This window comes from Coregonus lavaretus, assembly GCF_964263955.1.
Source record: "Coregonus lavaretus genome assembly, contig: HAP1_SCAFFOLD_1204, whole genome shotgun sequence".
In the NCBI taxonomy this organism is placed as follows: Eukaryota; Metazoa; Chordata; class Actinopteri; order Salmoniformes; family Salmonidae; genus Coregonus; species Coregonus lavaretus.
In genome coordinates this window covers 7342-151520 of record NW_028159553.1, presented here as the reverse complement: position 1 = coordinate 151520, position 144179 = coordinate 7342, and the positions used below count along the sequence as shown (strand labels likewise).

The 144179-nt window shown below is 44.5% G+C and overlaps 1 protein-coding gene, 1 long non-coding RNA gene and 1 pseudogene across 7 annotated transcripts in view; 1 reads left to right on the top strand and 2 right to left on the bottom strand.

Moving 5' to 3' along the window:
- Positions 1–23258: 23258 nt before the first annotated feature.
- Positions 23259–85410, bottom strand: LOC311122726 (activating transcription factor 7-interacting protein 1-like). Of its 5 annotated transcripts, none has more exons than XM_084197051.1 (14): positions 85152–85369; positions 40662–40707; positions 39176–39706; positions 38501–38975; positions 38031–38218; positions 37724–37861; positions 37442–37513; positions 36866–36924; positions 34525–34583; positions 33707–34327; positions 31764–31868; positions 31479–31574; positions 24510–24583; positions 23259–24262 (listed from the first exon to the last, which is right to left on the bottom strand). In XM_084197051.1, exons 2-14 carry the CDS (start codon positions 40677–40679, stop codon positions 23780–23782), a joined length of 2919 nt encoding a protein of 972 aa, XP_084053177.1. In that variant the 5' UTR covers positions 40680–40707; positions 85152–85369; the 3' UTR covers positions 23259–23779. The 5 variants fall into 5 exon arrangements, with proteins under 5 accessions (XP_084053177.1, XP_084053179.1, XP_084053178.1 ...); XM_084197053.1 differs by lacking the exon at positions 85152–85369 and adding an exon at positions 64219–64246; XM_084197052.1 differs by lacking the exon at positions 85152–85369 and adding an exon at positions 48410–48489.
- A 75-nt stretch (positions 85411–85485) lies between these two features.
- LOC311122725 lies at positions 85486–87544 on the top strand. The gene is made up of 2 exons (XR_014612495.1): positions 85486–85569; positions 87222–87544. It is a non-coding gene; the product is annotated as an uncharacterized lncRNA (long non-coding RNA).
- A 50759-nt stretch (positions 87545–138303) lies between these two features.
- Positions 138304–144179, bottom strand: part of LOC311122724 (neuronal-specific septin-3-like) — a 13084-nt pseudogene continuing 7208 nt past the window's right edge. Inside the window, exons 6-9 of the transcript XR_014615957.1 lie at positions 141121–141216; positions 140616–140712; positions 140363–140414; positions 138304–140178 (exon numbers count right to left, since the gene is read on the bottom strand). The product of XR_014615957.1 is annotated as a neuronal-specific septin-3-like (transcript). The remainder of the gene's footprint in view (positions 140179–140362; positions 140415–140615; positions 140713–141120; positions 141217–144179) is intronic.

Sequence of the window (144179 nt, the reverse complement as noted above, 5' to 3'; positions counted from 1 at the left end):
GAAGAAGAACAGCAGCTACAAGAAGAAATCCACCGAGGGGGGGAGGAGGGTGGGTGCTGAGAAGATGGAGGGATGAAAAGAAATAAATGATTAGCACAGGATGATAAAAGAACAGTTGAACATAAAGGGAGAAGAAGAAAGAGGGATGAAGGAAGGATGGTTGAAGCGCGCAATGAGAAGGAAGGTTAGCGGTTAATAAGTAAAAGATGGACAGAGAGAGAAGTCAGAGAGGAAAGTATGGGAAAAAAGAGTGAGATAGCGAGAATGACAGAGAGGGAGGGCAAGGATGAAGAAAGAGGGAGAGAGAGCGCGAGAGCGAGAGTGAGAGAGAGAGAGAGAGAGAGAGAGAGAGAGCGAGCGAGAGAGAGAGAGCGAGAGAGAGCGAGCGAGAGAGCGAGCGAGAGATAGAGTTTCCATGGCAACAATTCAAATATGCCTCCATACAGCGCCCTGATGGACAGGGAGATACACACAATGTTCGCTTCGTACGCTGATACACACACACTGATACACACAGGGTTCAAATACATTGTATTTAATTATTTGTCATTTAAATACTTATTTGAGTATTTTTTAATAATGTGGCCCAAATCAACTACTGAAAGTATTAATTTCAATTAATTTCCTATAAATAGCCTACTATTTGAAAGTACTTTTAAATACGTATTTCAAATAGTGTATTTGAGTCAGTGTATTTGAGTATTTTCAAATACATGCTAATACTTTCCAAGTGTATTTCCAAATACATTCCAATATTCAACTACAGTACTTGTCTTTTCAAATACCAAATATCTGAATACTTACTTAAAAATGTATGTGAAAGTAATTGAGATATTTGAAATAATATTTGAACTCAGGTCTGCACACACACACAAAGAACGAAAGAAAATTACATACACTGTTGGACACAAACACTGATTTTCAAGATACAATCGTATATAAATGGATACTCGAGGTGGGCTTATCACAACACCCCCCCCCCCCCCCCCTCCCCCCAGAGAGAGGAGGAGAGGAGTGGGTGGTCTGTGTTACTGTGTGTCATGGTCAATGGAACAGTCTCTGGAGCATTTGGCCTCTCCAGCCTAATTACTAAGAGAGGGAATAACCCTAGTATAACACACACACAGACAAAATTGACTTGACACTCTGGCGGAGAGAGATGTTCCTGTGCTCCTACCCGACCTTAAAACTAAGCGCTATAAAAAGGCTGAGGGGGGAAAACAACAACAACACACAGCAACCAGTTTGACTAAGAGAGAGAGAGAGAGAACTACCCTGACATTTAGGGTAATCAGCCCTACACAAAAGCTCAACTGTCATGAATAACTCCAAATTAATCACAATAAACGGAGAATGTCAAGAGCCATCCAACACAACGGATCATTTGCTTTCATCACTGACTGCAGACAAATCTAGACTGAGCATTTAAATATGCTGTCGTATGTTCATTAAACATTACTTTACACTGCAATTACAGTAACAGAGACATTAATATGGAAGGAAAACTTTTTAAGTGGTTATTCTAGCCGCATCCATATCCATACTAACACCCACACAGAGGATGTCTGCTACCCAGTGATTTTTAACACACACACAGACACACACACACACACACACACACAGCAAGGCTTGTACATGTATGAACACAGTGGTACTCAGGTATTCGGTAGCGTGTATTTAGAGCACAGCATGGACAGGTCAAGTGCTGCTTAGCTATACAGCAGTAGTCTCTACTACACACAGGTCTACACTGAGCCCCCCTGGAAGTCAGCTTGAATTGCTGCTCCCTGACTCTCTCCCCTTTGAGAGGGCACCCACACATGAGCGCCAACACACACACACACACACACAAAGATAGAGAGAGAGAGAGACATGTTTCATTGGGTGTGTAGTCGCAGTGCGGGGCCTTGGGGTGAACTGGCCCGTGTCAATAAGACTAGCGCCCGCGGCGTTTGCTCGTACTCGCCTGTTACTGTCATCACACTTAACATTTACAAAGAGCATTGATCGAGGAACTCACCCCACTTCAAACAGCACAAACGACCAGAAGAATTACCAGGACCCCCCCCCCCCATCTCCCCCCACTCTCCCATCTGTCAATAGAGGTTATTTGTGATCAGTCAAGACATTCAACCCCTAATGGGTATTTGTGCTCAGTCTGAGCTCAGGCCCCACTGGTCTCTTGTTCACACTGTAATGAGTGTGTGTGTGTGTGTTGCATGTGTGTGTGTGTGCGCGCGTGTGTGTGTGTGTGTATGGTAGGTAGATAGAGACACAGTGTTGTGTAAGGTATGTTAAATACACACTGCTTGTCCTGGATATTGTGGGATTAGGAGTTTGTATGTTGCAGTCTCTGGAGCTCTAAACAGCTTAAGGAAGGAAGGAGTGCTAGCTGCTCCGTGGTGAATGCAACAGTCTCTTTATGCAATGAGAAACACATCAGTTTCCATAGGAACCAGAACGCATACAGGAGTCATAGAACACAGTAACTGCAATCAGAAACACATCTGTTTACCGGTATAGACTGAAACCTTCCTGAAAGACATTGTATAATTTGTCAAAACAGACATTTACACACAAACATCCCCAAAAGACATACAGGAATCATGCAACATTTGAAAGACATTGAGGATGACAAACAGGAAAGCTGATCTATTTCCATGTGGTCCTGATTTACAGGTTGTAGCCAAGGAACACAACAGATATGTCTGAGAGCCTTACACCTACACTATCAATTTTCTACACACAAATAATTCATAAGTATATACATAATTCATGAGTATCTTTTTTTTATGTAAATGGATGGACATCAACGGCTCTTCACCAACATGTGGATTTGACAGCCATATTGGAGATGACTCATCAGGGCCGATGACATCCACTTCAGTCATTGTTCTCAGTGACATCTTGATCTCTGGGTTTAGAGATGCATCTCTTTATCTCTGTACGTCGCTATTGTGCTGTTGTCATCAGATAATCAGACGTCAAGCTGTTTTAATTAGCCTCCTGCAGGAGCTTTGTGACATAGGTTATTATTCTATTCAGTATTATACAGTAATTAATCAATTCTATCCCACCAGGGGAAATATCAATTAATTCACTGATTTCTTGCAATGTACTGTATTGCATGCTGATTCGGATTGTATTTCCATATTGTTAGACAGTTAAGGATTGGTTAGCGAGCGTCTTCTTATCCATATGTCTACACTTTACGACTGTAAATGGTAGTAATTCATGTCCTTAGAGAAGGAGTAGCACACACATTATGAGAATAAATGGAATTTGCTTTAGCCTGACAGTAATGTTGAGTAGATGGTGATCTCCCTATTTAAATCACAGTCATGCAGCCGAATCCTCTGGATACTCAATGATTTTAATTAAAATGGAGAAATGGAAAGAGAGAGAGATGGAGGGAAGGAGAGGCAGAGAGAGAGAGAGAGAGAGAGAGAGAGAGAGAGAGAGAGAGAGAGAGAGCGAGAGCGAGAGAGAGCGAGAGCGAGAGATAGAGTTTCCTGACTGAGTGAGTGAGTGAGTGAGTGAGTGAATGAATGAGTGAGTGAGTGAGTGAGTGAGTGAGTGAGTGAGTGAGTGAGTGAGTGAGTGAGTGAGTGAGTGAGTGAGTGAGTGAGTGAGTGAGTGAGTGAGTGAGTGAGCGAGCGAAAGAAAGCATATAGCTGAAGCAGAGGAAAAGAAGGGAGAGAGTGGGTTGAAATGGGGAGGCAGATACAGAGAATCAGAAAATTAACAATGGGAATTAGAGAGGAGAGAGGAGATAGAGGGGTAAAGGAAGTGGCCATGTCTAGAGGAGACAGTCTCATCACCCTATTCATCCCCAGAAGTGGGGCCAAGATGATGTAATCATCAATACGAGCCACTTGAGATATCAGTGGTGAGTAGTAGTCATCAATCTGTTGCTTCTCTATGGCCTAAAAAGGGAAGGAAAGTCACTATTTTACTGAAGAGGGTCTTAGGTGTTTGATTAAGTGTGCTTAAACTCGGTCGAGAGGCTTTTCAATGCTAATTGTGCTTAAATACCACACACATGCATGCCTGCATAAACACACACACACACATTCCAGCCCGAAACACACACACACCCAGCCCTAAAAAACCGTACTGAGAGTAGGAGGGTTCCTCTATCCCCTGGGGTCTTCATTACCTCATTGAAGCCATTTCTTCCAGGGAGCTCATATCTCCTGGACTTGATTTAGCAGCCAACTGACCACGCTCCTCTGGCTGCTCCTTACTGCAGCAGTACAGAGCAGAGTGGAGGGGTCTCTATGTAGGCTGGAGCCCGCTTCACAGTGACTGAACCACCACTGGATTAGCGCTAGATGGCCTCTATGACTGGACCACCACTGGATTAGAACTATAAGGCCTCTATGACTGGTCCACCACTGGATTAGAACTATAAGGCCTCTATGACTGGACCACCACTGGATTAGAACTATAAGGCCTCTTTGACTGGTCCACCACTGGATTATAACTATAAGGCCTCTATGACTGGTCCACCACTGGATTAGAACTATAAGGCCTCTTTGACTGGTCCACCACTGGATTAGAACTATAAGGCCTCTTTGACTGGTCCACCACTGGATTAGAACTATAAGGCCTCTATGACTGGTCCACCACTGGATTAGAGCTAGATGGCCTCTTTGACTGGACCACCACTGGATTAGAACTATAAGGCCTCTATGACTGGACCACCACTAGATAGCCTAGTGATTATATGGCCTATACAGTATGGCATCCCTGTGTCATCACTGTCATTTCTATACTGCACCTCTATATCTCTGTCTATGTATTCTCTGTTTGACAGCTAATGTGAACAGCCATGCAAAAAACAACACTTGATACAGAAAACTTTCCCTTATTCAAACCCAGAGACACACTGTACTACTTTTGTCTGGGAAGATGTCTTTCTGGCAGGATGGAGGGATGGGGGGATGATTCATTTTAGCCTACCTCCTGAGGACACTAGTTATGACCTGCTTCCCCCCCCCACCACCACCCTCCCAGTCTCGTTACCCTCCAACCCCACCCCAACCCTTCTCCACTTCAGTGGTCATGGGTAGTTCATTAGCACGCTGTTCACAGCAGAGGGCCAAATGAAAGCAAGCTCAGTGATACAGTCAGGGAGGGACACTCCGACTCAGGAGATAGGTTCACTTCAGGCAGTAGCTAGAAACACTCCGACTCAGGAGATAGGTTCACTTCAGACAGTAGCTAGAAACACTCCGACTCAGGAGATAGGTTCACTTCAGACAGTAGCTAGAAACACTCCGACTCAGGAGATAGGTTCACTTCAGACAGTAGCTAGAAACACTCAGACTCAGGAGATAGGTTCACTTCAGACAGTAGTTAGAGTCACTGAACTGCGTATGCTAATGTTATCCACTGGGGTTAGAACCCGGGTCTCCTGCACTGTGAGCCACAATAGTCTGATAGCCCACTGAGCTAAAGCCTAGGCATTAGCATGGGGAATCGATCCAAATGTTCAGGTTTCAGGCAAGGGGACTTATCACACGAGCCAGCTCTGTTCGACTAATTACACTAATAGCTTTATGGAGCCAAATTCTTTTTTTTAACCATGAACACCAGAAAAGTATTTCAAACAAGGGTTGGAACCGGTTCAGGGAACTTGTCACTCAAACGTATTCCTGCGTCTGCCGCCAGCTGGAAATCTTTGCCAGTGGGTGTGTGTGTGTGTAGGCTACCTGCCCCTCCTCTCTGAAGCATAGGTTACTGTAGCCCCTCCCTCTCTGAAGCATAGGTAACTGTAGCCCCTCCCTCTCTGAAGCATAGGTTACTGTAGCCCCTCCTTCTCTGAAGCATAGGTTACTGTAGCCCCTCCCTCTCTGAAGCATAGGTTACTGTAGCCCCTCCCTCTCTGAAGCATAGGTAACTGTAGCCCCTCCCTCTCTGAAGCATAGGTTACTGTAGCCCCTCCTTCTCTGAAGCATAGGTTACTGTAGCCCCTCCCTCTCTGAAGCATAGGTTACTGTAGCCCCTCCCTCTCTGAAGCATAGGTTACTGTAGCCCCTCCCTCTCTGAAGCATAGGTTACTGTAGCCCCTCCCTCTCTGAAGCATAGGTTACTGTAGCCTACTGACGTTACAAGAGTGATTCAGAAATGAGGGAGATGTTTAAAGAATGGATTTACTTTTTCAATGCTAGTTAAGGATACTATAGTTATCACGTTTCACATTGGATTTATTAACTACAAAAAGGTAAGACGTGTTTTTAATTCTAGTGCTGCTCTGCACACACAAGCTTGTTAGATAGCTAGCTAGCTAGCTAGCGAACATTTGCTCTGGTCCAAAGTTAAACCAACTCGGAAATTCAAAGACATTCAAAGTTCCTCCATAAAAGCCACTCCTCCGTAGGTATAATTCTGTGGGCCTAATTCAGATAATGCATGTCATAACAAGATGCCCAGCGCTTCAAGGCAAGGTTCCTCCATCCTCACCCTCAAAATTCCAGTTGCCTCACGTTCCCTACACTGTGACTGGCAGCACAGTGTGTGTGTTTGTTTTCATTATGATTAAACCATACTGTTACGGCAAAATACAATTTGTTCTTAACTACTTTCCTATACAGATTAAATCGCTGACCCGCTCCACAGCAAACTGCTCTATCCGCACTGATTGGTGAAGTCATTTAATGTTGAGCTAAATGTGAAATGAAATTTATATTTCAGAGGTTTAAAAAGGAACAGAAAGGAACGATGTAAAGCGTTACTATTTGGGGTTGGAACCGGTTCAGAACTTTATGTTTGCTGGTCGTAACAGTGGAACGGAACGAATTTAGGTTCCAACCCCTGATTTCAAATGTTTTATAAATTAGCTATACTTCTGGTTTGGCTAGTAACCCTCTTGTAAATGGTTGCAATAGCACACTGCTAACTTGAATACAATGGAACCACCCACAGTATACCAACGGTCACAGCTCAGTTGGTAGAGCATGGCGCTTGCAACGCCAGGGTTGTGGGGTTAGTTTCCCACGGGGGGCCAGTATGAAAATGTATGCACTCACTAACTGTAAGTGGCTCTGGATAAGAGCGTCTGCTAAAATGTAAATGTAAATGTCACATTGGCTCTTTGTGTTCTTTTCTGTATAGATCCCTTGGGGAAAGAGTTTGTCACAGAGGTTTGAAACTACAAAGGAGTCTCATGCTTTATCTTCATGGCATGTACTCTACTGTAGCCTTGTTAGAACATATACTCCTTCTATGAATTCCATCTCTTTTTTTCTCTCTCTCTTTTACCCTCTTTATCTCCTCCATTGAACGTATCATTATCCTCTCACTATCGTTCCTTCTCTACAGAGCCACCTGCACAACACAAGATGATCCCAATCCTTCTCTACAGAGCCACCTGCACAACACATGATGATCCCAATCCTTCTCTACAGAGCCACCTGCACAACACATGATGATCCCAATCCTTCTCTACAGAGCCACCTGCACAACACATGATGATCCCAATCCTTCTCTACAGAGCCACCTGCACAACACATGATGATCCCAATCCTTATCTACAGAGCCACCTGCACAACACATGATGATCCCAATCCTTATCTACAGAGCCACCTGCACAACACATGATGATCCCAATCCTTCTCTACAGAGCCACCTGCACAACACATGATGATCCCAATCCTTATCTACAGAGCCACCTGCACAACACATGATGATCCCAATCCTTATCTACAGAGCCACCTGCACAACACATGATGATCCCAATCCTTCTCTACAGAGCCACCTGCACAACACATGATGATCCCAATCCTTCTCTACAGAGCCACCTGCACAACACATGATGATCCCAATCCTGCTCTACAGAGCCACCTGCACAACACATGATGATCCCAATCCTTCTCTACAGAGCCACCTGCACAACACATGATGATCCCAATCCTTCTCTTTTCCCTCTCTCTTTTGTAATTCATCAAATGTTCCCTCCTTTATTCCTTCAACCTGTTCTGGTATCATACCCCCCCCCACCCCTCTCTCTCATCCCTCCATCTCTCTCTCTGATCTCTATACTTCCACCCCTCTCTCAACGCGCCACGCTCCCCTTTTGTTCTGCGATCTGCCTCTCCGTCTGTGAAAAACCTGACTCTCTCTCCCCCCTCTCTGTTTCTCTTTTTCCCCCTCTTCATCTCCCTCTCTCTCTCCCTCTTTCCCCTCTCTTTCTCTCTCCCTCACTGTACCTCTGTCTGCCTGTCAAAAAGCAGCTTCAAAAGGGGTTCCGTCGGCGTGACAGGGAAAAGTGACAATTTCTAAAAAATATATAAAAAATACACATAGCATCTAGACATTCTGATCATGTAACCAACTAGACTCTCACTGTGCTGCATTGACTCCAGTCAAAAGAAGCCAAGATATTTAAATGGAGACATTTCTCTATCCAAAAGCACTATACACCCTACCCTATCAATTTTATCCAAGCATCTAGACTAGGGTTGGGTCTCAAACTACACCATATTCCCTTTTTAGTGCACTGTCTTTTGATCAAAAGTAGTGCACTATATAGGTAATAGGGTGCCATTTGGGACACAGAGAAGGAGGATATCAGGTAGCCTATTAAGGGGAATAGGTATCGAATGGGCAATTCAAGGCATGCTTATTAGTTGAGCTGATTTGGCACTAAGAATCTACGATGATCAAGACATTCTGATCATGTCATTACAGAACACACCGCCAAAGAGAGGGGATCAGTAACCAACCGACTAGACTCTCACTGTGCTGCATTGACTCAAGTCAAAAGAAGTGGTCCTCTGTAGCTCAGTTGGTACAGCATGGATGGTGTGTTCGATTCCCAGGGCCACCTGTACGTAAAATGTATGCACGCATGGACTGTAAGTCACATTGGATAAAAGTGTCTGCTAAATGGCATATATTATTATATTAAGAAGCCAAGATATTTCAATGAAGATGCATTTCTCTATTCAAAGGCCCTATCCTATCAATTGTATCAAAACACCTACACTAGAAGGATATCCGGTTGCCTATTAAGAGGGATACGTGTTGAAGGAATGCTGATATGAGTGAGAGAGCGAGAGAATGGCTCTCTAAGAAGCTACAGTGTGTGGGCTGCAGCAGTATCACAGTGATGGGTCCCCTCTCTGCTATTCTTAGAGCTTCCCTCCTTCCTTCAAAGACAGTCACACATGACTGGCTGTGGTGGTGGGGGAAAAAGAGAGAGAGAGGTAGAAAAAGAGAGACATTTGGAATGCTTATTTTCCATCACAGATAAGCAAGGGGTGAGTGGGTGGGAGTCAGATCATCGTTCCAAGAAATGCTGATCATCATTTATTAGAGCGACAGTTAGTGAGTGCATACATTTTCGTCATAGTTGATGGGTCAATGCATTGATGCTCGTTCTGGAAAAGTCAAAACTTTGGAGATGGTGATGCATTATATGATCAAAGATGAAAGAAAAAGTGTAGAATAAGAAAAGAAGGAACTATTTAAATGTCTTTAACTTTGACCATAAGGAATACTGTACATCTCTCTCTCACACACACAAACCGACACGCACACACACGCTCGCACAAATGCAGACACTGTCCAATACATTAAAGTACACACAAACACCTGGCCCCCTGCACTCCAAGTCCCCTTTATCCCTTAATGACTCCATCAATATTTATAAAACCAGTCAAATGAAGCCAGAAGCCAATAGAGTTGCCTGCCCGGTCTACAGTCTGTAACCATGATGCACTGCTGACACTCTCTCAACACACACACACACACTCTGGTCACAGCCTACTGATCACAGAAGGGGCCTGCCACACCACTAAGCCCAGCAAGAGAACAAGAGAACACGTAATCCACCACAGAACAAACCAGCTCCACAAACAAGCTCCTTCTGGGTCGCACGCTCCAGCTCCCAATCTATCTGTCTGTGTTTCAAATGGCACCCTATTCCCTATTTAGTGCACTACTTTTGGCCCATAGGGCTCTGGTCAGAAGTAGTGCACTTTATAAGGAATAGGATGCCATTTGGGACATAGCCTCTGTCTGAGATCTCCATCCTCGGTCAGTTAAATTACCCTTTCACTCTCTCTGGGTCTCATTCGGTAGTCTGCCTCTCTCTGCCTGCCCCTCTCTCTCTCTCTCCCTCTCTCTCTCCCTCTCTCTCTCCTTACCTGTCCATCTCTCTCCTGCTCTCTGTCTCACCTCCAGTCTCTACATCCGCTATTAGACCAACTTGACCAACTTGTCTCCCACTGTCTCTTACTCCCAGTTTTCCATCAACTTTTAGTTCCCCCCACCCCAGCTCACCCCCGGAGAGAGAGAGAGAGAGTTAGTCCTTTCTTCCTCTATCCTAACTCTTTCTTCCTTCACCCTCCATTGTCACCCTTTATCCGTTTCTAGTTTCATTCTCTATTTCTCGCTTTTCTCTCGATCTCGCTGGCACTGAAAACAAATTGTTCTAGATTTAAATAACAAACCCAAAAATGTGCAATGACTATCTGTACACACTAGAAGGAGTACAAAAAGAAAGCCATTGGTTATTAACGGCCAAAAGAGAGGACGTTGGTTTTACTGGTCATATTAGGTCATTACTGTTCACAAAATACACATAAATAAGCCTGGCAATTTCAATGGCAGACAGTTCCACATTCAGCCTCATGTGGATGTTGTATCACACAAAAAGAAACGGAAGGCTTTTCGATCGAACCTGCATTGTGATATTTAGGCAGTAGCTCTTTTTCTTCAAACACCACTACTACTACCAGGTATATTCTGCTCACAGTTGGATGCATCCAGTTTTCACAATAACAAGTGTGTGTGTTCACTGATAATAGTTTATTATCAAATACACTGCATAATTATATATGTTTTTAAATGCCTTTTCGTGAACTAACACTTCGTTTTTCCCTCCCCCTTACCAGCTCTGACTTTGCTGATAGTTACTTTATTGGGGGGAAATGTACTGGTTGTCCCGCCTAGCTATCTTAAGATGAATGGATAAGAGCGTCTGCTAAAGGACTACAACGTAAATGTAATAAACATTGCAGGTTCGATTGAATTTCGACCTAAGACTGATGGACTGCATCTATGAAACAGAGAGAAAAGGTCAAGCGTAAAAGGCCTTGGGGGTCCTACCTTGTACATTGCCAGCCCAGATCACCTCTCTACTCTTCAGAACTGGCATGGTGGTGTGGTCTGGGACTCAACTACTCCTCTCATAGCACCGGGTGGAGGGAAGCATGAACAGATGAAGCCGTGCAGAGGGGAGTAGGCGTGAAGAGGGCTTATGGAGTGAGGGATGAGCACCTGGATTGAACGTGTGTGTGTGTGAGTGTGTGTGTGTGTGTGTGTGTGTGGAGGGGATCAGTGAGTGATAACAGGTGTAATGTAAATACAGTGTTCAACTGCTGATAGGAATATATACTAACTTATGTCCAAATGTCAAGTATCAGAATAAAATCGCTTGAAGAATGAATAATGAAAGATCTAATGTAGCTGTGGTTCAATGTGTTTTAGATTTAGCATTTAGGACAAAAACTGTCAACCGTCAACTCAAAATGTGTAGTTTGAGTGTGTGAGGAGAACTCAATAAAGAAAATGAGAAATGAGGAATGGAGAAAGAGATGGAGAGGGGCCAGGCGTTCTCATTCGTCTCTTGTCGTCCGACTCATCCTCCCTTCTTCTTCCACTGGACGATACAGCGCGACAAGGTTTCCTCTGACAACTCTGTGTGTGAGAACAACGGTTGCCGTGGCAATGCTGAGATTAGAGCGTGTCTTCCTCTTTCCCTTTTTCTGTTTCTTCTGTCGCTCCCCTCGTTTATTTAGTCACCGTTGTCTGTCTGTATGTTCGGTCTGTGTTCTCCCCTTTGTCAAGACTGGGGGAGAGAGGAGAGGAGGGAGATAGGGTAAATAGCCAGACACTATCTGTTAGGTTGAATGTTTCTCTTAATGGTGAATGGTATTGTGTAGTTTGTATACACAAGTCAATTGCTTCAGAGGTTTGGCTTTTAACACAGCTTTTTACCTTTCACTTCACAATCTGAATTCAAGTCGCTTCTGACTTATTGATTGGCTCCTAGCCAACACACTATTATGCAATGTGATTTATCTTCTTATCACATATCATAAAAGTTTCATATTATACATTAACAGACAGTACAAAATGCATGCACCAAATATATGGTTTGTGGTGGTTGGATTCAACTTTGGCCTAACATTAAATACCACTTTTTTAAATCAAATTTCAGAGAATGTCCCATATCTTACATTGACAGACATACAACATGGGTAAAATATATAGCAACCACTTTGCCAATGTTGATGTTAAAGGCCCAGTGCAGTCAGAAATGTGATTTTCCTGTGTTTTATATTTCCACACTATGAGGTTGGAATAACCGCCTGAAATGTCTGTATTTTTTGGTGGGATAGAGTTTTGGCCTGCCTGGTGAAATCACCAGGCGGTAAATTAGTTAATAGACCAATAAGAAAGAGTTCCAAATCTCTCTGCCAATAACAGTTCGTTTTCATCCCCACTCAAACCACTCCCAGACAGTCCTCGCAAAATTCTTGCTTGAGAAATGTATATTTGCTAAAAAGCTATTTTTGTTTTGTTTTTTACTATTTTTAATTTAAAACTATCACAGTAAGTTACAAGATTGCTACCAATAAATTATTTGATATTGAGATACAAACGGCCGCATTGGACCTTAAAGTATTCAAGGTTTGTAGTGGGTAGATTTAACTTGAGCCTAACATTCAATACATTCAACATTAGATTTCTGAAAAAGTTCCATATCTTACACGACAGACATAAAATGAGTTAAACAAACAGGAAGCGCTTAGCCAATTTTGATGATAAGTATTCAAGATGTAACTTCTTTGGCGTAACACCCACTAGTCTCTGATCTTGTATGCATCATTCTCTCTTCCTGCCGTTATCCCTTCCCAGTTCTGTTGATGGGTTGTGTCCTGCATTTTACCATGTTGCCCTCTAGGAAGTGTGTGTGTGCGTCTGTGTGTGTGTGTGTGTGTGTGTGTGTGTGTGTGTGTGTGTGTGTGGTTGCGTGCATTTTAGCCCTGGGAAAACTGTCAAAGGATATCACTGTGTGAGGAATTTTTATCCTGTCTGGCGGAATGATAAATTATGTATTCAACACATTTTATTTCCAAAACCCATCTTTCTCTCTGACTCTTTCCAACTCTAATTATCTCAAACTCCTTCAGTAGTATTTAAATGACATTAATACCGCAAATTATGTATAGGGCTCAAAGAAACATACACACATTTCGGCAATTAAATACTGTACCAAATGCAAGTAAGCCAGCCAGCCCTCACTCAAGGGCTACAATCAAACAACGTCTTTCAAAAACAATTATTCAGAAATATACAATATGATATATTGTGGTGAGAGCAATACAAATGGATTAAACAAAACTACTGATTATTAATATCTATCTGGAAAGGGCAGCAGATTGGAGTCTCCTAGTTAAATACATAATTATAACTTAATTTCTTCCCTTCCAAAATAAAAAGCATAGCATAAAGGAAATATGTGAGTTACAGCCATACAACGTAAACCCCTTTGAGACTCAATAAGAAGTGCTAGGTCTATAGCCTACATACAGGAAATAAAATCCATTATGATGTCTTTATAGAATTGACCAAAAATGTCACAAATTGAACATATAGGCTAGCCATGTCTCTCAAATGTAGCAACATAATCTCAATATGCGTCACAGCTTCGTTATAGCATTAATCCTTTATAACTGAGACGGAGGGGTGGATGGATGCCCTTCGTGAGACAGGAAGACATTGTCTGTGTCCCGAATGGCACCCTATCACCTATATAGTGTACTACTTTCGGCCAAACCCCTGTGGGCCCTGGTCAACAGTAGTGTACTATATAGGGAACAGGGTGCCATTTGAGACAGAGACATTGTCAAAAAATGTACCTGGGAGTAACATTGTGTATTATAAATATTGATAAGAGCTCACTCTCCTAGCAGAGTGACATCCCTCCTCACTGTGCTGTTTTAAAAGCCTACCTAAATCATTCAGACTGCTTGGGTCTACAGTACACTATACTCAATTAACATCAACGCGATTTTTTGAGAGACTACTTTTGCACTAATGATTGAGATGGAGGACTAGGAAGGATAATTAGTTAAAAAGCTTAATGCAAGGCCTTCGTAAAGTAAAGTCTAGACTTAATATTATATCTGACATTCGTTTCAACTTTGCTCCCGATTGACTTCAACCACTTAAGATCAGAATCAGATTTTATACTATGTGACATTTTGTAGAATTGAAGATAAAATGAAAGTTAGTTCTCAGGTAATGACTAAGTAGGAGCTGTGGCAGTTTTATATGGTTTTATCAAAATAACCAAAAGCCAAGAATTTCACATTTTGTGGGAATATGAATTATATTCACAAGCACAGTTTTCACCACACACCATCCTCATTTTTAAACCCCCATTTCCATTAGAAGCTTAACTGAATTTCTCTGAAATTACTAATAGGCCTATGGGGTAGTGCCTGTCATTTTTCACAACAAAAAAAAACGCCATTAGGCTACTCAAGCCTACAGTGACCCACCACGGCATCCTATGATGCAGCCTGAAATATACACTTTAGGGGGCATCAATGAGGACCAAGCAGGCCCTGGCTGGTGTATGATTCACTGTATCACTCATTTAAACAGATTTGTCACACAGATAGTAGAATGTAAGGGGAAAAAAGGGAGGAAATATAGCTAAATATCTGGAAATATCATAATAAGATATAGAGATACTGAATTAAAACCAAATCAAAACAAGCCATAACGCAGCCACAATGGACCAAATTGCAAGGGGACACTCAAATTACCTGTACACTCTAAATTGTACATAACAGATATAGGCTAGGCTATATGGGCCCGATTACAACTTAGGAAATTGCGCCTTTTTTAAGCATGCCTTTCCTACACACTTGGTATTCAGACTTACCTTATGAAGGTGCGTAACGGGCTTTGCAGGTGTGGTTCCCTTGTGCACACTGAATAAATGTAATTCAACCGCTGAAAACCCTCCCACTTGCTGGCCAACAGATTTTCTCGTGTAGTTTTTATTCAATAGGGTTTTCAGTATATTTATCTTAAGCCATCCCTTTAAATACGATATGCCTTTTAGTTTGACTTTTGTTGACGGACACAATAGAACATATCGAGAGAACGGGTTTCGAATATTAGGGATCAATGAAAGAAAGACATCTAAATATATGCATATTTGTCTCCGTTTCAGCACCAATTGGTATATAAACAAAATGCTCTGATCTTGTACATTACTTAAGGTTAAGAAAGTATTTGTGATAAGATATGGGACATTTTCTGAAATTTGATTTAAAAAAGTGGTATTTAATGTTAGGCCAAAGTTGAATCCGGTATTTATTTAAAAAACTGGTTTGGAGAGCCTTTACTCACAAAAGAAAGAAAACGGTGGTTTGATTCATTCAGAAAATTGCCACATTCAGTTCTTCAATCCATGGTAATGTTGGAAGATTAGTGTACATAGAATTATAATAGGGAGAATAGTGTACAATAGTATGCTATACCCTTGTCTATTGCCTGCACTAACCATGGAACTGTAGGGCGGCAGGTAGCTTAGTGGTTAAGTGCGTTGTGCCAGTAACCGAAAGGTCGCTGGTTCTAATCCCCGAGCCGACTAGGTGAAAAATCTGTCGATGTGCCCGATTGAGCAAGGCACTTAACCCTAATTGCTCCTGTAAGTCGCTCTGGATAAGAGCGTCTGCTAAATGACTAAAATGTAAATGTGATGACACAGCCAAGTATTGCGCCATGCGTCGGGTTCAAACTGTTAAGGATTGGTCTGCCCGCTCCATAACGATTTAATTAGCCTACATGTCTTTATATATAATCAACTGTTACTAATGATCCTCAGCAACAACCAAATGGCCGTGACAGTGTTTACAGAGGAAGCAAATGTAGGTAAACTAAACAATGTAATGAAATGAAATGATAATGTAGGCTATACCAACTTAAGCGAACTAACAGTAAATTGGCAGTTGAATATGTGTTGTTATTAGGCTTACTGAAGGTCGATACTGATAGTGGCTAATATTTCACATGATAGAAATAGGGCCTATAATTAAGATATTCGAGACTGCCCATCTCTGCAAGTTAAAAGGCCGTACAATTTAAATGCTGCACAATGGCACAGTATTTCATGAACTTTACTGTGGGAAAGTTGATATGCTTCAGTTGCCAAATGACAGGTTTCACATGTCTCCAGCGATTATAAGGTCAAATATATCTAAAACACGTGTCATTTATATTTGCAATTCCCTTATCCAAACGGATTACTAATTTACATAGCTTTTATCAATAGATCTTATCAAATTGTATATTACAGTGCATGAAGAATGGTGTTATTTCTATCGTGAAAAAATTCAGTAGATGCTTTTTCCACTTGGAACCGGTAGGTTCGCTAGACCTTATTCATGGTTTATGCGTAAAGGTGGTGGAATTATTAAAAAATATAGTCAAGGTCAGAATACAGCGTATCTGTAGACACACCTCTGCCATACCTTCATTTATTCGATCTCCATCCAAAACTAATAGCAGTGAATAGCACACTATTCTCATGCTTAATACAGGGAAAAGTGCATAAAAAGGGAATTACGTTCCATTTACACTCACTTAACTCGGGTCGGAATCGGGCCCTATGAAGATAAAGAGATCCAACAAACAAGACAATGCAGCCATACTAGACCAGGGATCTTAATGTTACCCATATTGTCACAGCAAATTAATCCTGCAGCAACGGGATTTGAACGTTTAGTCCATAATGTTGCTTGATCGGTGGTTATGCTATTAGCTGGCCAAAAGTAGGCTACATGAAAAGTGCAATACTGTTAATATAACCTTGTGTTAGTGTGGGTTTTCAGTGAATTTATGTAAATCACGATGCTCATCTACATTTCCTGCAGTGCAGGAAAATTCTCAGCAACAAAAGTGATCAAATTAAGATCCTACATCTGTACATGAACAGTAGCACTCTGTATTGTAGCCTACTAATTGGGTGAGTTAAATATAGACACAAAACAATGTTTTTAGATGGAGAGAGGAGAGGAGGGGCAGGCCTATAGACTACACCAGGGATCATCAACTAGATTCAGCCACGGGACGATTTTTTCTTGAACAGAAGGTCGGGGGGCCGGAACATAATTACAAATAATTTGTAGACTGCAAATTGACCGCAAGAAGCCCAAACAGATATAATATTTGACTAAAACATAATCATTTCAAACCTTGCTTACATGTGTATATGATCACGTGTCTCTCTATTTTGCGTGGGAATACTTGGGAACAGATTTCCAAACTTCAAATCACTTGTAGCTGATTTCCTTTTATGTGTTTTTGCTCAGAAAGCTTGGGGTGCCAAATAAAACCACCCGCGGGCCAAATTGGGCCGCGGGTCGCCAGTTGGGCAACCCTGGACTACACAATGAGCTGTTCTATACAGTACAGTTCATGTAGAGGGTAAATGTATAGAACATGGATTAAGATCAGAGGCTGTGATTGGACAGTGTGGCGAGGATAGATCTAAAAGGACAGAGAGAGATCTAGATACTGTCCACCCCTTTAGAAAGCAACCTACTAACCAAGGTTCATGCAGAATAACACACACCTTTACATGCTAGTGCACACACACACACACTCTCTCACACGCCTGCAAGCACACACACCCACACACACCCTACATGCAAGCAGAGGTGCGTACACACACACACACTCAGTTCAATCCACTACTCACCTATTTAACTCTTGTCTGTAACTCATTATTAATTTAGTGGTGATCAGAGGAGTGGGACAACAGTAAAGACAGAGCTGCCACAAAACGTGGTGTGGGTTCCTTAGTCCTTCATGGTGAAATCCCGCTCAAAGCAATAAATATGGGGTGTTTGTTTGAATTGAACCTCCTTTTTTATCCACAAGAAGAAGAAAAAAGACAAAAGTTGAAGATTTAAAAATAAATGCATATTTAATGCATATTTAAATTGATTGAAATTATTTGTCATAAACTGTGTGTGTGTTTCCGATGGACACACAAGGGCTACATTAATAACTTATTTTGGATAAACTGGTGATGTTGATGTTTGAAAAGGGAACTTCCATAAGACATACAACTGAGATGCTGAGAAGAAGCATCATAAAGAAAAGAGAGGAATGTGACAGAGAGAGATGGAGAGCAATGAGATGAACAACATATTCTTCTCCCACTGATTTCTATTCTTATCTGTCTATCAGTCTGTCACTATTTCAAACCTACACACACACTGTGAACAGCAGTCTTCAGATTTGTCGCAAGCCAAGGCTTTACAAGCTTTTTAATCTACAGTTCAACAACTAAGCCCGGAAGTCTCTCCTGATTTACGTGCCTTTTGAGATACAAGAGAGGTGAAATACAAGGAAGGGGAAGAAACCGCTTCAGTGACAATCAATGGAGAATTGTCCATTCTAGTTGAAAAAAACATCAAACCGAAATAAGGAGGGGGGCGCTAAATGAAAGATGCAGAAACAAACGGAATTGAATTCTAAAAGTGAAATTGGTATGGGACGTTTATTACTTTTGGGTAATGTGTGTGTGTCAATAGTTCATGGAATGAGAAAGAGAGAGGGAGAGAGAGATAGAGAGCGAGAGCGAGAGCGAGACAGCGGGTGGGTGGGGGAGAGAAAGCTAAATTCAGGTGATGGACCAGCTGAATGAAAGAAATCGAAAATCAAGCATTAACCGTGATATGTCAAATAACCAGAAATAACCACAGGGGTCCAATAATACCTTACCCAACAACCGCAGTTTTCAAGTTTACAGTCCAAACACACAGTTTGCCAAATCACAAGTCAAAACTTCAGGCAAAGCGTCATCATTTTGTGCTAATGTTCCAATTAAGACTCAAAATGGCATCTGACAACAAGTACATACAAGAAATGCAACGCTTTCTTTCACATGTATAAGGCGAGACAGAGAAAATGCCAAAATCACAGGAGGGTTAGATAATTGTATTCCTCAAAGACAACAATAAAAAATGGATGAAGTTTGACTGAACTGACGTGGATAAAGAATGGGCATGGGAGAATGGTGAGACCAACATCAACTGACTATGAGAACCAGATATAATCGCTCTCCTTTTCACCATAGTTTAGTGTGTGAGTGTGTGTGTATCTGTGTTTTATGTATACGTAAAGCACACACAAATACACACACAGACAGACAGATGGACAGACACTAAATGATAGTAAACCTACCTAGAGTTACCAATTAAGAATCCCGCAAAATTGTGATGCATAGGATGTGGGTGAGGAAGGACCAGAAGAGGAAGAGGGGGAAAATGGGGGAAAAGGAGTCATTGAAGAAGAGTTCTTGTTTAAGTTGTCTCTTTCTTTCAAAAATTCAATCCAAGTTCATTTACATCTGAGTTTAAAGACAGAGAAAGAGAGGGAGAGGAATGTGCTGTGGAGAACTGGTGAAAAATGGTGTAGGAGGGAAGGAAGGGATAAGGATTGAAAGGGATGGAATGGTGAGGAGGGAAAGAAAGAAAGGCCAAAAATAAAAATACAAACTCCCCCTCCTCTCTCTCTTTTCTCTCACTCATAAATAGAGGAAATTGTACAGCAGGTAGATGGAGAAGTAAATGAGGAGACAAATGAAGGAGAGAGCGAATATATGAAAAGATGAAGCACCTCCCAGCACCACGATGAGGAAGAGAAAAAACATACAACGAAAGAAAAAATTGAATACTCCAAAGCCTTCCGTTTTGGCGGTTTGGGTGAGCTGAGAGGAGGGTTATCAGTAATTTCTCCAACTGTTACAAATCTTCTCTTCCTTTTCTGCCAAAAACAGGAGCCTTCCGGTTAGATACGATGTAAAAGCCCTCTCCGGCACAACTGTTAAACGTGTCAAACAGGCTGCATGGTGAGGTACTACCCAGAGCTAGAGAGAATGTACAACTGGCACCTCCATCTGCCTTAGAACGTAGAACTCAAAGTGCGCTCACTCGCTGTCCACCACCTCCTCTACGAGAGAGAGAGAGAGAGAGAGAGAGAGAGAGAGAGAGAGAGAGAGAGAGAGAGAGAGAGAGAGAGAGAGAGAGTGGAGGTGGGTCCCTCTATAGGATTTTGAATTAAAGGGATGCAGGGTCTCATTTGCAACAGATGTCTAGGAAAATATAATAAAATAAGGAGAATGGCTCCCCCTATTGTCAATAATGAACACCTGCTACCTGACAATGTTTTTAAAAACTAACGTGTTCAGGGGCGTCATGCACCTCCAAAAATCTGTGGGGGCACAAAGTACGTGAGGAAAGCTGTTGATCAGAGGCTGAAAAAGCTTTTTCCTGCAATCGAGAGCCATAATCATTATGCTTTATTCTATGTAAAAAAAAAAATATATATATATATTTTTCTGCATATCTAAGCATACCTCTTGAGCTGTCTGTATCCTCCTGACTGGTGGTTCTTTTTCTTTTTTAAAAACTAAATATGCTTTTCTGCATCTCTGCTCAAATCTGGGTAAAATACTTAAAGGAATGTGAGTCTTATTCAGTACATTTAGTAATTGCTTGCTTTTCTAAAGTCTACCAACCTTGCCAGCAGACATGCCAGCTAAGATAGTTAGACAAGCTAGCTACTCTAACTTGATTGATAGCCTGAAATGGCTTCTTGGTAGCTAGTTATGAGGTTCGGAGAATGGGGACTTATCTGGGCTAGCTAAAGCCAACTTCATAAAATTGCTAGGTGGCTGGCAGTATTACAGAGAAACAACAACAACGATATTTGTATACTTTTTTTTTATTAAAAAGTTTAAAACAGGACAAATCTGAGGGGGCACGTGCCCCTGTGCCCCCTATGGGCATGACGCCTCTGATTGTTTCAATAAACAAATATTAAACATTTGAAAACTCGTGCTCTACACATGCAGTAAACTTGAGGTAAACTCACCAGTATCATGCAAATACTAACTTACCTCGCTATATTTACTGATGATGTTGATGAAGGGAAATTAAAACAATGTCATTATTAGGATTTCTTCATTAATTTACTACAACATCCGTGAGCTCCCAGGCACAATTTTGCGCCAGAACCTTGTATGGATGGAATTTAAAAGTGCATGTGGAATCCAACTTCGTGCTTCAAGTCCTTTCCTTTGGCGTGCGTTTGCTGTTTGACTTAGTAGGCTCATCATGGCGGGAATTCTGACAGTTTAGCTTTGAAGAAGTTGATGAGAAGATTACAGTCAAAATGTAAGTCATTTAATATTTTCCTATGTAATTGACTCATTTTTCCTCTTGCCAATTTAAGATGGATCTCCATCTATGGCTGCATTTACATAGGCAGCCCAATTCTGATCTTTTGACACTCTTTTGACCAATCAGATCATATCTTTTGCCAATAATTGGGCAAAAGATCAGAATTGGGCTGCCTTTGTAAATGTAGCCTATGCTACAATTATGAATAACTACCTTTATTTCCCAGATTATCCCAGTTGAGTTTAGTCATATGCTATGGCCTGTGATTGTGTATGCTAACTAACCTATGTTTGGACTCTAGACATAAAAGCTGTCATGGAGGGGGTAAATGCCCATAGAGAATGATAGAGGTCTCTAGTGGCCAAAATGCCATTTTAGCATGGGCACTGCCATTGAGGGCTTCCACCATGCTTCCGCCATCTTAAAGTAGTCAAAGTAGTCAACTGGGTGGGGATTCCTATGGGTTGTAGCCTAAATGGCTCTGCCCATGCTGTCACAGACACTATAATAGCACAGATCTAAAGATGAGTCCTCTATCAATCTCTATGTTAAATACCTAATAAAGACAGCTGGGCTTACAAATATAAAACCTAATAAACACCTTATTCCTGCCCTCTACTCCACAGCTTGTCTGAGAATTCTTTGAGCACTCCAATGCACCAGCTGTGGAATCTCATCATGCTTCTGGAACAGAACATCCTCATGTTGTGCAGTGCTTTATTCATTGCACATGTTCATATACAGGACAATAGGGGGGGAAACGCTCAAGTGTCAGCCTTTCATACCTTAAGAGCCACTCTTGTAGATCATGTGTGGAGAGGGATGGTCATGGAAGCTGGTGTCAGTTTTGGATAATGACAGCTTTATTGGTGCGTTTCTGAATGGCTGCCACCCTCCGGATCTCTTCAGCTGCTGACAGGAAACTTCTATAAAGTACCTCCAGGTGCCATAAGATTGGGTAGCCTAATATCAGATTGTTGGCTGGAGAAGAATAAACATGAATATTGGTCTGCAATGCAAGTCATCCCTTGCAATAGTGACTAATATCAATTGACTGCATAGTGGTCTGTAATAAAAGCAATCAAGAACTACTTCAGCACATTACATAAAGGTATGACACTAAGGCTGTGTTTACACAGCCACCCTAAAAACCCAAATCAGACTTTTTCTACATCCGATCGTTTTTTTTTACTGTCCACTCAGTTTTACATGTGACCCACATCCAATTTGCGCATTCAAACTGATGTAGCCTCTGAAGTAGTCCCAAGGATCCCGGATAGCACACAGATTCAATGCTCATTTCCTGTCACTGTTCCTTTACATTCTGGGGTTGTTGTCATGGTAATGGCAGGTCATGTGCAAAAAAATAACACTTCAGATCAAAAAAATCTGAGCGTCCAGGCAGAGGTCGCATATGGAGGATATGGTTTGTATCAGGATTGACATCCACATATAGAGGTGGTATAAATTGGAAGTCAAAATATCAGATTCCATGGCTGCGTTTACACAAACAGACCAATTCTGATATTTTTCCACTAATTGTTTTTTTGATCAAGTAGATCAGCTTTTTTGCAAATAATTGACAAAATATCTGAATTGGGCTGCCTGTGTACATGCAGCCAACGGCCTCGTTTACACAACAAATTCTGATGTATGGGCATATCCGGTTCATATCTGACCTTTTTCCCAATGTGTAAACATCAGCAAAAACATGGAATCTGTTCCGATTCTTACCACATTCGTATGTGATTTTCAATTCATAGACAATTTCAATGCTGACAAGACAATCACCCAAAGATTTAAAGGAACCGTGGCAGTAAATGAGCATTGCATCTGTGGGCTATTTCAGAGGCTACATCAGTGAAAACGTGCAAATCTGATATGGGTCACATGTAAAACAGACAACAAGATTGGCTATGGGAATGGCTGTATAAACATAGGCTAACCAAATTAATCTCAACACTTGAAAACTTTCCAATAAAATGTTTTATTGAATTTGTCATTCCTATTAAGTCTGGTTACCAGACAATACATACAAAATTACTATCATCGTTCTAACATCATTTAGGTTCTAACACCGATTTTGCATTCCTGTGCAATTTCTGTGAACGTTAAAATGTATTTTCTTTCACTTATTCTTTTATAAAGCAAAAAAAAAAAAAAAAAACATCCGGACCAGGGTAACAGAAGTCAACATATAAATATCTGACCTGCCATGGGGAACAATTCACTTATGTACAATAGCTTAACTCACAAAGAATATACAACGCCAGGCACAACGATAACCATTGCCATATCCTTTCTCCAATCAGAGTAGTCTGGAGTCCAACAGTGTACATTTAACTGTTTTCTCATGGTGTGTGTGTGTACGTTCACGTGTTACCACTAAAGCAATCTCAGTCAGGGTCCTCCCGAACACTGTAAAAAAGAAGCGGTGGAATGCTATCAACTTCCTGTCACATGAAATGCCTTTTCCCTTCCCGGTTGGCTCAGCTAGGAGTGGTGGCGCTGATGACGTCAGTGCACTGCGGCTCACAGAACGTCCCGAAGCGCCCGTACACATCCCTGGCCCGGACAGCAAAGTAATACGTAGATCCAGAGACAAACTGGGTGAGGGTACAGGCCATGGGCAGTGGCAGTGCCTTCACCTCCCCAATCTTCTTCCAGTGCTGCCCCGCTCCAGGGCCGTTACCGGCCGACCCAGCATTGTCCTGGTGGTACGCGTACAGGTGGTAGCTTTCCACCCCGGCACAGGTCAGGTCAGTCTCTGCCACGCACCAGGAAAGGACGATGCCATTCTGGTTTTGCACCCTGGCCAGCTTCAGCTGGGGCTGCTGGGGGGGCATGGTCTGGTTGGCCTCCATGGGTAGCCGGCCAGGAGGCAGGGGAGCCAAGGGTAACGGGGGCAGGGTGACAGGGGGGGGCTTGGTTGGAGTGGTATTGTTTCCCATGCGTGCTTTGGATGGGGAGTCCTGGGAATGAAACGAAAGGAGATGGAAATTAATTAGGGCAAGAAATATGCAAGAAAAAAAATGTATAGATTTAGAATGTTTTTATTTATATTTGTATTTAATTGTGTTGTGTTTGGTTTAGTATTAAGTTGTTTATTGTATTAATTTAAATAGAGAGAAATTAACACATTAAAATAATCTTATAGAACTCAAATGAATCCAAGAAAAATATGAACACGTGAAATAGATTCAGCGTTAACAAACTCACCAGAGGGGGGCGGTAGTGGACTGTCAGATGTGGACCGCCGACTGACTGTTGAGGAGATGCTCTTGATGCCGTACCTGTAAAGAGAGGACAATATGTCAAATTAGATAACATAATAAGCATCCCATCCCCTCCTCAAATCTGTGTGGTTCACAAGATTATTTGAGTTGAAAAATATGCAAACCTTTACTCAGAACCACTATTACAGAGCAAACAGACATAGAGCTGACTTCTAATGCATTGAATCACAGGCATGGCTAGGCTAATAGATATCCTTGGAATTCTATTAAATTATGTCTACTGACTGACCACAATCATGATACATCCAGCAATTAAGATTATAATTGAATGCGTGTTATAGTAATATCAGGGTGATATGGGATCCATACATGCAAACATTAGAAAAAGTTTAAACGTTCACTTTTTCTCATCACATAATCCGCATCAGCCATTTAAAATAGTCGACGTACTTGCACGTGAAAGAACGCTACATGTGAGATAACCTGGCACGCTTAGCCCTGTGCTGGCCATGATTATTCTGCCTTAGCCAATCAAAGATCTTAGACTTTACAGTGGCCTTCAGGAAGTATTTACACACCTTGACTTTTTCAACATTTTGTTGTGTTACAAAGTGGGATAAAAATTGATTTAATTTTAAAAATTTGTCAACGATCTACACAAAATACTGAAATGTCTAAATGGAAGAAAAATTCTAAAAAAAAATTATATATCATGAAAAATAAAAAATATTGCTTTGGGGTATTCAACCCCGAGTCAATGCATGTTAGAATCACCCTTGGCAGAGATTACAGCTGTGAGTCTTTCTGGGTAAGTCTAAGAGCTTTGCACACCTGGATTGTACAATATTTGCACAGTATAATTTTTTTATTATTACAATTCTTCAAGCTCTGTCAAGTTGGTTGTTGATCATTGCTTTGATTGAAGTCAAAACTGTAACTAGACCACTCAGGAACATTCAATGTCATCTTGGTAAGCAACTCCAGTGTATATTTGGCCTTGTTTTAGGTTACTGTCCTGCTGAAAGCTGACTGTCTCCCAGTGTCTGTTGGAAAGCAGACTGAACCAGGTTTTCCTCTAAGATTTTGCCTGTGCTTAGCTCTATTCTGTTTCTTTTTATCATAAAAACTCCCTAGTCCTTGCCAATGACAAGCATACACATAACATGATGCAGCCAGCCCCACCACTATGCCTGAAAATACACTGAATAAAAATATAAACGCAACATGTAAAGTGTTGGTCCCATGTTTGATGAGCTGAAATAAAAGAACCAGAAATGATCCATACGCACAAAAAGCTTATTTCTCTCAAATGTTGTGCACAAATTTGTTTACATCCCTGTTAGTGAGCATTTCCCCTTTGCCAAGATAATCCATCCACCTGACAGGTGTAGCATATCAAGAAGCTGATTAAACAGCATGATCATTACACAGGTGCACCTTGTGCTGGAGACAACACAATGCCACAGATGTCTCAAGTTTGAGGGAGCATGCTGACTGTAGGAATGTCCACCAGAGCTGTTGCCAGATAATTAAATGTTAATTTCTCTACCATAAGCCGCCTCCAACATCGTTTTAGAGAATTTGGCAGTACGTCCAACCGGCCTCACAACCGCAGACCACTTGTATGGCGTCATGTGGGCAAGCGGTTTGTTGATTTCAACGTTGTGAACAGAGTGCCCCATGGTGGCGGTGGGGTTATGGTATGGGCAGGCAGGCAGGCATAAGCTACAGACAACGAACACAATTGCATTTTATCGATGGTAATTTGAATGCACAGAAACACCGTGACGAGATCCTGAGGCCGATTGTGAGGCCCACTGTTTTTAAGGTATCTGTGACCAACAGATGCATATCTGTTTTCCCAGTCATGTGAAATCCATGAATTTAATTCAATTGACCTATTTCCTCATATGAACTGTAATTCCATAAAATCTTAGAAATTGTTGCATGTTGCGTTCAGTATATGAAGAGTGTTACTCAGTGATGTGTTGTGTTGGATTTGCCCCAAACATAACGCTTCGTATTCAGGACATAAAGTTAATTTCTTTGCCACATTTTCTACAGCTTTACTTTAGTGCCTTATTGCAAACAGGATGCATGTTTTGCAATATTTTTATTCTGTCCTTCTTTTCACTCTGTCAATTAGGTTAGTATTGTGGAGTAACTACAATGTTGTTGATCCATCCCCAGTTTTCTCCTATCACACCCATTAAACTAAACTGTTTTAAAGTCACTATTGGCCTCATGGTGAAATCCCTGAGAGGTTTCCTTCCCCTCCGGCAACTGTATTAGGAAGGACGTCTGTATCTTTGTAGTGACTGGATGTATTGATATACCATCCAAAGTGTAATTATTATCTTCACCATGCTCAAACGGATATTCAATGTCAACCTTTATAATTTGACCCATCTACCGATAGGTGCCCTTCTTTGCGAAGGCATTGGAAAACCTCCCTGGTCTTTGTGGTTGCGTCTGTGTTTGAAATTCACTGCTCTACAGAGGGACCTTCCAGATAATTGTATGTGTGAGGTACAGAGATGAGATAGACATTCCAAAATCATGTTAAACATTATTATTACACACAGAGTGAGTCCATGCAAATTCTAATGTGACTTGTTAAGCAAATTTTTACTCCTGAACCTATTTAGGCTTGCCATAACAAATGTGTTGAATACTTATTGACTCAAGACATTTCAGCTTTTCATTTTTTATTAATTTGTTTAAAAAATAAAAAAAATACACTGACATTATGGGGTATTGTGCGAAGGCCAGTGAAGAAACATCTACATTTAATTGATTTTAAATTCAGGCTGTAACACAACAAAATGTGGAAAAAGTCAAGGGGTGTGAATATTTTCTGAAGGCAACCGATGGCATTTCATAAAATAGGTAAACTTGGCCAATATAGGGATATGTTAAACCTCCAAATTCAAGGTTTACTTTTGTTCCGCTTAGTCTGTAACAAGCATATCGTCAATGTTGTATGAAAACCTTGTATCTCCAAAATCACAACTTTTAAGAAGGTGAAAAAAAATACATTATAATTTCAACATTAATGAACACAGCGTCATGAATGTTCATAATTTGACTACATTTTCGGTCAGATATTCACGTCACTAAACAATTGCTATTTTACAACATAAAAAACAGTATAATGGAGTTACGAGTTTTGCACACATTATATGTGGAGTTACTGGGTTCTTATCATTGAATAGAGCAGGCCGCTTCCGCACCAGCAAACGCATTGCCATTTCTGCTTTAATTTTCCATTAACTGACAACCATGAAATATTATTGAATCATTTATAAAGCATGTACTGATGATTAACTGAGACATAATGTGTGTATTTTACAATGGTTGCAATTGCGGTTGAATAACACTTGAGTGGATTGAGTCAATTCCGGTCCGGTCTTCCGGTCCGGTCTTGCGCCCCCTCGGGCTCGTGTGGTGGGGGACATTTTTGAGGGCTATACTCCGCCTTGTCTCAGAGTAGTAAGTTGGTGGTCTGTTGAAATCCCTCTGGTGGTTTGGCAAAGTGGGTGGGGTTATATCCTGCCTGGTTAGCCCTATCCGGGGGTATTGTCGTACGCTGCCACAGTGTCCCCCCTTAAGTATGCTCCCTCTAATTCCCCCATCTTTCGCTCGCTCTCCTAGGACCATGCCTCATGACTACCTGGCCTGACGACTCCTGGCTGTCCCCGTCCCCAGTCCCCCTGGTCCTGTTGCTGATCCAGTTTCTGCTGTTCTGCCTGCAACTATGGAACCCTGACCTCTACACCGGACGTGCAACCCTATCCCGGACCGGCTATTTCGACCCTCTCTCTCCCTACCACCTGCTGTCTCGACCTCTGAATACTCAGCTATGAAAAGCCAACTGACATTTACTCCTGAGGTGCTGACCTGTTACACCCGCTATAACCACTGTGATTATTATTTCACCCTGCTGGTCATCTTTGAATGTTTGAACATCATGAAGAACGATCTAGCCTTAATGACCACGTACTCTTATAATCTCCACCGGCATAGCAAGAAGAGGACTGGCAACCCCTCAGAGACTGGTTCCTCTAGGTTTCTTCCTAGGTTCTTGCTTTTCTAGGGAGTTTTTCCTAGCCACCGTGCTTCTACATCGGCATTGCTTCCTCTTTGGGGTTTTAGGCTCGGTTTCTGTAAAAGCACTTTGTGACATCTGCTGATGTAAAAAGGGCTTTATAAATACATTTGATTGACTTAATATCTATCACTGTGAATGAGTTCAATTTCATAAAAAGTTAAATCGTACTTTTGAGACATTGGAATAATTTAAATGACAATATCTCATCAAGTACATGTTATGGCGAATGTGTACAAAAAAAGATTTACAGCAAGTGTGATGTTTAATTTTTTACTCACAGTACAAGTATTACAACAGTCAAACAACAATCAATATCAACATTTCACTATCAATCATGTTACAAGTATGCAAATCTCATCAAGGCGCATTTCAGCAAGGAATTCAACATCAAATCAAGGTATTCCGGTAAGAATCATGTAAGTAATAAATAATCAAACAGTGCAGATATCAAATTGTAGTAGTCAAAGCAATCATGTTAGTGTGAACACCTGGCGAAGACTGAGGGGTTTTCCCATCCTCTCCTCGCATTGACGGCTGCAGCTCTGACATGGATTGGAAAACAGGCTCCAGGTACTGCTTAGAGGACTACGTGCAGTAGTGTGATGGTACTTTCGGTAAGTCACGCAGAAATGTTCTCGTCGTCTATTGCCTCATTCCTCACAGGTGTTAATCTGACGGTCTCCTCAAGCTCCTTCGCTTGCACCCAGTGTAGCACAGACCATTCACCCAACCCAAGGGTTGAGAGGAACAAGTTTTTACATACTCTCTTCTTCTCACCACAAACTTCAAGATGGTATGCCAATGTGGATGTCCTTCTAGAACCCATATTCTCAGACCTGCAGCGCTGCACTGCAGTGCAGTCAACAAGACCACACACATACACTTTCCTCTCATTCCAGTCCAACGTTTGCCAGAAGTACTGAAAAATCTTCTCTCTGTCCTCATCACAGATTGCATTGCAGGAGCGCTTGGAGGACCTTCGGCAACCCTCTGACACACATCCTGGTCCCATATTGCGTGGCTCTCTTTTCACCTCCCCTTCACCCTTTTTCCTGCCAAGGTAGGCTTTACCCTCCATTCTCCTTCTCTTCCGAACCTCATCTTTCCAATGTGAAAGGTATTTTCTTTTCTTGGCAGGCCCATTCTCCCCCACCTCAGGTGTGCTGCTACAAGCTGTACATTCAAATACACACACAAGAAAACACATTGATTTCTAGTATAATGGCACTGAGCATCCTGAGATGATACACTGTATGACATATGTGCTCATAGGCCTAGTCATAAAAACATGAATGACACACACACACACACACAGAGTGAGAGCCATGGAGTGGGAGGATGCTGAGCTGGACTGCCCGGTTGATCATGTAAAAAAAAATATTAAAATTTTTTAATGTATTATCTTACCCTCATCAATTGCTGTTGCTCCCTGCTCTGTAGCTTTCTGCTCTGTTGTTGACTGTCCTGTAGCACCCTGCTCTACCGACCCCTGCTCTGTAGCTTTTTGCTCTGTTGTTGACTGTCTTGTAGCACCCTGCTCTACCGACCTCTGCTCTGTAGTTTTTGCTCTGTTGTTGACTGTCCTGTAGCACCCTGCTCTACCGATCCCTGCTCTGTAGCTTTTTGCTCTGTTGTTTGACTGTCCTGTAGCACCCTGCTCTACCGATCCCTGCTCTGTAGCTTTTTGCTCTGTTGTTGACTGTCCTGTAGCACCCTGCTCTACCGACCCCTGATTGGTAGCTCTCTGCACTGCCTTTGTCTGCTCTGCTCTTTGATGCATGTTGTCTTAAACATTTCAAATAAGAGAACCTATATCGATACAATAATTTGAAATATATTAGCTACATCAATCAGATTTCAGTATTTGAGCATTGCCATTTCTCTAAACACAATGTACATTTAACTAGCTAGCATTATAGGTAAAAAGGTATGCTCTTTCCAAAGAAATCCTGAGATGCCTAAACCCTGACATTTTCCTCATGATCACCTTCCTCATCTGAGCTATCACTAGCACTCTCCATCTCTGACTGCAACACTCTGGCCTCCTCAAAAGGGACATTCACCATGGCACATAGCTCCTCCAATGAAAAATACATGAAAAATAAGTTTGGCTCATTCCCAAATAAAATGGACTAATGTTAGCCTGACTAAATGATATACATCAAGTGGTAATCACAATGTAGACCTAACGTTAGCTACTGAAACTGGTGTGAATCGAGGTGAATAGTCTAGCTAGCTACATGGCTAACACTGGAGCTAGCTTAGCTAGCCAGCTTAGCTAGCGGCAACCTAGCTAGCTAATGTGATAGTAGTTAGCTATTGCCACACACATCTGATCAATCTGTTCACTCTTTATGCCATTGACAAGGTGGCTAGCTAGATAGCAAACAAGCAATCATTTACGGGGAGCTGAAACTTCATCTGTCAGATTCACTGGCAATGGATTAGGTTAGCCAAAGCTAGCTAGCTACCTAGCCATTTCATTTGCCCTCAAAACACAATTTCAACAGCAGGTTTATATCTGAGAAATACTTGTCTTACTCCAGAACAATATAATATTACAAAGGCAGAAGTTAAATAAAGTGCAACTTACCTCTGATCACATCTGGTTACGCACCCACGAACACGCAACAAAAATCTCCTCAGAAAAGTGAAGACGGGCACTCCTTTCAAGCAATAATATCAGGACTGCAGTAACTACACGCCGCGCCCACTACAAGCTTTACGCCACTACATGCACACTAGCTAGCTAGCTAGTACACACTATCTAGCTAGTACACACTAGCAAGCGGATAAAAAGTTTATGGTAATATCAATGATTATGTAATGTGCAGGCCTCACCACTAGGAGTGCTGATCAGCGGAGGAGGTCCAGTAGATCGCTGGGTAACTGAAGAGGAGGACACCACAGCCGTAGTGGCCTTTCTCACACCAGTCACTGCAGAATACATTAGTAGGAATTATGAATACAGGACAGAAAAGGGAATTCAATTCATCTTTATTTAGCCAGAATAGCCATAATTAGCAACAATTGTCACTATTTTGGAGGTCATAACGACATTATTCAGTGGACCTCTCTGGAGCTGAGAGGGAGGAATATGGAGGTGGTTTTGGGAATCATTCTCACCTAGCACATCATCATCCTCCTCCTCCTCCTCCTCAGTGAGGTCTATGAAGGAGCCTTTGGGTCGAGCCCCTGTCTTGGTTGGAGTAGAGCTTGTTGCTTGGTTATCTGAAAGGGATGGAATAGAAATAGGAAAGAAAACAGTTAGATAATATTCTCTATTCTTCTATAACAGGTTTTTAGATTTTGCTGCTTTGGGTGCTACATATACAGTGAGGGAAAAAAGTATTTGATCCCCTGCTGATTTTGTACGTTTGCCCACTGACAAAGACATGATCAGTCTATAATTTTAATGGTAGGTTTATTTGAACAGTGAGAGACAGAATAACAACAAAGAAATCCAGAAAAACACATGTCAAAAATGTTAAACTGATTTGCATTTTAATGAGGGAAATAAGTATTTGACCCCTCTGCAAAACATGACTTAGTACTTGGTGGCAAAACCCTTGTTGGCAATCACAGAGGTCAGACGTTTCTTGTAGTTGGCCACCAGGTTCACACATCTCAGGAGGGATTTTGTTCCACTCCTCTTTGCAGATCTTCTCCAAGTCATTAAGGTTTTGAGGCTGACGTTTGGCAACTCGAACCTTCAGCTCCCTCCACAGATTTTCTATGGGATTAAGGTCTGGAGACTGGCTAGGCCACTCCAGGACCTTAATGTGCTTCTTCTTGAGCCACTCCTTTGTTGCCTTGGCTGTGTGTTTTGGGACATTGTCATGCTGGAATACCCATCCACGACCCATTTTCAATGCCCTGGCTGAGGGAAGGAGGTTCTCACCCAGGATTTGACAGTACATGGCCCCGTCCATCGTCCCTTTGATGCGGTGAAGTTGTCCTGTCCCCTTAGCAGAAAAACACCCCCAAAGCATAATGTTTCCACCTCCATGTTTGACGGTGGGGATGGTGTTCTTGGGGTCATAGGCAGCATTCCTCCTCTTCCAAACACGGCGAGTTGGGTTGATGCCAAAGAGCTCGATTTTGGTCTCATCTGACCACAACATTTTCACCCAGTTCTCCTCTGAATCATTCAGATGTTCATTGGTAAACTTCAGACGGGCCTGTATATGTGCTTTCTTGAGCATGGGGACCTTGCGGGCACTGCAGGATTTCAGTCCTTCACGGCATAGTGTGTTACCAATTGTTTTCTTGGTGACTATGGTCCCAGCTGCCTTGAGATCATTGACAAGATCATCCCGTGAAGTTCTGGGCTGATTCCTCACCGTTCTCATGATCATTGCAACTCCACGAGGTGAGATCTTGCATGAAGCCCCAGGCCAAGGGAGATTGACAGTTATTTTGTGTTTCTTCCATTTGCGAATAATCGCACCAACTGTTGTCACCTTCTCACCAAGCTGCTTGGCGATGGTCTTGTAGCCCATTCCAGCCTTGTGTAGGTCTACAATCTTGTCCCTGACATTCTTGGAGAGCTCTTTGGTCTTGGCCATGGTGGAGAGTTTGGAATCTGATTGATTGATTGCTTCTGTGGACAGGTGTCCTTTATACAGGTAACAAGCTGAGATTAGGAGCACTCCCTTTAAGAGTGTGCTCCTAATCTCAGCTCATTACCTGTATAAAAGACACCTGGGAGCCAGAAATCTTTCTGATATAGAGGGGAGTCAAATACTTATTTCCCTCATTCAAATGCAAATCAATTTATAACATTTTTGACATGTGTTTTTATGGATTTTTTTGTTGTTATTCTGTCTCTCACTGTTCAAATAAACCTACCATTAAAATTATAGACTGATCATGTCTTTGTCAGTGGGCAAACGTACAAAATCAGCAGGGGATCAAATACTTTTTTCCCTCACTGTAGCTAGTGGATTAAGTGGTTTCCCCATTACAATGTAAAGCGCTTTGAAAATCATTATTTATAAATGCAATTATTATTCTTGTCCACATACAGTATAGGATATAGTTATCAGGCCTGTTGCTAGGAAACTCACCTGTCTTTGACGTCATAGCTGTCCCCGACGGAGGTCCTGGAGCGGCCGAGCCCGTTGCAGCTGGACCAGAGGACGCCTGAACCGGCGCCCTGGCTGTGGTCACTGACATCCCAGCACTGGGCGTACTGATCCCCCCAGCGCCCCCCTGGTACACAGCCCGAGCCAGGGTCATCTGGGCTGGGGACATGGCTGGGGAGAGCTGGGTAGTGGAGGAGATGGGCTGCAAGGCCATGGTGGAGGTGGTGGTGCCAGCCATGGTGGTGGTGGTGGGGCCGGCCTTGAGGATATAGGTAGTGGTGGGAGTAGTGGTCTTGGCTTTGTTGAGCGAGTTGACGGCAGCGAAGGAGGACACTGGGATGTTGACCAGGGTTCCGGCCCCACCGTTAGCCATGGCAGAGAGAGGCAGCTGGATGAGGAGGGGCTGGCCGTTCTGGCCCACCACGTTGGAGCCTGAGGTGGTCTTCAGGAGCAGGGTGCCGGTGGGGCCGCTCTGGGAGGTGACAGTGCACAGGGAGGCGGAGCTAGAGGAGGTGGGGATCAGCTGCAGGATGGAGCCCTGTGTTACCATGGCAGAGGCCGTAGTGGTAGTGGGGACAGGTTTGGGATTTTTGACCGGAGAAACTGGAAAGACAACACGAGAGAGCAAAGGAATGGTGACTTTAGATTTTAACTTTAAAATCCTATTCCAGGACAGGTCAGAGCACACTATCAGTTGGTGTTGTTCTTTATCTTGTAACTTGATCTCTGGGTCGTTCAATCCCCATGATAGGTGAAACATCCTATTGACATGTAAGGGAGAAGGAGAAGGGAGATCTTACCTGTAAGGTTGGTAGAGACTGGGCTGGTCATGGGCTGCTTTACAACAGCTCCTACTGGCCTGTTAGAAGAGATGTGGGTTTGCATTGAGTTGAATTGTTTTTTGTAAAGGTAATTGAAAGAGATGTGATTTGCATTCAGTTGGCTTGTTTAAAAATAGGTCAGAGGTCATATTGAGACAGACCAGAGAAAGTCTTCCTGCTTGTAATTTGGCGACCTATTTGCCACACTTCCTGCCAGTTTACTATTATTCTGTCTTCCGGCTCGGTCTTCTTCCGTTTCCCCGTTTGTAACATTAAGACGTGTTGACTGAAATTTTTTTGACTGAGTGTTTGTTATGTGTATTTTGTTGTTTGTTCTTCTTTGCATTGAGTTTAACAAATTCAAGAAAAAAATATCTGCAAATTTGAAAATTCTTTATCACAAAAAAGGGGGTAAAAGGTGTTGATTCCTTGAGGACTTGTTTAATGTATGGGTATCATTCTTGAGTTGTTTGTAGTCTTCTGTCATGAGAATCATAAAGTATTTGCAGGTTGTTTAAAAATGTTGGTACTGTACATTAAGAAAAAATGTTGGTATACGTTTGTGTTATAATGATATTAGTGTAAAAATTCTCAACATCTTTTTTTTAATAGTAATTCCAGACCTTTATTTAGTTCAGTACATTAGGAACTGGGAATATTATGAACAAATCAAATGTTTTATGGCGGCAGGAATGCAATTATTACTGTTAACGTTGGTAAAATAAAAATAAATGTGATGATTGCAACTATCTCAAGACTATGTCGTTTCCATAATTCCATACAAAACAAAGTGCATCACGAATACTGTGGAAAATGGCACTTTCCCAATCAAACCTGTCTAAGTCAAATTAAAGTCTGATTCAAAGAAGAACCGTAGTCTCTTCACTCTCAGGATCTCATTGATGGCGTCCCTGATCTTTTTCCAGTCTCTGGCGTACAGTTTGTTGAACCTTTGTTCCAAATATTTCTTCATAGTTTCGCGCAGGTTAACGGGCAGCGCGTCCTTGCCCAACGTTCCAACGTAGTTCACTGTGGTGATCCACTTCACGTAGGTCTCGTATGAGACCAGGTTCCGGAACAGGAATACGGCGTAACGATCGGATCTCGCCTTCCTGGCAGCACTCTTAGAACGCAGGTAAAGCAGTCTCTCCTTGTCCGTGGAGATGGGACGCAGCATTATGTCTGAACAAACCCTAGTTCCTCTGCTCGGTTGCTGTGGTGACTGCTGCTGTGACTGCTCTCTTCTAGCAGGCTGGTGTCTTAGGTTGAATGAAGGCTTCTCAAATTCCTCTTCCTCAGATATTTCTTCATACTCTTCTTCAGATTCTTCCTCCTCCTTCACTTCCTTCTTAATCCAACCAATAGAGGTCGCCAGCTCCCCTCTCCGCCGTGCCCCCTCTTCAGACTGCAGCTCCAGCTTTGGATGCATTCGGAACACGCTGTTGAGAGGAGAGGTGCAGTTGGATCGGGTGCTGTGAACACTGTCTGCACAGCTTTTAAATGCTTGTTTTCTCAAGCTTTGGCGCATTGTATAACGTCACAAGACTCAGGACCTGGAACCATGGTGGTGTGCAAAAGAAAAGACGCAAAAACTGAACCGCTGTTCGTTTGTTTAATCCAAAACAAAATGATGATTGATTTCATGTGGGGATTTTGTTTTGAAAACGCCTGACGGGTAGGCACTAAGCGATCAAAAAAGAAGTGGGTCCTGTACATCAGAGAATACCCTCGAAGGTATCATCTTTGTTTCCCGTTATTATGGTTTTTAGTGGATGTTGTTGCCTTTTAATCCAATCTTCCCGAGAATTTAATCCAGCCTCAGTATTATTGATAACGATCCTGTGCAGAGCCACCACACATTCAATCACACGTTGTGATTGACTCCACGTGTGGCATTCATTGGCTTCAGGCCGGTATTGTCACGTTGATACAAAGGCACAATGATAGCTAGTATAGCCCCATGCAATGACTAACACACATCTTTCCTTCTGCATGATTTGAATTACAAATACAGAAAATACATTTTTATACTGGAGAATAGAAGCAATGGGAATGTGCTGTCACAAGAGATGGAGAAAAGGAAACTATGGAATAAGTAAAAGTTTGGGAATTGCCATCCATGATTGCCAATGGTGATTAACACGACCGCACACAAACTAAAATAATGATTGTATCTCACATCTTCATAAAACTAGAGGCAATGCAATCACCTGTTTTTGATTACTGCTCACTCGTGATTCACAGGAGGAAATGCTTTCAAATGACTAAAAGCTTTTCTAAATGAGGAAGTAGTACATCGGCAGTAGGACCGAACTCTTACCGTTGTGTCGGAATGGTGTTTGTAGCAGGTGCAGTCTTGGCAACAGGGGATGTAAGCGCCTGCGAACACACGTCATGGTGACACCTTTAGCTAACACCCTCAGCAATTTTTATCACATTGTCTGTTCGATATTAAAGTTGCAATATTCAGAATTCGTTACACCATTTCCTGGTTGCCAAAATACTAATAGTTCACCTAATTTTAGTTTATGTGACAAAACAAGCATGTATAGTGTAGAGAATCATTGTACCATCTAAACCGCTGTGAAATATATTTTCCATAACAAAAAATATTGTATTTTCAGCTATTTGAAACTGGTGTACAAAACCGAAAGTAAAAAGACGCAAAAATAAAACTTTAGAACGGAAGCATAGAAATAGCGCACATAAAACAGAACTACCGCTTCTTAAACTTGTTTTCAATGAGAATGACAGATCGATAACTAACAATTCTATGTGAATTTGGTCGGGTCGCCCAAAAAGTTACATATTGCAGCTTTAACTAATATCGACTGAGTAGTAGATGACTTACAAAAATCTCTCTGACACTGGGGTCCCATAAGTTAACATTTCTTACCTCCTGTTTTCTTTTGTTCTCCGAGGCCTGGTTGGCTTCTCCGAATTTCTTTGCTAGTCTAGCAATCTTGGCCTGAAAAAGGGTAAGAAACAGTGAGAACATGTGAGACTTTCCATTTGTGAGGATTTTAATTAGCATTGCTGACTATTGTGACAATTGAAAACTATGACTATTGTTGACTATGACCATTGATGACTATTTCTGACTGTTGTGACTATTGACTATTGTCAAATCGACTTGGTAACATACCCGTTACTAGTATTTAACATGTAGCTAGCTTACCTGTAGTGTGTTAAGGGTGCTCTGGTGTTTTGTGGCACAATCAATCTTTTCTACCCGGTCTTTTAGCTCCTGTAAACCTTGGTCGAAGACGGTGAGCTGCAGCGCCCTCAACCGCTCCTCAACCATTTTCTGCAGAACCTGAGAAGAAGAGAAACGTAGGATGAGTTCAAGACACAATGTAGACCTAGATAGTGTGGGGCAAGATTGTTTGAGAGTTACTTTATGCCTGACTAGGGGTAAAGTCTTAAACCTGTGGGTAAAATGCTAATACATGGGAACAGGTATCATCAATTCCTGCCAGACCAACCTTTTCCAGTTTTAGGCGACTGCCACCTTTCGCAGTGATTTTCAACTCGAGCTGAGCTTCCAACTCCGCGCCCTGCACCCTCTGCCTCTTCCCGTCTCTTTCAACCTTCCCTCCATCTTTCTCGTCACCTTCCAACAGGGGACGCTTCTGTCCAGAATAGGAGCTCTTTTCCTCCTTCACCTTCACCCCTGTTGAGACAAAGTGTTCTGGTTTAGTTGAATCAGATTATTTTGATTAATGGTCATTTTATATAATTTCCTGTGCAGTATGCTTACGTGTATGTTACTAATATTAGATTTGTTCCTGTATTATTTTATTTGTAAAATGCTAGTATTCCCAGATTATATATTTTGTTATAAATTCCAAAAAACCATAGGTTGAAAATGAAACATAGCTGGCATAGTGGTGCCTACTAGTATCCGTCAACTCTGGATGATTTTCCAGGTCTTGCAGATTCTGTCATTTCATACCTTTGTCACTTGTGGATGTAGAGGTGGAGGAGGCAACATCCTGTTTCTCCCTTTTCACCTCCTTTTTCACAGAAACTACCTCCATCTTTTCCTCTTTCATTACTCCCTCCTTCTCATTCTGACTATCCTCTTTCTTCTTCTCTCCCTTGTTCACCACCTCTTCTTCGATGTCCTGATCCGGCTCAGGGGCAGCGGAGGGGGAGGGGGTGTGGACGGGGGAGGCCATGGTGGTGGCCTTGGGGGAGGAAGGTTTCTCTTCCGTGGAAGTGGAGGCCTCAGAGGCCTTGGTCTCTGTATGGTCCTTGTCCGTATCAGCTTCCATGGCCACTGTGTCTTCTTTCTGCTCTGTCCTCTTGTCCTTCCCAGACTCTTTGTCAGACGCGGCGAGCGAGACTGGAGAGAACGGAGAGTCCAGAGGAGACTGATCCATAGGGGCTTGGTCCTCATGGCTCGTTCCAGTTGTAGTGCAGGCCTCCTGGAGAAGAGAACATCCAGTTAAGTTTGTATTTTAGCCGCCAAACTCAAACACATGGTAAAAAAAAAATAATACTCGCGGTGCTTGGACCCCTAACAATGCCAACTTCAACACTTTCCAACTATAACCCCATTTTCCTTAACTTCCAATGTTTCCCATTTAGCCAAATTTCAGCTCCTCGCTCTCGTTCTCATACAAACCTCTTTCTCAGTCTCAGGTGCTTTCTCTTCTTTCTCGTCCGTCTTTGTCACCTCCATCTCTGTATCCTTCCCTTCCTTGTCCTTATTGGAAGGGGATGTGGAACACTTTCCCTCTTCCTCCATCTTTTTCAGTACGTCGTTTAGGATGTGGAATGGCGATGATGGGGAGGGAGTGGCGTCTTCCTTGGCTATGGGGCTTAGGGAGGTTGGTGGGGAGGGGGACAACGATAGGGACAGAGCAAGGGGAGGGGATCGAGAGGTAAGGGAGATGGGGGAGACGGGGGTTGTGGAACGAGATGTCGCCGCAACGTCGTTTTGCTCTCTGTCTGCCACCTTCTGTGCATCCTCTGTGTGCGTGCCGTTTGTCAACGGGCTACGGGGAGGGGGAGAGCTGGAATTGGACAGGGGCGGGACGGGGGACGACAATGTGCTGTGGAGAGACTCCAGTTGCTGGCGGTCGCTTATCTTCATGGTTTTCCTGGCTCTGAATATCTTCTTCTTCTCTTCTGCCACAGCAACTTCCATTTTAACCTGAGGAGTGACAAGGAGGGATGGGGATGTTAGTTGGAACGGGTCACGAAAGGATCCTCCTCGGGACTGCTAACAGCACCTGCGCCACCCACCTAGCTTCTACCCACTACAGTGGGTACAGATGAGCTATCTGTTAGGCCAAACCGATGCAGTGTTCTGAGCCAACACTAGGGGTCACTGTAGAACCCTGTTAGTTGGTTTTTCCCTCTTTGTTCTATTCTAGAAGGTTCTTTTTCACTGTGAGCTCTGCATAACAACCATTCTATACAACAAGAGTCAATTTCAGCAGAAAGAGTGACTCAGCAGAAGTCTATCAAAATGGTCTCAAGTCCAGCTGCCTCTCCCCTGAAGATTAGTCCAGCATGTTCGCTCACAACTTTTTGTCCTCAGGATTGCGAACTTGAGATGCCATGTGGTCCAGGGGTGACGAACACACTAACATGACAGAAGACTATACTTTTCACTGTAAGAACACTATCCCTCGCTTCAATTGGCTGACAAGCTTTTGCGTTGTCAAGTCCAACACAGCCGGCCCGGTCTGCAGCACGGATATTACATTATCCCAGAGGATGGCAGCAACATTACCCTGCCTTTGTCCCTCCCCTTTGCTCTCATTGGTCCTTTTCCTCAGCCAATCAGGGCCCCTAGATACAGGCTCCGTTGGCAACCGTGAGGAAGGGTTATGCAAGGACTGCATGATTTACCTTATACAGTTCCAATTGTCGAACGCATTCCAGTGTCGGGGCTTGGTTCCAATTTGTGCTTATGGAGTTTAATATTTCTGCTGACTTTCATTTTGTCATAGTTACAGTGACAATGACAATCATTAAGAACAATAGGCCAATATACAAAATATGACATTATTCATATTGTTTTAGTATTTAGTCAAATGTGACCTAGGGGTGTCGGTGGTCCCATATAATATTAGATTTAAAATAATTAAATAATATCTCACCTGGAGGTTTCCGATCATGGATTTGACACCAAAAGGATCCAATAACCTAGAGGGGGAGGGGGAAAATTTGTATTTATTATTAATTCAATGTAATGACCTAAAGCACATTTCAGCAAACATACAGAGCCTTTCATTAATAAGTACATCATAAAAAAACAAGTTGCAGACATGTTTTAGTAGTCAAGAGATGGTGGCCGTAATAATTAATAATAGAACAGGCCGTGGGTGTTGCAAAGCTCCTGACAGTTTTCGATATTTTACAAGTAGGACATTCCACAATGGCCAAAAAACAGCCAAAAAAGGGTAGGCTAGTCCTCACGTATGAAATTTATTATCAATACTTAGGCTTCTGTGCTTCAAGATACACCTTGAAATCGCCAGATCATTTTTGGTTGTTGTTCAAAAACAACAACCAAACACAGACAAACTCGCACGGATCAGTTTGTCCAGAAGGCTGCACGGGAGCAATACAGAGACAAAACATACAAATCATGAATTCTAAGCTAAAGGCACTGACAAACTACAGTGTGAATAATGGAAGATGATTAACCATCTGCCTTCAGATAGAAGCAGAAATTACACAGAAAGCAGTCAGAGAAACTGTAAATTATTATAACAATTATTAAAATAAAAAAACGTTTAAATAAACGGACTAATATTATTTAAAAATATTCAGACTATTTGGCCATAACAACCTACACATGGAGCAATATGCCTTTAGCCTAGTTACGGTACACCATTCTTGTTGATGTAGTGAAACCGTTACCTAGCATTGCTGTCTTATCCCTAGTGACATTTCACTGTCCATAGGGACAGGTTACGTACGTCACTGAACGACATCATCACTCATCATAATGCAGTGGTTTCCGAATAACGAACACATCTGCGTGACACAAGAAAATATCCATGATATTGTTGAGGTGAGGAGTAGGCTATTTTTCCTAAATGTTTCAAAAAAATTGGCAGATACTGAGATCCGAACCAATTGATTATCACCTAGCATATTAAATTGAGCTAGGTTATTAGGTGCTTTAGTTTGGCCCTGTAAACTCAATCAATTCCAGGCACAAGAAACTGCATTATTGTATCAGTTCAAGGTACAACAGTCTACTGCATTGTTGCTGCATTGCTGCCTAGACAGACTGCAGTAGACCGCTTACAGCTATATAAATAGGCCACGTTGATGGTGGCCCCACCCCATGTGCCTTTGACTCCAATGTGCAGCCTTGTATCACATGACAAACAGTCACAGAAATGTTACAACATCCGTTGAGAAAACTACACACAGAGAGAGAGCGTCCTTTACACAAAGTGTGCAAACTAACTTACAGCTCTAGGCAGACAGAGCTGCAGGCTACGCTAGCCTACATACCAATGACACTCTGTTGCAACTAAGTGCACAGCTACCCCTCACATCAATACAGACAAGGGGGTTTTCGAGTTCTATTTTGAGTTGTATAATTTATCAAACATGTACTATGTCCTTCGACTTAAAAAATGTCCTTCGAACTATTATCATGTTATTTTCTCATCTCTGATATGAGTTTTCTTGATATAAAACTAATCAGTTGAATGTTACATCCTGTTATGTTACAACGACTCAGTTCACATTCCAATGTTATTGCACACTGCGCAAAGTCTTCCCCTCCCCCACTCAGCTTTCATTACTCGCGTTCTGGATTCACTGCAGAAAAAAACAAAATGGCCACCAGCTCTAATGTGTGCGCAGCAAGCCAGGCTGAGCCCTCACACACTGCTAACTGAACACGCATCAAATCCACTGTAGTCGAACAGTGTATAACGTTAAATCCATGTTAATAAGTTATTTGCTCTGTATGACACATTTTGCATAGGTTTTGCAAAGGTTCTTTTTTTACATTTTACATTTTACATTTAAGTCATTTAGCAGACGCTCTTATCCAGAGCGACTTACAGGAGCAATTAGGGTTAAGTGCCTTGCTCAAGGGCACATTTACGTCATTTAGCAGACGCTCTAGTCCAGAGCGACTCACAAATTGATGCATTCACCCTATAGCCAGTGGGATAACCACTTTACAATTTTTTGGGGGGGGGGGGGGGGGGGGTAGAAGGATTACTTTATCCTATCCCAGGTATTCCTTAAAGAGGTGGGGTTTCAAATGTCTCCGGAAGGTGGTGAGCGACTCCGCTGTGTGTGTGGGGGGGGGGGGGGGGGGTAGAAGGATTGCTTTATCCTATCCCAGGTATTCCTTAAAGAGGTGGGGTTTCAAATGTCTCCGGAAGGTGGTGAGTGACTCCGCTGTCCTGGCGTCGTGAGGGAGCTTGTTCCACCATTGGGGTGCCAGAGCAGCGAACAGTTTTGACTGGGCTGAGCGGGAACTATGCTTCCGCAGAGGAAGGGGAGCCAGCAGGCCAGAGGTGGATGAACGCAATGCCCTCGTTTGGGTGTAGGGACTGATCAGAGCCCGAAGGTACAGAGGTGCCGTTCCCCTCGCTGCTCCAAAGGCAAGCACCATGGTCTTGTAACGGATGCGAGCTTCAACTGGAAGCCAGTGGAGTGTGCGGAGGAGGGGGGTGACGTGAGAGAACTTGGGAAGGTTGAACACCAGACGGGCTGCGGCATTCTGGATGAGTTGTAGGGGTTTAATGGCACATGCAGGGAGGCCAGCCAACAGCGAGTTGCAGTAATCCAGACGGGAGATGACAAGTGCCTGGATTAGGACCTGTGCCGCTTCCTGTGTGAGGCAGGGTCGTACTCTCCGAATGTTGTAGAGCATGAACCTGCAGGAGCGGGTCATTTTACAAAATGTATTTGTTTTTCAAAGTAGTTATTATGTACTTCCTCATCCATCCCACATCATTTTCTGTTTAGTTATACTGATCAATTAGGTTAAATGTATTTAGTTGGGGTATATTTTCTCCTGAAGCTCCCATTATGCGTTTAAAGTAGTCCTCCGCTATACTAAACTACAGATTTACTGATTGATGTGGGCCATTGAAGACTGGTTTCTGGTCTGCAATAGGTGTAAACTGTCAACTGTATACAGTGCATTCGTAAAGTATTCAGACCCCTTGACTTTTTTCACATTTTGTTACGTTACAGCCTTATTCTAAAATGGATTAAATAAAAAAAATCCTCAATCTACACCCCATAATGACAAAGCGAAAACAGATTTTTAGAAATCTTTGCATATTTATTTACATAAGTATTCTGACCCTTTGCTATTAGACTCGAAATTGAGCTCAGGTGCATCTGTTTCCATTGATCATCCTTGAAATGTTTCTACAACTTGATTGGAGTCCACCTGTGGTAAATTCAATTGATTGGACATGATTTGGAAAGGAACACAACTGTCTATATAAGGTCCCACAGTTGACAGTGCAAACCAAGCCATGAGGTGGAAGGAATTGTCCGTAGGGCTCCGAGACAGGATTGTGTCGAGGCACAGATCTGGGGAAGGGTACCAAAAAATGTCTGCAGCATTGGTCCCCAAGAACATAGTGGCCTCTATCATTCTTAAATGGAAGAAGTTTGGAACCACCAAGACTCTTCCTAGAGCTGGCCGCCGGCCAAACTGAGCAATCGGGGGAGAAGGGCCTTGGTCAGGGAGGTGAACAAGAACCTGATGGTCACTCTGACAGAGCTCCAGAGTTCCTCTGTGGAGATGGGAGAACCTTCCAGAAGGACAACCATCTTTGCAGCACTCCACCAATCAGGCCTTTATGGTAGAGTGGCCAGACGGAAGCCACTCCTCAGTAAAAGGCATGACAGCCCACTTGGAGTTTGACAAAAAGGCACCTAAAGGACTTTCGGACCATGAGAAACAAGATTCTCTGGTCTGATGAAACCAAGATTGAACTATTTGGTCTGAATGCCAAGCGTCACGTATGGAGGAAACCTGCCACCATCCCTACGGTGAAGCATGGTGGTGGCAGCATCATGCTTTGGGGATGTTTTTCAGTGGCAGGGACGGGGAGACTAGTCAGGATCGAGGGAAAGATGAACGGAGCAAAGTACAGAAAGATCCTTGATGAAAACCTGCGCCAGGACCTCAGACTCACTTTAATAATGTTTACATATCTTGCACTACATTTTAAAATGTTAGTCATTTAGCAGACGCTCTTATCCAGAGCGACTTACAGGAGCAATTAGGGTTAAGTGCCTTGCTCAAGGGCACAGACATATTTTTCACCAAGTCGGCTCAGGGATTAGAACCAGCGACCCTTCGGTTACTGGCACAATGCTCTTAACCACTAAGCTACCTGCTGCCCCTAAGCTATACTGCATTCTATTCTATAATATTATTCTGTATCTTAGTCCATGCCGCTCTGTCATTGTTTGTCCATATATGTATATATTCTTAAATCCCATTCCTTACTTTTTTGTGTGTTTTGGGTATATGTTGTGTAATTGTTAGATATTACTGCACTGTCGGAGCTAGAAGCACAAGCATTTCACTACACCCGCTATAACATCTGCTAAACACGTGTATGTGACAAATAACATTTGATTTGATTTGGGGCGAAGGTTCACCTTCCAACAGGACAACGATCCTAAGCAGACAGCCAAGACAACGCAGGAGTGGCTTCGGGACAAGTTTCTGAATGTCCTTGAGTGGCCCAGCCAGAGCCCGGACTTGAACCCGATCTAACATCTCTGGAGAGACCTGAAAATAGCTGTGCAGCGACGCTCCCCATCCAACCTGACAGAGCTTGAGAGTATCTGCAGAGACGAATGGGAGAAACTCAAAATACAGGTGTGCCAAGCTTGTAGCGTCATACCCAAGAAGACTTGAGGATGTAATCGCTGCCAAAGGTGCTTCAACAAAGTACTGAGTAAAGGGTCTGAATACTTATGTAAATGTGATATTTCAGTTATTCTAAAAACCTGTTTTTGCTTTGTCATTATGGGGTATTGTGTGTAGATTGATGAGGGGGAAAAATGATTTAAATCAATCTTAGAATAAGGCTGTAACGTAACAAAATGTGGAAAAAGGTCAAGGGGTCTTTAATACTTTCCGAATGCACTGTACTTCCAAACTGGATGAAAAGACTCCTCATTAACCATCTTTTCCTTGCTTCTATTCCTTTGGTAATATTTGTATACTCTGACCAACACCAGTAATTTACTAGGCTAGTACTCAGTCTTCTGTTCATGGCTCACAACAATTCCAGACGGTTATGTAGCCACACAGCAGCACAACAATTCACAGATGTGTAAAATCAGGAAAGGCTTGAAAATTAATGGGCAGATCTGTGATTGCAGTACATTATAAATATACTACATCACCAAAAGTATGTGGACACCTGCTCGTCGAACATCTCATTCGAAAATCATGGCCATTAAAATGGAGTTGGTCCCCCCTTTGCTGCTATAACAGCCTCCACTCTTCTGGGAAGGCTTTCCACTAGATGTTGGAACATTGCTGCAGGGACTTGCTTCCAATCAGCCACAATAGCATTAGTGAGGTCAGGGCTCTAAGCAGGCCAGTCAAGTTCTTCCACACCGATCTCGACAAGCCATTTCTGTATGGACCTCGCTTTGTGCACGGGGGCATTGACATGCTGAAAAAGGAAAGGGCCTTCCCCAAACATTTGCCACAGAGTTGGAAGCACAGAATTGTCGAGAATGTCGTTGTATGCTGTAGTGTTAAGATTTCCCTTCACTGGAACTAAGAGCCAGAACCATGAAAAAACAGCCCCAGACCATTATTCCTCATCCACCAAACTTTACAGTTGGCACTATGCATTTGGGCAGGTAGTGTTCTCCTGGCATCCTCCAAACCCAGATTAGTCCGTCGGACTGCCAGATAGTGACGCGTGATTCATCACTCCAGAGAACTAGTTTTCACTGCTCCAGAGTCCAATGGCGGTGAGCTTTACACCACTCCAGGCGACGATTGGCATTGCGCATGGTGATCTTAGGCTTGTGTGTGGCTGCTCGGCCATGGAAACCCTTTCATGAAGCTCCCAACGAACAGTTATTGTGCTGACGTTGCTTCCAGAGGCAGTTTGGAACTCGGTAGTGAGTGTTGCAACCGAGGACTGACTTTTACGCACTACGCGCTTCAGCACTCGGCGGTCCCATTCTGTGAGCTTGTGAGGCCTACCACTGAGTCGTTGTTGCTCCTAGACATTTCCACTTCACAATAACAGCACTTACAGTTGACCGGGCAGCTCTATCAGGGCAGAAATTTGACTAACTGACTTGTTGGAAAGGTGACATCCTATGACGGTGCCACGTTGAAAGTAACTGAGCTCTTCAGTAAGGCCATTCTACTACCAATGTTTGTCTATGGAGATTGCATGGCTGTGTGCGTGATTTTATACATCTGTAAGCAACGGGTGTGGCTGAAATAGCCGAATCCACTTACTTGAAGGGGTGTCTACATACTTGTGTATATATAGTGTATCTTTCCGGAGATCTGCCCATTCCTGAATTCATCCGTATGACAACACAGGCACTCGAAAACGTCTCAAAAATTACTTTTAAAAAGTTTGCAGGTAGGCAATTCCTCTGATTTGTCATTGTAAGTCCTTGTAAAAAAAACTGCTGATTCTTCAACCATTAGCATAGGGCAATACGAAAAAGAAAAAAATATGAAAATAAGCAGTGAGAGGACATGGTCAAACTAAAAAGCTAGCAGAGATGGGTTGGGCTCCAAGCCATAGTCCAAGCTACAGTTTTCTTTAGTGAATGTTTTCTCCTGTTAAATAAGGCCATTCAATCCAAGTGTAGAGTGCTCCCATGTTCTGTTGCTAGGCCTATGTGAGCTGCATCCTCAGGCTGCCGGCATACATTTCAGAAACTCTAATTCCCTCAGCTTTCAGATCTCACCCAAGACACAGGCAAAGGTAGGCTATCCATTTCAGCAATGTTGTGTAAACATTGTAGGTTGTATTTTACATACACGACTGATTTGGCTGAGCTAGGTGGTCTGGAGGAATCTTCAAGAATTCCTCCACTTACTTTTCACTGCCTCATCAAAGACGAATGACTGTTGACAGCCTCTGAATAATGAGACGTTTGTTAATTGGACTCGATCCAAGATTATGTGCACCTTTCAAATCTCAGGTGTGTTTTTCAATTAGTGGCAAGGCGGGAGGAGCTACGCAACATGAGTTTTGATTAGTGTGCCTATCCCAGTGTTGATCAGAGCCAGTTTGCGGTTTTGTCACGTTTTACAGTTTTTTTCCTAAGATCCCAATAGGCCTCCATTAGCCAGGAAACCAATAGGCAAAAATGTTGGTAGATATGAAGATATCATCTTCCTGTTCAAACTCCTATTCTTGTTCCGGTGCCAATGATTATTCAATACCTTTTTCACTTGTCAGATAAAGGTTTTAACACATTTGGACTGGTTGCAAAGCATTGCTGCTAACACAATACGTAAGGTTTGTAGCATTCTCTCCCAACTGTTCAGACCCTTTCACTTCCTCTCACAAATAGCAGGGCATGAATATTTAAATGCCAAAAATGCTCCTTTATGAATACAGAAAAGATATACAAATATTTATTCTAATACGAAACAAACAATGATCATCAGCCCCATTGAACAAAATATTATAAATAAATAACATATTTTAAAAAGTATATGATCTACGTTTCGGAATCGTGGTTACCGTAGCACTCTTTAGCGAAATAAATAAATACTACAGTAGCCAAGTTAAATCCTGAAATGTAGGCCAATATACTAGTCAGAATAAAGCAACATGGGTATAGGTGTACAAGATTACAAAATTAATAAATAAAAAAAATTCAAGTAAACCTTGAACAGGAGAAGTCTGCAGAAGTAGGCCTTCCGTTGGACAGAGGTCGTATGCGCGATTTGTTTGGCTGTGTTGATTGAGGGAACTAGCAACAGCAAAATGGAGGGAAAAAAAACGGGAGGGTGAGGGGGGCTGGGTTGGACTGTTCCATCTGTTGTTTCAGCAAAGAGTGTTCTTGTGCAAGGTTGTGCGCACAGTGAAACCTTCACAGTCTCAGCCTCATGGCTCAACACAGCCAGCACAGGCAACACTGACACAGCACAGGATGACAAACAGCACAATGCAACACCCTCAGAACAAAAGGATTTTCTCCCTTTAGGATTTACCTCAGTGGCCATATTAAAAGCTATTAAAACAAATGCAAAATATAACTTTTTTAGTAACTTTGGCAGAAGCATGCAAAACAAATACTTATTTTTGCCTGCAAAAAACCCAGGCTGGCAGCACAGTCAGTAGTGCCCAGCCTGACACACTTAGCACCACCCCTCCCCCACCATAGCACAGTCTGAAGCTGCATGGAAAATTACAGCCTAGCTAGGACTAAACCATTCTGTCAGAGGTAGGGGGGGGATATTTTTTTCTAACTAGAGAGGGTGCTAGAGAGATAGAACCGTTTAATTAACCACCAGAAATGATGAATGCAAATAAAAAATAAGGTCCTTTCGCTGTAATGTTCAAAAAAAGCCTGAGAGAGTATATAACCTTAGACACCACAGTCAAATGTATCAATGTTTACGAGTTGTAAAATTGGACAGATATCAATCATTACAGGGATCAATCATGTTCCTTGTACATGAACAGCAGTATGGAATATTAGGACAGCTGAGCACACTATAGATAGAAAAGATACACAGGTAACACAGGTGAAAACACTCAATTTCTGAGAAGAAAGTGTGATGATAACATTGTTTAGAAATAAGTATTTCAATTAACAGGCCTATAATCACTAATGGCAATAGCAATACAATGATTAAGCGAACATACATAAAAAAATATGGTAGTTGATCGTTTTTTACTCAATGTTGAGAGTCAGGATTAAACTATGTTTTCTGTTTCTTCCATAGTGCTTGGATTACAACATCAAACCAAAAATAGATCATTTAAAAATGCTGCTGATATTACGGTTATTCAGTAGAACTAACACTAGCCAGCTAATGGCTCACTGCGTATCACTCTGCATAGTATGCCCATCCCCCACTCCCTTCCTCTTTCATAGCTTGCGTGAGGACTGCCTGCAGAAACTCAAAATGTCCGCCAGTGCTGCTGCTGTGCGCAGCCAGGCTTAGCACATGGCAGCTGTTGGCTGAAACATCCACTTGAGCAGGACTAGGGAGTTTAAGCTCCTCCTACTTTTAGGTATCATTTTACTCTTCACATAATTATATACACTGAACAAACATATAAACGAAACATGCATCAATTTCAAAGATTTTACTGAGTTACAGTTCATATAGGGGCGTAGATCAGAAAACCGGTCAGTATCTGGTGTGACCATCATTTGTCTCATGCAGCACGACACATCTCTTTCGCATAGAGTTTATCAGGTTGTTGATTGTGCCCTGTGGAATGTTGTCCATTTACATTTACGTCATTTAGCAGACGCTCTTATCCAGAGCGACTTACAAATTGGTGCATTCACCTTATGATAGCCAGTGGGACAACCACTTTACAATATTTTATTTTTTCCTTTTCTTTTTTTTCTTTGGGGTGGGGTAAGGGGGGGTAGAAGGATTACTTTATTCTATCCCAGGTATTCCTTAAAGAGGTGGGGTTTCAAGTGTGTCCGGAAGGTGGTGAGTGACTCCGCTGTCCTGGCGTCGTGAGGGAGCTTGTTCCACCATTGGGGTGCCAGAGCAGCGAACAGTTTTGACTGGGCTGAGCGGGAACTGTGCTTGCGCAGAGGTAGGGGGGCCAGCAGGCCAGAGGTGGATGAATGCAATGCCCTCGTTTGGGTGTAGGGACTGATTAGAGCCTGAAGGTACGGAGGTGCCGTTCCCCTCACAGCTCCGTAGGCAAGAACCATGGTCTTGTAGCAGATGCGAGCAGCAACTGGAAGCCAGTGGAGTGTGCGGCGGAGGAGCGGGGTGACGTGAGAGAACTTGGGAAGGTTGAACACCAGACGGGCTGCGGCGTTCTGGATGAGTTGTAGGGGTTTAATGGCACAGGCAGGGAGCCCAGCCAACAGCGAGTTGCAGTAATCCAGACGGGAGATGACAAGTGCCTGGATTAGGACCTGTGCCGCTTCCTGTGTAAGGCAGGGTCGTACTCTGCGAATGTTGTAGAGCATGAACCTACAGGATCGGGTCACCGCCTTGATGTTAGCGGAGAACGACAGGGTGTTGTCCCACTCCGCTTCAATGGCTGTGCGAAGTTGCTGGATATTGGCGGGATCTGGACCACGCTGTCGTACACGTCGATCCAGAGTATCCCTAACATGCTCAATCTGTGACATGTCTGGTGAGTATGCAGGCCATGGAAAAACTGGGACATTTTCAGCTTCCAGGAATTGTGTACAGATCCTTGCGACGTGGGGCCGTGCATTATCATGCTGAAACATGAGGTGATGGGGGCAGATCTTTGTGCTTTCAAATTGCCATCGATAAAATGTAATTGTGTTCGTTGTGTGTAGCTTATGCCTGCCCATACCATAACCCCAACGCCACCATGGGGCACTAAGTTCACAACGTTGACTTCAGCAAATCGCTCTTCCCAAATGTCTGCCATCTGTCTGGTACAGTTGAAACCGGGATTCATTTGTGAAGAGCACACTTCTCCAGCGTGCCAGTGGCCATAGAAGGTGAGCCTTTTCCCACTGAAATCGGTTACGACGCAGAACTGCAGTCAGGTCAAGACCCTGGTGAGGATGACGAGCACGCAGATGAGCTTTCCTGAGACTGTTTCTGACAGTTTGTGCAGAAATTATTTGGTTGTGCAAACCCACAGTTTCATCAGCTGTCCGGGTGGCTTGTCTCAGACGAAGCCAGATGTGGAGGTCCTGGGCTGGTGTGGTTACACGTCGACTGCGGTTGTGAGGCCGGTTGGACGTGCTGCCAAATTCTCTAAAACGACGTTTTAGAGAATTCTCTGGCAACAGCTCTGGTGGACATTCCTGCAGTCATCGTGCCAATTGCACACTCCCTCAAAAACTTGAGACATGTGGCATTGTGTTGTGTGACAAAAATTCACATTTTGGAGTGGCCTGTTATTGTCCCCAGCACAAGGTGCGCCTGTGTAATGATCATACTGTTTGACAAACTTCTTAATATACCACACCTGTCAGGTGGATGGATTATCTTGGCAAAGGATAAACGCTCATTAACAGGGATGTAAACAAATTTGTGTACAAAACGAGAGAAATAAGCTTTTTGTGCGTATGGAAAATGTCTGGGATTTTTTATTTCAGCTCATGAAACATGGGACCAACACTTTACATGTTGCGTTATTGTTTTCAGTATACATACAATGGGGATTGTACCGAAGGATCGCATTTTATAACATTGTCTCTCATATTGACTCCTATTGCTAACAAAGAAACCAAAAGATCGTCGACTGATTGAGATACTGATTTGACCAAAATGTCCTTCGAATGGATGATGAAAAATAATGTTTAGTTACATTTTGCCTCATAACTTTATAATAATAATAATTAACATGTTATTTTCTAATCTCTGATGAGTTTCCTTCATAGGAGTAATAACATCCTGCTATGTTAAAACAGCTCTGTTAACGTTCCAATGTTATTGCACACTGCACGTAGGCTTCACCTCACCACTCCTCTTTCATTAACCGCGTTCTGTATTCACTGCAGAAAAAAACAAAATGGCCGCCAGCTCTGCTGTGTGTGCAGCCAGCCAGGCTGAGCACTCACACGCTTCTAACTGAACACATATCCAAACCACTGTAGTACAACAGTGTATCAAGTTACATCACCTCCATGTTAATACATTATCTGCTCTGTATGCCAATTTGGTATAGACTGTTTCGTTAGTTTTTATTTTTATAAAAAATTGGTTAAGTTCGCTTTTTACAAAATGTTTTGTTTTTTAAAGTAGTTACTATGTACTTCCTCATCCATCCCACATCATTTTCTGTTTGGTTATGCTGATCAATTAGGTTAAATCTATTTAGTTTGGGTATATTTTCTCCTGAAGCTCCCATGACGCGGTTCAAGCTAATCCTCCGCTGTACTATATACTACAGCCTGTACTGATTGATGTGGGCCATAGATGATTGGTTTCTGGTCTGCAATAGGTGTAAACTGTCCACTGTATACTTCCAACCTGGATGAAAAGACTCATCATCACCATCTTGTCCTTCCTTCTATTCCTTTGGTAATTTTTGTCTCCTCTGTCCAACACCAGTGATTGACTAGGCTAGTACTTGAGTAGTACTTGGTGTTCTGCTCATAGCTCACAAAAATTCCAGAGGGGTATGTGGCCACACAGCAGCACAACTATTCACAGATGTGTTAAATCTTGAAAAGGCTTGAAAATTCATGGGCACATCTGTGATTGCAGCGCATTATAAATATCTTTCCAGCGAGCTGTCCATTCCTGAATTAATCCATGACACAGGCAAACATCTCAAAATTACTTTAAAAAACGATGCAAGTATACAGGTATGCAGTTCCTCTCATTTGTCATTGTAAAACACTGCTGATCTTTCAATCATTAGCATGGGGCAATACAAAGTAAAAAATAGAAAATCAAAAGAAATCGCCTGTCTTGCTACACAGCAGTGAGAGGACATGGTCAAACTAAAAAGTTAGCAGAGATGGGCTAGGCTCCAAGCCATAGTCCAAGCTACAGTTTTCTTTAGTGAATGTTTATCCTGTTAAATAAGGCCTTTCAATCCAAGTGCAGAGTGCTCCCATGTTCTGTTGTTAGGCCTATGCAAGCTGCATCCTCAGGCTGCCGGCATACATTTCAGAAACTCCTTTCAGATGACTATTTCAGTGAAAATTCCCTCAGCTTTCAGATCTCACCCAAGACACAGGCAAAGGTAGGCTATCCATTTCAGCAATGTTGAGTAAACATTGTATGTTGAATTTTACATTCACGACAGATTTGGCTGACCTAGGTGGCCTGCAGAAATCTTCAATAATTCCTTCACTTACTTTTCACTGCCTCAACAAAGACGAATGACGGTTGACAGCCTCAGAATAATGAGACGTTTATTATTGTACTCGATCCAAGATTATCTGTACCTTTCATACCTCAGGTGTGTTTTTCAATTAGTGGTAAGGCGGGAGGAGCTACGCAACATGAGTTTTGATTAGTGTTCCTATCCCAGTGTTGATCAGAGCAAGTTTGTGGTTTTGTTGCGTTTTACAGTTTTTTGTTCTTAGATCCCCATAGGACTCCATTAGCCATGAAACCAATAGGAGAAAATTTTGGTAGATATGAAGATATCACCCTCCTGTTCAAACTCCTATTCTTGTTCCGGTGCCAATGATTATTCAATACCTTTTTCACTTGTCAGACAAACGTTTTTACACATTCGAACTACAGTAGCTGCTAACACAATACCTAAGGTTTGTAGCATTCTCTCCCAACTGTTCAGACCCTCTCACAAATAGAAGGGCATGAATATTTAAATGCCAAAAATGCTCCTTTATGAATACAGAAAAGATATACAAATATTTATTCTAATACGAAACAAACAATGAACAACAGCCCCATTGAACAAAATATTAGAAAATAATCAAACATAAAAAAAAAAAAGTATATTATCTACGTTTCGGAATCGTGGTTACCGTAGCACTCTTTAGCTAAATAAATCAATCTACAGTAGCCAAATTAAATACTGAAATGTAGGCCATGATACTAGTCAGAATAAAGCAATATGGGTATAGGTGTACAAGATTAAAAAAAGAAATTAAAAAGAAATTCAAGTAAACCTTGAACAGGAGTAGTCTGGCGAAGTAGGCCTTCCGTTGGATAGAGGTCGTACGCGTGATTTATTTGTCTGTGTTGATTGAGGGAACTAGCAACAGCAGAGGGAGGAAGGAAAAAAAGCGGGAGGGTGAGGGGCTGAGGTAAGACTGTTCCATCTGTTTCAGCATAGAGTGTTCTTGTGCAAGATTTTGCGCACAGTGAAACCGTCACAGTCTCAGCCTCATGGCTCAACACAGCAAGCACAGGCAACACTGACCCACCACAGGCAACACAGGCTGACAAACTGCACACCCTCAGAGCAAAAGGATGGAAACAAAAGGATTTTCTCCATTTAGGATTTACCTCACGTGGCCATCTTAAAAGATACTACAATAATTGCAAAATAGACTACTTTTTCATTACTTTAGCAGAAGCATGCGGCACAGAGACTGCCTTTTGCCCACAAAAAAACAAGGCTAGCAGTGCACAGTCAGTACTAAAGTGCATAGCCTGAAACACTTAGCACGACCCCTCCCCCACCCTAGCACAGTCTGCAGCTGCATGGAAAATTACAGCCTAGCTAGGACTAAACCATTCTGACAGAGGTAGGGGGGCCAATATTTTTTTTCCAACTAGAGTAGGTGCTAGGGACATAGAACCGTTTAATTAACCACCAGAAATCTAGACTACTTCTGTCCTAAAATAAGAACACAAATGAAAATAAGGACCTTTCGCTGTAATGTTTTTAAAAAATCCTAAGAGAGTATATAACCTTAGACACCACAGTCAAATGTATCAATGTTTACGAGTTGTAAAATTGGACAGATATCAATCATTACAGGGATCAATCATGTTCCTTGTACATGAACACCAGTATGGAATATTAGAACAGCTGAGCACACTATAGATAGAAAAGATACACAGGTAACACAGGTGAAAACACACCATTTCTGAGAAGAAAGTGTGATAATAACATTGTTTAGAAATAAGTATTTAAATTAACAGGCCTGTAATCACTAATGGCAATAGTAATAAAATGATTAAGCGAACATGCATAAAAAAAGATTGATCATTTTTTACTCATTCTTGAGAGTCAGGACTAAACTATGTTTTCTGTTTCTTCCATAGTGCTTTGTCTAAAACATGAAACCTAAAATAGATCATTTAAAAATGCTGCTGATATTACGGTTGTTCAGTAGAACTAATACTAGCCAGCTAATGGCTCACTGCGTATCACTCTGCATAGTATGCCCATCCCCCACTCCCTTCCTCTTTCATAGCTTGCGTGAGGACTGCCTGCAGAAACTCAAAATGTCCGCCAGTGCTGCTGCTGTGCGCAGCCAGGCTTAGCACTTGGCAGCTGTTGGCTGAAACATCCACTTGAGCAGGACTAGGGAGTTTAAGCTCCTCCTACTTTTAGGTATCATTTTACTCTTCACATAATTATACACTGAACAAAAGTATAAACGCAACAAGCAACAATTTCAAAGATTTTACTGAGTTGCAGTTCATATCAGGAAATGAGTCAATTTAAATAAATAAATTAGACCCTAATCTATGGGTTTCACATGACTGGGAATATAGATATGCATCTGTTGGTCACAGAAACTTTTAAAAAAAGAGGTAGGGTCAAAGATCAGAAAACCAGTCAGTATCTGGTGTGACCACAATTTGCCTCATGCAACGCGACACATCTCCTTCGCATAGAGTTTATCAGGATGTTGATTGTGCCCTGTGGAATGTTGTCCCACTCCTCTTCAATGGCTGTGCGAAGTTGCTGGATATTGGCGGGATCTGGACCACGCTGTCGTACATGTCGATCCAGAGCATCCCAAACATGCTCAATCTGTGACATGTCTGGTGAGTATGCAGGCCATGGAAGGACATTTTCAGCTTCCAGGAATTGTGTACAGATCCTTGAAACATGGAGCCGTGCATTATCATGCTGAAACATGAGGTGATGGCGGCAGATCTTTGTGCATTCAAATTGCCAACGATAAAATGCAATTGTGTTCGTTGTGTGTAGCTTACATCTGCCCATACCATAACCCCAACGTCACCATGGGGGACAGCGTTCCAGTGGCCGTCGAAGGTGAACATTTGCCCACTGAAATCGGTTACGACGCCGAACTGCAGTCAGGTCAAGACCCTGGTGAGGACGACGAGCATGCAGATGAGCTTCCCTGAGATTGTGCAGAAATTATTCGGTTGTGGAAACCCACAGTTTCATCAGCTGTCCGGGTGGCTGGTCGCATCGACGATCTGACAGGTGAAGAAGCCGGATGTGGAGGTCCTGGGCTGGCATGGTTACACGTGGTCTGTGGTTGTGAGGCCGGTTGGATGTACTGCCAAATTCTCTAAAATGACGTTGGAGGCGGCTTATGGTAGAGAAATGAATATAACATTATTTGCCAACAGCTCTGGTGGACATTCCTGCAGTCAGCGTGCCAATTGCACACTCCCTCAAAACTTGAGATGTGGCATTGTGTTGTGTGACAAAAATGGACATTTTAGAGTGGCATTTTATTGTCCCAAGCACAAGGTACGCCTGTGTAATGATCATGCTGTTTAATCAGCTTCTTGATATGCCACACTTGTCAGGTGGATGGATTATCTTGACAAAGGAGAAATGCTCACTAACAGGGATGTAAACAAATTGGTCAACAAAATATGAGAGAAATACGTTTTTTGTGCATATGGAACATTTCTGGGATTTTTTATTTCAGCTCATGAAACATGGGACCAACACTTTACGTTCCGTTCATTTTTTTGTTCAGTATACAATGGCGATTTTACCGAAAGATCGCAATTAATAACATTTGTCTCTTGTATTGACTCCTATTGCAAACAAAGAAACCAAAAGATCGCTGTCTCTTTGATTGAAATACTGATTTGACCAAAATTTCCTTCGAATGGATGATGAAAATAAACGTTTAGTAACATTTTGCCAAATAATTTTACTATAATAATTATTAACATGCTATTTTCTAGTCTCTGATGAGTTTCCTTGATGAGGTGAAATCACATCCTGTTATGTTACAATGGCGCTGTTCACATTCCAATGTTATTGCACAGTGCGCATTGTCTTCCCCTCCCCACTCCTCTTTCATTACACACGTTCTGGGTTCACTGCAGAAAAAAACAAAATGGCCTCCAGCTCTGCTGTGTGCGCAGACAGCCAGGCTGAGCCCTCACACGCTACTAACTGAACACATATCCAAGCCACTGTAGTACTACAGTGTATCAAGTTACATCACCTCCATGTTAATAAATTATTGGTTCTGTATGCCAATTTTACATAGATGGTTTTGTTCGTTTTTATTTGTATAAAAAGTTGGTTAAGTTTGCTTTTTACAAAATGTATTTCTTTTTCAAGGTAGTTATTATGTACTTCCTCATCCATCCCACATCATTTTGTGTTTGGTTATGCTGATCAATTAGGTTAAATGTATTTCGTTTGGGTATATTTTCTCCTGAAGCTCCCATGACGCGGTTCAAGCTAATCCTCCGCTGTACTATATACTACAGCCTTTACTGATTGATGTGGTCCATAGATTATTGGTTTCTGGTCTGTGATAGGTATAAACTGCCCACTGTATACTTCCAAACTGGATGAATAGACTCCTCATCACCATCTTGTCCTTGCTTCAAATGTTTGTATTGTCTGACCAACACTAGTGATTTACTAGGCTTGTACTGTGTTCTGTTCATAGCTCACAACAATTCCAGACGGGTGTGGCCACACAGCAGCACAACAATTCACAGTAAAATCAGGAAAGGCTTGAAAATTCATGGGCACATCTGTGATTGGAACGCATTATAAATATCTTTCTAATGATCTGCCCATTCCTGAATTCATCCGTATGACAACACAGGCACTGGCAAACATCTCAAACTACTTTAAAAATGTCACACCCTGGCTCTGGGACTCTATTTGTTGAGCCAGGGTGTGTTTATTCTATGTGTTATATTTCTATGTTGGGGGTTCTAGTTTGTCTATTTCTATGTTGGCCTGAGTGACTCCCAATCAGAGGCAACGAGTGTCAGCTGTTGGCTGGTTGTCTCTGATTGGGAGCCATATTTAAACTGTCTGTTTTCCTTTTGTGTTTGTGGGTTCTTGTTCCGTGTTCGGTCATTGTCACCGTGGACTTCACGAGTCGTTTATTGTTTTTGTTCGTGCTTTAATATAATAAAGTAACATGTTCATTCATCACGCTGCGCATTGGTCTACTTCTCCTTACCCTGACGATCGTGACAGAAGAACCCACCATAAAAGGACCAAGCAGCGTGTCCAGGAGCAGGCAGACTGGACATGGGAGGAAGCGCCGGGAAAAGAGATGGAGAGGTTGGCGATGGCCCAGGTGGGCAAATCGTGGTCCTGGGAGGACATGCTCTGGGGCAAGGGACCTTGGGGTAGGATTAAGGCCCTGGCGAGAGAGGAGCAGCGGCGTCAGCAGTGTCATCGTCGGAAGGACGAGAGGCAACCCCAAAAAATTTTTAGGGGGGGGCACACGGCATGGGCGGCTGGGCAGCAGGAGGCTGCCACAGGGCGATTTGGAGAGGAGGCCACCGGGTTTGGGGGGCCAGAAGGCAGGTTGGCGGAGCCTGGATGGAGAGCGGAACGAACTTCCCGTGCTCAGGTATGGCAGCATGGGACGGGGCAGGTTCCGTGGTATGCGGAGCGGCGTACTGTGCCACGAGTGGTCCGGCATAGTCCTGTACGTCCTGTGCGAGCACCCCGCACGTGTCGTGCGAAGGTGGGTATGCAGCCAGGACGGAGTGTGCCGGCTCAACGCTCGTGGTCTCCAATGCCTCTCCGCGGTCCCGGATATCCTGCTCCAGTGTCACGTGCTGTTATGCCAGTACGGGTACACAGCCCTGTACGTACGTCCTGTGCGGATGCCTCACACAGAGTGTGTGAGGGTAGGCATTCAGCCAGGACGGGTGGTGGCCGCTCTTCAGTCCAGGTCTCCTATCCGTCTCCACAGCCCGGTTCGGCCTGTCCCTGCTCCACGCACCAAGCCTACGGTGTGCGTCGCCAGCCCAGCCCGGCCTGTCCCTGCTCCACGCACCAAGCCTACGGTGTGCGTCGCCAGCCCAGCCCGGCCTGTCCCTGCTCCACGCACCAAGCCTACGGGGTGCGTCGCCAGCCCAGCCCGGCCTGTCCCTGCTCCACGCACCAAGCCTACGGGGTGCGTCGCCAGCCCAGCCCGGCCTGTCCCTGCTCCAAGCAACAAGCCTACGGTGCGCGTCGCCAGCCCGGCCCGGCCTGTTCCTGCCACTCGCACCAAGCCTACGGTGTGCGTCGCCAGCCCGGCCCGGCCTGTTCCTGCCACTCGCACCAAGCCTACGGTGCGCGTCGCCAGCCCGGCCCGGCCTGTTCCTGCCACTCGCACCAAGCCAGGGGTGCGAGTCGCCAGCCCGGCCCGGCCTGTTCCTGCCACTCGCACCAAGCCTACGGTGTGCGTCGCCAGCCCGGCCTGTTCCTGCCACTCGCACCAAGCCTACGGTGCGCGTCGCCAGCCCGGCCCGGCCTGTTCCTTCCACTCGCACCAAGCCAGGGGTGCGAGTCGCCAGCCCGGCCCGGCCTGTTCCTGCCACTCGCACCAAGCCAGGGGTGCGAGTCGTCAGCCTGGTCCAGAACGTTCCTGCTACTCGCACCAAGCCAGGGGTGCGAGTCGTTAGCCTGGTAAAGCCCGTTGCTGCTCCACGCACCAAGCCAGGGGTGCGAGTCGTCAGTCCGGTGAGGCCCGTTCCGGCTCCACGCACCAAGCCAGGGGTGCGAGTCGTCAGTCCGGTGAGGCCCGTTCCGGCTCCACGCACCAAGCCAGGGGTGCGAGTCGTCAGTCCGGTGAGGCCCGTTCCGGCTCCACGCACCAAGCTAGGGGTGCGCATCGTCAGCCCGGCCCGGCCCGTTGCTGCTCCACGCACCAAGCCAGGGGTGCGCATCGTCAGCCCGGTCCGGTCAGTTCCTGCCTCACGCACCAAGCCAGGGGTGCGCGTCGTCAGTCCGGCACAACCCGTGCCTGGGTCATCGGTGCCAAATCAGGTACCGCTCAACTGCTCCACAACGGAGCTGAAGCTAGCCGCTCCTGCTATGTCCAGGTCAGCTCCAGCCAGCGGGGCCAGACCGGACCAGGGGCGCTATGGGGGGTTGATTGGAGGGTGGTGGGCAAGGCCGGAGCCAGAACCGCCGCCGAGGAGGTATGCCCACCCAGCCCTCCCCTGTTTAGCTCTTATTGAGGCGCGGTCGCAGTCCGCGCCTTTAGGGGGGGGTACTGTCACACCCTGGCTCTGGGACTCTATTTGTTGAGCCAGGGTGTGTTTATTCTATGTGTTATATTTCTATGTTGGGGGTTCTAGTTTGTCTATTTCTATGTTGGCCTGAGTGACTCCCAATCAGAGGCAACGAGTGTCAGCTGTTGGCTGGTTGTCTCTGATTGGGAGCCATATTTAAACTGTCTGTTTTCCTTTTGTGTTTGTGGGTTCTTGTTCCGTGTTCGGTCATTGTCACCGTGGACTTCACGAGTCGTTTATTGTTTTTGTTCGTGCTTTAATATAATAAAGTAACATGTTCATTCATCACGCTGCGCATTGGTCTACTTCTCTCCCTGACGATCGTGACAAAAAAACTATGCAAGTATACAGGTAGGCAATTCCTCTAATTTGTCATTGTAAGTCCTTGTAAAATACTGCTAATCTTTCAATCATTAGGATTAGCATCAGGCAATACGAAGTAAAAAGTAAATAAATACAACTCGCCTGTCTTGCTACACAGCAGTGAGAGGATATGGTCAAACCAAAAAGTTAGCAGAGATGGGCTGGGTTCCAAGCCATAGTCCAAGCTACAGTTTTCTTTTATAACAAGGCCTTTCAATCCAAGTGCAGTGCTCTCATGTTCTGTTGCTAGGCCTATGCAAGCTGCATCCTCAGGCTGCCGGCATACATTTCAGAAACTCCTTTCAGATGACTATTTCAGTGAAAATTCCCTCAGCTTTCAGATCTCACCCAAGACACAGGCAAAGATAGGCTATCTGTCTCAGCAATGTTGAGTAAACATTGTACCTTGAATTTTACATTCACGACTGATTTGGCTGAGCTAGGTGGTCTGGAGGAATCTTCAATAATTCCTTCACTTACTTTTCACTGCCTCAACAAAGACGAATGACTGTTGACAGCCTCTGAATAATTAGACTTTTGTTAATTGGACCCGATCCAAACCTCAGGTGTGTTTTTCAATTAGTGGCAAGGCGGGAGGAGCCGTGCAACATGATCATTAGATTACAGGCAACATCCACCCTGAGCTAATGGGTAGAGCTGCCGCTTTCAAGGAGCGGGACTCTAACCCGGAAGCTTATAAGAAATCGCACTATGCCCTCCGACGAACCATCAAACAGGCAAAGCATCAATACAGGACTAAGATCGAATCGTATTACACCGGCTCCGACGCTCGTCGGATGTGGCAGGGCTTGCAAACTATTACAGATTACAAAGGGAAGCACAGCCATGAGCTGCCCAGTGACACAAGCCTAGCAGACAAGCTAAACTACTTCTATGCTCACTTCGAGGCAAGTAACACTGAAACATGCATGAGAGCATCAGCTGTTCCGGATGACTGTGTGATCACACTCTCCGTAGCCGATGTGAGTAAGACCTTTAAACAGGTCAACATTCACAAGGCCGCAGGGCCAGACGGATTACCAGGACGTGTACTCCGAGCATGCGCTAACCAACTGGCAAGTGTCTTCACTGACATTTTCAACCTCTCCCTGACTGAATCTGTAATACCAACATGTTTCAAGCAGACCACCTACTCCCTGTGCCCAAGAACACCAAGGTAACCTGCCTAAATGACTACCGACCCGTAGCACTCACGTCTGTAGCCATGAAGTGCTTAGAAAGGCTGGTCATGGCTCACATCAACACCATTATCCCAGAAACCCTAGACCCACTCCAATTTACATATCGCCTCAACAGAACCACAGATGATGCAATCTCTATTGCGCTCCACACTGCCCTTTCACACCTGGACAAAAGGAACACCTATGTGAGAATGCTATTCATTGACTACAGCTCAGCGTTCAACACCATAGTGCCCTCAAAGCTCATCACTAAGCTAAGGACCCTGGGACTAAACACCTCCCTCTGCAACTGGATCCTGGACTTCGTGATGGGCCACCCCCAGGTGGTAAGGGTAGGTAACAACACTTAGAAAGGCTGATCCTCAACACGGGGGCCCCTCAGGGGTGCGTGCTCAGTCCCCCCCTGTACTCCCTGTTCACTCATGACTGCATGGCCAGGCACGACTCCAACACCATCATTAAGTTTGCCAATGACACAACAGTGGTAGGCCTGATCACCGACAACGACGAGACAGCCTATAGGGAGGAGGTCAGAGACCTGGCCATGTGGTGCCAGGACAACAACCTCTCCCTCAACGTGATCAAGACAAAGGAGATGATTGTGGACTACAGGAAAAAGAAGAGGACCGAGCACGCCCCAATTCTCATCGATGGGGCTGTAGTAGAGCAGGTTGTGAGCTTCAAGTTATTTGGTGTCCACATCACCAACAAACTAACATGGTCCAAGCACACCAAGACAGTTGTGAAGAGGGCACGACAAAACCTATTCCCCCTCAGGAGACTGAAAAGATTTGGCATGGGTCCTCAGATCCTCAAAAGGTTCTACAGCTGCACCATCGAGAGCATCCTGACTGGTTGCATCACCGCCTGGTATGGCAACTGCTCGGCCTCCGACGGCAAGGCAATACAGAGGGTAGTACGTTGCCCAGTACATCACTGGGGCCAAGCTTCCTGCCATCCAGGACCTCTATATCAGGCGGTGTCAGAGGAAGGCCCTATAAATGGTCAAAGACTCCAGCCACCCTGGTCATAGACTGTTCTCTCTGCTACCGCACGGCAAGCGGTACCGGAGCGCCAAGTCTAGGTCCAAGAGGTTTCTAAACAGCTTATACTCCCAAGCCATAAGACTCCTGAACATCTAATCAAATAGCTACTCCTCTTTTACACTGCTGCTACTCTCTGTTTATTATCTATGCATAGTCACTTTAATAACTCTACCTACATGTACATATTACCCCAATTACCTCAACTAACCGGTGCCCCCGTACATTGACTCGGTACCGGTACCCCCTGTATATAGCCTCGCTATTGTTATTTTTACTGCTGCTCTTTAATTATTTGTTACTTTTATTTCATATTTTTTTGGTATTCTTTCTTAAAACTGCATTGTTGGTTAAGGGCTTGTAAGTAAGCATTTCACTGTACGGTTGTATTCAGCGCATCTGACAAATACAATTTGATTTGATTTGATTAGTGTTCATATCCCAGTGTTGATCAGAGCCAGTTTGTGGTATTGTCGCGTTTTACAGTTCATTTTCAAAGATCCTCATTGGACTCAATAGGAGAAAATATTGGTAGATATGAAGATATCACCTTCCTGTTCAAGGTCCTGTTCTTGTTCCTGTGCCAATGATGATTCAAGACCTTCTTCACTTGTCAGACAAATGTTTTTATACATTCGGACTGGTAGCAAAGCATTGCTGCTAACACAATACTTAAGGCTTCTAGCATTGTCACCCAACTGTTCAGACCCTCTCACTTCCTACCACACAAATACCTAGGCATGAATATCAAAAAATGAAAAATAAATAAAAAAAATCCTAATACGAAACACACAATGACCAAATACAGCGCCATTGTCAGAAATATTGTTACAAAAATAACTTTAAAAACCTTATATTATCTACGTTTTGGAATCATGGTTAGCATAGCATTCTCTAGCGAATAAACAAAAACTAGAACAGTAGCTAAGTTAAATACTGAAGTGTAGGCCAAGATACTAGTCAGAATAGAGTAACATGGCTATAGGTGTTTAACATTCTTTAAAAAAAGAAAGAAATTCAAGTAAACCTTGAACAGGAGTAGTCTGGAGAAGTAGGCCTTCTGTTGGACAGAGGTCGTACGCGTGATTTGTTTGGCTGCGTTGATTGAGGAAACTAGCAACAGCAGAGGGAGGAAGGAAAAAAGCGGGAGGGTGAGGGGGGCTGAGGTTGGACTGTTCCATCTGTTTCAGCATAGTGTGTTCTTTTGCAAGGTTGTGCACACCTGCGCACAGTGAAACCATCACAGTCTCAGCCTCATAGCTCATCACAGCCAGCACAGGCAACACTGACCGAGCACAGGCTGACAAACTGTAACACCCTCAGAACAAAAGGATGGTAACAAAATGATTTTCTACCTTTACGATTTACCTCAGAATGGCCATCTTAAGTTACTACAACAAATGCAAAATAGACTACTTTTTTAGTAACTTTGGAAGAAGCATGCAGCACAGACTGCTTTTTGCCCGCAAAAAAACAGGCTAGCAGCACAGCCAGTAAGTGTACAGCCTGACATTCATAGCACCACCCCTCCCCCACCCACCCTAGCAGGCTGCAGCTGCATGGAAAATTACAGCCTAGCAAGGACTAAACCATTCTGACAGAGGTAAGGGGGAGGAGAGTTTTTTCCAACTAGAGAGGGAGCTAGAGAGATAAAACCGTGTAATTAAACACCAGAAATCTAGACTACTTCTGTCATAAAATGAGAACGCAAATGAAAATAAGGACCTTTCACTGTAATGTTCAAAAATTGCCTGAGAGAGCATTGTCACCCAACTTTGCAGACCTTCTCACGTCATATCACACAAATAGCTAGGCATGAAAATAAGAAAATAAATAAAAATGTTTTTATTGGCTTGCGAAAGTATTCACCCCCTTGGAATTTTTCCAATTTTGTTGCCTTACAACCTGGAATTCAAATTGATTTTTTGAGGATTTGGATCATTTGATTTACACAACATGCCTACCATTTTGAAGATGCAAAATATTTGTTTTGTGTGAAACAAACAAGACATAAGACAAAGAAACAGAAAACTTGAGCGTGCATAACTATTCCCCCCCCAAAGCCAATACTTTGTAGAGCCACCTTTTGCAGCAATTACAGCTGCAAGTATCTTGGGGTATGTCTCTATAAGCTTGGCATATCTAGCCACTGGAATCTTTGCCCATTCTTCAAGGCAAAACTGCTCCAGCTCCTTCAAGTTGGATGGGTTCCGCTGGTGTACAGCAATCTTTAAGTCATACCACAGATTCTCAATTGGATTGAGGTCTGGGCTTTGACTAGGCCATTCCAAGACATTTAAATGTTTCCCATTAAACCACTTGAGTGTTGCTTTAGCAGTATGCTTAGGGTCATTGTCCTGCTGGAATGTGAACCTCCGTCCCAGTCTCAAATCTCTGGAAGACCGAAACAGGTTTCCCTTAAGAATTTCCCTGTATTTAGCGCCATCCATCATTCCTTCAATTCTGACCAGTTTCCCAGTCCCTCCCGATGGAAAAACATGCCCACAGCATGATGCTGCCACCACCATGCTTCACTGTGGGGATGGTGTTCTCGGGGTGATGAGAGGTGTTGGGTTTGCACCAGACATTGCGTTTTCCTTGATGGCCAAAAAGCTCAATTTTAGTCTCATCTGACCAGAGTACCTTATTCCATATGTTTGGGGAGTCTCCCACATGGTTTTTAGCGAACACCAAACGTGTTTGCTTATTTTTTCTGGCCACTCTTCCATAAAGTCCAGCTCTGTGGAGTGTACGGCTTAAAGTGGTCTTATGGACAGATACTCCAATCTCCACTGTGGAGCTTTGCAGCTCCTTCAGGGTTATCTTTGGTCTCTTTGTTGCCTCTGATTAATGCCCTCCTTGCCTGGTCCGTGAGTTTTGGTGGGCGGCCCTCTCTTGGCAGGTTTGTTGTGGTGCCATATTCTTTCAATTTTTTAATAATGGATTTAAATGGTGCACCGTGGGATGTTCAAAGTTTCAGATATTTTTTTATAACCCAACCCTGATCTGTACTTCTCCACAACTTTGTCCCTGACCTGTTTGGAGAGCTCCTTGGTCTTCATCGTGCCGCTTGCTTGGTGGTGCCCCTTGCTTAGTGGTGTTGCAGACTCTGGGGCCTTTCAGAACAGGTGTATATATACTGAGATCATGTGACAGTTCATGTGACACTTAAATAAAGTCCACCGGTGGACTTTATTTAACTAATCATGTGACTTCTGAAGGTAATTGGTTGCCCCAGATCTTATTTAGGGGATTCATAGCAAAGGGGGTGAATACATATGCACGCACCACTTTTACGTTATTTATTTTTTAGAATTGTTTGAAACAAGTTATTTTTTTCATTTCACTTCACCAAGTTGGACTATTTTGTGTATGTCCATTACATGAAATCCAAATAAAAATCAATTTAAATTACATGTTGTAATGCAACAAAATAGGAAAAACGCCAAGGGGGATGAATACTTTTGCAAGGCACTGTAACCTTAGACACCATAGTCGAATGTAGCAATGTTTGCGAGTTGTAAAATTGGACAGATATCAATCATTACAGGGATCAATCATTCTCCATGTGCCTTTAGACCAGCAGGGCTTGACATGAGCTTTTTTAGCCATTTTTTACTTGTCCAAAAGATGAAATCACTTGTTCAAAAAAAAAAAGGTCTGTGACAATTTTTACATTTTTACATCATGGAACCACTTTACAAAATAAAATGCATTACAATATTTTTTACCATTGAGAATCAGACGAAAATGTAGGCCACACTCTTTGCATATTCAAGGCTGTCTCAAAATACAATACGGCCCCTTTAAGGCTCTCCTGGAGGATGGTTGGCCATTCTTGTTAGCCTATAAAATATTGCAACATTACAATTACAACCAAATACTTTTTATGTCTTAATAAAATAATTGCCTCCAGGGCTCGTCCCGTCATCCCTGGGACGACAAACAATACGTTTACGGTTCAAAACGGATTCTGGGAGAGTTCTGGGATGACAGATCCTAAATTCATTGCAGTTTAAAACATTTAAAAAAAATAATGAGGCTGATGCAACAGATCAGACCGTTTAGCATAAAATGTTGCTAAAGTTTGATTTTTTCATATTATAAGCTCAACTATTGCGCACATGGCTGTAGGATATGCGCAAATGTTCTAAAATGCAATTAGCGGGAAAACACCAAGTGGTTTCATGTGACAGAGATGAAAAAATCCATTCGAAATGAAGAAAGAGGGGAGATCTAAAGATGCACTAATTAGCATTGGTTACTAATATGACACATAAAACGTCCAAGTTTTAAACAATTACGTTCATGGTTAAATGGTTTCAAAATGCTGACCGCCTCTGCTCAGATTCAAGGTGTGTGATCTGCGGTGCGCAACAGGCACTGTCCTTCACTCTCCGGTCTTGTGACCATTTGATCTGAACGAACCCTGCGTCGAGTAGCCTATGTCAACAGAATCAAGCCTTTAGATGTTAATGTTAGGCTAATTATCCTTCATTATATTTGTCAAACATGACGGCCGCTTAGCCTATATTTCTGTAATTAAAAGTCTCATTAAAGTTTGGCTACATTTTCTGGCGTCTCCCTCGTGTCCGCATTGGTTTGGACATGAGGCTGTAGCCAAGGTGCATATCACCTACACTTAGACATGTAGCCTTTTTTATTGATGTACATTAAAAATGTATTAGAATACTATGCCAATTGGCCTCTCTGATACAATTCTGATCAGAGTAATTGTTTGATATTGTGAATTTTGTGTAATTTGTTTTACTTGTCCATTAGGACAACTTAAATCTATATTGTTCTTGTCCGACAATTTTTTACAACTTTTCCCGGACAAGAGGACAAGCATTAATGTCGAGCCCTGACTAGTATGGATAGAATAGATAGAGAAGATACACAGGTAACACAGATGAAAACACACAATTTCTGAGAAGAAAGTGTGATAATTGTTTAGAAATAAGTATTTTAATTAGTTAATAGGCCTATAATCACTAATACCAATACTATGATAAGGTAAACACAAATACAAATGTCTTGATCATTTTTTACTCATTGTTGAGAGGCAGGTCTAAACTGTTTTCTGTATCTTCCATAGTGCTTGGATTATGAGATGAAACCAAAATTAGATCATTGAAAAATGCTGCTGATATTACCAGTTATTCAGTAGAACATTAGCAAGCTAATAGCTCACTGCATAGTATGCCCATCCCCCACTCCCTTCCTCTTTCATAGATTGCGTGAGGACTGCCTGCAGAAACTCAAAATGTCCGCCTGTGCTGGTGCTGTGCACAGCCAGGCTTAGCACTTGGCAGTTGTTGACTGAAAAATCCACTTGAGCAGGAGGACTAGGGAGTTTAAACTCCTCCTACTTTTAGGTATCATTTTACTCTTCGCATAATTATACCTTTACTGAAAGATCGCAATTCATGACATTCGTCTCTTGTATTGACTCCTATTGCTAACAAAGAAACCAAAAGATCGCTGACTGATTGAGATACTGATTTGAGCAAAATGTCCTTCGAATGGATGATGAAAAATTATATGTTTAGTTACATTTTGCCTCATAACTTTACTATAATAATTGTTGACATGTTATTTTCTAATCTGATATGAGTTTCCTTGATATAAAACAAATAAGGTGTAATCACTGCTATGTTACAACAGCTCTGTTAACATTACAATGTTATTGCACACGTAGGCTTTCCCTCACCACTCCTCTTTCATTACCCGCGTTCTGGATTTACTGCAGAAAAATCAAAATGTCCGCCAGCTCTGCTGTGTGCGCAGCCAGCCAGGCTGAGCCCTCACACACTGCTAACTGAACACATATCCAATCCACTGTAGTACAACAGTGTATCAAGTTACATCACCTCCATGTTAATACATTATCTGCTCTGTATGTCAATTTTGCATAGACTGTTTCGTTAGTTTTTATTTTTATAAAAAATTGGTTAAGTTCGCTTTTTACAACATGTATTTGTTTTTCAAAGTAGTTATTATGTACTTCCTCATCCATCCCACATCATTTTCTGTTTGGTTATGCTGATCAATTAGGTTAAATCTATTTAGTTTGGGTATATTTTCTCCTGAAGCTCCCATGACGCGGTTCAAGCTAATCCTCCTCTGTACTATTTACTACAGCCTTTACTGATTGATGTGGGCCATAGATGATTGGTTTCTGGTCTGCAATAGGTGTAAACTGTCCACTGTATACTTCCAAACTGGATGAAAAGACTCCTCATCACCATCTTGTCCTTCCTTCTATTCCTTTGGTAATTTTTGTCTCCTCTGACCAACACTAGTGATTGACTAGGCTAGTACTTGAGTAGTACTTGGTATTCTGTTCATAGTTCACAAAAATTCCAGAGGGGTATTTTTTTTTTTTTTTACCTTTATTTAACTAGGCAAGTCAGTTAAAAACAAATTCTTATTTACAATGACGACCTACACCGGCCAAACCCGGACGACGCTGGGCCAATTGTGCGCCGCCCTATGGGACTCCCAATCACGGCCGGTTGTGATACAGCCTGGAATCGAACCAGGGGGTCTGTAGTGACGCCTCAAGCACTGAGATGCAGTGCCTTAGACCGCTGCGCCACTCAGGAGCTGTGCGGTATGTGGCCACACTGCAGCACACAATTCACAGATGTGTAAAATCTCGAAAGGCTTGAAAATTCATTGGCACATCTGTGATTGCAGATAAATAAAAAATAAAAAACTTGTCTTGCTACACATACCCCTCTGGAATTTTGGTCAAACCAAAACGTTAGCAGAGATGGGCTGGGCTCCAAGCCATAGTCCAAGCTACAGTTTTCTTTTGTGAATGTTTCTCCTTTTAAACAAGGCCTTTCAATCCAAGTGCAGAGTGCTCTCATGTTCTGTTGCTAGGCCTATGCGAGCTGCATCCTCAGGCTGCCGGCATACATTTCAGAAACTCCTTTCAGATGACTATTTCAGTGAACATTTCCTCCGTGTCACGCCCTGGCTCTGGGGACTATGTTATGTTGAGCCAGGGTGTGTAAGTCTATGTTTATTTTCTATGTTGGGCTGAGTGACTCCCAATCAGAGGCAACGAGTGTCAGCTGGGTGTCTCTGATTGGGAGCCATATTTAACTGTTTGTCTTGCACTTTGTGTTTTGTGGTTTCTTGTTCCTTTTGGTTTGTTTATCGAAGGACTTCACGTTTCGTTCTTTGTTTTGATCGTGTGATCTAGTCAATAAATATAAATATGTTCACCCGCAACGCTGCGCCTTGGTCCTCTCTGTTCGACGAGCGTGACAGAAGAAACCACCTTAACCAGATCAAGCAGCGTGTTCAGGAGCCATCGCTGGCAGATCTCCGTGGCAACCTCGACTGGATCAAGCAGCGTGACGAGGAGAGAGGATGGACGTGGGAGGAGATGATTGCGAGTCTGGCAAGAGGGAGGAGAGACCCCCAGGAAATTTTTAGGGGGGGGCTCACGACGTCGGGCCAGCAGGTGTACGGGTTAGAGCGGTGCAAAGCGTTGGCAGAGAAGGCCGCCAGGTTAGGGGGGCCACTGGGCACAGAGGAGAGGGAAAGTGTGGAGGCACGGCGAGAGGTACTGGGGTGTGTTACCAGTCCGGTCCGGCCCGTTCCTGATCCCTGCGTGGGGCCAGTGGTGTGTGTCCCCAGTACGGTCCGGCCTGTTCCTGCCATTCCCACCAAGTCAGTGGTGCGCGTCGTCAGCCCGGCCCGGCCTGTTCCTGCCATTCCCACCAAGTCAGTGGTGCGCGTCGTCAGCCCAGCCCGGCCTGTTCCTGCCATTCCCACCAAGTCAGTGGTGTGCGTCGACAGCCCAGCCCGGCCTGTCCCTGCTCCACGCACAAAGCCTACGGTGTGCGTCGACAGCCCAGCCCAGCCCGTTCCTGCTCTCCGCACCAAGTCTGTGGTGCGCGTCGCCAGCCCGGTCCGGCCCGTCCAAGCTCCCCGCACCGGGTCAGTGGTGCGCGTCGTCAGCCCGGTCCGGCTCATTCCTGCTCCCCGCACCAAGTCAGGGGTGCGCTTCGTCAGCCCGGTCCGGCCCGTTCCTCCTCCACGCATCAAGCCAGGGGTGTGCGTCGTCAGTCCAGCACAACCCGTGCCTGGGTCATGTCCGGAGCCGGATCCGCCGCCGAGGCGGAGTGCCCACCCGGTCCCTCCCCTGTTGTGGTTGTTTGGCGCGGCCGGAGTCCGCGCCTTTGGGGGGGGGTACTGTCACGCCCTGGCTCTGGGGACTATGTTATGTTGAGCCAGGGTGTGTAAGTCTATGTTTATTTTCTATGTTGGGCTGAGTGACTCCCAATCAGAGGCAACGAGTGTCAGCTGGGTGTCTCTGATTGGGAGCCATATTTAACTGTTTGTCTTGCACTTTGTGTTTTGTGGTTTCTTGTTCCTTTTGGTTTGTTTATCGAAGGACTTCACGTTTCGTTCTTTGTTTTGATCGTGTGATCTAGTCAATAAATATAAATATGTTCACCCGCAACGCTGCGCCTTGGTCCTCTCTGTTCGACGAGCGTGACACTCCGCTTTCAGATCTCACCCAAGACACAGGCAAAGGTAGGCTATCAGTCTCAGCAATGTTGAGTAAACATTGTACGTTGAATTTCACGACTGATTTGGCTGAGCTAGGTGGTCTGCAGAAATCTTCAAGAATTCCTGTTCTTACTTTTCAGTTCACTAGCTCGACAAGAACAAATTACTGTTGACAGCCTCTGAATAATTATACTTTTGTTAATTGAACTCGATCCAAGATGATCGCTACCTTTGAAACCTCAGGTGTGTTTTCCAATTAGTGGCAAGGCGGGAGGAACCTCGCAACATGAGCTTTGTTCAGTGTTCATATCCCAGTGTTGATCAGAGCCAGTTTGTGGTCTTGTGACTTAAAAAAAAAAAAGAGATCCCCATAGGACTCCGTTAGCCAGGAAACCAATAGGAGAAAAATATTGGTAGATATTAAGATATCACCTTCCTGTTCAAGCTCCTGTTCTTGTTCCGGTGCCAATGATGATTCAAGACCTTTCACTTGTCAGAGAACAGAGAAAGGTTTTTACACATTCGGACTGGTTGCAAAGCATTACTGCTAATACAATACTTAAGGCTTCTAGCATTCTCCCCCAACTGTTCAGACCCTCTCACTACCTCACACACAAATAGCAGGGCATGACAATCTAAATGCCGAAAATTCTACTTTTTTACAACAGAAAATATATACACATATTTTTTCTCCTAATACAAAACACAAATACAGCGGTACTGTAAAAAAAATTATACCAAAATAACACTTCATAAAAAACCTTATATTATCTACGTTTCGGAATTGTGGTTAGCATAGCACCCTTTAGCGAGATAAAAAAAATAAAACAATAGCTAAGTTAAACACTGAAATGTAGGCCAAGATACTAGTCAGAATAGAGCAACATCGTTATAGGTGTACAACATTCTTCGAAAAAAGAAAGAAATTTGAGTAAACCTTGAACAGGAGTAGTCTGGAGAAGTAGGCCTTCTGTTGGACAGAGATCGTGCGTGTGATTCGTTTGGCTGCGTTGATTGAGGGAACAAGCAACAGCAGAGGGAGGAAGAAAAAAAGCGGGAGGGTGAGGGGGGCTGAGGTTGGACTGTTCCATCTGTTTCAGCATAGTGTTCTTGTGCAAGGTTGTGTGCACAGTGAAACCGTCACAGTCTCAGCGTCATGGCTCAACACAGCCAGCACAGGCAACACTGACCCAGCACAGGTTGACAAACTGCACAATGTAACACCCTCAGAAGGATGGGGGGAAAATGATTTTATCCCTTTAGGACTTACCCCAGGGTAGCCATCTTTAAAAGCTATTAAAACAAAAGCAAAATATATATTTTTAGTAACTTTGGCACAGTCATGCAGCACAGAGACTGCTTTTTGCACGCAAAAAACCCCAGGCTAGTAGCGCAGTCAGTACTCAAGTGCACACCCTGACACACATAGCTCCACCCCTCCCCCACCCTAGTAGGCTGTAGCTGCATGGAAAATTACAGCCTAGCTAGGACTAAACCATTCTGACAGAGGAAGGGGGAGAATATTTTTTTCCAACTAGAGAGGGTGCTAGAGAGAGAAACATTTAATTAACCACCAGAAATCTAGACTACTTCTGTCCTAAAATAAGAACACAAATGAAAATAAGGACCTTTCGCTGTAAGGTTTAAAAAAAGCCTAAGAGAGTATATAACCTTAGACACCACAGTCAAATGTATCGATGTTTACGAGTTGTAAAATGTGACAAATATCAATCAATACAGGGATCAATCATGTTCCTTGTACATGAACACCAGTATGGAATATTAGAACAGCTGAGCACACTATAGATAGAAAAGATACACAGGTAACACAGGTGAAAACACACCATTTCTGAGAAGAAAGTGTGATAATAGCATATTATATAATAAGTATTTCAATTAACAGGCCTGTAATCACTAATGGCAATAGCAATTCTATGATAAAGTGAACATGCATAAAAAAAGATTGATCATTTTTTACTCATTCTTGAGAGTCAGGACTAAACTATGTTTTCTGTTTCTTCCATAGTGCTTGGACTACAACATGAAACCAAAAATAGATCATTTAAAAATGCTGCTGATATTACGGTTGTTCAGTAGAACTAATACTAGCCAGCTAATGGCTCACTGCGTATCACTGCATAGTATGCCCATCCCCCACTCCCTTCCTCTTTCATCGCTTGCGTGAGGTTTGCCGGCAGAAACTCAAAATGTCCACCAGTGCTGCTGCTGTGTGCAGCCAGGCTTAGCACTTGGCAGCTGTTAGCTGAAACATCCACTTGAGCAAATCAAATCAAATCAAATTTTAATTGGCCACATGCGCCGAATACAACAGGTGCAGACATTACAGTGAAATGCTTACTTACAGCCCTTAACCAACAGTGCATTTATTTTTAACAAAAAAGTAAAAATAAAACATCAACAAAAAAAGTGTTGAGAAAAAAAGAGCAGAAGTAAAATAAAATAACAGTAGGCTATATATACAGGGGGGTACCGGTGCAGAGTCAATGTGCGGGGGGCACCGGCTAGTTGAGGTAGTTGAAGTAATATGTACATGTGGGCAGAGTTAAAGTGACTATGCATAAATAATTAACAGAGTAGCAGCAGCAAAAAATGATGGGGTGGGGGGGCAGTGCAAATAATCCGGGTAGCCATGATTAGCTGTTCAGGAGTCTTATGGCTTGGGGGTAGAAGCTGTTGAGAAGTCTTTTGGACCTAGACTTGGCACTCCGGTACCGCTTGCCGTTTGGTAGCAGAGAGAACAGTCTATGACTAGGGTGGCTGGAGTCTTTGACAATTTTGAGGGCTTTCCTCTGACACCGCCTGGTATAGAGGTCCTGGATGGCAGGAAGCTTGGCCCCAGTGATGTAATGGGCCGTACGCACTACCCTCTGTAGTGCCTTGCGGTCGGAGGCCAAGCAGTTGCCATACCAGGCGGTGATGCAACCAGTCAGGATGCTCTCGAATGGTGCAGCTGTATAATTTTTTGAGGTTCTGAGGACCCATGCCAAATCTTTTCAGTCTCCTGAGGGGGAATAGGCTTTGTCGTGCCCTCTTCACGACTGTCTTGGTGTGTTTGGACCATGATAGTTCGTTGGTGATGTGGACACCAAGGAACTTGAAGCTCTCAACCTGTTCCACTACAGCCCCGTCGATGAGAATGGGGGCGTGCTCAGTCCTCTTTTTTTTCCTGTAGTCCACAATCATCTCCTTTGTCTTGGTCACGTTGAGGGAGAGGTTGTTGTCCTGGCACCACACGGCCAGGTCTCTGACCTCCTCCCTATAGGCTGTCTCATCGTTGTCGGTGATCAGGCCTACCACTGTTGTGTCGTCGGCAAACTTAATGATGGTGTTGGAGTCGTGCCTGGCCATGCAGTCATGGGTGAACAGGGAGTACAGGAGGGGACTGAGCACGCACCCCTGAGGGGCCCCCGTGTTGAGGATCAGTGTGGCAGATGTGTTGTTACCTACCCTTACCACTTGGGGGCGGCCCGTCAGGAAGTCCAGGATCCAGTTGCAGAGGGAGGTGTTTAGTCCCAGGATCCTTAGCTTAGTGATGAGCTTTGAGGGCACTATGGTGTTGAATGCTGAGCTGTAGTCAATGAATAGCATTCTCACGTAGGTGTTCCTCTTGTCCAGGTGGGAAAGGGCAGTGTGGAGTGCAATAGAGATTGCATCATCTGTGGATCTGTTGGGGCGGTATGCAAATTGGAGTGGGTCTAGGGTTTCTGGGATAATGCTGTTGATGTGAGCCATGACCAGCCTTTCAAAGCACTTCATGGCTACAGATGTCAGTGCTATGGGTCGGTAGTCATTTAGGCAGGTTATCTTAGAGTCCTTGGGCACGGGGACTATGGTGGTCTGCTTGAAACATGTTGGTATTACAGACTCAGTCAGGGACATGTTGAAAATGTCAGTGAAGACACTTGCCAGTTGGTCAGCACATGCTCGGAGTACACGTCCTGGTAATCCGTCTGGCCCTGCAGCCTTGTGAATGTTGACCTGCTTAAAAGTCTTACTCACATCGGCTACGGAGAGCGTGATCACATAGTCATCCGGAACAGCTGGTGCTCTCATGCATGCTTCAGTGTTGCTTGCCTCGAAGCGAGCATAGAAGTGGTTTAGCTCGTCTGGAAGTCTTGTGTCACTGGGCAGCTCGCGGCTGTGCTTCCCTTTGTAGTCTGTAATAGTTTTCAAGCCCTGCCACATCCGACGAGCGTCAGAGCCAGTGTAGTACGATTCAATCTTAGTCCTGTATTGACTCTTTGCCTGTTTGATGGTTCGTCGGAGGGCATAGCGGGATTTCTTATAAGCGTCCGGGTTAGAGTCCCGCTCCTTGAAAGCGGCAGCTCTACCCTTTAGCTCAGTGCGGATGTTTCCTGTAATCCATGGCTTCTGGTTGGGGTATGTACGTACGGTCACTGTGGGGACGACATCATCGATGCACTTATTGATGAAGCCAGTGACTGATGTGGTGTACTCCTCAATGCTATCTGAAGAATCCCGGAACATGTTCCAGTCTGTGCTAGCAAAACAGTCCTGTAGCTTAGCATCTGTGTCATCTGACCACTTTTTTATTAACCGAGTCACTGGTGCTTCCTGCTTTAGTTTTTGCTTATAAGCAGGAATCAGGAGGATAGAGTTATGGTCAGATTTGCCAGATTTGCCAAACGGAGGGCGAGGGAGAGCTTTGTATGCGTCTCTGTGTGTGGAGTAAAGGTGGTCTAGAGTTTTTTTTCCTCTGGTTGCACATTTAACATGCTGGTAGCAGGAGGGCGGGCAGCCTATAGCAGGAGGACTAGTTTAAACTCCTCCTACTTTAAGGTATCATTTTATTCTTAGCTTAATTATACATACAATGGGGATTGTACCGACAGATCGCAATTCATAACATTTACATTTACGTCATTTAGCAGACGCTCTTATCCAGAGCGACTTACAAATTGGTGCATTCACCTTATAGCCAGTGGGATAACCACGGTAAGGGGGGGGTTAGAAGGATTACTTTATCCTATCCCAGGTGTTCCTTAAAGAGGTGGGGTTTCAAATGTCTCCAGAAGGTGGTGAGTGACTCCGCTGTCCTGGCGTCGTGAGGGAGCTTGTTCCACCATTGGGGTGCCAGAGCAGTGAACAGTTTTGACTGGGCTGAGCGGGAACTGTGCTTCAGCAGAGGTAGGGGAGACAGCAGGCCAGAGGTGGATGAACGCAATGCCCTCGTTTGGGTGTAGGGACTGATCAGAGCCTGAAGGTACGGAGGTGCCGTTCCCCTCACAGCTCCGTAGGCAAGCACCATGGTCTTGTAGCAGATGCTAGCTTCAACTGGAAGCCAGTGTAGTGTGCGGAGGAGCGGGGTGACGTGAGAGAACTTGGGAAGGTTGAACACCAGACGGGCTGCGGCATTCTGGATGAGTTGTAGGGGTTTAATGGCACAGGCAGGGAGCCCAGCCAACAGCGAGTTGCAGTAATCCAGACGGGAGATGACAAGTGCCTGGATTAGGACCTGTGCCGCTTCCTGTGTAAGGCAGGGTCGTACTCTCCGAATGTTGTAGAGCATGAACCTACAGGATCGGGTCACCGCCTTGATGTTAGCGGAGAACGACAGGGTGTTGTCCAGGGTCACGCCAAGGCTCTTCGCACTCTGGGAGGAGGACACAACGGAGTTGTCAACCGTGATGGCGAAATCATGGAACCTATCGCTAACAATGAAACCGAAAGATCGCTGACTCTTTGATTGAGATACTGATCTGAACAGAGACGTGCCATGCTTTTTCAGCTCTCATGCAGTTTACAGACTTAGTCCAGTATCTTACTCACTGCGCTTCGTGTCCTCTTTTTCACCATTGGGGTTCTCCATAGAACTTGACCTTTGACCTCAGAGTGCCTCTAGAATTGAATCAACCTTGGAGTTACCACTAAAAAAATATACGTCGATGTAGCCTACAGACATAGGCCCACTAGTAGGGCCCTATAAAATCGGTTTTATTTTTTCCCCGTTTATTTTTTCCAGGTTTCCGTTTTTCAGTTTTTTGCTCTCAAAAATCACACATTTATTTATAGAAAACAAACATGTTCTAAGTCCACAACAATGCTTAAACCACATCAGGAGACCACTCGAGGTCTGAGAAAAATATAATACATTTTGATTTTGGGGTGAAGTTACCCTTTAATGCACCAGCAAGAGACCTTTGTTTGGTTAGCAACATTTCTCTAGCACTTTACAGAGAGTGCAAAACAAAATGGCCACTGGATTGATGCAAATAATCATGATATCATTATGCCAGGTAGGCATAGGCTACTTTGTAGTTAACATTTAAGTTAGTTTTTTTAGGAAAGCCTTTCCATCTCTATCAGAAGGTTATCATTATTCTCATCGCTAATGACTACACAAAGTGTAAACATATGCAGGCACCGCACAAACACAGAGGGGCATTCTTGTGTCTTTTCAGGAAGTTGCAGGAAAGTACAATTTGCTGATGCATTTTGTTCATGTTTTATGATTAACTTGTGCAAATTAATGGATTTTCTAATAGATTCCATACATTTAGTTGATTTCCTACTATGTTCAATACATTTTTGAATATTGATGAATTCTGTTTTAATGTCTGGATTCCATGATTCCGTCTGCGTTCTCCTCAACGCAGATTTAATAGGGCCCCGTGTAGCTCAGTTGGTAGAGCATGGCGCTTGCAACGCCAGGGTTGTGGGTTCGTTTCCCACGGGGGGCCAGTATGAAAATGTATGCACTCACTAACTGTAAGTCGCTCTGGATAAGAGCGTCTGCTAAATGATTAAAATGTAAAAATGTAAATGTACTAGTAACTGATAGTGGTGCAATCATTAGACCCTAGCAACACAGTACATATACTGCTACATTGCACCCTGTGGGTTCTGTCAACACTTTTAATATAGACACTTTTATTATAGACTGATTTGCAAGACTGTACAGAATATTCTTTACTGGTCTAATGAGTATTTTATTCAATATCAGTGCATGGCTTTATGTGACTGACTCCTGTGAGAAGCATAATAATACTTTTAATAAATTATTATTAGGCCTGCTTCTCATCCATAATGTAGGTTGGTTCATGCGTTCTTCACTGAAGATGAACACACAATTTGTACATCAGATAGATATAAATGTTTTAAGTATTTAAATAACCACCTGTGTAAATGATCTATAAAACAATAAATAATGTATGAAATGTCTAAAGCACCAAAGACTAACATAAAGATTGACTAGAGCGCATTGGGAACACGTTCCTCCCACTGTTCTCTCAATCAGGTGGTTAGCCAATCCAGAGGCAGTGTAAAAGGAAGAACCGGCTGAAACCAGTTTAAGCAATGTTATTTAGAGAAGGGAAAAATCATTCAATGCTCTACTTCCTACTTTACAGTGTTAACGCCGACCTTCAGTTTAGAAGAATTCTGGCATGAATAGCCTCGGGGGATCCAGAACAAGGAGTGATATATGGCATACATTTCCTACATTAGGAAATGCATTAGGAAATGCTTTGCTTCGGATTGCCCACACAGAACTGATTGCAAATTTCTCATATTTGTGCTACATTGGTGTCAGTCCCTCCCTTGGGTTATGTTCTGCCAGCGATTATCTCCAGCTGATCTCTATAGTTCATCCACAGACTGGCTGTTCGGTTCACTGAAACTGGTTGATCAAGGAGGGTCCTATGTGGCTCAGTTGGTGGAGCACTGCGCTTGCATCGCAGGGTCGTGGGTTTGATTCTCTCAAGGGCCATCCACATTAAAATGTATGCACACACTGCTGTAAATCTCTTTGATAAAAGTCTCTGCTAAATGGAATGTATTATTATAAGGCTATATCATACTCTGGGTCCCGAGACAGGTTGGGGTTTGTGGGGTCGCTTGAGGCAGACATCTTGGTTTGACATAAGGTGAAAGGGGGATTGTTTCGAACCAGTTCCAGTCCAATACTACCACAAACAGTGAACCATCTTGTTGAACCATGTTGTCAAATGAACCAAAATAAATGATCATCTATCCTCTCAACCACGTCTTCGTTACCCAAATTCAAAATATTGTCTTTGTGGAGAAACTCGTCATGCTATCGTTATATATGAAAAACATACAGAAGTCATTTCTACACAATTATTTATCTGAAACTAGGATGACACGACAATGTATCTTCTTGACACAAGAACACTTACCTATTTTTACTTACAAAAATATGCATATGGTTTATTAACATTAGGTAGTTATTCAACAATTATGTATTATTTCAAAGGTAGGGGACATCAGATTGTTCTGGCAATTCTCACATAGAAACTTAATTGGGAGGAAGGATGTTTGAAATACTTTTTACATTTGTATCACAAACCATTTTTGTGAAAATCATAATTAAAGTGATTTAGACCGATACATGCCTCCTGTAAGACCCTAAGATTTGTGAACTATGCATGACAAAGCAACATCTTGGTGTCATTATACTCCTTATATTGTTCTCTCAAATATGGAGTATGTCTAGATTCTGAAATATCATGTATGGTTCATAGATCATAGGGTCTTACAGGAGGCATGTATAGGTAGTAAAAAAGGGCCTAAAATGTACACTTTCATCCTATGATTTGTGATACAAATGTAAAAAACATGTCAAACATCCTTCCTCCCAATAAAGTTTCTATGTGAGAATTGCCAGAACAATCTGATACCAAAAATATTTTCCGCTCCCGCTGGCGTGGAATCGCCCAATAACTAGCCAATATAAAATATTAACATAGCCTATGACAACAGCAAGGACATGTAGGCTAAGGCTAGCTTTTGTCTTGAGTTCTGCCTCGTTTTCAGTTAGAGAGAAAAAAGCAAGCATATTGAATTGCCCCGAAACCGCAGGCATATGGAAACCTGGGAAAACAGTGGGGGAGGGGTAACTGGCTGCAGGACTGTACCATCTTCCTCAGAGGGGGAGACTAAAGTGGATTAGGGGGCACACACACTTGGTGTGAACAAACTGGAACTACTGGTACTCATATTTACAATAAAATGTTCAAGGTAATAAACTACTTTACACTAGGGAACTGAAAAAACACCAGAACAAATGCAATCTCAGTCTCTACACAAATTAACATGAACTAACTCACCAGTGTGCCTGAAATACCTTATTTTTAAAGCCCAAATACCTTATTTTTAAAGCCCAAATTTGCCTAAAACACACCCACACAGAAACAAAAAGTTGTACCAATAGAACAACTATACAAAACAAAAACGCACAACTACCCAGTAAAACGATAGGTCTACACTGGAGACGTTGGAACACCCCTCCCCCCTCACAGACAGGCTGTGTACTGAGTGGAAAAGTACAGCAAACCAGGGCTGTACCACTTTAAGAAGCCAGGGGGGTTGAGATCAAATAACAAGACAAAAGGGGAGAGTAATGCTAGAACATTAAAAACACAATTTTTTACATTCTAAAATATTTTGTATAGAAGAAACTATACCAATAATAGGTGTTTCAACATGAATCAAAAACAACTTGAAATAGTTCAAGTTAAAGGAGATTGCTTATTAATTCTGTTATTCTACGTACACATTAAGTTACACTAGTAGACAGACTACATCAAAACCAAACTCATTACAATTTACGTAAAGAATATCTAGGCCTACCTGAAATTATGCTTCCAGGGGTGCACAGGGTTTCTTCAAGCATGAACAGACTTTCACGTATGCTAGTACATACAGTGAGACAAGCATTTCAGTGCAAAATATGTAATTTAAAAAAACGTGTCTGCCCTCTATGTAAGTCACAGTGTACAATACTGTTCATTTTAGGACTGTGTGGAAACAGAAGGAGAAAAGCTCATTCTAGGCCTATGCCCACATCTAATCTGATAATAATATTTCCAATGTAATGAAAACGTGTTATGCAAAGTAATTGTCTCTGTTCTCCATAATTTCTATTTCCGTAGACATAACAATAATAATAATAATAATATGCCATTTAGCAGACTGAAAGAAAGTTCCAATTGCAATAGAGAGCACATTGGGAGCAGATACTCAAAATACCTTATGCACAGCCAACAAGAACAAAAACTGCATTACTCTTCAAAGACCCAATACTTAGAAAGTGACAGATTGACTCAAATGTTATCATATAGTTATGTTCATAATTACTATGTTTTTCCTGGGAGGCTAATGCAGCTAGCTTAGTGCTAACTATTCACTCTCCCTTCCCCTCCCCCACACACCAACACTGCACTGCCACATTTTCTGACAGTGCCACTTATTATTGCAGCAACTCAAAATGGCCACCGTAGCTGCTGTTAGCTAGATTTTATCCATGTGCTTGATCCCCAATTTCTAACAATGTCAGGGAATATTTTGCAGTCACATTAAGCTTCCTTTTAAAGTTCCTACTGGTGCTGAATTAGACATATGCTAAATGTATTTATGCCCTACTCATAAATTTTACATGTTATTGCTGATGTTAGAGATAGACTCCTCATACAGTGGCTCTAAAGAAAAGATCCTGACCAGTCGTGTCCATTTCATCATTCAATGTTGTGTCTCTGTGTTTCCATAGTGTGTGTGTACCAATACTTTGTCTCAGTATCTTATGGTAGTTTGACAGTACTAGCTCTTTGTTTGGTTGTTAGCTTTGAAACTGAAATGGTTTATGGCTATTTACAAATTTGACAATATTCTGATCTTGAAAAGAGGCTATCTGTCTGATTACTAAGATTCTTTAAGTCAGATAACCCCTTTCGTCATAATACCGCAACATCTCAACTGACACCCTCCAGCGTCACCCAATCCCATAGACTTCTTCCATGCAATAATTTTTTTATTCCTTAATTTACTATCGTTGATCATTCCTTTTTAAACAAATTCCTTGCTTCATCACAGCTACCTTTATATAGAGACAGTAGCAAGAAGCAAAATGTATTGATATAGCGACTTTGCACTCACAACTTTGCCAATGTTTGGTGGCCGTCGTAGTTATAAAGAAACATAAAGAAGTATTTGAAAATATGTGTTATGTACACTACCGGTCAAATGTTTTAGAACACCTACTCATTCAAGGGTTTTTTCTTTATTTTTACTATTTTCTACATTGTAGAACAATAGCGAAGACATCAAAACTATGAAACAACACATATGGAATCATGTAGTAACCAAAAAAGTGTCAAACAAATCAAAATATACTTGAGATTCGAGATCCTTCAAATTGCCACCCCTTGCCTTCATGACTAAAATGTAAATGTAATGACAGCTTTGCACACGCTAGGCATTCTCTCAACCAGCTTCATGAAGTAGTCACCTGGACTGCATTTCAATTAACAGGTGTGCCTTCTTAAAAGTTAATTTGTGGAATTTCTTTCCTTAATGTGTTTGAGCCAATCAGTTGTGTTCTGACAAGGTAGGGATACAGAAGATAGCCCTATTTGGTAAAAGACCAAGTCCATATTATGGCAAGAACAGCTCAAATAAGTAAAGAGAAACGACAGTCCATCATTACTTTAAGACATGAAGGTCAGTCAATACGGAAAACTTCAAGAACTTTGAAAGTTTCTTCAAGTGCAGTCGCAAAAACCATCAAGCGCTATGATGAAACAGGCTCTCATGAGGACCGCCACAGGAATAGAAGAACCAGATTTACCTCTGCTGCAGAGGATAAGTTCAATGTCGAATTGCTGCAAAGAAACCACTACTAAAGGACACCAATAAGAAGAAGAGACCTGCTTGGGCCAAGAAACACGAGCAATGGATATTAGACCGGTGGAAATGTGTCCTTTGGTCTGGAGTCCAAATTTGAGATTTTTGGTTCCAACCGCTGTGTCTTTGTGAGACGCGGTGTGGGTGAACGGATGATCTCCGCATGTGTAGTTCCCACCGTAAAGCATGGAGGAGGAGGTGTTATGGTGTGGGGGTGCTTTGCTGGTGACAGTGTCACTCTGCAGCGATACACCATCCCATCTGGTTTGGACTTAGTGGGACTATCATTTGTTTTTCAACAGGACAAATGACCCAACACACCTCCAGACTGTGTAAGGGCTATTTGACCAAGAAGGAGAGTTATGGAGTGCTGCATCAGATGACCTGGCCTCCACAATCCCCCGACCTCAACCCAATTGAGATGGTTTGGGATGAGTCAGACCGCAGAGTGAAGGAAAAGCAGCCAACAAGTGCTCAGCATATGTGGGAACTCCTTCAAGACTATTGGAAAAGCATTCCAGGTGAAGCTGGTTGAGAGAATGCCAAGAGTGTGCAAAGCTGTCATCAAGGCAAAGGGTGGCTACTTTGAAGAATCTCAAATATAAAATATATTTTGATTTGTTTAGCACTTCCCTGGACACTACATGATTCCATATGTGCCATTTCATAGCCCCGATGTCTCCACCATTATTCAACAATGCAGAAAATAGCAAAAAATGAAGAAAACCTCTTGAATGAGTAGGTGTGTCCAAACTTCTGACTGGTACTATATATATTTTAGTTTTTATTATTATTACTTTTTACTCAAGACACCCAAAACCTCCTTTGGTCTCGACCCATCAATTGAGAATCGCTGGGCTAGATTATGATGGACTATGACCTGTAGATGGTGTGTGCATTTCCAAATTTGGACACAAAATAATATAAAGTATGGTAGTTCGATCGCCAACAAGCTTAGCTGTGAAACAAACCACTTTAGCTGCCTTGGCTTGCAACATTCACTTGTACTTTATACATGTTTTTAGATTAATGCATATTTTTGTCATAAAAGAAACAAAACATTTTGGGTAACAACAAAAAAAGTCACGTTACAGCCAAATACAAAGCATACATGCGAAATACTAAATATAATATAATTACATTTGCAGCTATCTTTTGGTAGCTATTGATATATATATATATATATATATATATATATATATATATATATATATATATATACACATCTTAAAAATATATATTTATATACACATCTTTAAATATATTTATATACACACATCTTTAAATATATATATTTATATCCACATCTTTATATATATATAAACAATTGTAGTCTATATATATATATGTATATCCACATCTTTAAATATCTTTATATATATATTTACATACACATCTTTAAATATATATATATATATATATATATATATATAAACAATTGTAGTTCTCTACTCAATAGCCAAAAATCTAAGATGACAGTTAGCTAGGTAGCGCCCCCCTTCACCCCACCTCACGTTTTTTAACGTCCATGTCCCTGCCATGGCCAGTCTACATCGCAAGCTACCTAGCTAATGTTTTACACTTACTCGTTCAAGAACATGGCAGAAAAAATAAACATAGATTAAAAGTCTATTTTTATAGAGAAAGTGACATAAATATTAAATAGACAAAGAAAAACAAAACGTAAACTGTTGGAATGATCTGTAAAAACAGTTAAGACAGCTAGCATGCTAGCTAACTCACCAATGCTTCTGAATTCTGCCTGTTTCCCGCGAATATGCCAGTATCCGCACGAGCCGAATGTGCTCCTCGCTCACAATATCAGTTTATAATGGGCAGAGGATCGCAAACTGAACTAAGGGAAAAAACGTAAATATGAGCGTGATAGTGACGCGGACACACCGGCTAGAGAAACAACACCAAAACAAAACCTGTGCATGCAGACTGTTCTCAGCGACTACAGTCAGTCATCCACCACTGTGTTGCCAGCTCCTCCTCCTTCGTAGTCAAGGGGAGGGGGTTGTGGGTTTAGCGCGTGAGAGCAGTCTAAGCACCTCCTACAAGATGTCGTCCATGACAGAAAGGCAACGTGAAAGCTGGTAGGAGTAGCTTTTAAAAAAATCAAGTACTGAAGTCTATGAAGGTGTTTTTATTCAACAAGGTAAGTAAGTAGGAGTTGAAGGAAAACATATATTTTGAAGAGAGAATCGCATGTCAAACGCGATTTTCTTAGATCTGTGAGGATAAGAAAGGCTTGTGTAGACTTTCACAGACCGCCTAATCTGCTAGGAGAATAGATAACGTTCTACTGTCGGTCACAAGACTGCCATGGTGGAAGAGCTAAATACCGTTTTTCTGACAAAGCAAGAAGAGGGGGATGAGGTGTGGTCTTTTTCTGATGGGGGAAGGGTGAGGGAAGTATGAAGGGAGGAGGGGTGGAATTTGTAAGTGGGAGGAGTCTGTTTAAGAACAGTGGCAACACATAAGTATACTTATAACAGCTTATAGTTATAGTAAAGTATTACATCTTTGGTGGAAATGATGTACTGTACTTTTTTCATTTTTTTCATCTGACATCCTAGAAAAGTTTCAGCTTTAACTCCAGTGCTTGTGATCTGTGGGCTCTCATGGTAGCTGTTAAGCATTTAAACAGTTCAAAAGCTATAGTTGTTCATAGTAACATAGCAGCATAAGTGTCAAAAAATATAAATGTCTATAGACAGTGGTGATTTGTTTGTTTTGTGGCTTCAAATTTAGGATCTAAATTGTAAAGGAAAAAGGAAGAAAAAAAAAAAAAACTAACATACCCAGATGCGTTTTAGCCCAGATTGAATAAAACAGATGCTCAACTGCTTCAAGTGCTAAATTGTTCTGGTCGTAGGTTAAAGTTATTTAGTAAGCCTATATGTACAACCTATATGTGATCAATAAACACAGCCAGAGCAAAAATAACATATGCAAACTTATTCATCATTGAGAAAAAGGACATTTACTCATTATCGCACATCCCAAGAGCTCATTTCAGGTCGGCCATTTTGTCTCACTGGCCCTTCTGCAGGCAAACTCCTTTGCAAATAAAATGTCTGCTTGTGCCACTGTAGTTCCACCAATTACCAATAGAGGTCTTAAACATTTTTTTATGTGATTAAAATGTTTATGCCTGAAATGTCTGGAATTTTATTTCTCGTATTAACACTTTTTCTTGTTTAGCTACTGTATTTAATTTGATAGGTTAATCTCCTGGTTCGTACGTTTTTCTGAAGTTGATTATATTCACTTTCCCACAGCGAACCCCATCATTTAAATTATTTTTTTGGGTGGGGTTTGATTTATTTGATTGAATCACCATGTTAAAAATCTGTCTCACAATTCGTTGTATATAAGCCCCCCCCCCCCCCCCCACACCCCACCCACCCAATTGGGAAAACCCAGTCTGAATTAAACTGCCTTTTCTTCATAATTATTTTTCCCCCTCACTGCTAAAACTTCCTGCAACACAATTAACTTGGAGAAAAGGTTCACACTCACACACAAGCAAACACCTTGCTACATACAGTTCATCAGTGAGAGAGTGACTGTAGTATGCCCCTCCCCTTTCTCCACAAAGGGAGGGTGCGCGTCCAGCCCCAGCCAGCTGTGTGACAAACTTAAGCAGAACTGGCATTGAAAAACAGACAGACAATGGGCACCTTCAAGCCATAGAGATAGATAGAGGACTTGTCTTTATCTGTGTCATTATAGCATCTGTGACTGCATGGACAGCACCATTAAGGCAATCTCCATTTTGAAGTAGTCAATTTTCTTCTTCTTCAGGAGAGATCAGCCAATGAAGTTAGAAGTCCCACCCAGTTGACTACATTCAAATGGTGGAAGCTCTCAATGGCGCTGCCCATGCTAACACAGACTTTTGGCCACTAGAGGCCTCTATCATTCTCTATGGTTCGAGCGGATCAAGTGTGTTGCATTATAGAGACAAAATTTGTCAGACTTGCGTCTACATGTGGACTGCATGAACTTTACAAAAACCATGTGATCAAAGGGCATGCAGTTAATGGGCTTGTTTAACATTGCAGCCGACAGTGCCAGTCGACTGCCTGATCTACAAAGAACCTTGCTTAATAAATAACTACTCATTATTATTTGTCAGTCAGAATTTACCCATGATATATTACGGTTTTGATCCTCTCTAACACAGCCTTTGATGAAGTCGCCTTCATGTTGCTGCTCACCAACTGCACCATGCAGCCATCACCTGCATTGAGGCACTATTTATCAACCAATCATTAGGGTGTTTTTGGTTGACCCACGCAAACATGACTGAAACAGGAACCAACTTTGACACGATTCTAAAGCTACAGGAGATACATTTACATTTTAGTCATTTAGCAGACGCTCTTATCCAGAGCGACTTACATCAGCAATTAGGGTTAAGTGCCTTGCTTAAGGGCACATCGACAGATTTTTCACCTAGTCAGCTCGGGGATTAGAACCAGCAACCTTTCGGTTACTGGCACAACGCTCTTACCCACTAAGCTACCTGCCGCCCTAGATACAAATCTAAGTGATATTTGAGATCTCTTTAACCAATTATTTGTAAACAGGTTAAATCAAATACATTTTTATTCGTCACATGCTTCGTAAACAGCAGGTGTAGACTAACACTGAAATGCTTACTCACGGGCCCTTCCCAACAATGCAGATTGAAAGAAAATTGATAAATAATAGAAAAGTAATAATAAATACACAATGAGTAACGATAACTTGGCTATTTACACGGACTACCAGTACCGAGTCGATGTGCAGAGAACGAGGTAATTGAGGTAGATATGTACATATAACTAGGAATATAATAATAATAATAATATGCCATTTAGCAGACGCTTTTATCCAAAGCGACTTACAGTCATGCGTGCATACATTTTTGTGTATGGGTGGTCCCGGGGATCGAACCCACTACCTTGGCGTTACAAGCGCCGTGCTCTACCAGCTGAGCTACAGAGGACCACAGAATAAAGTGACTAGTCAACAGGACAGATAATAAACAGTAGCAGCAACGTATGTTCTGTTTTCAGTTTATGAGTGTCTTATATGGGGGTATAGAAAAGTTCATTTCGACATTTAAAAAGAAAAACTTGTATAAACAATAGCAGCTCTGTTGACACTGCCATATTGATCTGAGCCTTGCTGTTGGAAAACCACTACAGCATCCGACTTTCAGCTGTTGCAGATGCACCTCCCCCGACTTGTCTCTTGCCGACAGTCGGCTTTGTTAGCCTTACTGCAAAAACACCCATCGTATCAACACCCTGCAGGAAAACAAACGTCCAGACAGTTGTTTAATAGCCTCAGAAGTAAAGGGTGTGAGGTGAATGGAGAAAGTTGCCAACCTCTATAGACCGGTTGGTTGTTTAACAACAAAACTGACACGCGCGCAACTATGGGGCAAAACAGACGGGGTTGGCTTAGGTTGTTGACAACATATAAACTATATTTCTTCTCCAAATGTTTGTTGAAAACAAATACATTTGCAAAATGAGCACTTGTTTCTCAAATACATAATTACAGTTGTTAGTTAGCCTTTTTTTTTTTTCTGCCATATTAGCATTGCCATGAAATCAGTCAAAACACCGCAAAACAAGACATGGTATCAAGAACAAGATAAAACTAGCTGAAATGAGCCACCTACGATTCCTCGCATGGCAGCTTCTTGTCATTGTTGCTAGCTACAGCATCTGACCATTCAGAATCATAACAAAGCACGGCTTCCGGCCCCATCAATGCGCGGGCATAATTTGTGACGTCTATATGATATGAAAGTCCCGCCTACTTCCTGGTTCAAGTCCCATACTGTTTTTAATGGGCTTCAAGCTTATATCATCAAATTCATTAAAACGTGGTCATTTAAGATATATGTACATAAATGTAAATGCGTCCTGGCAAAATAAATTGTGGGGGCTGTATCGGTAAAACATGAGCCTATCACAATAATTAAAACAAAATGTCAAGAGAACGGTACACTATTACACCATTATTTATCATTACCGCATGTCAGAGGCATAGAAAATTAGCGAATGGACTTGAAAACGGGTGGTATAGCCTAGGCTCCAAAATGTGAGATGGCAAAAAGTTCTGGCCAAATGTCATTACACTTTTTGGTGATTTGTGGAAAAGATGTCTCTTACCATTCACTACTGTTTGGAGGCTGGAATAATGTGTGCTGGTAGCCTAGCAAAGGAGCCATTTGAAGTGATTGTTTGACAATCAGAGGAAAACATCATGACTGGTTGTGTTTATGCCACAATAAAATGTAATACATTTTAAAAGTTAAATGACAAATCTTTACAACTAGGCCCACAGAGATCCTATTGAATTAATGGGGATTCTATGTGTAATTCTATGATTGGCCCATTAAAATGTTTGGTGCACACGCAGAATAAATTAAATCAATTAGCAAGACACCCCCAATAAAGGACTGGTTTTGCAGGTGGTGACCACAGACCACTTCTCAGTTCCTATGCTTCCTGGCTGATGTTTTGGTCACTTTTGAATGCTGGCGGTGCTTTCACTCTAGTGGTAGCATGAGACAGAGTCTACAACCCACACAAGTGGCTCAGGTAGTGCAGCTCATCCAGGATGGCACATCAATGCGAGCTGTGGCAAGAAGGTTTGCTGTGTCTGTCAGCGTAGTGTCCAGAGCATGGAGGCGCTACCAGGAGACAGGCCAGTACATCAGGAGACGTGGAGGAGGCCGTAGGAGGGCAACAACCCAGCAGCAGGACTGCTACCTCCGCCTTTGTGCAAGGAGGAGCAGGAGGAGCACTGCCAGAGCCCTGCAAAATTACCTCCAGCAGGCCACAAATGTGCATGTGTTTGCTCAAACGGTCAGAAACAGACTCCATGAGGGTGGTATGAGGGCCCGACGTCCACAGGTGGGGGTTGTGCTTACAGCCCAACACCGTGCAGGACGTTTGGCATTTGCCAGAGAACACCAAGATTGGCAAATTCGCCACTGGCGCCCTGTGCTTTTCACAGATGAAAGCAGGTTCACACTGAGCACATGTGACAGACGTGACAGAGTCTGGAGACGCCGTGGAGAACGTTCTGCTGCCTGCAACATCCTCCAGCATGACCGGTTTGGCGGTGGGTCAGTCATGGTGTGGGGTGGCATTTCTTTGGGGGGCCGCACAGCCCTCCATGTGCTCGCCAGAGGTAGCCTGACTGCCATTAGGTACCGAGATGAGATCCTCAGACCCCTTGTGAGACCATATGCTGGTGCGGTTGGCCCTGGGTTCCTCCTAATGCAAGACAATGCTAGACCTCATGTGGCTGGAGTGTGTCAGCAGTTCCTGCAAGAGGAACTATGGACTGGCCCGCCCGTTCCCAGACCTGAATCTAATTGAGCACATCTGGGACATCATGTCTCGCTCCATCCACCAACGCCACGTTGCATCACAGACTGTCCAGGAGTTGGCGGATGCTTTAGTCCAGGTCTGGGAGAAGATCCCTCAGGAGACCATCCGCCACCTCATCAGGAGCATGCCCAGGCGTTGTAGGGAGGTCATACAGGCACGCGGAGGCCACACACACTACTGAGCCTTTTGACTTGTTATAAGGACATTACATCAAAGTTGGATCAGCCTGTAGTGTGGTTTTCCACTTTAATTTGAGGGTGACTCCAAATCCAGACCTCCATGGGTTGATAAATTTGATTTCCATTGATAATTTTTGTGTGGTTTTGTTGTCAGCACATTCAACTATGTAAAGAAAAAAGTATTTAATAAGATTATTTCATTCATTCAGATCTAGGATGTGTTATTTTAGTGTTCCCTTTATTTTTTTGAGCAGTGTACTTTCACCTGATGCCTTTCATGGTTTTCAATTGCATTTGTTGGTTCGTAATCGAAAACCTTAATAAAAGGCATTGGGTAAAGGTAAGTTCATCCACGAATACGAATATCATTTTACATATATCTTAAATTACTCCATTTACATGAATTTGATGATATAAGCTTAAAGCCCATTCAAAAACAGTACGGGACTTGAACCAGGAAGTAGAAGGGACTTTCATAGGGTATTGAACTCTCATCATTGTAGTGTTGCATGTAATATGGTCACAAAATAGAGGAATGAGTTGATGTGTTGGTAGTGCAAGGAAATAAAATAAAATCTATTTTATGCCATCTCTGAATACTTTTGGCTGAATACAAAACAGACCAGGGTTGGTGTATCATCAGAACATTTGAAAATATAGGCCTGTTCCCGTTGCACTACACAACTGACATTTCTAGCGGTTCTGGAGAGCATAAAAAAACCTTTAAAACAAGACAAATTGTATCTACAGTGCATTCGGAAAGACCCCTTGACTTTTTCCACATTTTGTTACGTTACAGCCTTATTCTAAAATGGATAAAAAAATTAATTGAAACATCTCAATCTACACACAATACCCCATAATGACTAAGCAAAAACAGGTTTTTAGATTTTTTGCAAATGTATTAAAAATAAAAGACTGATATCACATTTACATAAGTATTCAGACCCTTTACTCAGTACTTTGTTGAAGCACCTTTGGCGGCGATTACAGCCTCAAGTCTTCACTGGGTATGACGCTACAAGCTTGGCACACCTGTATTTGGGGAGTTTCTCCCATTCTTCTCTGCAGATCCTCTCAAGGTCTGTCAGGTTGGATGGAGAGCGTCGCTGCATAGCTATTTTTAGGTCTCTCCAGAGATGTTCGATCGGGTTTAAGTTCGGGCTCTGGCTGGGCCACTCAAGGACATTCAGAGACTTGTCCCGAAGCCACTCCTGCGTTGTCTTGGCTGTGTGCTTAGGATCATTGTCCTGTTGGAAGGTGAACCTTCAACCCAGTCTGAGCGCTCTGGAGCAGGTTTTCATCAAGGATCTCTCTGTACTTTGCTCCGTTCATCTTTGCCTCGATCCTGACTAGTCTCCCAGTCCCTGCCGCTGAAAAACATCCCCACAGCATGATGCTGCTACCACCATGCTTCACCGTAGGGATGGTGCCAGGTGTCCTCCAGACGTGACGCTTGGCATTCAGGCCAAAGAGTTCAATCTTGGTTTCATCAGACCAGAGAATCTTGTTTCTCATGGTCTGAGAGTCCTTTGGGTGCCTTTTGGCAAACTCCAAGCGGGCTGTCGTGCCTTTTACTGAGGAGTGGCTTCCGTCTGGCCACTCTACCATAAAGGCCTAATTGGTGCAGTGCTGCAGAGATGGTTGTCCTTCTGGAAGGTTCTCCCATCTCCACAGAGGAACTCTGGAGTGCTGTCAACATTTCTAAAAACCAGTTTTTGCTTTCTCATTATGGGGTATTGTATGTAGATTGATGAGAAGAAAAAATAAAAATTGAATCAATTTTAGAATAAGGCTGTAACGTAACAAAATGTGGAAAAAGTCAAGGGGTCTGAGTACTTTCCGAATGCACTGTACAGTGAGGGAAAAAAGTATTTGATCCCCTGCTGATTTTGTACGTTTGCCCACTGACAAAGAAATGATCAGTCTATAATTTTAATGGTAGGTGTATTTGAACAGTAAGAGACAGAATAACAACAACAAAATCCAGAAAAACGCATGTCAAAAATGTTATAAATTGATTTGCATTTGAATGAGGGAAATAAGTATTTGACCCTTCTGCAAAACATGACTTAGTACTTGGTGGCAAAACCCTTGTTGGTAATCACAGAGGTCAGACGTTTCTTGTAGTTGGCCACCAGGTTTGCACACATCTCAAGAGGGATTTTTGTCCCACTCCTCTTTGCAGATCTTCTCCAAGTCATTAAGGTTTCGAGGCTGACGTTTGGCAACTTGAACCTTCAGCTCCCTCCACAGATTTTCTATGGGATTAAGGTCTGGAGACTGGCTAGGCCACTCCAGGACCTTAATGTGCTTCTTATTGAGCCACTCCTTTGTTGCCTTGGCTGTGTGTTTTGGGTCATTGTCATGCTGGAATACCCATCCACGACCCATTTTCAATGCCGTGGCTGAGGGAAGGAGGTTCTCACCCAAGATTTGACGGTACATGGCCTCGTCCATCGTCCCTTTGATGCGGTGAAGTTGTCCTGTCCCCTTTGCAGAAAAACACCCCCAAAGCATAATGTTTCCACCTCCATGTTTGACGGTGGGGATGGTGTTCTTGGGGTCATAGGCATCATTCCTCCTCCTCCAAACACGGCGAGTTGAGTTGATGCCAAAAAGCTCGATTTTGGTCTCATCTGACCACAACACTTTCACCCAGTTCTCCTCTGAATCATTCAGATGTTCATTGGCAAACTTCAGACGGCCCTGTATATGTGCTTTCTTGAGCAGGGGGACCTTGCGGGCGCTGCAGGATTTCAGTCCTTCACGGCGTAGTGTGTTACCAATTGTTTTCTTGGTGACTATGGTCCCAGCTGCCTTGAGATCATTGACAAGATCCTCCCGTGTAGTTCTGGGCTGATTCCTCACCGTTCTCATGATCATTGCAACTCCACGAGGTGAGATCTTGCATGGAGCCCCAGGCCGAGGGAGATTGACAGTTCTTTTGTGTTTTTTCCATTTGCGAATAATCGCACCAACTGTTGTCACCTTCTCACCAAGCTGCTCTACAATCTTGTCCCTGACATCCTTGGAGAGCTCTTTGGTCTTGGCCATGGTGGAGAGTTTGGAATCTGATTGATTGATTGCTTCTGTGGACATGTGTATTTTATACTGGTAACAAACTGAGATTAGGAGCACTCCCTTTAAGAGTGTGCTCCTAATCTCAGCTCGTTACCTGTATAAAAGACACCTGGGAGCCAGAAATCTTTCTGATTGAGAGGGGGTAAAATACTTATTTCCCTCATTAAAATGCAAATCAATTTATAACATTTTTGCCATGCGTTTTTCTGGATTGTTTTGTTGTTATTCTGTCTCTCACTGTTCAAATAAACCTACCATTACAATTATAGACTGATCATTTCTTTGTCAGTGGGCAAACGTACAAAATCAGCAGGCGATCAAATACTTTTTTCCCTAACTGTATAAGGCAAAGCAGAAGGCACCCACCCACGTTTGAACATGCAGGTAAGTGTTGGAACTCATCCTCTAATAATTTACAGTCATCGTCATATGGGTTTACAGTTGATTCAGTGACGGACCAATCTGTGGATGGATAACAATGAGTACCTGAAAACCAAAAGAAAAACCAAAATGGAGAGAAAGTAGAATACAAAGATGTATAAAAAATTTGATACAGGAACTGGTTCAGGGAACAGAACAGAAAACCGAAAATTAACACCAAAAAGATAATGATGCTCAGCACTTCAAGCGAAGCCTCCTCCATGTCCACCCCTCTCGCTCTATTCCCACCTGTGAAATTTCAGTTGTTTCTATGGCCTGCACTTATCTGTCCATCAAAAATGTAAACAACTAGCTTACCCGTTCCATAGCAAGCTGCTCGATCTATACTAATTGGTGGCGTAAATTAGGCTGCGTTTACACAGGCAGCCCAATTCTGATATTTTTTCTACTAATTGGTATTTTGACCAATCACATCAGATCTCTTCACATCAGCTCTTTTTCAGAGCTGATCTGATTGGTCAAAATATCAGAATTGGGTTGCCTGTGTTATTGCAGCCTTAATGAGCTAAATGTAAAAACTGTTGATTTCAAGCGGTACAAATGAACAAAAAGAAACCATACCAAAGATTATGGATATACTGACAAGATGCATGTCTCTCTGCCCTAACAATGGGAGTCATTGTCCACAAAGGGGCACGGCGGGCTGTCTAGCTCCCGCCTATCCTTTCTTTGGATTGGTGGATACATGATCTCCTTATTGTAATACTTTTTTTGAATATTCGATGAGGGTTGTTGACATCAACCGCCTGTATTCAATGGAGAGTGATGCTATGCTACTAGCCTCATGCCATGAATATGCATAGCCATCTCGAGACAACTTCGATATAAAGTGTTTTTTTCTCAAAGTTGCCGGGATGTCATGTGTCCTAGTTATATCAGTACACTCGTAACAACTTAAGCATTATGAAACATATATTAGATCAAATAAACCTCACTTAGCTAATTTTTGTTGACCAAATTAGACACTTTTATTGACCTCGCTTGCTGGGCGAAACAATGAAAAAAACGTCACCAGCTGGAGGGAGACAGATTTTCCAGCGAGTTGAACCTCTCGCTTCCTTTGACTATACGAACAGTTACTTTTTGGGGGTTAGAACTGCTTCAGAACTGTATTATGCTGGTCAGAACACTGGAACAGAAGAAAATAAATAGGGGTTCTGATCAGAATGGAATGATTGTAAAAAATAATTTAGGTTCCAATCCCTGATTTGATCTTCCCTTTTTTGAGAAGGTCATGTTTCATCATAGGGTAGAATAAGGTGCAATAGCTGGTTTTGACTCATTTAGTTTGTGAGCATAAAGTGTGACCAGAGAAGTATTCAACACTATTCATAAAGATTATAGGGTTTGAGTTTGACCTGGATAATATCAATTGTGTTCCTTTGCCGCTACTTGCTATTCCAGGCATTCAACCCAAAAAAACTGGAGTATAGCAAATTACAGTGGAGGCTGCTGAGGGGAGAACGGCTCATAATAATGGCTGGAACGGAGCAAATGGAATGGCATCAAACACCTGGAAACCATGTGTTTGATGTATTCAATAACATTCCACCAATTCCGCTCCAGCCATTACCACGAGCCCGTTCTCCCCAATTAAGGTGCCACCAACCTCCTGTGATACCAAACATTAGGAACACCTTCCTAATATTGAGTTGCACCCATACCCCATAATGACAAAGTGAACAGGTTTTTCGAAATGTTTGCTAATTTATTAAAAATAAAAAACAGAAATACCTTATTTACATAAGTATACTGACCCTTTGCAATTAGACTCGAAATTGAGCTCAGGTGCATCTGTTTCCATTGATCATCCTTGAACTGTTTCTACAACTTGATTGGAGTCCACCTGTGGTAAATTTAATTGATTGGACATGATTTGGAAAGGCACACACCTGTCTATATAACGTCCCACAGTTGACAGTGCATGTCAGAGCAAAAACCAAGCCATGACGTTGAAGAAATTGTCCGTAGAGCTCCGAGACAGGATTGTGTCGAGGCACAGATCTGGGGAAGGGTACCAAAACTTTTCTGCAGCATTGAACGTCCCCAAGAACACAATGGCCTCCATCATTCTTAAATGGAAGAAGTTTGGAACCACCAAGACTTCCTAGAGCTGGCCTCCTAGCAAAACTGAGCAATTGGGGGAGAAAGGCCTTGGTCAGGGAGGTGACCAAGAACCCGATGGTCACTCTGACAGAGCTCCAGAGTTCCTCTGTGGAGATGGGAGAACCTTCCAGAAGGACAACCATCTCTGCAGCACTCCACCAATCAGGCCTTTATGGTAGAGTGGCCAGATGGTAGCCACTCCTCAGTAAAAGGCACATGACAGCCCGCTTGGTTTGCCAAAAGGGATCTAAAGGACTCTCAGACCATGAGAAACAAGATTCTCTGGTCTGATGAAACCAAGATTGCGCTCTTTGGCCTGAATGCCAAGCATCACGTCTGGAGGAAACCTGGCACCATCCCTGCTGTGAAGCATGGTGGTGGCAGCATCATGCTGTGGGGATGAAAACCTGCTCCAGAGCGCTCAGGACCTCAGACTGGGGCGAAGGTTCACTTTCCAACAGGACAACGACCCTAAGCACACAGCCAAGACAACACGAGTGGCTTCGGGACAAGTTTCTGAATGTCCTTGAGTGGCCCAGCCAGAGCCCGGACTTGAACCCAATCGAACATCTCTGGATAGACCTGAAAATAGCTGTGCAGCAACGCTCCCCATCCAAGTTGACAGAGCTTGAGAGGATCTGCAGAGAAGAATGGGAGAAACTCGTCAAATACAGGTGTGCAAAGAGTCATACCCAAGAAGACTTGAGGCTGTAATCGCTGCCAAAGGCGCTTCAACAAAGTACTGAGTAAAGGGTCTGAATACTTACAGTACCAGTCGAAAGTTTGGACACAGCTAGTAATTCAAGGGTTTTTCTTTATTTTTACTATTTTCTACATTGTAGAATAATAGTGAAGACATCAAAACTATGAAAGAACACATATGGAACAATGTAGTAACCAAAAAAGTGTTAAACAAATCAAAATATATTTTAGGTTTGAGATTCTTCAAATAGCCACCCTTTGCCTTTATGACAGCTGCTGGAATCTCATCTGGGCTGCAGGAACCTCAGCTGCTGGTAGGTCGGCTGCACGACTTGCTTGGCTGCTTTGGCTGCTGGTACGTCGGCTTCTTGGGCTGCGGGGAGCTCGGCTGCTGGAAGCTCGGCTTCTTGGGCTGCGGGAAGCTCGGCTGCTGGGCTGCGGGAAGTTCAGCTGCTGGAAGCTCAGCTTCTTGGGCTGTGGGGAGCTCAGCTGCTGTTAGGTTGGCTGCTTGTTGGTCGGCTGCTTGGGCTGCGGGGAGCTCGGCTGCTGGTAAGTCGGCTGCTTGCTGAAACTGCAGGGCCAAAAACTGCTTCCCTTTTCAGAGCCCATGTTCCACATGACCCCTTTGCTCTGGGTAACAGCATTAATTATATTAGCTTGCTTGAGTTCATACCGGGCTGCTGCTGGACCACTGGCTTGGGCTGAACTGGCTGGGGCCGTAAACTTTGGGTTACGGTATATAACCCCGGTTCTCTGGAGGAGAATCACACCTAACAGGCCAATTCGTTCACACCTAACAGGCTTTGTGGATGTACACCCCGCATGTCTATATAGCACCCCACAATGCTCTGGTTTCCTAATTCTAGAGTTGTGCAAGAGGAGCAATCTGGTGAGATGTCTCCCTCATCTCCTTCAGAGAACTGGGGTTACATACTGTAACCTAAAGTTACCCTTCAGTCGACTCGGTTCGACATCTCACTATGGGACACTTGCAAAATGCCCTGATTGCCATTTCCTGAGAAGCCTGTTGTGGTACATGGTAATGTACCTGATCCATCTACTCAGCTCCAGCGTTGGGGACTTTGTGCGCCAGAGAAGGCGCAGTGACATCCAGACGATAGAACCTAACAAAGGTGTGAGGGGAAGTCCACAAATTTCAGAGAGATGCCCCTGAACAGTGCCCATGACGTAGCAATTCCTCTAGTGGAATGCACCCGGACACCCAGGGGAGACTGCAACCCCCTACAACTGTATGCCTTGGCAATAGCCTCCACTACTACTTCAGTGCGCCTTTTGACGTTATCAATCATAGTCCATTGCTGGAAAAACGTATGTGTTATGGCTTTACATCCCCTGCTATTGTCACGTTCGTTCAATGACGGGTCGGACCAAGGCGCAGCGTGATATGCATACATGTTTATTATAATGAATAAACACAACGACAAAACAACAAACTAAACGAAACGTGAAGTCCAAGGTAGACACAAACAACATACCTTACACGGAACAAGATCCCACAACCCACTAGTGCCAAAAGGCTGCCTAAGTATGGTCCCCAATCAGAGACAACGAGCTACAGCTGCCTCTGATTGGGAACCACACCGGCCAACATAGATCTACACATAATAGACCTACAACATAGAATATATATAACAAAGAATATACACACCCTGACTCAACATATAAGAGTCCCCTGAGTCAGGGCGTGACAGTACCCCCCCCCCCCAAAGGTGCGGACTCCGACCGCACAACATAAACATAACAGGGTAGGGGCCGGGTGGGCATTCCGCCTTGGAGGCGGATCCGGCTCGGGGCGTGACGACCTCTCACTCTCCGCCTCCCTGTTGCGCCCCTGGTCTGGTCTGGACCTCGGCGCGCTACTTCCCCTCTCCTTCCTCCCACGATACGCCAGGCCCTATCTGGACCCTGGTGTGGGAGACCCCGAACCTGGAGAGGGGCTGACGTCATGGTCTGGACTGGAGCCGCTGACCGGAGCTGGACTTGGCACCGGTGGAGCGGACTGCTCTGGCTCCGGAGTGGAGCCGCTGACCGGAGCTGGACTAGACCCCGGTGGAGCGGACTGCTCTGGCTCCGGAGTGGCACAGCTGACCGGTGCCGGATCAGGCACCGGTGGAACGGGCACGGGCCGTGCCGGACTGGACAAACGCACCACTGGTCTGGTGCGAGGAGCAGGAACAGGCCGGGCCGGGCTGGCGACGCGCACCACTGGCTTGGTGCGAGGAGCAGGAACAGGCCGGGCCGGGCTGGCGACGCGCACCACTGACTTGGTACGAGGAGCAGGAACAGGCCGGGCCGGGCTGGCGACGCGCACCACTGGCTTGGTGCGAGGAGCAGGAAAAGGCCGGGCCGGGCTGGGGACGCGCACTACTGGCTTTGTGCGGGGAGCAGGAACGGGCCGGACCGGACTGGCAACACGCACCACTTTCTTGGTGCGAGGAGCAGGACTGGGTTCCTTGATTAACCCCCGCTCCTTCTTCTGCCTAACCAGCTCCTCTCGCCGTGCCTCTACACCTTCCTTCTGCTCCCTCTGAACCAATAGCCCCCGTAATCTGGCGGCCTCCTCTCCTAACCAGCAGATCCGCCCTATCACGGCCTCTGGCTCCGGAGTGGAGCCGCTGACCGGAGCTGGACTAAACCCCGGTGGAGCGGACTGCTCTGGCTCCGGAGTGGCACAGCTGACCGGTGCCGGATCAGGCACCGGTGGAACGGGCACGGGCCGTGCCGGACTGGACAAACGCACCACTGGTCTGGTGCGAGGAGCAGGCACAGGCCGGGCCGGGCTGGCGACGCGCACCACTGGCTTGGTGCGAGGAGCAGGAACATCTCAACACCTCCACGATGCCTTTGGGATGAACCAGGTAGGTGGTTCCCCCGCAACAGTGTTGCTCTGAGAGACGGTTGATATATGCCACCGTAGACGTATTGTCCGACCTGACCAGGACATGTTGGCCCTGTAGGAAGCGACAAAAGTGCTTGAGGGCTAGCGCCGTGTCAAGAGGGATGGGTCTCTGCAGCATTAAAGTGCCGATAGGTATCACAATCATGGAGGCCATTAACCCAAAACACCTCAGACACATCCAGTATGTGACTGATGTTGCCGGGTGAAACACTGAGCGGCATTGGTGAAAAGCGGTAGCTCTCTCCACGGTGAGGGCTGCTCGACAGGCTAGAGTTCAGAAACAATCCAAATAGATTTACTGCTGGGTCAGTGTACAAAACCCCTCCCACTCCCCTCCTACCTGGAAGGGAGCCCTCCCCTCATTGGTTGCCACACTTCGGCCAACCGGCTTCCCAAGTGGCCAAAGCGGCCTACCAAGCGGCCACCCTGGCATCAACCCAGGCCATCCAGGCCTCATCCCAGGCCATCCAGGCCTCATCCCAGGCCATTCAGGCCTCATCCCGGGCCATCCAGGCCTCATCCCAGGCCATTCAAGCCTCAACCCAGGGCATCCTGGCCTCAACCCAGGGCATCCTGGCCTCATCCCAGGGCATCCTGGCCTCAACCCAGGGCATCCTGGCCTCAACCTAACCCAGGCCATTCCGCCCTCCCCAGATGATCAAATAACCCCCAGAGACCAGTTCGCACCCCGAGTGGGGGTAGATTAAACCAATCGTACGGATTAGATACCACAATTTCTCAGTCCGATGGATCCCAGCCCAGCGGTCTACAGGCTCCACCCATCATCCGCTACCTTACCACCTGATCCGACCCAGGGGCTGCAGTACAGGAAAAGCCTACATATACTCAACAGACCCACGACTTCAAGGGTATTCTAGAACCCAGTCGGCCTCTGACCTCCATTGGGCACTACCACCCCAGCCCTACCACCCCAGCCATACCAGGCTCCAGCCCAGGCCCCTGCTCAGCCCTATCAGCCCCTAGTCCAGCCATACCAGGCTCCAGCCCCCTGCTCAGCCCTACCAGCCCCTAGTCCAGCCATACCAGGTCAGCCACAACAACCATACCAAACATATCAGCAGCCTCAGCTACCAGTCCAGCCTTACCAGGCCCCAGCTCAGTTACCAGTCCAGCTTTAACAGGCCCCAGCTCAGCTAATAGCCCAACCTTACTTACCGCCAAGCCCAGTGGCTGCAGCTCAGCAACGAACTCATCCTTACTAGGCCCAAGTCCAACAACCAGCTCAGACTTACCAGGCTCCCTATGCCTACCCTGAACAGCCAAATACCCCCATCCCCAGCAAAGATTGGATGGATACCAGACCCCTTGTCACAAACCCGAAGTGCCACCCCTCCAGAGTTCCCCCACCAGTGGCCAGTGCCAAGGCCCCCCCCCCCCCCCCCCAGTGGTTAGTGGCTCAAACCCCCAGAGCGCTACTCCTTCAGTGGCCAGTGCACCAAGCCCCCAAGGCGCCACCCTTCCAGTGGTCAGTGCACCACTACCCCAGAGCACTCCCCTTCCTGTGGTCAGTGCACCACTACCCCAGAGCGCTCCCCTTCCAGTGGTTATTGCACCACTACCCCAGAGCACGCTCCAGGTAAAGCTGGTTGAGAGAATGCCAAGAGTGTGCAAAGCTGTCATCAAGGCAAAAGGTGGCTACTTCAACAGGACAATGACCCAAAACACACCTCCAGGCTGTGTAAGGGCTATTTTACCAAGAAGGAGAGTGATGGAGTGCTGCATCAGATGACCTGGCCTCCACAATCATCCGACCTCAACCCAATTGAGATGGTTTGGGATGAGTTGGACCGCAGAGTGAAGGAAAAGCAACACAAACATAGGCACAGAGACATGCATACACACACATGACAACATACGCTCTATACACACATGTACGCATGGATTTTGTGTTGTAGATATGTGGTATTGGAGTAGGGGCCTGAGGGCACACACCTAGTGTGCTGTGAAATCTGTTACGAATGTATTGTAATGTTTTTTTTAAATGTATAACTGCCTTAATTTAGCTGGACCCCAGGAAGAGTAGCTGCTGCCTTGGCAGCAGCTAACGGGGATCCATAATAAATACAAATACAAAAGCAGCCAATAAGTGCTCAGCATATGTGGGAACTCCTTCAAGACTGTTGAAAAGCATACCTCATGAAGCTGGTTGAGAGAATGCCAAGAGTGTGCAAAGCTGTCATCAAGGCAAAGGGTGGCTACTTTGAAGAATCTCATATATAAAATATATTTGGATTAGTTTAACACTTCTTTGGTTACTACATGATTCCATATGTGTTATTTCATAGTTTTGATGTCTTTACTATTATTCTATAATGTAGAAATCAGTAAAAATAAAGAAAACCCCTTGAATGAGTAGGTGTGTCCAAACTGGTACTGTATATACAGTTGAAGTCGGAAGTTTACATACACTTAGGTTGGAGTCATTAAAACTTGTTTTTCAACCACTCCACAAATTTCTTGTTAACAAACTATAGTTTTGGCAAGTCGGTTAGGACACAAGTAATTTTTACAACAACTGTTTACAGACAGATTATTTCACTTATAATTCACTGTATCACAATTCCAGTGGGTCAGAAGTTTACATACACTAAATTGACTGTGCCTTTAAACAGCTTGGAAAATTCCAGAAAATGATGTCATGGCTTTAGAAGCTTCTGATAGGCTAATTGACATAATTTGAGTCAACTGGAGGTGTACCTGTGGATGTATTTCAAGGCCTACCTTCAAACTCAGTGCCTCTTTGCTTGTCATCATGGGAAAAAAAAAAAAAAATCAGCCAAGATCTCAGAAAAGATATTGTAGACCTCCACAAGTCTGGTTCATCCTTGGGAGCAATTTCCAAACGCCTGCAGGTACCACGTTCATCTGTACAAACAATAGTACGCAAGTATAAACACCATGGGACCACGCAGCCGTTATACCGCTCAGGAAGGAGACACGTTCTGTCTCCTAGAGATGAACGTACTTTTGTGCGAAAAGTGCAAATCAATCCCAGAACAACAGCAAAGGACCTTGTGAAGATGCTGGAGGAAACAGGTACAAAATTATCTATATCCACAGTAAAACTAGTCCTATATCGACATAACCTGAAGCCACTGCTCCAAAACCGCCATAAAAAAGCCAGACTATGGTTTGCAACTGCACATGGGGACAAAGATCATACTTTTGGGAGAAATGTCCTCTGGTCTGATGAAACAAAAATAGAACTGTTTGCCCATAATGACCATCGTTATGTTTGGAGGAAAAAGGGGGCAGCTTGCAAGCCGAAGAACACCATCCCAACTGTGAAGCACGGGGTTGGCAGCATCATGCTGTTGGGGTGCTTTGCTGCAGGAGGGACTGGTGCACTTCACAAAATAGATGGCATCATGAGGAAGGAAAATTATGTGGATATTTTGAAGCAACATCTCAAGACAACAGTCAGGAATTAAAGCTTGGTCGCAAATGGGTCTTCCAAATGGACAATGACCCCAAGCATACTTCCAAAATTGTGGCAAAATGGCTTAAGGACAACAAAGTCAAGGTATTGGAGTGGCCATCACAAAGCCCTGACCTCAATCCTATAGAACATTTGTGGGCAGAACTGAAAAAGCGTGTGCGAGCAAGGAGGCCTACAAACCTGACTCAGTTACACCAGCTCTGTCAGGAGGAATGGGCCACAATTCACCCAACTTATTGTGGGAAGTTTGTTGAAGGCTACCCGAAACGTTTCACCCAAGTTAAACAATTTAAAGGCAATGCTACCAAATACTAATTGAGTGTATGTAAACTTCTGACCCATGGGAATGTGATGAAAGATATAAAAGCTGAAATAAATCATTCTCTCTACTATGTTATTCTGACATTTCACATTCTTAAAATAAAGTGGTGATCCTAACTGACCTAAGACAGAGAATTTTTACTGGGATTAAATGTCAGGAATTGTGAAAAACTGAGTTTAAATGTATTTGGTTAAGGTGTATGTAAACTTCCGACTTCAACTGTGTGTATATATATATATATATATATATATATATATATATATATATATATATTCCGAGCCATATCCCTCTAATTCTTAGAGGAGATCTTATGTCAAGTGTTATTGAAGTGTTGTGGTTGCAGGTTCACCTAACTCATCTAAAACCTATTATTTTGGGGTGTTGCATAGGCCACCAAGTGCGAACAGTCAGAATCTAAATAATGTGTGTAAAATTCATGATAGTGTATGTGATGTAAACAGAGTGGTCTACTTTCTTGAGGACTTTAATATTGACTGGTTTTCATCAAGCTGTCCGCTCAAGAGGAAGCTTCTCACTGTAACCTGTGCCTGTAATCTGATTCAGGTTATTAATCAACCTACCAGGATGTTTACAAACACTACAGGAACAAGATCATCCACACATATGGATTACATTTTTACTAATATGTTAGAACTTTGTTCTAAAGTTGTATCTGTACCCATTGGATGCATTGATCACAATATAGTGGCTATATACAGGAAAGCCAAAGTTCCAAAAGCTGGGCCTAAAATAGTGTATAAGTGATTATACACAATATTTTGCTGTTACTCTTATGTGGATGATGTTAAACATACAGTATTTGTTAGTCTGATGTGATTAATAAGGAGCATCCAGACGCTGCACTTGAATTTATGAAACTACTTCTTCCAATTATTGATAAACATGCACCTGTTAAGAAATTGACTGTTAGAACTGTTAAGGCTCCATGGATTGATGAGGAATTGAAAAACTGTATGGTTGAATGAGATGGGGCAAAAGGAGTAGCTAATAAGTCTAGCTGCACATCGGACTGGCTGACTGTCACGGTTTCGGCCGAGGCTGCCTCTCTTCCTTGCTCGGGCAGGCTTCGGCGTTCGTCGTCTCCGGAATACTAGCTGCCACCGTTGTATGTTTCTATGTTCGTTTGGTTTTGTCTGGATTATGTACACCTGTTGTCGTTTAGCGTCATTAGTGTCCTATAAGTTCTCGTTGTGTTTGTCAGGTGTTGTGTGTGATTGTTTTCGCTGTCGCGTTGGTGCGCTACCATTTACAGTGCGCTATTGTAGCTTGCCTCCTTTGTGTAGGAGTGTATTTTTCGCACATGTTTAGTGCGCCCTTTTGTTTACGCCTGTGTGCGCATTTTCTCGCCTCCGGGCTGTTGGCTCGTGTTTTGTGTGTGCATTACTAAAGTCTTTTGGACTTATCTTCTGCGTCCTGCGCCTGATTCCCACACCACACCCACCTACAGCACCTACTGACAGAATCACACACCATTCAGAATGGAATCAGCAGGAGCCGCAGCAGCACAGGAGACCTTGGAGGATCGGGTCCGGGAGCAGAATGACCAGATCCTTCGGATCGGGACCGCCTTGCAGGATGTTATTACCACACTTCAACGCTGGGAGACCCGAGGGACACCCCCAACTCCACCTCCCCTGCCATCACCATCAGCCAGTCAGCCCATTCCAGCTCCGGAACCCAGGGGAATTCGACTCTCGCTCCCGAGGGCCTACGATGGGACCGCTGCCGGGTGTCAGGGCTTCCTTCTCCAGGTGGAGCTATACCTGGCCACCGTGCACCCGGCGCCCTCGGGACACGAGAGCGTGTCCGCCCTCATCTCCTGCCTTACCGGCAAGGCGTTGGAATGGGCCAACGCCGAGTGGAGGAGGATAGACGCTACCACCATCACATACGCTGAGTTCTCCCGCCGCTTCAGGACGGTGTTTGACCATCCACCAGAGGGGAAAGCGGCGGGGGAGCGTCTGTTCTGCCTCCGGCAGGGGAGGAGGAGCGCCCAGGAGTTCGCGTTAGAATTCCGTACTCTAGCGGCGGATGCAGGGTGGAATGAGCGGGCCCTCATCGATCACTACCGCTGTAGTCTACAAGAGGACGTCCGTCGGGAGCTGGCCTGTAGGGACACCAGTCTCTCTTTCGACCAGTTAGTCGACATGTCCATCAGACTGGACAACCTGCTGGCTACCCGCGGACGTTCCGAGGGGGGTCCGTCCATTTCACCCTCCAGCGCCTCCGAGCCGAGCCCTATGGAGCTTGGGGGCGCTGGCGCTAGAGAGAGGAGGGGTCGGAGTACGAGGGGGCCCGTCTCCTGCACCAGCTGTGGCCGTGGAGGACACACCGCGGCTAGGTGCTGGGGACGGCCTCCTAGGGGAGAAGACGACAGGCCCCGCACTGGGGAGTCCTTCCAGGTGAGTAGGCGCCCCACTCACCCAGAGCTCTCTGTTGCGCACTTCTGTATACCTGTGCGTTTTCCACAGGTAGCACCTCATTCCCAGCATAAGGCGCTGGTAGATTCAGGCGCGGCTGGGAATTTTGTTGATAGAACATTTTGTTTAGAATTAGGGATTCCCCTTCTTCCTGTTGACGTCCCATTCCCCGTTCATGCCCTAGATAGCCGTCCGTTGGGATCGGGCTTGATCAGGGAGGTCACGGCGCCACTTAGGATGTGTGTGCAGGGGGGTCATAAGGAGATGATCCAGCTATTTCTGATCGACTCGCCTGCGTATCCGGTGGTGCTGGGCATGCCCTGGTTGAGTATCCATAACCCGTCTATTTCGTGGCAGGAGAGGGCTCTGATGGAGTGGTCTGCCCAGTGTGTGGGTCGATGTTTAGGCGTTTCCGTAGGGGCTACCTCGGTGGAGAGTCCAAACCAGGTGCCCGCATTGCACGTTCCCCCTGAGTATGAGGATTTGGCTATTGTGTTCAGTAAGTCGAGGGCGACGCAGTTGCCTCCCCATAGGCAGGGAGATTGTGCGATAGACCTCCAGGCAGGAGCTGCGCTCCCACGGAGCCATGTGTATCCTCTGTCTCAGGAGGAGAAGAGAGCTATGGAGACTTACATAGACGAATCTCTGAGACAAGGATACATACGGCCTTCCACTTCCCCTGCGTCCTCGAGTTTCTTTTTTGTGAAGAAAAAGGATGGAGGGTTACGCCCGTGCATTGATTACCGTAGTCTCAATCAGATCACGGTGAGTACAGTTATCCACTTCCTCTGATTGCGACCATGACGGAGTCATTGCACGGGGCGCGTTTTTTCACTAAATTAGATCTCAGGAGCGCGTACAACTTGGTGCGCATTAGGGAGGGCGATGAATGGAAGACAGCCTTTAGTACCACCTCGGGCCATTACGAGTATCTTGTCATGCCATACGGGTTGATGAACGCTCCTTCAGTTTTCCAATCATTCGTGGATGAGATATTCAGGGACATGCAGGGGGTGGTCGTGTACATAGATGACATTCTCGTGTACTCGTCTACCCGAGTCGAGCATGTGGCTCTGGTGCGCCGAGTGTTGAGGAGGCTGTTGGAGCACGACCTGTATGTCAAGGCAGAGAAGTGTCTGTTTTTCCAGGAGTCGATCTCCTTTTTGGGTTATCAGTTGTCTGCGTCAGGGGTGGAGATGGAGGTTGACCGGGTGTCAGCCGTGCGTAATTGGCAAACGCCAACCACTGTGAAGGAGGTGCAGAAGTTTTTGGGGTTTGCGAATTACTACCGGAGGTTTATCCGGGGTTTTGGACAGGTGGCAGCTCCCATAACGTCTCTTTTGAAGGGGGGTCCGGTGCGTTTGCAGTGGTCAGCCGAGGCGGACAGGGCTTTTGGGAGGCTGAAGGACCTGTTTACCTCGGCTCCGGTGCTGGCGCATCCGGATCCTTCTTTACCATTTCAGGTAGAGGTGGACGCGTCAGAGGCCGGTATAGGAGCCGTGCTTTCGCAACGGTCCGGCACGCCACCTAAACTCCGCCCCTGTGCCTTTTATTCCAAAAAGCTCAGTCCGGCAGAGCGAAATTATGACGTAGGGGACAGGGAGCTGTTAGCCGTGGTACAGGCCCTAAAGGTGTGGAGGCACTGGCTTGAGGGGGCTCAACACCCTTTCCTCATTTTGACTGACCACCGTAACCTGGAGTACATCCGGGCAGCTAGGAGACTGAACCCTCGCCAGGCGCGGTGGAATATGTTTTTGACTCGGTTCGTATTTAAGATCACGTACATCCCTGGGTCACAGAACGGTAAGGCAGACGCACTGTCTCGGCGGTATGACACGGAGGAGAGGTCCGTGGAGCCCACTCCCATACTGCCGGAGTCTTGTCTGGTGGCACCGGTAGTGTGGGAGGTCGATGCTGAACTCGAGCGGGCATTGCGCACCGACCCTAGTCCTCCTCAATGCCCGGAGGGTCGGACGTACGTTCCGCTCGAGGTTCGGGATCGTTTGATCTATTGGGCTCACACGTCACCCTCCTCTGGACATCCTGGTATAGGCCGGACAGTTCACTGCCTTAGTGCTAAGTACTGGTGGCCCACGTTGGCGAGGGATGTGAGGGTTTATGTCTCCTCCTGCTCGGTGTGCGCCCAGTGTAAGGCGCCTAGACATCTGCCTAGGTGTAAGTTACTACCCCTGCCCGTTCCACAACGACCATGGTCTCACCTCTCGGTGGACTTCATCACTGACCTTCCTCCCTCACAGGGGAATACCACTATACTGGTCGTTGTGGACCGGTTCTCTAAGGCCTGTCGTTTGCTCCCTATGCCGGGCCTTCCTACTGCCCTACAGACCGCCGAAGCTCTATTCACCCATGTTTTCCGGCACTACGGGATACCCGAGGATATTGTGTCTGATCGAGGTCCCCAATTCACCTCCAGAGTCTGGAGAGCCTTTATGGAGCGGTTGGGGGTCTCGGTGAGCCTCACCTCGGGTTACCATCCAGAGAGTAATGGGCAGGTGGAACGTGTGAACCAGGATGTGGGTAGGTTTCTTAGATCATACTGCCAGGACCGGCCGGAGGAGTGGGCACGGTACGTTCCCTGGGCAGAAATGGCCCAGAATTCCCTACGCCATTCTTCCACTAACCTAACCCCTTTCCAATGTGTGTTAGGTTACCAGCCGGTTCTGGCACCTTGGCAGCAGAGCCAGATCGAGGCTCCTGCGGTGGATGAGTGGGTGCGGCGCTCGGAGGAGACGTGGAACGCTGCACACGTCCACCTGCAGCGGGCCCTCCGTCGTCAAAAGGCGAGCGCCGATCTCCACCGCAGTGAGGGACCGGTGTACGCACCTGGTGATCGAGTCTGGCTCTCTACCAGAAACCTGCCCCTCCGCCTGCCCTGTCGGAAACTGGGTCGGCGGTTTGTGGGGCCGTTTAAAGTCCTGAGAAGATTGAACGAGGTGTGTTACAGATTACAACTGCCTATTGAGTATAAAAGTATTAACCCCTCGTTCCATGTGTCTCTTCTCAGGCCGGTGGTAGCTGGCCCACTCCAGGAAAATGAGATCAAGGAGACTGCTCCGCCCCCATTGGACATCGAGGGGGCACCGGCGTACTCCGTGCGGTCCATCTTGGATTCGAGACGTCGGATGGGGGGGTCTCCAATATCTGGTGGAGTGGGAGGGGTACGGCCCGGAGGAACGGTGCTGGGTGCCGAGGAGAGACATTTTGGACCCGTCTCTCCTGACAGAATTCCACCGTAGTCACCCGACGCGCCCTGCTCCGCGTCCTCCTGGTCGTCCCCGAGGCCGGAGTCGGCGCACGTCTGGAGCCGCGCGTCAAGGGGGGGTACTGTCACGGTTTCGGCCGAGGCTGCCTCTCTTCCTTGCTCGGGCAGGCTTCGGCGTTCGTCGTCTCCGGAATACTAGCTGCCACCGTTGTATGTTTCTATGTTCGTTTGGTTTTGTCTGGATTATGTCATTAGTGTCCTATAAGTTCTCGTTGTGTTTGTCAGGTGTTGTGTGTGATTGTTTTCGCTGTCGTGTTGGTGCGCTACGATTTACAGTGCGCTATTGTAGCTTGCCTCCTTTGTGTAGGAGTGTATTTTTCGCACATGTTTAGTGCGCCCTTTTGTTTACGCCTGTGTGCGCATTTTCTCGCCTCCGGGCTGTTGGCTCGTGTTTTGTGTGTGCATTACTAAAGTCTTTTGGACTTATCTTCTGCGTCCTGCGCCTGATTCCCACACCACACCCACCTACAGCACCTACTGACACTGACTTACTGCAAATTGAAAAATTATGTGACTAAACTCAACAAAAAATAAGATGAAACGGTTGTGAAGCCAAGATCAATGATATAAATGACGGGCAAAAACTTTGGAGTACTTTAAATGAAATTATGGGCAGAAAGACAAATTAAACTCCATCTTTCATCGAGTCAGATGACTTATTAATCACAAAACCATTTGATGGTGCCAATTATTTATAAAATGAAAGAAAAGCGTTTTAAGTTTGAATTGTGTAAAATTTGTGTGGGAGAGGTGGAAAAATTGTAATCGATCAATAATGACAGAACTCCTGACATTGACAACTTAGATGGAAAGCAACTGAGGATGGTAGCTGACTATATAGCCACTCCTACCTGTCATATCTTTAATCTGAGCCTAGAGGAAAGTGTTTGTCCTCAGGCCTGGAGGGAAGCCAATGTCATTCCACTACCCAAGAGTGGTAAAGCGGCCTTTACTGGTTCTAACAGCAGACCTATCAGCTTGCTGCCAGCTATTAGCAAACTGTTGGGAAAAATGGTGTTGACCAAATACGATGCTATTTCTCTGTAAACAAATTTACAACAGACTTTCAGCATGCTTATAGAGAAGGGCACTCAACATGTACTGCACTGACACAGATGACTGATGATTGGTTGAAAGAACTTGATAATACGAAGATTTTGTGGAGCTGTACTGTTAAGATTTCAGTGCAGCCTTTGATATTATGTTGAGACAACGTATGTCTTATGGCTTTTCAACCTCTGCCATATGGTGGATTCAGAGCTATCTAATATAACCCAAAGGGCTTTCTTTCAAGGAAGCTTTACTAATGTAAAACATGTAAAGTGTGGTGTACTGCAGGGCAGCTCTCTAGGCCCTCTACTCTTTTCTATTTTTACCAATGACCTGCCGCTGGCATTAAACAAAGCATGTGTGTCCATGTACGCTGATGATTAAACCGTATACTCATCTGTAACCACAGCTAATTAAGTCACTGAAACCCTTAAATAGTTGCAGTCAGTTTTGGAATGGGTGGCCAGTAATAAACTGGTCCTGAACATCTCTAAAACTAAGAGCATTGTATTTTGTACAAATCATTCCCTAAGTTCTAGACCTCAGCTGAATCTGGTAATGAATGGTGTGGCTGTTGAACAAGTTGAGGAGACTAAATTACTTTGTGTTACCTTAGATTGTAAACTGTCATGGACAAAACATATAGATTCAATTGTTGTAAAGATGGGGAGAGGTTTGTCCCTAATAAAGAAATGCTCTGCTTTTTGGGCACCACACTCCACAAAGCAGGTCCTGCAGGCTCTAGTTTTATCTTATCTTTATTGTCCAGTCATATGGTCAAGTGCTGCAAAGACCTAGTTAAGCTGCAGCTGGCCCAGAACAGAGTGGCACATCTTGCTCGTCATTGTAATCAGATGGCTAATATAAATAAGACTTGAGGAAAGACTGACAGTATCACATTGTTTTTATAAGAAACATGAATGTGTTAAATTCCTAATTGTTTGCATAGATAACTTACACAGCACAGACACACACTTTCCCACCAGACATGCCACCAGGGGTCTTTTCACAGTCCCCAGGTCCAGAACAAATTGAAGGAAACGTACAGTATTATACAGAGCCATGAATGCATGGAACTCCCATCTCATAAAGCGCAAGTGAACAGCAAACCTGGTTTCAAAAAAACAAATAAAGCAACACATCACAGCACAACGCCTCTCCCCCATGTAACTTACTTGTTGTAACTGATAGATGCACACACACGCACACACACGCACACTACAAGTTAATGTTTTTAAATGTACAGTACCAGTCAAAAGTTTGGACACACCTACTCATTCAAGGGTTTTTCTTTATTTTTACTATTTTCTACATTGTATAATAATAGTGAAGACATCAAAACTATGAAATAACACATGGAATCATGAGGTAACCAAAAAAGTGTTAAACAAATCAAAATATATTTGAGATTCTTCAAAGTAGCCAGCTTTTGCCTTGATGACAGCTTTGCACACTCTTGGCATTCTCTCAACCAGCTTCATGAGGAATGCTTTTCCAACAGTCTTGAAGGAGTTCCCACATATGCTGAGCACTTGTTGGCTGCTTTTCCTTCACTCTGTGGTCCAACTCATCCCAAACCATCTCAATTGGGTTGAAGTCGGGTGATTGTGGAGGCCAGGTCTTCTGATGCAGCACTCCATCACTCTCCTTCTTGGTCAAATAGCCCTTACACAGCCTGGAGGTGTGTTTTGTGTCATTGTCCTGTTGAAAAACAAATGATAGTCCCACTAAGTGCAAACCAGATGGGATGGCGTAACGCTGCAGAATGCTGTGGTAGCCATGCTGGTTAAGTGTGCCTTGAATTCTAAAGAAATCACAGACAGTGTCACCAGCAAAGCACCCCCACACCATCACACCTCCTCCTCCATGCTTCACGGTGGGAACCACACATGCGGAGATAATCCGTTCACCTACTCTGCGTCTCACAAAGACACGGCGGTTGGAACCAAAAATATCAAATTTGGACTCATCAGACCAAAGGACAGATTTCCACCGGTCTAATGTCCATTGCTCGTGTTTCTTGGCCCAAGCAAGTATTTTCTTCTTATTGGTGTCCTTTAGTAGTGGTTTCTTTGCAGCAATTCGACCACGAAGGCCTGATTCACACGGTCTCCTCTGAATAATTGATGTTGAGATGTGTCTGTTACTTGAACTCTGTGAAGCATTTATTTGGGCTGCAATCTGAGGTGCAGTTATTTGCCGATTTCTGAGGCTGGTAACTCTAATTAACTTATCCTCTGCAGCAGAGGTAACTCTGGGTCTGCCTTTCCTGTGGCGGTCCTCATGAGAGCCAGTTTCATCATAGCGCTTGATGGGTTTTGCGACTGCACTTGAAGAAACTTTAAAAGTTCTTCAAATTCTCATGATTGACTGACATTCATGTCTTAAAGTAATGATGGACTGTTGTTTCTCTTTGCTTATTTGAGCTGTTCTTGCCATAATATGGACTTGGTCTTTTACCAAATAGAGCTATCTTCTGTATACCAACCCTACCTTGTCACAACACAACTAATTGGCTCAAATGCATTAAGAAGGAAATAAATTCCACAAATTAACTTTTAACAAGGCACACCTGTTAATTGAAATGCATTCCAGGTGACTACCTCATGAAGCTGGTTGAGAGAATGCCAAGAGTGTGCAAAGTTGTCATCAAGGCAAAGGGTGGCTACTTTGAAGAATCTCAAATATTTGTTTAACACTTGTTTGGTTACTATATGATTCCATATGTGTTATTTCATAGTTTTGATGTCTTCACTATTATTCTACAAATGTAGAAAATAGTAAAAATAAAGAAAAACCCTGGAATGAGTAGGTGTGTCCAAACTTTTGACTGGTACTGGCATGCACATTTGAGGGGTGGCTGTACAAAACTCCTCTCACTACCCTCCTACCTGAAGGGGAGCCCTCCCCTCATTGGGTGCCACACGCCTCCATCAAAGCTCGTTAAGAACAATCAAGTCAATTTAAAGGCTACCCCTTTAAATGCCCCACATGCAGTCATTAGCCCTTTTTCAACCAAACCAACATGTAACCGCAGAGATGCGTTTATTAACACAAAATCATTCATCAGCTGTGACATTTCTCATAATTTGAAGCCTACAAAAGAACAACAAACCTGTTTCAATAAAATGTCGAAAGGCTACCCTCTCCTTGTGTTCTTGCAGACATACCCATTGTGTTACCTCCCACCCAGACTTTAAGATTTTACAGTTGTAAGAGCTTTTTGCACGATTTATCCTGAAGCCTAGAGCTAGCAGGTGCAACAACATCTGGGCAGTGCACTCCGCTGCATGAGCCTGAGTGTGGGGGGCTCCTTTGCTACACTTCTGCAGTGGGTAAACGTGCCTGTGTGACCTGACGCAGGACTCCCGAGGAGACGTTGGTCGTCTGCCAGCTCCCCGAGCCTGCTGGCGCTAGGTGTGCCTCTTTGTTGCCAACAGGAAGCCCAGTGCCTCAGACTCCTTTATCTTAGACTCGAACTTGGCCTGTATCTCTGATGTGGCTAGTCCGAACAGTCTGGTGGGATTGATCTGTCCATCATCGCGATGGCCATCCGTCTGGACAACCTTCTTTGGGAGTGTCAGGGCGCACCCCTCGCCCCTCGCCCTCTTCCTTTGCCGTCCTGGGGCAGAGCCTGAACCCATGGAGATAGGGGTCACACACCTCTCCGTGGCAGAGCGACAGTGTCCCTATTGCAGGCAGGAGGAGCACCGGCTCCAGCGGTGTCCGGTGCATCCCAACCCAAAGTCCACTAGGGCAGAGGGACGGCCCCGTGATCATCCGTCTCCCAGGGTAAGCGTGAGTATTCCTTCATCATCGTTTTCCACCAAACCCTTCCTGGTTTCTATTTCACTGGCTGGCTGTCCCTCAGGTGTTGTCTCGACAGCTCTAGTGAACTCAGGCGCTGCGGGGAATCTTATCTACCAGTCCCTCGTCTCCTCCCTGAACCTCACCACGTACCCGCTCTCCTCTCCTTTTCCAGTCCGAGCCCTGGATAAACAACCATTGGGATCTGGCACCATCACGCACATCACAGCACCACTCACCCTCATCATGGGACCCATGCACCAAGAAAGCCTTCCCTTCCTCATCATCACTGCCCCCGTACACAATGTCATCCTCGGCCTACCGTGGCTCCGCGTCTCCAACCCCACCATCTCCTGGTCGAGGATGGAAATCACCGCCTGGGCACCGGGATGTCGGAAGACCTGCTTTCCATTACCTTGTGGTTCCATGTCGGTTGAAAGTCCATATCGTCGGCCCCGTGTTTTGGGACGTAGAATGGACATCCGCCAGGCTCTGGAGAGGGAACCCGCTCCTGCTACCTGTCCTCCTGAGCGCATCTACTTCCCCCACAGAGGTGAGGGATTGGCTGTTGACCTGGGCGCACACAATCCTCACCGCTGGACACCCAGGTATCACCCGCACTAGACATCTATCTATCTCCACTAAGTACTGGTGGCCCACCTTGGCACAGGACGTCGCCGTTATGTTAATTCATGCTCCATCTGTGCCCATACAAAATCTCCCTGGCATGTCCAGCTGGGAAACTCCGCCCCCTTCCCGTGCTTCAGCAGCCTTGGTCCCATCTGTTCATAGATTTCATCAGGGATCTCCCTCCATCTGATGGTTTCACCACTATTATGGTTGTTGTGGACAGATTTTCTAAATTCTGCCGTTTTCTCCCTCTCTCTGGTCTCCCTACCGCCCTCCAGGTCACTGAGGCACTGTTCCAGCAGGTCTTCCGATACTATGGCCTTCCGGAGGACATCGTCACTGACCGTGGCCCCCAATTCACGTCACTGGTGTGGAGAGCCTTCATGGAGAAGCTGGGGTCACGGTCAGCCTCACTTCCGGGTACCGGCTTCAGTCTAACGGGCAGATGGAGAGGATAAACCAGGAGCTGGGGAGGTTCCTGAGGAGTCACTGCCAGGACCGGCAGGGGGAGTGAGCCCGATTCCTTCCCTGGGCGGAGTACACCCAGAACTCCTCACTACATCACTCCTCCACCATGCTGACTCCCTTCCAGTGTGTTCTGGGTTATCAGCCAGCCCTGGCTCCGTGGACCCTGAGCCAGACCGAAGCTCCTGCGGTGGACAAATGTTTCAGGCATGCAGAAAAGGTCTGGAACGATGCCCACATCAGGCTCCAGCGTGCCGTCCGCCGCCAGAAGGAGCAGGCGGATCGCCACCGCAGTGAAGCTCCCGTGTTCCATCCTGATGATCGCGTCTGGCTCTCCACCAGGAACCTCACACTCTGCCTGCCCTGTAAGAAGCTGAGTCGCCGGTTTGTGGGGCCGTTCAAGGTCCTCCGGAGAGTCAATGAGGTGACATGTAGAGCTCCCCACTAAGTAACAGATCTCACCATCTTTTCATGTTTCTTAATTACTACTTTGATTACTTACCATTTATCTAGCACTCTGTTCTGTCAGTCATCAGGTAGTATTGTTTATGTTTCTTTGTTAGACACTTCTCTTGTTTTGTATTCATTCCATGTTCGTTATCATTAATCTCACACTACTGTTTTCCTGCGTCTATGTTAGTGTAGGCTGCGTTTAGACAGGCAGCCTAATTCGGATATTTTTTTACTAATTGGTCTTTTGAACAATCACATCAGATATTTTCACATCAGATCTTTTCAGAGCTGATCTGATTGGTCTAAAGACCAATTAGTGAAAAAATATCAGAACTGGGCTGCCTGTGTAAACACGACCTTACTGTAAACTGCTCCACCTTGAAGGCTTACCACATAACCAAAGCTATCTGACCACAATGCTTGATGCTGTGTAAATGACTGGTGCTTTTATACTGTTACTTACAGCCATGGAGGCGCCACAGTCTAACTAGCTGATAGGAAGCAGGTGTGATCATTAGACAGACTAGTTAGGGTAAGGAGTGACAGGAGTGTTCTCTGATTGCCTTAGGCTGAATTCTAAAGCGCTACCCTTGTGAGTGATCTGAAAGGATTGGAGGTGTAAGCAATAGGTGTGTTTGAGCAGTAAGGCTAACAAAGCCGACCGTAGACGAAAGTCGCCAACAGATGAAAGTCACGGGAGGTGCATCTGCGACAGCTTAAAGTCGGACGCTGTAGTTGTTTTCCAACAGCAAGGCTCCAATCAACATGGCAGTGTCAACATAGCTGCCATTGTTTATATACGTTTTTCTTTATAAATGTCGAAATAAACATTTCTATACCCCCATATCACACACTCACAAACTGAAAACATAACGTGTACAATTAATTGGTGATAGGTCTCAAATATCACTTTAATTTGTATCCCCCATAGTGTAGTGTCAGGATAAACGTGTATGCAGTGAACGAAGTCAAGCACAGGACACCGAGAGACTGGCAGATGTACTTTACTAATAAACGTAATGAAAAGTACAAAACAACAAAACCTCCAAAACAGGGAGGAACAATAATCGCAATATACCGTCCTGCCGAAAACAAACGGAGAACAATCACACACAACAAACGAATGACAGACGGGGGTTATAAAGGGAAACCATCAACACTAATGGGAAACAGGTGTACACAAAGCAGACCAATATAGATGATTGCTGAAACCTAGATCGGTGGCAGCTAGTACTCCGGGGACGACGAACGCCGAAGCCTGCCCGAGCAAGGAGGAGCAGCAGCCTCGGCTAAATCCGTGACAGTAGCCCCCCCCCCTTGACGCGTGTCTCCAGCCGTGCGCCGACCCCGGCCTCGGGGACGGCCAGGAGGACGTGGAGCAGGGCGAGTCGGATGACTCCGGTGGAAATCCCTCAGCATGGAGGGGTCTAGGATGTCCCTCCTAGGGACCCAGCACCGTTCCTCCGGACCGTACCCCTCCCACTCCACGAGATACTGCAGGCCCCCCATCCGACGCCTCGAATCCAAGATGGAACGGACTGAGTACGCCGGAGCCCCCTCGATGTCCAATGGGGGCGGAGGAACCTCTCGTACCTCACTCTCCTAGAGTGGACCAGCTACCACCGGCCTGAGGAGAGACACATGGAACGAGGGGTTAATGCAGTAATTAATTGGCAGTTGTAATCTATAGCATACCTCGTTCAATCTCCTCAGGACTTTAAATGGCCCCACAAACCGCCGACCCAGCTTCCGGCAGGGCAGGCGAAGGGGCAGGTTTTGGGTCGAGAGCCAGACCCAATCTCCCGGGGCATACACCGGAGCCTCACTATGGTGGCGCTCGCCTTCTGCCGCCTGATGGCCCGTTGCAGATGGACATGCGCAGCGTTCCATGTCTCCTCCGAGCGCCGAAACCACTCGTCCACCGCAGGGGCTTCGATCTGGCTCTGATGCCAAGGTGCCAGAACCGGCTGATAACCCAGCACACACTGAAAAGGCGTAAGGTTAGTGGAGGAGTGACGGAGTGAGTTTTGAGCTATCTCCGCCCAGGGGATATATACCGACCACTCCCCCTGCCGGTCCTGGCAATAGGACCTCAGAAACCTACTCACATCCTGGTTAACTCTTTCCACCTGCCCATTACTCTCGGGGTGAAAACCTGAGGTAAGGCTAATCGAGACCCCCAGACGTTCCATAAACGCCTTCCAGACTCTAGAGGTGAACTGGGGACCCCGATCAGACACTATATCCTCAGGCACCCCGTAGTGCCGGAAGACGTGTGTAAACAGGGCGTCAGCAGTTTGTATGGCTGTAGGGAGACCTGGCATAGGAATGAGACGGCAGGCCTTTGAAAACCGATCCACAACGACCAAGATCGTAGTGTTCCCCTGGGAGGGGGAAAGGTCCGTGACAAAATCCACCGATAGGTGAGACCACGGCCATTGTGGAACGGGTAGGGGTTGTAATTTCCCTCTGGGCAGGTGTCTAGGCGCCTTACACTGGGCGCACACCGAGCAGGTGGAAACATAAACCCGCACGTCCTTAGCTAAAGTGGGCCACCAGTACTTCCCACTAAGGCAGTGCACCGTCCGACCAATACCAGGATGACCAGAGGAGGGTGACGTGTGAGCCCAATAGATCAATCGATCACGAACCTCGAGCGGCACGTACTTCCGATCCTCTGGACATTGTGGGGGAGTAGGATCGGTACGTAACGCCCTCTCGATGTCCGCATCAACCTCCCACACCACCGGTGCCACCAGACAAGACTCCGGAAGTATGGGAGTGGGCTCAATGGACCTCTCCTCTGTGTCATACAGTCGGGACAGGGCGTCCGCCTTAGTGTTCTGTGACCCTGGTCTATAGGAGAGTTTAAATACAAATCTGGTAAAGAACATGGCCCACCTTGCCTGGCGAGGGTTTAGCCTCCTCGCAGCCCGGATGTACTCCAGGTTACGATGGTCAGTCAAAATGAGAAAAGGGTGGTTAGCCCCCTCAAGCCAATGTCTCCACACCTTCAGGGCTTGGACTACAGCCAACAGCTCCCTGTCCCCCATGTCATAATTACGCTCCGCCGGACTGAGCTTCTTAGAGAAGAAGGCACAGGGGCGGAGTTTTGGTGGCGTACCCGAGCGCTGAGATAGTACAGCACCAATCCCAGCCTCGAACGCATCCACCTCAACTTGGAACGCCAAAGAGGGATCCGGATGTGCCAGCACCGGAGCCGAGGTAAACAGGTCCTTCAGATGTCTAAACGCCCTGTCCGCCTCAGCCGACCACTGCAGACGCGCCGGACCCCCTTTAGCAGGGAGGTGATGGGAGCTGCTACCTGTCCAAAGCCCCGGATAAACCTCTGGTAGTAATTGGCAAAACCCAAAAACCGCTGCACTTCCTTCACCGTGGTGGGAGTCTGCCAATTACGCATGGCTGAAACGCGGTCAATCTCCATCTCCACCCCTGACGCGGACAACCGATGCCCCAGGAAGGAGATGGACTCCTGGAAGAACAGACACTTCTCTGCCTTCACATACAGGTCATGCTCCAACAGTCTACCAAGCACTCGACGTACCAGGGACACATGCTGGGCGCGTGTAGCGGAGTATATTAGAATGTCATCAATATACACCACTACACCCTGTCCATGCAAGTCCCAGAAAATCTCGTCCACAAACGATTGGAATACTGAAGGAGCATTCATTAAACCGTATGGCATGACAAGGTACTCATAGTGACCCGAGGTTGTACTAAATAATGTCTTCCACTCATCTCCCTCCCTAATACGCACCAGGTTGTACGCGCTCCTGAGGTCCAATTTTGTGAAGAATCGCGCCCCGTGTAATGACTCCGTCATACTAGCAATCAGAGGGAGAGGATAGCTGTACTTGATTGTGATCTGATTGAGACCACGGTAATCAATACACGGGCGTAAACCCCCATCCTTCTTCTTCACAAAAAAGAAACTTGATGACACAGGGGAAGTGGATGGCCGTATGTATCCCTGTCCCAGAGATTCGGTGACATATGTCTCCATAGCCGCCGTCTCCTCCTGAGACAGAGGATACACATGACTACGAGGAAGCGCAGCGCCTACTTGGAGGTCTATCGCACAATTCCCCTGTCGATGAGGTGGTAATTGAGTCGCCTTCTTTTTACTGAAGGTGAGCGCCAAATCGGCATATTCAGGTGGAATGTGCATGGGGGGAACTTGGTTCGGACTTTCCACCGTCATTGCTCCTACGGAAACACCTACAAACCGCCCGAAACACTGATCAGACCATCCCTTGAGAGCCCTCTGCTGCCATGAAATGTTGGGGTCATGTGACATTAACCAGGGGAGTCCCAACACCACGGGAAACGCAGGAGAATCCATCAAATACAGACCAATTAACTCCTCATGGCCCTCCTGCGTTTTCATCTTGAGAGGTGCTGTGACTTCCCTAATCAATCCTGACCCCAAAGGACGGCTATCTAGGGCATGGATGGGGAAGGGCACATCAACGGGTACAATAGGAATCCCTACCTTATAGGTGAACTGGCGATCTATAAAATTCCCAGCTGCGCCTGAATCTACTAGCGCCTTATGCTGGGAATGCGGAGAGACCTCGGGAAACATAACAGTAATACACATATGCGCACCAGAGAGCTCTGGGTGAGTTGGGTGCCTACTCACCTGGAATGACTCATCAGTGCGCTGCCTACCGCCTCGAATCCCAGGAGACCCTCCCCAGCACCGACCAGCAGTGTGTCCTCTGCGGCCACAGTTGGTGCAGGGGACGGCCTCCCTCCTGGCCACTCTCCTGGTCTCCCTAGCACCAGCACCTCCGAGCTCCATAGGGGTCGGCTCGGATGTGCTGGTGGATGGAATGGACGGCCCTGAATCCGGACGTCCGCGGGTAGCCAACAGGGTATCCAGGCGAATAGACATGTCCACCAGTTGGTCGAAGCTGAGGTTGGTTTCCCTGCAGGCCAATTCCCGACGCACGTCCTCCCTCAGGCTACATCGGTAGTGGTCGATGAGGGCCCTCTCATTCCATCCCGCGTTGGCAGCCAGCGTCCGGAAGTCCAGCGCGAACTCCTGTGCGCTCCTTCTCCCCTGCCTGAGGTGGAATAGACGCTCACCCGCCGCCTTACCCTCTGGTGGATGATCGAAAACTGCCCTGAAGCGGCGGGTGAACTCCGCATAGTTGACATTAGCGGCGTCTATTCCCCCCCACTCAGCGTTGGCCCACTCCAGCGCCTTGCCGGACAGACAGGAGATGAGGGCGGACACGCTCTCGTATCCCGAGGGCACCGGGTGGATGGTTGCCAGGTAGAGTTCAACCTGGAGCAGGAAACCCTGACACCCGGCAGCTGTGCCATCATAAGCCCTCGGGAGCGAGAGCCGAATCCCACTGGATCCCGGAGGAGAAGCGATGGGTAATGCCGATGGTGGTGGTATCGTAGGAGGAGGTGTAGGCAGACCCCCTCTTTCCCATCGCTCCATAGTGCTCACCACCCATTCCATGGCGGTGCCGAGAGCCTGGATCATGGCCGCTTGTTGTTCAACGCGTTCCTCCACTGATCCAGCTGGCACCGCCGCTCCTGCTGACTCCATGTGAGGTGTGTAATTCTGTCAGGATAAACGTGTATGTGGTGAACGAAGTCAAGCGCAGGACACCGAGAGACTGGCAGATGTACTTTACTAATAAACGTAATGAAAAGTACAAAACAACAAATCCTCCAAAACAGGGAGGAACAATAATCACAATCCACCGTCCTGCCGAAAACAAACGGAGAACAATCACACACAACAAACGAATGACAGACTGGGGTTATAAAGGGAAACCATCAACACTAATGGGAAACAGGTGTACACAAAGCAGACCAATCTGGGCGGCAGGTAGCTTAGTGGTTAAGAGCGTTGTGCCAGTAACCGAAAGGTCGCTGGTTCTAATCCCCGAGCCGACTAAGTGAAAAATCTGTGGATGTGCCCTTGACCAAGGCACTTAACCCTAATTGCTCCTGTAAGTCGCTCTGGATAAGAGCGTCTGCTAAATGACTAATTATTTATTTATATGATTGCTGAAACCTAGATCGGTGGCAGCTAGTACTCCGGGGACGACGAACGCCGAAGCCTGCCCGAGCAAGGAGGAGGAGCAGCCTTGGCTAAATCCGTGACATGTAGCTTTAGAATCGTGGTGAAGTTGGTTCCTGTTTCATGTCATATTCGCGTGGGCCAAGCAAAAACACCCTAATGATTGGTTGACAAATAATGTCTCCCACAATGCAGATGATGGCTGCATTCTGCAGTTGGAGAAAAGCAACAGCAGCGACTTAAAGGCAACTTCATAAAAAACTGCATGATCTTTGATCACATGCAGGACCGTGCACAGACCTTAGGGGGGGCAGGTGCTCAAAATAGAAAAGGGCGGGAAAAAATTAAATAACCTTTCATAATTCATAACTCGAAATTCATAACATACCAACTGCCTCTGTATCCAAAATGTCATAAAGGCCTATTTATTTTCTGCAACAACACACTCACTCATCACACATTGTAAGCAAGCCAGTGACTCCTATGCCTAGAGAAGACAAGAGATGATTGACATCAGGAAGAGTGGCTATCAGCTGATTAGAGCGAATGATGGTGTAAATATGCTAGCTAGCGCACTAGTTAGCTATACTGTCGAAACAAACTAGTTTTTACTTGATTTGAGTTTGTTCTGCTGCTGACATCTGCCTCTTACTAACAAGCAGTCAAATTGCCCCATTCTTTGTCCCTAACAGTGGGAGACAGATCCAACTCAAAAGTAGCCTCCTACCAGTATTCAAGTCTCCCTGCCCAGCACCCATGCATGCATGCAAGTCAGACAAGTGCACTCTTGGAGCGGGAGGGTGGGGGAGGGGGTATTTTTGGAGATTCAAGAGCTTATGAAATTTGCTAATTTGATGTGCAATTCGTTAGCTAGGTTGCAATGGAGCCTGCTTCGCCTAGAATAGCTAACAAATGTTTCCAGCGCTGTAGAGCCGTGTTTATTACGCTCTTGTCCTGGACAATATTGACAATCTGGAGTTCCAATACGGCAATTGTTTGCTAGCGGAGGATTACAGGAATGAGGTGGCTATGCTTAGCAAACAAATCTAAATTCTGCGCAAACTTATGGGGAAAATGCAAGTTGGAACTTTCTCAACTCCTATGGCTGGACGCCGCTTGGGCCTGATGGATGTTTCCCCCCCTTGTCATCTGTCCCTATCCGAATGGCCTGTGCTAACTGGAACTTGCCTGCCAAGGAAGTCGTCTCCATCTGCTTCTCCTCCTCCATCCTGTAGTGAAGTAGACGGAGAACAGCAAGAAGAATGTTCCAATCAGCGCTGGTCCCATGTCACAAGTCGTGGAAACCGAAGGCAGCGGACGGGAGTGACTGCGACAGGTTCGTAGCAGATTGACTTAAGGAATAGCTTCACTGCACTGGTGCCTGATCTACCTGCACCTTCTTCGTTGGGATTGCCTGTGTCTGCAACGACGGTGCTGACTCCAACTACGCTGACTCCAGCAGCGGCTTCGTCGTCGAGTTCGGCTCCTTTCCCTCTCTCTGGATCTGACAGGGCACTGCCTGCTGTGGGAGGTCTGGACCTATCGCCGGGAGCAGTGGCCGTACACTATACTGCTTCTCGTGGGCCCGTGAAAGGTTCAACGAATTGTGTGAGGGGTAGGAATGGGTGGATTTCTCCATTCCCTTCTCCGGCCGTTGTATTGGCCAGTTCAATGGTGAGAAATGTCTCAGACCCTGGAGCAAAATCTTTATGCTATCCAGGAGCACGAGTACAGGACATCAATAAGCTGCACCCAAACATTTTAAACCAGCATCAGGAAATTGAGTCTATCACAGTTCATGTGGGATTCAATGACATTATGAAGGACAGCTCAGAACAGCTGAAGATGGATTTTAAAGATCTGATTGGGTCCCCATAATATCTGTCCCTCTGCCCTCCCTAAATCGTGGCATTGAATGGTTCAGCAGACTTTTAGCCCTCCATAACAGGCTACGAGACTACTGCAGCTCTGTGGGTGAAACATTTAACATGATACCTTCTGGAAACAAAGCTTGTTTTATAAGGTGGATGGGATCCACCCAAATAATTTGGGTTCCTGGATCCTTTTTACAGCATTATAAGGCTGCGTTGAGAGAATGACTTATCAATGACCCAAGCCCAGCTCAGTTAATCCCTACCATTGTGTCGCTGAGTTGTCATAATGCTTCAGCAAATGTACATTATCCCAGGGGCATTGGGAGACACAATGTAAGTAACCTAATTTATGTCCCTCTAACTGCCCTGAATGCCTCTGCTGATCCCACAGCTATTGTATGCATATTATACTGTTAGCACTGTGGCGGTGTGCCCTAGTAGGAAGTCCACTGCGTGCAGCTCACCCTGCACTAACATAAATAACATAAGCATGTCTACCTCTGCTAGGCTCCCCAGTAAAGCAATGAAAACAATCAAGCATCCCAGAAAAGTGCAAAAAATGGCCCACGTTAACATATGTAGCTTAAGAAACAAGGTTCATTAAATCAATAATTTGCTAGTAACAGATGACATTCATATTCTGACAATCTCTGAAACTCACTTAGATAATACCTTTAATGATACAGTGGTAGCAATACATGGTTATAAGAGCTACAGAAAAGACAGAAATGCCAAAGGTGGAGGTGTTGCCGTTTTATATTCAGAACCACATTCCTGTAAAGCTTAGAGAGGATCTCATGTTAAACACTGTTGAAGTAATATGGCTACAGGTTCATCTGCCTCACCTAAAGCCCATTCTGGTGGGATGCTGCTATAGACCACCAAGTGCTTGTTACATCTAATCCCGCTCTCCCGCTCGACGTCACCGGTCTACTAACCACCGTTCCTGGCAACCCATCTTTAAGCAAACCTGGCAACCATAATTTCACACACCTGCGCCCCATCATCAGTCACACCTGGACTTCATTACTACCTTCATTACTTAACATTTATCTAGCACTCTGTTTTGACAGTCATCAGGTAGTATTGTTTGTGTTTCCATGTCAGACGCTTCTCTTGTTTTGTATCGTTCCATGTTCGTTATCATTAAACTCACTAACTGCACCTGCTTCCTGACTCCCTGCATCTGCATTACAGAATACTACCTCAACAAATGGAAGCAGCAGTTAATCAAGACATCTCCCAGATGGTCAGTGAACAGGGACACCTACTTCGTCAACACCACGACCAGCTGGCTCATTTGGGAACGGCTATGGATGAGGTTGTTCTTCAACGAGTCGACATTACTCACGGGGAGTCATCTCCAAACAGCGGAGGATTCTCTACCACAAGTCGACCCAGCGAGCCAGTACCCCAGCCCATTCAGCGGTCTGTCCTGGTCAGCGATGCCCGATTGTCCCTCCCGGACAAATATGATGTTGCTTCCTACTCCAGTGCTCCCTCTATTTCGCTCATCAAATGGGAGCCCCCACCACCGAGAGGTCCAAGGTTGCCACGGTTATTTCTCTGCTGACTGGACGGGCGTTGGAGTGGGCCACGGCCGTCTGTGAGAGAGGAGAGAAGGAGCTGGGTTCCTATGAGGGGTTCATGGCTCTGTTCACCTTTCGGACAGTGGCAGAATCCAGCGGATGAAATGAGCCGGCGCTCCACACCCTATTCAGAAGAGGATTGCACAAAGAGGTCCAGACGGAGTTGGCGTGCCGAGACGACAACCTATCCTTGGATGCCCTCATCGCGATGGCCATCCGTCTGAATAACCTGCTTTGGGAGCGTCGGTACCCCCATCGCCTCTCTCCCTCCTCCATTGATCGTTCTGAGTCAGAGCCTGAACCCATGGAGGTGGGGGCCACACACCTCTATGCAGCTGAGTGACGCCGTTGTAGACAGTTGGGGCTGTGTCCTTATTGCGGACAGGAGGGGCACCAGCTTCAACAGTGTCCGGTACATTCTAACCAGGGATCCACGAGAGCAGAGGGACAGCCACGTGACGATCCGTCTCCTGGGTTAGGTGTGAGTATTCCATCATCACTTTCGCCAAACCTTTCCTAGTATCGATTTCACTGGCTGGCTGTCCTTCATGTTTTGTTTCTCCAGTGCCGCGGGGAATTTTATTGACCAGGCCCTCGCCTCCTTCCTTAACATCCCCTCATACCCGCTCTCCTCTCCTTGTCCGGTTCAAGCACTGGATAGTCAACCACTAGGATCCGGGACAATCACACACATCACAGCACCACTCACCCTCACCGTGGAATCCATACATCAATAAAGCCTTCCCTTCCTCATCATCAATGCACCCGTACACAAGATCATCCTCGGCCTTCCATGGCTTCAACGTCATAACCCCACCATCTCATGGCCGAGGATGAAAATCACCGACTGGGCACCCGAATGCCGGAAGACCTGCTTTTCCTTTCCCTGCGGTTCCACGTCGGTTGAGAGTCCTGTGGTTGCCCTTCAGTCCAACATCCCGGAGGTATACCAGGATCTTCTGGAGGTTTTTTCCAAGACCCGCACCACCTGTCTCGCTCCTCATCACCCCTGGGACTGTGCCATCGACCTGCTTGCAGGCTCTGCGCGGCCGCATCTACCCTTTGTCGGTGGCTGAAACCAAGGCTATGGAGGAGTACATCCAGGAGGCGCTCCAGCAGGGTTTCATTTGCATGTCCACCTCCCCTGCGTCTGCAGTTTTCTTATTTTTGGCCAAGAAGGACGGAGGGTTGCGCCCGTGCATCGATTATAGAAATCTGAATTCCATCACCACGAAGTACCACTACCCTCTCCCATTGGTGCCGGCCACAATCGGGCCCGTTTTTTTACCAAGTTGGACCTGCGGAGTGCCTACAATTCATTAAGAACTTTAGCTCGATCGCCTCTCCTCTCACTTCTCTCCTCAAGGGTGGTCCCCGGAAGTTGGGGTGGAATCCTGCAGCTGACGAAGCCTTCCACTTACTGAAGGGACTTTTCACCTCTGCCCCGTTGCTCAAACATCCAGATCCTACGCTGCCGTTCTTGGTGGAGGTGGACGCTTCATAAGTAGGTGTGGGGGCTGCCCTGTCCCAACATCAAGGTAATCCACAGAAATTGTATCCATGTGCATATTACTCTAAAAAGTTATGTCTCCTGCAGATAGGAACTATAATGTTGGCGATCGGGAGCTCCTGGCGGTGAAGTTGGCATTAGAGGAGTGGATACACTGGCTGGAGGGCGCCCAGGACCCATTTCTCATCCTCACCGACAATCGGAACCTAGAGTACATACGGACAGTGAGGCGACCTAACCCGCGCCAAGCAAGGAGGGCCCTTTTCTTCACCAGATTTGATTTCACGCTGACATATCGACCAGGGTCAAAAAATATCAAAGCCGACTCCCTGTCCCGTCTCTACAATTCGGGAGAGGTTCCTGTCTTGAGTGCACCCATAATTCCGCCCTCTCGAGTTGTAGCCCCCATGCTCTGGGACATAGATGTGGACATTTACCAGGCCCTGGAGCGCACCTACGTTCCCACGGGGATAAGGGATCGGTTGTTGACCTGGGTGCATACAGCTGTCATCGCTGGACATCCAGGTATCACCCGCATCATTCAGTCCATCTCTGGAAAGTACTGGTGGCCCACCTTGGCGCAGGACGTCACTCGTTATGTCAACTCCTGTTCCGTATGTGCCCAATCCAAATCCCCCCGGAACGCTCCAGTAGGGAAACTCCTTCCCCTTCCCGTGCCTCAGCATCCCTGGTCTCATCTGTCCATTGATTTTGTCACTGATCTCCCCTCTTCTGATGGTTTTACCACCATTTTTGTGATAGTGGACAGATTCTCTAAATCATGCCATTTTCATCCCTCTCTCTGGTCTCCCTACAGCTATCCAGGTCACTGAGGCATTGTTCCAGCAGGTCTTCCGGCACTATGGCCTTCCGGAGGATATCAGGGGGAATGGGCCCGATTCCTTCCCTGGGCTGAATACACCCAGAATTAATTGCGACACTCTTCCACCAGGCTGACTCCCTTCCAGTGTGTTCTGGGTTATCAGCCAGTCCTGGCTCCGTGGACTTCAAGCCAGACCAAAGCTCCTGTGGTGGACGAGTGGTTCAGGCGTGCAGAAGAGGTATGGAATGATGGACACGTGACACTCCAGCACGCCGTCTGCCATCAGAAAGAGCAGGCGGATCGCCACCGCAGTGAAGCTCCCGTGTTCCATCCTGGTGATCACATCTGGCTCTCCACCAAGAACCTTCCGCTCCGCCTTCCCTGTAAGAAGGGGGGGGGGGTACTGTTATGTCTACTCCCGCTCTCCCGCTCCGGTGCTCAATGTCACCGGTCTACTAACCACCGGTCCTGACAACCCATCTTTACGCACACCTAGCAACCATCATTACGCACACCTGCGCCCCATCATCACTCACACCTGGACTTCATTACTACCTTCACTACTTACCATTTATCTAGCACTCTGTTTTGTCAGTCATCAGGTACTATTGTTTGTGTTTCCATGTCAGACGCTTCTCTTGTTTTGTATCGTTCCATGGTCATTATCATTAACCTCACTAACTGCAACTGCAACTGCTTCCTGACTCCCTGTGTCTGCATTACAGTGCTAACAGTCAGTATCTGGATAGCGTGTGAAATGCTGGATAATGTATGTGATATCAACAGAGAGGTTTATTTTCTGGGTGATTTAAATATTGGCTGGCTTTCATCAGGCTGCCCATTCAAGAGAAAGTTTCAAACTGTAACTAGTGCCTGCAACCTGGTTCAGGTTATCAGTCAACCTACCAGGGTAGTTAAACAGCACAGGAATTAAATCATCAACATGTATTGATCACATCTTTACTAATGCTGCAGGAATTTACTTTAAAGCAGTATCCAAATCCATTGGATGTTGTGATCACAATATAGTAGCGTTCACAATATAGTAGCCATATCTAGGAAAACCAAAGTTCCAAAGGCTGGGCCTAATATAGTGTATAAGTGGTTTTGTAGTGATTCCTATGTTGTTGATGTAAAGAATATTTGTTGTCCGTGGTGTGTAATGAGGAGCAACCAGATGCTGCACTTGACACATTTATGAAATTGCTTATCCCAGTTACTAATAAGCATGCACCCATTAAGAAAATGACTGTAAAGACTGTTAAATCCCTGTGGATTGATGAGGAATTGAAAATGTGTATGGTTGAGAAGGATGAGGCAAGAGGAATTGCAAATAAGTCTGGCTGCACAACCGATTGGCAAACGTATTGCAAATTGAGAAATCATGTGACTAAACTGAATAAAAAGAAAAAGAAACTACACTATGAAACAAAGATAAATGACATAAAGAATGATAGTAAAAAAGCTTTGGAGCACCTTAAATGAAATTTTGGGCAAAAAGGCAAACTCAGCTCCATCATTCATTGAATCAGATGGCTAATTCATCACAAAATCCACTGATATTGCCAACTACTTTAATGACTTTTTCATTGGCAAGATTAGTAAATTTAGGCATGACATGCCAACACCAAACGCTGACACTACACATCGTAGTACAGTGAGGGAAAAAAGTATTTGATCCCCTGCTGATTTTGTACGTTTGCCCACTGACAAAGAAATGATCAGTCTATCATTTTAATGGTAGGTTTATTTGAACAGTGAGAGACAGAATAAATAAAAAAAATCCAGAAACATGTATGTCAAAAATTTTATAAATTGATTTACATTTTAATGAGGGAAATAAGTATTTGACCCCCTCTCAATCAGAAAGATTTCTGGCTCCCAGGTGTCTTTTATACAGGTAACGAGCTGAGATTAGGAGCACACTCTTAAAGGGAGTGCTCCTAATCTCAGCTTGTTACCTGTATAAAACACACCTGTCCACAGAAGCAATCAATCAATCAGATTCCTAACTCTCCACCATGGCCAAGACCAAAGAGCTCTCCAAGGATGTCAGGGACAATATTGTAGACCTACACAAGGCTGGAATGGGCTACAAGACCATCACCAAGCAGCTTGGTGAGAAGGTGACAACAGTTGGTGTGATTATTCGCAAATGGAAGAAACACAAAATAACTGTCAATCTCCCTCGGCCTGGGGCTCCATGCAAGATCTCACCTCGTGGAGTTGCAATGATCATGAGAACGGTGAGGAATCAGCCCAGAACTACACAGGAGTATCTTGTCAATGATCTCAAGGCAGCTGGGACCATAGTCACCAAGAAAACAATTGGTTACACACTACGCCGTGAAGGACTGAAATCCTGCAGCGCCCGCAGGTAGCTAAGTGGTTAAGAGCGTTGTGCCAGCAACCGAAAGGTCGCTGGTTCTAATCCCTGAGCCGACAAGGTGAAAAATCTGCCGATGTGCCGTTGAGCAAGGCACTTAACCCTAATTGCTCCTGTAAGTCGCTCTGGATAAGAGCGTCTGCTAAATGAATAAAAAAATAAAAATAAATGTCCCCCTGCTCAAGAAAGCACATATACATGCCCGTCTGAAGTTTGCCAATGAACATCTGAATGATTCAGAGGAGAACTGGGTGAAAGTGTTGTGGTCATTTGAGACCAAAATTGAGCTCTTTGGCATCAACTCAACTCGCCATGTTTGGAGGAAAAGGAATGCTGCCTATGACCCCAAGAACACCATCCCCACCGTCAAACATGGAGGTGGAAACATTATGCTTTTGGGGTGTTTTTCTGCTAAGGGGACAGGACAACTTCACCGCATCAAAGGGACGATGGACGAGGCCATGTACTGTCAAATCATGGGTGAGAACCTCCTTCCCTCAGCCAGGGCATTGAAAATGGGTCGTGGATGGGTATTCCAGCATGACAATGACCCAAAACACACGGTCAAGGCAACAAAGGAGTGGCTCAAGAAGAAACACATTAAGGTCCTGGAGTGGCCTAGCCAGTCTCCAGACCTTAATCCCATAGAAAATCTGTGGAGGGAGCTGAAGGTTCGAGTTGCCAAACGTCAGCCTCGAAACCTTAATGACTTGGAGAAGATCTGCAAAGAGGAGTGGGACAAAATCCCTCCTGAGATGTGTGCAAACCTGGTGGCCAACTACAAGAAATGTCTGACCTTTGTGATTGCCAACAAGGGTTTTGCCACCAAGTACTATGTCATGTTTTGCAAAGGGGTCAAATACTTATTTCCCTCATTAAAATGCAAATCAATTTATAAAAATGTTGACATGCGTTTTTCTGGATTTTTTTGTTGTTATTCTGTCTCTCACTGTTCAAATAAACCTACCATTAAAAGTATAGACTGATATTTTCTTTGTCAGTGGGCAAACGTACAAAATCAGCAGGGGATCAAATACTTTTTTCCATCACTGTATATCAGACCAAATTATGAAAGACAAGCATTTGTCGTGACGTGCCTTTCATTATTGTGATGACTATTATTTATAGAATAATTATCTACTATGTTTAAGTGCCACTAGATTAAATTAATCATGTAACAATTAACTCATTAGGAATTTGGGGCACCACGGGAAAAGTTTAACGAGTTACCGTTTCCCGAATTATCTCTAAAGATATCTTGATATCTCCTATAATTTAACAGTAATTTATTAATCATTTACCTCATATCAGTCTCATTCTGAAAGTCGTAGGCTTTTTAAGTCTGCACAATCCCGGGTCTTACTGATCATTCCATACCACACAAATTGATTTAATTATTTATTTATGGCCCCGTGTAGCTCAGTTGGTAGAGCATGGCGCTTGCAACGCCAGGGTTGTGGGTTCGTTTCCCACGGGGGGCCAGTATGAAAAAATTTATGCGCTCACTAACTGTAAGTCCTTCTGGATAAGAGCGTCTGCTAAATGACTAAAATGTAAAATGTATTTACTAACTAATTAAAAATGATAACACAAGATACATACACGGTATAGGTAGGGATTAGAAACTTAATACAATGAAAACGGGCCCCTAGCGGACTAACAAAATATGACACTTGTCACAAAAGATGCCGATTTAAAGAGAGAGAGAGAGTGAGAGAAAACACTTGGATACACATGGACCTATACTCATAGTAATCCTAATAATTTGCCAAGAACTGCCGCCCGTTTGGTAAGAAGTAATGCATGTATTTACGTGTGTGTCTTCGTCGTCTCTGTTGGACCCAGGCCTTCGTGGGAAGGGTCGATTGGGCCTTCTCTTTTCAGATGGCCTTTTAGATGTAAGGTTCAGATGTAAGGCTCAGATTGTCCACAAGAGGTCACAATGTCCTTTTTCTTAGTCGTCTCTTTACTTTCACTCGTTCTGGAAGTGGTCTTCTGAGGACGGCTAATCAGCCATGTCGATGATCCCCTGTGGGGTGATGAGAGCAGTGTAGTAGACGATGGTTTGAAGAGAGTAACAGGATGGTCCCACTTAAATTCACCTTCTTAGATACAGTACTTAGAACACCTACTCAGCCGTAACATTGATTGTTAGTGGAGGCAACTTTGTCGTCTTCACCTCGTGTTGATTTTCAGGGTCGGGACCAATATGGACAACAGCTGCAGCTTGAGGTCCGTCTAGTCTGATCTGATAATTCTTATCTCAGTCTTTTTGGAACTCTGGTAAAGAGGGGCGTTTCCGTCATACTGACAGGCTCTCTGAGCTCCCTCGGGCGTGGCTAGTTACGAGGCAAAAGTATTATTATCACTATGATTTTGTAAGAAAGCTAAAATCACATTCCTATCTTCACAGAAACATTGTCTTCCTCCTTGATATTTTCTACACAAGGTAAAGGATGTAAACCTGGTATACACAGTGTAAAAGCTCTTCAAGTCACAATGTTTTCGTTACAACACCTTTATACAATTTTTAATGACATCACAAAATAGACATTCATTTTCCATATTCCCCCTCCCGTGGTTAAGAGGGTTTAGATGTTGTCTGCCATTGTCTTGGCTGATATGAAGCCTTTGATCCTCACCCAGGGAGAGTCATGACACATTGTACTTTTGAATTCCGTAAAATGAGTGTGGAAGAGGTGAGCCTGTTACCAACCCTTAGTAAACATTTGGAAAAAAATGTGTTTGACTAGATACAATGCTATTTTACAGTAAACAAATTGACAACAGACTTTCAGCACGCTTATAGGGATGGACATTCAACAAGCACAGCAGTTACACAAATGACTGATGATTGGCTGAGAGAAATTGATGATAAAAAGATTGTGGGGACTGTTTTGTTAGACTTCAGTGCAGCTTTTGACATTATTGATCATAGTCTGCTGCTGGAAAAATGTATGTGTTATGGCTTTACACCCCCTGCTATATTGTGGATAACAAGTTATCTGTCTAACAGAGCACAGAGGGTGTTCTTTAATGGAAGCCTCTCCAACATAATCCAGGTAGAATCAGGAATTCCCCACGGCAGCTGTCTAGGCCCCTTACCTTTTTCAATCTTTACTAACGACATGCTTTGAGTAAAGCCAGTGTGTCTATGTATGCGGATAACTCAACACTATACACGTCAGCTACCACAGCGACTGAAATGACTGCAACACTTAACAAAGAGCTGCAGTTAGTTTCAGAATGGGTGGCAAGGAATAAGTTAGTCCTAAATATTTCAAAAACTAAAAGCATTGTATTTGGGACAAATCATTCACTAAACCCTAAACCTCAACTAAATCTTGTAATTAATCATGTGGAAATTGAGCAAGTTGAGGTGACTAAACTGCTTGGAGTAACCCTGGATTGTAAACGGTCATGGTCAAAACATATTGATACAACAGTAGCTAAGATGGGGAGAAGTCTGTCCATAATAAAGTGCAGCTCTGCTTTCTTAACAGCACTATCAACAAGGCAGGTCCTACAGGCCCTAGTTTTGTCGCACCTGGATTATTGTTCAGTCATGTGGTCAGGTGCCACAAAGAGGGACTTAGGAAAATTGCAATTGGCTCAAAACAGGGCAGCACGGCTGGCCCTTGGATGTACACAGAGAGCTAACATTAATAATATGTATGTCAATCTCTCCTGGCTCAAAGTGGAGGAGAGATTGACTTCATGTATTTGTGAGAGGTATTGACATGTATTGACATGTTGAATGCACCGAGCTGTCTGTTTGAACTACTGGCACACAGCTCAGACACCAATGCATACCCCACAAGACATGCTACCAGAGGTCTCTTCACAGTCCCCAAGTCCAGAACAGACTATGGAAGGCGCACAGTACTACATAGAGCCATGACTACATGGAACTCTATTCCACATCAAGTAACTCATGCAAGCAGTAAAATTTGATTTAAAAAACAGATAAAAATACACCTTATGGAACAGCAGGGACTGTGAAGAGACACAAACACAGGCACAGACACATGCTTACACACACATGATAACATACGCACTATACACACACATACACATGGATTTTGTGTTGAAGATATGTGGTAGTAGAGTAGTGGCCTGAGGACACACTTGTGTTGTGAAATATGTTGTGAATGTATTGTGATGTTTTTAAAGTTGTATAACTGCCTTAATTTTGCTGGACCCCAGGAAGAGTAGCTACTGCTTTGGCAGCAGCAAATGGGGATCCTTAATAAATAGAAATACAAATACATGTTTTTTGTCAAGTTCATGCAGTCGACATGTAGGCACAAGTCGGACAATATTTATCTGCATAATGCAACACACTTTGAAAGCCGGTCTGATGGTCACTAACTAGACAAAATGTATCTGCCCGAACGTGCCCGTTGTTTCTGGACAGGGCCATTCATTTCAGTTGTGGAAAAAGCACCCAATGGTCATACTTGAGTAAAAGTAAAGAAACCTTAATAGAAAATGACTCAAGTAATAGTTAAAGTCACCCAGTAAAATACTACTTGAGTAAAAGTCTAAAAGTATATGGTTTTAAATATACTTAAGTATCAAAAGTAAATGTAAACGTATAAATCATTTCAAATTCCTTATATTAAGCAAACCAGTCTGCAACATTTTCTTGTTTTAAAAATGTACGGAAAGCCAGGGCCACACTCCAACACTCAGACATAATTTACAAACGAAGCATTTGCATTTAGTGAGTTCGCCAGATTAGAGCCAGTAGGGATGACCAAGGATGTTCTCTTGATAAGTGTGTGAATTGGGCCATGTTCCTGTTCTGCTAAGCATTCAAAATGTAACGAGTACTTTTCGGTGTCAGGGAAAATGTACAGTGCATTCGGAAAGTATTCAGACCTTTTGACTTTTTCCACATTTTGTTACATTACAGCCTTATTCTAATATGAATTAAATAAAATATTTTCCTCATCAATCTACACACAATACCCCATAATGACAATGCGAAAACAGGTTTTTAGATATTTTTGGAAATGTATTAAAAATAAGACACATGAATACCTTATTTACATGTATTCAGACTGTTTGCAATGAGACTCAAAATTGAGCTCAGGTGAATCCTGTTTCCAATTAGATGTTTCTAAAACTTGATTGGAGTCCACCTGTGGTAAATTCAATTGATTGGACATTATTTAGAAAGGCACACACCTGTCTATATAAGGTCCCACAGTTGACAGTGCATGTCAGAGCAAAAACCAAGCCATGAGGTCGAAGGAATTGTCCGTAGAGATCTGAGACAGGATTGTGTCGAGGCACAGAGCTGGGGAAGGGTACCAAAAAATGTCTGCAGCATTAAAGGTCCCCAAGAACACAGTGGCCTACATCATTCTTAAATGGAAGAAGTTTGGAATCCCCAAGGCTCTTTCTAGAACTGGCTGCCCGGCCAAACTGAGCAATCGGGGGAGAAGGGCCTTGGCCAGGGAGGTGACCAAGAACCCGATGGTCACTCTGACAGAGCTCCAGAGTTCCTCTGTGGAGATGGGAGAACCTTCCAGAAGAACAACCATCTCTGCAGCACTCCACCAATCAGGACTTTATGGTAGAGTGGCCAGATGGAAGCCACTCCTCAGTAAAAGGCACATGACAGCCCACTTGGAGTTTGCCAAAAGGCACCTAAAGGACTCTCAGACAATTCTCTGGTCTGATGAAACCAAGATTGAACTCTTTGGCCTGAATGCCAAGCGTCACGTCTGGAGGAAACCTGGCACCATCCGTACGGTGAAGCATGGTGGTGGCAGCATCATGCTGTGGGGATGTTTTTCAGCGGCAGGGACTGGGAGACTAGTCAGGATCGAGGGAAAGATGAACGGAGCCAAGTACAGAGATCCTTGATGAAAACCTGCTCCAGAGCGCTCAGGACCTCAGACTGGGCGAAGGTTCACCTTCCAACAGGACAACGAACCTAAGCACACAGCCAAGACAACGCAGGAGTAGCTTTGGGACAAGTCTCTGAATGTCCTTGAGTGGCCCATCCATAGCCCGGACTGGAACACAATCAAACATCTCTGGAGAGACCTGAAAATAGCTGTGCATCAACGCTCCCCATCCAACCTGAAAGACCTTGAGAGGAACTGCAGAGAAGAATGGGAGAAACTCCCCAAATACAGGTGTGCCAAGCTTGTAGCGTCTTACCCAAGAAGACTTGAGGCTGTAATCACTGCCAAAGGTGCTATGCTTTGACTTCTTTCTCCCCTCTCTCTCCATATGAAATATTGCGTCTTGTGACGGCCGGCCGCCCAACAACCTGCCCGCTTGACCCTATCCCCTTCTCTCTTTTCCAGCTCATCCTTGACCGCTGGCCATGTCCCTTCCGTCTTCAAGAGAGCGAGAGTTGCACCCCTCCTCAAAAAACCTACACTCGATCCCTCCGATGTCAACAACTACAGACCAGTATCCCTTCTTTCTTTTCTCTCCAAAACTCTTGAGCGTTCCGTCTCTAGCCAACTCTCCTGCTATCTCTCTCTGAATGACCTTCTTGATCCAAACCAGTCAGGTTTCAAGACTGGTCATTCAACTGAGACTGCTCTTCTCTGTGTCACGGAGGCTCTCTGCACTGCTAAAGCTAACTCTCTATCCTCTGCTCTTATCCTTCTAGACCTATCTGCTGCCTTTGATACTGTGAACCATCAGATCCTCCTCTCCACCCTCTCCGAGTTGGGCATCTCCGGCGCTGCTCACTCTTGGATTGCATCCTACCTGACAGGTCGCTCCTACCAGGTGGCGTGGCGAGAATCTGTCTCCGCACCACGTGCTCTCACCACTGGTGTCCCCCAGGGCTCAGTTCTAGGCCCTCTCCTATTCTCTCTATACACCAAGTCACTTGGCTCTGTCATATCCTCACATGGTCTCTCCTATCATTGCTACGCAGACGACACAATTAATTTTCTCCTTTCCCCCTTCTGATAACCAGTTGGCGAATCGCATCTCTGCATGTCTGGCAGACATATCAGTGTGGATGTCGGATCACCACCTCAAGCTGAATCTCGGCAAGACGGAGCTGCTCTTCCTCCCGGGGAAGGACTGCCCGCTCCATGATCTCGCCATCACGGTTGACAACTCCATTGTGTCCTTCTCCCAGAGTGCAAAGAACCTTGGCGTGACCCTGGACAACACCCTGTCGTTCTCTGCTAACATCAACTTACGTAAATGTGATATTTCAGTTTTGTATTTGTAATACATTTGCAAAAAAAATTCAAAAAACCTGTTTTTGCTTTGTCATTATGGGATATTGTGAGGGGGGGGGGAAACAAATTTCATCAATTTTAGAATAAGGCTGTAACATAACAAAATGTGGAAAAAGTGAAGGGGGTCTGAATGCTTTCCGAATGCACTGTATGAAGTAAAAAGTGCATTATTTTCTTTAGGAATGTAGTGGAGTAAAAGTAAAACTTCTAAAAAATATAAATAGTAAAGTACTGTTACCCCAAAAAACGGCTTAAGTACTACTTTAAAGTATTTTACTTAAGTACTGTACACCACTGATTAATTTACAGGCTTAATTGTCTCCATAGTTCCTGAGAGGGGAAAATGTAACCATTTGTGATTCATACATTGAAATTGTATTGAAGCAGGAGGGCCAGTAGGGAGCACCCTTCCCTCCCTGTAAATAAATACAAAGATACTGTATTTCCAACTGTGAACTATAGTCAAGTAGAGGCAATACAGAGAAATAATAAATATAAGAAGAAAATGAGTCAATACACCAGTCAAGAGATGGCAAAAGTATTTTTATTAAATAAAGAATAAATTACTATAAATAATACATGAATATATAAATAACGAATGCAATACTGAAATTACATCTCAGTGTATCACAACAACTTTTAAGAAAAGTGGGTTTTAAATCAGACGATAAGAGGAAAGTCACAGCCGAAAGTTTCACTGCTGTTTTTAAGAGATGTGGAATGATTTGAGTTACGGGAGTTTTAGTGATGTATTGTTATTAGTGGTTGATTGATGTACACACCACGTTCAAAAATGGTTAATGTATTGTGAGCTGGGGATATCCTTAAATGAAAATGACAGAAGGACAAAAGGACCTGACATGCACACATAAAAACACTGTATAGAAACAAGTGTTTTTTTGTATTATTTAAATTGTTCCTTGAAAAACGTCTTCACTAAAACCACACTAAAGATATACAACTACACATTTCCAAACGTTAGACACCAAACTGAGTCACTTCTCACTCACACACACATACAAACACACACACACTGTATGATTGTATAAAACTTTTGCAGGGAAACCCCTTTCAAGATACAGTTTAGATCAAAAGTGAATTGTTCGATAAATATAGTGAAACTGAATTGTTTTTAGGCTACTTCTGGAATACCTGTGCTCTATCGTAAATAGTGCATAATAGAACACTATCGAAGGGTGATTTCCGTAAGAAACCTTGGTAAACATTACCATGTCATAACTGATCGGTTATATTTGGAATGATCACTCTAGTAATGGAGGACTTCTTGTAAACATGCACTGGGCATGGGTCACCAGATGAAGTGGAGGGAGTGAATAGGAGGAAGCGAAGTAAACCATAGAGATAGATAGAGGACTCAAAAGAGATGTTTATCTAAGTCTATGAGTAAACCATACCCAGGCCTTTCCTGTCACAGGGTGAGAATGCGCAGGGAAGCACTGCCCTCATGTGGCAGAGAGAAGGAAGGCCGGTATAAAATATAATTGGCACATCACTTTGACATCAGCGCTTTCAGAAAAGCACACAAAAGTTATGTATGGTAAAGACATTTCAGACTGTGATTTCTATATTTTTGTGCAATTTAAAGATAAAGTGACAAAATAGCTATATTGTAAATAAAAAAGCTCTTTGTTTGTCAATTTATATTTACGTCACAATGCTTCGGTGGAAGTTCTGAGGTACTTATGTACCAGCCCCGTCATAAAGGATTTAAGCACAAAATCAATTATTATAGTGGCAGCTACATAACATACTGTATACTTACAGGGCAAGGATGAGTGGAGCACAAGGCGAGCGGAAAAATTAAATCAATTTTTTATGAATAAAGGGAATTCCCTCGAATTTGAAGTACTTCATTTCATTCATTCCCTTCAATCCCAAAATGCTTTGAGTTGTAGTGTTTCCCCTAAGATTTGTTTCAGCAACGGTGGCAGAGTTAGCGGGGGGTGGAAGGGGTGGATGGGGTCATCTTTGGGTCTTCCTGCAGGGGGCGGCGGATGGGTTTTTCCTGGAGCATACATCTACACATCTACATTATAACAAAAATAAAATAAAATGTTTTGCAGTGGCGGCGACGATTATTGCGCCGCTGCTAAATGCATATAGGGGAAACACTTGGGTTGGCCTTGTTTTGGATTGCTGGATCAAAGGTGTAACTCGGATGTGAGTGTGGGTGGTTTAGGATGATGGGCGGAGGAAAGGGAGACGTAGGACGTGTTTTGGAATGAAAGCTCTCCTAACATGATATTTTGAGTGACAATTAATTCCACATCTATAATGTTCTCCAAAGCATGCAGTGATGCTCATATCACAACATAGATTTGTCTATCAATATCTTTTTATCTCTCTGTTTATCTCTCTCTTTCCTTAATCCCGAGTCCTAAATTTAAAGGTTGCTCTCTTGAGTGTTGTTGGAGGAGATGGGATGCAGACCTCCGTTGTCGTTGAGTCTCCTGGCGCGGTAGGTTTCATAGTGGATGTTGTGGGTGACTTCCTTCAGGTCCTGGAGGTGAGACCTGGGAGGGAGAGTGGAGAGAGGGCAGGCATTAGCTGGTAGCTACATACAGGTGGATTTGGTCACTAAGGTCAACTTCAATACCATTAGAAACTCATCTGTAAGTGTATTGTAAGAATAGTTAAGTATGTTGCTGGTATAAAGCATTAGTAAAATATAGATCAATGTACGATTGATTGCTTTACCTGATGAGGAAATCTCGTAGCAGAGCAAATTCGCAGTGATTGGGGTTTTCAACTGCAACAAAATACAAGAAAGAACCCATTTGTCATAAAAAATCTAAATCACATTTGCTTCACATGTCCGAGCCTGGGCCCAATTACAGTATAACCTCCATAAATCCATTCCCTCTGACTCACTGAGGAGAAAGGTCAACATAATACGCTTGGCATTAATATAGGACCTAATGAATTATATTGATGTTATAAATAAACCTACCTTCTACCACACCCCAGGCTGTCTTCCTCCCCAGAACCCGTTTGCCGTTCACTTGGTACTCCTTGTCGCTGCCCACCACCGCAAAGGGCATGGCCTCCTGTGAACAGACTCGTTTAAACAGGGTTCAATCGGACGAGGAAAACATAGGAGATTTATCAGGCCCGTGCAATAGACAGTCAGCAGTTATTATTCTTCAAAGGAGGGGTGTCAGAAAGATAGCTAAATTGACAAAGAACCAGAAAGATAGAATGAGATAAATAATCTGATATTCATATGAAATTAATTTAAATATTTGAATTGCCGAATAATTTTGGGCGATAGCTATATTGCATGGTCATAACATTGAGGCATGGGAGAAAAAGAGGGTGCGGTACATATTTATCTCATGTTCACTTTATTCCACTTGAGAGGAAGAGTATTAGGGAGACATAATCAATTGAAGTGACTGTCCTTTACAGTATGATGTAAGGTCGTGGATTTCAAAAACTGGAACGGAGGCCCTTACCCTAATCTTATCATTTTCATTCTTATCCTCCATATCATCATCAAACTCATTCTGCGGGTAGTACTCAATCCCATACGTCTCCAGCTCCTTCCTCACCTAAGGGACAAAGAGGAGGCAGAGGTTACATAACATAATGTGCACTAGAATAATGTCTTCTCTCATGACTTGGTTATCCATAATAATTTCTATCATGACTTCTATCTAGACCAGGGATAAATACAAAAGAGCTACAAAGAGCTCTATTTTCATGTCATCCAACAAATCTAAACGCCTGGAGTTTACTCACCGGCATTGGTACTTGAATTGGAACCGGTGCTTTGGTCCGATGACATGAAAATAGAGCTCTTTGGCCACGCACAACAGTGGTGGGTTTGGCGTCGAAATGAGAATGCATAGCAGAAAAGAACCCCATACCTACTGTAAAATATGATGGTGGATCTTTGATGTTATGGGGCTATTTTGCTTCCACTGGTCCTGGGGCCCTTGTTAAGGTCAACAGCATCATTAACTTTACCCAGTACCAGGACATTTTAGCCAAAAACATCAAAATCCACAAAGAAATTGTTAATCGGCCACAAAATCAACATTTCGCAATGCCCACCTCAGTCTCCGGACTTGAAACCCTTTCAAAACCTGTGGTTTGAATTGAAGAGGGCAGTCCATAAGCGCATACAAAAGATATCAAGGATTTGGGAGGATTCTACATGGAGGAATGGTCTAAGATCCCTCCCAATGTGTTCTCCAACTTATAAAACATTTATATATACAGTACCAGTCAAAAGTTTGGACACCTACTCATTCAAGGGTTTTTCTTTATTTTTACAATTTTTTACATTGTACAATAATAGTGAAGACATGAAAACTATGAAATAACACATATGGAATCATGTAGTAACCAGAAAAGTGTTAAACAAATCAAAATATATTTCATATTTGAGATTCTTCAAAGTATCCACCCTTTGCCTTGATGACAGCTTTGCACACTCTTGGCATTCTCTCAACCAGCTTCATGAGGTAGTCACCTGGAATGCATTTCAAATAACAGTCCATCATTACTTTAAGACATGAAGATCAGTCAATACGGAACATTTCAAGAAATTCGAAAGTTTCTTCAAGTGCAGTCGCAAAAACCATCAAGTGCTATGATGAAACTGACTCTCATGAGGACCGCCACAGGAATGGAAGACCCAGAGGTACCTCTGCTGCAGAGGATAAGTTCATTAGAGTTACCAGCCTCAGAAATTGCAGCCCAAATAAATGCTTCAGAGAGTTCAGGTCACAGACACATCTCAACATCAACTGTTCAGAGGGGACTGTGTGAATCAGGCCTTCATGGTCGAATTGCTGCAAAGAAACCACTACTAAAGGACACCAATTAGAAGACCTGCTTGGGCCAAGAAACACGAGCAATGGACATTAGACTGATGGAAATGTGTCCTTTGGTCTGGAGTCCAAATTTGAGATTTTTGGTGATTTATTGGTGATTTATTTAGAAATCAAGGCACACTTAACCAGCATGGCTACCACAGCATTCTGCAGCGATACGCCATCCCATCTGGTTTGGGCTTAGTGGGACTATCATTTGTTTTTCAACAGGACAATAACCCAACACACCTCCAGGCTGTGTAAGGGCTATTTTACCAAGAAGGAGAGTGATGGAGTGCTGCATCATATGACCTGGCCTCCACAATCACCCGACCTCAACCAAATTGAGATGGTTTGGGATGAGTCGGACGGCAGAGTGAAGGAAAAGCAGCAATCAAGTGCTCACCATATGTGGGAACTCCTTCAAGACTGTTGGAAAACCATTCCAGGTGAAGCTGGTTGAGAGAATGCCAAGAGTGTGCAAAGCTGTCCTAAAGGCAAAGGGTGGCTATTTGAAGAATCTCAAATATAAAATATATTTTGATTTGTTTAACACTTTTCTGGTTACTACATGATTCCATATGTTTTATTTCATAGTTTTGATGTCTTCACTATTATTCTACAATGTAGAAAATAGTAAAAATAAAGAAAAACCCTTGAATGAGTAGGTGTGTCCAAACTTTTGACTGGCACTGTATATACATTACCATTCAAAAGTTTGGGGTCACTTAGAAATGTCCTTGTTCCTGAAAGAAAAGCAATTTTGTTGTCCATTAAAATAACATCTAATTGATCAGAAATACAGTGTAGACATTGTTAATGTTGTAAATGGCTATTGTAGCTGGAAACTGGTGGTTTTTTATGGAATATCTACATAGGCGTACAGAGGCCCATTATCAGCAACCATCAGTCCTGTGTTCCAATGGCACGTTGTGTTTGCTAACCCAAGTTTATCATTTTAAAAGGCTAATTGATCATTAGAAAACCCTTTTGCAATTATGTTAGCACAGCTGAAAACGGTTGTACTGATTAAAGAAGCAATAAAACTGGCCTTCTTGAGACTAGTTGAGTATCTGGAGCATCAGCAATTGTGGGTTCGATTACAGGCTCAAAATGGCCAGAAACAAATAACTTTCTTCTGAAACTCGTCAGTCTATTCTTGTTCTGAGAAATGAAGGCTATTCCATGCGAGAAATTGGCAAGAAACCACGCTGTGTACTACTCCCTTCACAGAACAGCGCAAACTGGCTCTAACCAGAATAGAAAGAGGAGTGGGAGGCCCCGGTGCACAACTGAGCAAGAGGACAAATACATTAGAGTGTCTAGTTTGAGAAACAGACGCCTCACAGGACCTCAACTGGCAGCTTCATTAAATAGTACCCGCAAAACACCAGTCTCAACGTCAACAGTGAAGAGGCGAATCCGGGATGCTGACCTTCTAGGCAGAGTTGCAAAGAAAAAGCCATATCTCAGACTGGCCAATAAAAAGAAAAGATTAAGATGGGCAGTCTGAGATATGGCTTTTTCTTTGCAACTCTGCCTAGAAGGTCAGCATCCCGGAGTCACCTCTTCACTGTTGACGTTGAGACTGGTGTTTTGCGGGTACTATTTAATGAAGCTGCTTTTCTTTCGAAAATAAGGACATTTCTAAGTGACCTCAAACTTTTGAACGGTAGTGTGTATATATATATATA

What these genes read in the sequence shown, in the direction of transcription:
- LOC311122726 (XM_084197051.1), bottom strand. An exon ending in AACACCATTCCGACACAACG is followed by an intron (nt 34,584 to 36,865) that starts GTAAGAGTTCGG and finishes CTCTTCTAACAG; the next exon opens with GCCAGTAGGAGCTGTTGTAA. An exon ending in GCTGATCAGCACTCCTAGTG is followed by an intron (nt 24,584 to 31,478) that starts GTGAGGCCTGCA and finishes CTCTCTTTACAG; the next exon opens with GTACGGCATCAAGAGCATCT.